A 144,179-nucleotide genomic window follows, 5' to 3' on the forward strand; every position below is an offset into this window, starting at 1 on the left:
GAGAACCTTTTGTTAAGACCTAAGAAAGATCAAAGAATCAGAGTATTACACAGTGATGTAAAAGGTCCTTCAGTGGAGTAAGGGCATGCCTCCCAGATCCTCTCTGGTCAAGCAATAGGTCCTCTAGAACATTTGGCCCTCAGTGAAATTCACAGAGGTCCCACAGAGTTTCTGAGAAAATTGAATTAACAGAAACATTGCCGACTTGGACTGAAAAAGAGATGTAGAAAAATGAAAAAAGGCTGTTGGATCTCTCAGATTTTACTGTAAGGAAGAAAGCCGAGATAACTGTTTAGGTGAAACACGTATTACCTTTCCTGATAAAGGAAGGATGGGCTCAGAGGCAGAACCAAGAGCCTGTAGGGCAAAGCCAAAAGTCACGGAGAATTATTCCCAGGTCCCAAAACCGAGTTAAGGAACTCGTAACATCCAAGCAACTGGATTTCAGGATTTCTGTGGGCCAAGATCTTCTGTGCCTCTCAGTTTCTCCATTTTGGAGCAGGAACGTCTACAGCAGATGCCCTATGACTGTCCCACAACTGCATGTAGGGTCAGGGGCAAATATCTTGTTTCTTTAGTTTCACAAATTCACAAGATAGAGATGAACCACATTTGAGAGCTGGAACTACACCTGAGGAGCTTCATCCACATCTGGACCTGATTTCGATGATGAGGTTCTGGATTTTGAGCTGATGCTGTAATGGGAAACTTAGGGAGACCTTGGGATGGAGTGACAGGGCCAAGAATCACTGGGGGTCAGGACGTGGGCTGTGGTCAGCAGCTTCGAAAAAGGCCTCCGATGATCCCCACCTCCAAACATTCATGTCTCTCTCCTTGAATGTGGGCTGCTGGACCTGAGGACCCTTCCTGAGACCATGAGCCCTTGAACAAGGCGCTGCAGCCCCGGGTGCTGAGGTTTGGTGCATGGTCCTGTAGCAGCAGGTCCCTGGGAGGGCTGAGGCCAAGCAGGCACGACACCTGTGGGGCTCCTGACACCCTGCTCTGCTCCTCCAGCCCTGCCTGTGCGTCATGCCTCTCCCCAGGTTCTGTGCTCATCCCGGGAGAGCGCTACCTGACCTGTCCCTAGCCCGCAAGCTTTATGCTTTCCCCAGAAGCCTCACACTCAGCAGGGAGCCCGCAGTCTTGCAAGTGTCAGGGAAGGAAAGCAGCGTGGTTGTTCACAGATGCCCTGGCTCCCCTTGGAGCCCAGGATCCTCATCCCCTGGGGTCAGAGGAGGTTCTGGCCCCTCCCAACGTTGCCTGTCCTTAGTCCCCACCCTCCTGGCTAGCCCTGCTGCCTCTGTGCCTGACATCTTTCCTCATCAGCCTCTTCCTAACATGAAGCTTGTGCTGGGAGTGGGGGTGACTGACAGCTGGAGCCCCCAGGGGTCTCATTAAAGGGAACTGGTGGGGGACGGAGGAGGGTTCACTCTCTCCTGCCAACCGTAGACCTGGGCAGTGTGCTGGGAGCTGGAGGAGATGGGGGTCAGTCCTCCTGGGATGGAGGCCCTCTGCACCCTGCCGGCTCACGGCCCAGCTGTGCCCACTGCTGAGGGGGACGCTCTTCTCCTGAAGGCCCAGCAGCTGGTCTGGAATATTCATAAACGCCGATGCCTGCCATCCCTGGGCCTGTAGGTCTCCTCAGGTACCCAAAGCACACCTCTCACTGCCTCCCATTCCAGAGACCCCACAAACTACTGCGCATCCCTCACTCCCAACTCTTCCCCCCTGCCCAGACCCTCTTCTCCAGTCCCTACTCCTGTGACATGCTGGACCTGGTCCTCATTTTGATTTGCTAATTTAATCTCCAAAGAGCTGGTTATGATATACAGTGTTAAAAACTAGATGTAGATTCTATGTCTACACAGGAGCTAATTTTCCTTTTCTGTTTATATCCCTTCATGTTGTTAAAATATATTTATGTCTTTTTAGCTACTTTTAAAATCAGGAAAACAATAGATATTTCCAGCTTAGAAGATCATTATTTTCTCTCCTGGTGATCAAGAGCAAGGACTCCAGAGGCAAACAGACAGTATTTGAATCCCTATCCTGGGTGACTTGGGGCAAGATACTTAATGTCTCTGTGCTTTAGAATCCTCACATGTGAAATGGAATTAATAATCATTCCTCCCTCAGAGGGTGGTTGTGAATATTAAATGAGTTAATGTGTATAAAGTGCTTACTGATATGGAACAAATCCTAAATAAATGTTTGTTAAATAAAATTTTTAAATTCAGCCCAGCTGCCCATGAAAAGCAGGTGAGTCATAGTGTCCAGGGGCTCCTGTCTCAGCCCCTGCTCCTGTCTCTCCCTACCTACTTCTGGCCTCCTCCCCAAGGTCCAGATGTCAGAATTCATGCTAGTTCTGCTTACTACTTCAAGCTACCAGCCCCAGATACTGCCCAACCCCCCAGCTCCTGGCAGGTCCTATGCTCTTTGGGCCACCTCTATATTCTGGTTGTAAACTTCACCCTGTAGACCACCAGGGCCTGTGGGCAGGTCACCCACACCCCAGCTGCCCTCCCATTTGACTTCCCAGTGTCATTGACTCTCTCCCCGTCCCTCCACGGTCATACTGGGGGCCTGTCCTAGACCCTGAACTCTGCCTGCAACTGCCTGGTTCTCAGCAGCACCACACCAGGCCTGTAGCCCGGCCAGCTGTGCACAACACGGAGCATGGCGCAGGACCAAGTACCACCCTCCCCCAGCCTCCCTGTCATGCTGGGTGAGAAAGCCACCTCCCTGCCATTGAAGCCTGTGGTTCCCAACTCTGCCATTACCCTCTCTCAGCCCCTTGGGACAGAGGTGAACTTGAGGATTTACCCAATACTTGACTATGGCTACAGGATATGCTTCCAAGCTCTCTCAAGTACAGCTGATCTTAAACAGCATGGGTTTGAACTGTGCAGGACCACTTATATGTAGATTTTTTTCAGTAAATATAGTACAGTAAATGCATTTGCTCTTATGATTTTCTTAATAACATTTTCTAGCTTACTGTATCATAACAATATAGTATGTAATACATTTCACATACAAAATTTGTGTTAATCAACTCTCTATGTTATTAGTAAGGCTTTCAGTCAACAGGCTATTCTTAACGTTTTTGGACTGTCAAAAGTTATATGTGGGCTTTTGACCATGCCAGGGGGCAGCTCCCCTAACCCCTGTGTTGTTCAAGGGTCAACTGTAGTTGTATCCAGGCTGTTGTACCGAGGGTCTCAGTCCGCTGGCTGTTGACTAGAAGCCCACCGTAACAGTTTGTTGCCGTGTGGACCACTCTCCAGGGCAGCTCACAAGAAGGCAACCGGCTTTCCCTAGAGCAAGCGACAGAGCCAGAGGGAGCTCCCAGGTGGTCGTCAGAGTTGTTTTATAACCTGTGACACAAGAAGAAATATGTATTTGGTCTTAGTCTCCAGCTCCTGGTAGAAGAGATGGGAACATCTTTTGTTCTAAGGAAGCACGTCTTGGCAGGCTCTGAGATGGCTTCAGGATGGAAGCTGGTCACCAGGAAGACAAAGGTGTGAATAGGAAGTTGGCACTTTCAGCCCTACCTCCTTCTTCTTCTCTGAAGAAGAGAAGAGGCCTGAGATTGAATTAATCATCACAGTCAGTGATTTAATCAATCATGCCTACATAATGAAACCTCTGTAAAACCCACAAACGATGGGGTTCCAAGAGCGTCTGGGTTGGTGAAAACATCAAGGTGCCGGGAAACTGCTTCCCAGGTGATGCCCAGAGAAGGTGCGGAAGCTGAGACCGTTCTACCATACTTGCCCTGTGCATCTCCCATTCAGCTGTTCTGGAGCATATCCTTTATGATAAATTGATTATAGTATGTAAAGTGCTTTCCTGAGTTCTCTGAGCCATTCTAGCAAATTACTAAACCTGATAGGGGGTCATGGAAACCCCCAATTTGTGGCTGATTTGTCAGAAGTGCACATGGCAACCTGGGACTTGTGACCAGCATCGGGGACTGGGGGTTGTGGGGAGAGAGCCCTGTGGGACTGAGCCTGCAACCTGTGGGGTCTATGCTAAATCCAGGCGGTTTGTGTCGGAACTGAATTGAATCACAGGGCACCCAGTTAGTGTTACAGCTGTTTGTTGATGTGGAAAAAAAACCCACGCATTTGTTGTCAGGACTGTTGTGAGTAAAAACAGCTCATAATCTAATCTTGGTTAACAAGGGAAAGATGCAAAAGGAAGAAATTAAACTGTTCCTATTGTCAGATCACATGGTTGTTTTACTTAGAAAATCCCAGGGTCTCTACAAAAGAAACTCCTTGAATGAATAAGTGAATTTAGTGAGGTCACAGGATATAAGGCCAACACAGGAAAGCCTTATTTCTATATGCTGGCAATGTACAAGTGGAAAACAAATTTTAAATAATACCTTTTATAATGCTTCAGAAATTTAAATACTTTGGTATAAATCTAAGAGGATATGTACAGGATCTGTGTGCCGAAAATGACAGCACTCCAGTGCAAGTCATTAAAGGAGACCTCAATGAATGAAGAGCCACCCCACATCCACAAACAGGCAGACTTAATGTGATCAGGATGTTAACTCTCCCCAAATTCATTAAACTCAATTCCGACAAAAATCCCAGCAGGATTTTTTTTAATAGACGTAGACAAGATGATTCTACAATTAATACAGAAAGGCAAAAAACAGCTAACACAATCCTGAAAAAGAAGAATAAAATGGAAGGAATTACACTTTCCCAAGGTGATTGTTTAGATATGCAGATCAATGACATAGGATTGAGAGTCTAGAAACTGATCCACAAAAATATGGAGATTGGATTTTTGACATTGGCACAATGGAGGAAGAATAATCTTTTCAACAAATGATACTAGAGCAATTTATACCCATATGCAAAAAAATGAAAATAACTTCATGCTTATTTTTAAAAATTAACTCAAAATAGATTATAGAGACAATATTAAGCACTTTTATGCCTCAAAGGACACTATTAAGAGAAAGAGAAAAGAACCCACAGAATGGGAGAAGATATTTGCAAATCATATACATGATAGAGGATTAATATCCAAGAGATACTTAAAAACTCCCACAACTCAACAACAACAACAACAACAAAAACAGTTTAAAAACAGGAAAAGCGCTTAAGTAGACATTTCTCCAACATAGATATGCTGATGGCCATGAAAAGATGCTCACTATTACTAGTCATTAGCAAAATGCAAATAAAACTGACAATGAGATACCACTTCACATCCATTAGGATGGCTACTATTAATTTATTTTTAATGAAAAATAGCAAGTGTTGTGAAGATGTGGAGAAGTTAGAATCCCAGTGCATTGTTGCTTCTAATGTAAAATGGTACAGCCGCTATGGGAAACAGGATGGTGCGTCTTCAAAAGTTAAACACAGCATTACCATCTGATGAAGCGATTTCACTTCTAGTTATACACTTGAAAGAATTCAAAATACATACTCAAAAAAAGAAAAGTAGTGACTCTATAGCATCTTAGTGCACTGATGGACAGTGATTACAATGGGGTGGGGGGGACTTGAAAATATGGGTGAATGTTGAAACCACAGTGTTGCTCATGTGAAACCTTCATAAGATTGTATATCAATGACACCTTAATAAAAACATAGACACTCAAACAGATATTTGCACACTAAATGTACCTACCAGCATTACTGATGTAGCCAAAAGGTGGAAACAATCCAAACATCCATGAACAGAAGAATGGATAAATAACCAAAATGTAAATTTTACATACAATGGAATATTATATAGCCTTAAAAAAAGAAATGAAGTTCAAGTACATGGATGAACCTTGAAAACATTATGCTAAGTGAGGTAAGTCAAACACAAAAGGACAAAAATTATATGATTCCACTTATCTGAGGTACCTAAAATATGTAAATTAATTGAGACAGAAAGTATAATAGAGGGTGCCAGGGGCTGGGAGAAAGTGAGAATGCAGAGTTATTGTTTAATGGATACAAAGTTCTGTTAGGGATGACGACAAAGTTCTAGAAATATATAGTAGTAGATTGCGTAATACTGTGAATATACTTAATGCCACTGAACTGTATACTTAAAAATGGTAAAAATGATAAATTTTGTGATGTAGATACACATATGTATATACATATACACATTTTTCTCAAGTGCATATGAAAAATTATCCCAGATAGACCCTATGTTAGACCACAAAAGAAGTCTTAAAAAATTTTAAAGGACTGAAATCATTCAAAACATCTTTTTTAATTACAATTGCATAAAACTAGGAATCAATCATAGAAGGAAAACTGGAAAAGACAACTATGTAGAAATTAAATAACACACTCTTAAACAACCAATGGATTAAAGAAGAGATCACAAAGGAAATTTTTTTTTTTACAAAGGAAATTTTGAAAATACTTAGAGGTGAATGAAAATGGAAACACACATCTCAAAAACTATGGGATCACAGGGAAAGCAGTAATCAGAGGGAAATTTATAGCAATAAATGACTACATTAAAAAAGAAAGATCTCAAATCAATACCTAATTTTAAATATCAAGGAATAGAAAATGAAGAGCAAAAGCTAGCCCAAAACTAGCATAAGGAAGGAAATAATAAACATTAGAGTGGAAATAAATGAAATAGAGAACAGAAAAACAATAGAGAGGATCACTGCAACCCAAAAACTGATTCTCTAAAAGATTAACAAAATTGACAAATTTTTAGATAGAATGAAAAGAAAAAAAAAGGTGCAAATAACTAAAATCAGAAATGAAAGTGGGGACATTACTACTGACTTTATACAAACAAAAGGGATTATAAGAGAATACTATGAGCAATTTGTACACCAACAAATTATATAACCTAGATGAAATGGGAAAATTCATAGAAAGACAAATTACCACAACTGACTCAACCTACCAAATGGGAGAAAATGTTTGGAAATCATATATCTGATAAGAGTCTAGGATTCAGAGTATATAAAGAAGCCTTATAAATCAATAATAAAAAGATAACCCAATTTAAAAATGGGCAAGGATGCAAATAGACATTTCTCCAAAGATATACAAATGGCCAATAATAACATGAAAAGACTCTCAACATCATTAGTCATTAGGGAACTGTAAATCAAAACCACAATGAAATATCATTTCCCACCCACTATGATGGCAATAATTTAGAAAACAGAAAAATAACAAGTGTCAGGGAGAATGTGGAGGAATCAGAATCCTTATACCTTGCTGATACAAAAGCAAAATGGTGCAACTGCTGTGGAAAACAGTTTATCAGTCCTTCAAAAAGTTGAACAAAATTATCATATGACCTTGCAATTATATTTCTAGCTATTTACCCAACAGAATTGAAAAAACTACTGAAACAAATACTTGTAGCACATATTCATAGCAGCCCTATTCACAACAGCCAAAAGATGGAAACAACCCAAATGCCCATCAATGGATGAAGGGATAAATAAATTGTGGCATATACATTCATTAGGATATTATTCAGCCATAAAAATGAATGAAATACTGACACATGTACATGTGCATGCCATTGTGAATGTGCTAAAAGCTACTGAATTGTACACGTTAAAATTGTTACTTTTATGTCATGTGAATTCAAACTCAATAAACCATTAAATAGTATAGTTCTTGGATGATGTAATAGCATTTGGTGGTCAGATAAATTTGATTATAGATACACATGTATAAAAGTAAAACTATAAAACTTTTAGAGGAAAACACTGGAGGAAATCTTCACGACCTGGGATTAGGCAAAGAATTCTTAGCCATGACACTGAAAGCATGATCCATAAAAGGAGAAAATTCAACTTCATCAGAGTTAAAAACCTTTGCTATGTGAAAGGCACCATTAAGAAATGTAAAGCCACAGACTGGGAAAAATTATTTGCTCATCAAATGTGTGTTAAGGACTTATATTCAGAATATACAAAGAAATGAACTCAATAAGAAGACAAACAAACCAATTAAGCATGGGCAAAATAGTCATTTCACCAAAGAAGATACACAAATATCTAATAAGTGTATGAAAGATGCTAAATATCATTAGTTAATTTGAAAAAGTCAATTAAAACCACATTAAAATACAAACTCATACCCATACACATGGCTATAATGAAAAGAACTGTGGGGATTAGGCCAATTTCAGGGATTTCTATTCCTAATGTACATGGGAGGACTGGGGAAATGACCATTGTAGCACAAACGTCAGTGGACCTACTCTGAACTGGACTCCGTCCAGAACTCCATTTATTGCCATTTATTAGCTGGCCAGTCTGTGCTCCTACCTAACAAGGGGCCATGATTACACTCTGAGTCTCAGGTTAGCTGTCTGTGGCCACCTGTCTTTAAAATGTTTAGGTGTTTTCCTTTTCCCAATGCCCAGTTGCCCAAGTAAATAGCCGTAGGTTCCCTTGGGAGAAGGCCAGAAGCGATCACCACTATGTTCAACTGCCTGGGGTCGCAGGGTCTTTCATCCTGGAGGTCCAGCCTCTTCATCAGTTAATGGGCTCTGCGTTTGAAACTGGCTTAGGGTAGAAACTGGACAAAGGGGAGTGATTTTCAATGGGAGCAACTGCCCTCAGCTTCATCATCACCCTTGAATTCTTTCCGTAATTCAGTTTGAGTAGTACCCTTGTTCGCCAACTGTTTTGCCCGGAGGTTATACGAAGTTTTATAAACCATTTCCATAACTCTCTTCTGCCACCCCAGGCGCATCACACTTTAACAGGATTCCCGCTACTACCTGGAAAAACCTGTAAAGTAAGTATGAAATGGGACTCCTTGGAGGCTGAGGGCCGCGCAATGAGTTGCCTTTCCCTTTTGTATTGATCTACTGCCCCCATGTGGCCACTTTCTGAATTTCCTAAACAACCGCAAGCTCTCCAGATGGTGGCCCAGCTGTGAATAGCCTCAAACTCACCCTGCTGGTCTCAATGACACGCTCACCCTGACCGCGGACAGCATTATGTGACCTGGGACAGGTTACTTAACCCTCCTGGGCCTCGTTTCTGCCCTTTCTAAAATGGGGGATAGTGAATTAAATGAAATGATGAAATGAAACAATACAACTCAATTCCCAGATTAAACTAAGGGCTCAGTAAATGTTAGGTACGGTGGCATAATGTTGAGTCCCTTTCTCTATAGAATAAGGGTGGCAACAGTCACCCTCACACTTTGCCGCGATGACTGAGCTGCAAAGTCACCTGCAAATGTTGGCAATCCGTACTCAGCTCCACACCAGCCCTTTGCAAGGCTCCTTGACAAATGTTCTGCTAGACCAAGCTGGCTCTTGCTGGCCGGCCTCACACCACAGTTGAGCAAAAGGAATAGGAGTTGTTGAGATGAGGGGTAGCCTGGCTCAACAGAGGCCTGATTCCAAGACTAAGGAGGAGAAATCCCTCACTAGACGATGCTCTAACACTCTTAAAAGCTGGAAAGATCTACTTCCCTATGGTTGGGGTCATAGGAGTGTATATTTTCCCCAAGCCTCTCCTTCCTGGACCAGTTACTGAAGACTTGTAGGTGTGAGACAGCCAGGCATCTTCCAGGATGTGATTTCTGTCCAGCAACACAGCCAACCTGTGAGGAAGCTATTAGTCCCCTGGGTCACACAGAGCAGAAGTGTCAGGCTCGGAGTTCAGGAGCCGCTCCAACCTCATAGGTGGCCTGGGCCTGAGCTGGAATTCAGTCCAAGACCAGGAGGACCTGCCAGGCTTGGCTCCATTTCACTAGAGCAGGGCCTGCCTGCCTCTTTGTCAGAGATGGCCGATCACCAGCCTTGCAGACTGAGAAGGGGAGCCCTGCCCTGGCCTATGAACCCCATCACTGCTGAGGTGACCCCTTAGACAAACAAGCAGAAACCTCAGGACCTGCTGCCTCTCATTCCCAGGAATTAGCCATGCTTGCCCATCTCAAGGACAGAAAAGGCAGCTGGAAGTTCAGGGTGGTAACTGAAGAAGGCCTGGGGGTGGTGCTGTGACCCAAATGTTCCTAATGGGTGACACCGTGTACTTTGGAAACTGCACTGGCTATTTTGGAGGTAATGTTTCAATACAGTATGTAGGCCACCAGTTTAATTTCTAATCCTGGGAAAGAAATTTATATGTATTCCTAGGCAAGTGTTTCTAAAAGTTATTAAGTGGCTTTACCCAAAAGTTTTCCCAAGGATGACTATCTAAATGTCCCCCAAAGAGACTTTTCTGAGTTCTTGATTCCTGTGAATTTGTTGTGGTAAATATAAGGCAGGAATTTTGAAGAGGTCAGAGAAGAACATTAGAAGAACAAATCATCCGGTGTTTTCTAGAAATTTCCTAATTTTAATGTACTGTCGTCAGATAACCTGCTAGGTGGATTTTATTTTGTTGGATCTGAGTCAGACTATCTGCATCAGGATCTTGGCTCCAGCAGCAATGGGACCTAGGAAAATTTATTTCATCTTGCATCTTAGCGTTAAGCATTCCCAAAGCAGCTATGTGGGTAGCGGCAGAGCTGCTGAGGGTTAACGCTTCAGATGCCAGGCCGGCTGGCCACACTTCCTTAGGCAGGGCTGTCAGGAGGCATTGAGCCCATACTCATGCAGAGAGGATGTTACACACACACACACAGCAAGAGCAAAATCAACCTGGAGTGAGCTCCTTGTGTCCCTAGTCTCACAGGACGATACCAGGCTGGAGGTCCACATACCAGATGGTATGGCCAGTGAGTTGCTCTGCTGTGCAGAGCCAGCTCTCAACTCTAGTCAAGCAGTTTTTTGGACTTTCACAGGACTCTTTAGACATATCCTAGTGGAAATAGGGCAACTGGATGAGAAATGGCCTTGCAGCAGACTCCTAAAGATAGGGAGGCAGGTGAGACACAGCCTCACCATGCTGCTTACCTCCTGTTGCTCCAGGAAGAATTCCAGGGTGGCCCACTAAGACTTTGGTCAGACTTCGGTCAAGCGTATGTGGAGACTTGTAAGGCTGCTGGTCACCAGGCAGAGCTGCTCCCTTGAACTTGTTTTCATCATCCTGTAAGACATGGATTTGAAGAATATTTAACACAGGTGTATATTTAAGATAAAGTCCACATGAAATTCACCATTTTAAAGTGTAGTAGTGGTTTTTAGTATGTACACAGAAGTGTGTGTCTATCACGACTGCCTAATTCTAGAACATTTTCACTGCTACAGAAGAAACCCTGTGCCAGTTAGCAGTTGCTCTTCATTCTCCCCTCCCCCAGCCCCTGGCGACCACTAACCCTCTTTCTGTCTCTGGATTTGCCTATTCTGGTCATTTTCATTTAAATGGAATCATACAGTATGTGGTCTTTTGGGGCTGGCTCCTTTCACTTGGTGTAATGTTTTCAAGGCTTATCCAAGTTGTAGCATATTATCAGTAATTCACTCCTCTTTATGGCAAAATGATATTCTGCTGGATGGATGTGTTTTGTTTATCCACTCATCACTTGAAGGACATCTGTGCGGTTTCCACTTTCTGGCTATTATGAGTAATGCTGCTATGAACATTCATGTATGAATTTTTGTGTGAACATATGTTTTTAATTCTCTTGGGTATACAACTAGGAGTGGAATTGCTGGGTCTTACGGTAACTGTGTTTGATTTTTTTGAGGAACTTGTCCACAACTGCTATTTTTTATTGGTAATGTACCTTTAAAATGATAAAAACCACTCTTCACAGAGCCTGGCCCACAATATTCATTCTTTCATCCTACAAATATTTATAGAGCACCTACTAAGTGCCAAATGTTGTAGATGTAGGAAATAATGGTGAATAATAGGCAGAAAGCTGGAATCAGTGTGTGTGTGTATGCATACATCAGTGTGTGCGTGCATATGTGTGTATACTGTGTATATGTATATGCATGTACACGTGATTTGTGTATATGTGTGCTGTTTATGTATGTATATGTGCACTGTATGTGTATATGTGTGTATGTGTGTGTGTGTGCACTACATACATGTGCATTTGTGGGGAAGTCAGATGGTGATATGAGTTATGGGGAAACAAAGTGGGGAAGGGGGCTAGGGGCTTCTGGGTGGGCGTGGATCATTGTGTTTAATTGGGTGGTCAGGGAAGGCCCCACTGGCAGAGAGAGGGAGGTGAGGGAACACGGGCTCTCCTCCAAGAGAAGGGAATTGCAGAGGCAGAAGTTCCAAAGCTGTGGCGTGCCCAAGGAACCGCAGAGGGGCCAGCCAGGCATGGTTAAGAGAATAAAGAGAGTGGCAGGGGATGATCACAGGGAAACACCAGAACCACAGCTTGCAAGGCTGGGGGCCTGGTGAGAACTCTGGCCTTTTATTCTGAGATGCAGGAGCCATAGGAGGGATCTGGGACATGTAGTGATAGGATCTTACAGGGCTCAAGTGAGACCCTCCAGCCTCTGTGCTGCAAAGCGATGGAGATGGGACAGGGCTGTAGGTTGGGAGATGATGGCGATGGTCCTGGTGGGAGATGGTGGTGGTCTGGGCTGGGGTCAGTGGTGGGAGGTGGTGAGAAGGGGTCAGTCTCTAGGAAAGTTGTGGAAATAGAGTCAACAGGATTTGCTGATTCCATGGATTATGAAATGCAAGGAAAGAGTAGAAAATTATCCCAGCAGATTTTGGCCTAAGCAACTGAAGGGAAAGAAAGCTAAACAATTCAGCAAGCTAGGGGCCCTTTCTTTGTTCACTGTGGGACCCCCTAATGCCTAGAGCAGTGCCTGGCACTTAGTAGGGTTCAACAAACTGAGTAGCTGGAAAGCTGGCAGGATCCTCAGTAAGGCCTCTGTCAATGTTTATTCTCTGATGCCTTGGATCACCGGACCTAGGTGACACCTCCGTCCCTCTGGTCTCAAACATTGGGTTTTTGTGACTTTTACTAGGTCACTGACCCTCATGGAGATTTTTGCCAGAATCCCTTAGAGGTGTTTGAAAGAGGGCAGGCTTACTGAATCAATGTATTGCCTTTGAATAGATGCATGTGCTCTTGTTTTACTGGAGTTTGAGCCCTTATGAATCTCACGCTGTGTTCTCTGCCTACCACCTACCATTTGTTTTACATTTTTTATTACACTATTATTGATATACACTCTTACAAAGGTTTCACATGAAAAAACAATGTGGTTACTACATTTACCATATTATCAAGTCCCCACCCATACCCCAATGCAGTCACTGTCCATCAGTGCAGCAAGATGCCACGGATCCACTATGTGCCTTCTCTGTGCTACACTGTTTTCCCCATGATCCCCCACACCATGTGTACTAAACATAATACCCCTCAATCCCCTTCTCCCTCCCTCCCCACCTGCCTTCCCACACCCCTCCTATTTGGTAACCACTAGTTCCTTCTTGGAGTCTCTGAGTCTGCTATTTTGTTCCTTCAGTTTTGCTTCATTGTTATACTCCACAAAAGAGGGAAATCATTTGGCATTTGTCTTTCTCCACCTGGCTTATTTCACTGAGCATAATGTCCTCCAGCTCCATCCATGTAGTTGCAAATGGTAGGATTTCTTTTTTTCTTATGGCTAAATAGTATTCCATTTTGTATATGTACCACATCTTCTTTATCCATTCATCTGCTGACAGACACTTAGGTTGCTTCCATATCTTGGCTATTGTGAAAAGTGCTGCGATAAACATAGGGGTGCATATGTCTTTTTGAATCTGAGAAGTTGTACTCTTTGGGTAAATTCCAAGGAGTGGGATTCCTGGGTCAAATGGTATTTCTATTTTTAGTTTTTTGAGGAACCTCCATATTGCTTTCCACAATGGTTGAACTAGCTTACATTCCCACAGGCAGTGTAGGAGGGTTCCCCTTTCTCTGCATCCTTGCCAGCATTTATTGTTCTTAGTCTTTTTGATGCTGGCCATTCTTACTGGTGTGAGGTGATATCTCACTGTAGTTTTAATTTGCATTTCCCTGATGATTAGTGATGTGGAGCATCTTTTCATGTCTGTTGGCCATCTGAATTTCTTCTTTGGAGAACTGTCTCTTCATTCATACTCTGTCCATTTGTTAATCGGGTTATTTGCTTTTTGGGTATTGAGGCATGTAGTTCTTTATATATTTTGGATGCTAAACCCTTGTTGGGTATGTCATTTACAAATATATTCTCCCATACTGTAGGGTGCCTTTTTGTTCTGTTGATGGTGTCCTTTGCCATACAGAAACTTTTTAGTTTGATGAAGTCTCATGAGTTCATTTTTGCTTTTATTTCCCTTGCTCGAGGAGATGTGTTCAGGAAGAAGTTGCTCATGCTTATATTCAGGAGATTTTTGCCTATGTTGTCTTCTAAGAGTTTTATGGTTTCTTAACTTACATTCAAGTCTTTAATCCATTTTGAGTTTACTTTTGTCTATGGGGTTAAACAATAATCCAGTTTCATTCCCTTGCATGTAGCTGTCCAGTTTTGCCACACCAGCTGTTGAAGAGGTTGTCATTTCCCAATTGTATGTCCATGGGTCCTTTATCATATATTAATTGACCATATATGGTTGGGTTTATATCAGGGCTCTTGAGTCTGTTCCATTGGTCTATGGATCTGTTCTTGTGCAAGTACCAAATTGTCTTGATTACTGTGGCTTTGTAGTAGAACTTGAAGTTGGGGAGCATAATCCCCCCAGCTTTATTCTTCCTTCTCAGAATTGCTTTCCACCTACCATTTTTTGAACAGTTACTTGGCCCCAGGCACTGTATGTATTAGCACATTAATACTATTACTAGTGTCAACTAATAGTGAGGAAATAGGCACAGTGTTTAGTTAAGGTTAACTTGAAGAACACACAGCTAAAAAGTGGTTATCTGGGATCAAAACCAGTCTTCTCCCTGGCCTGGAGTTGATGTTCACTTGTCACGACTGTTTCTGTGGAACTCCTGCGTTCAGATGCCAGTTGGATTTTTCCAACTCTAAGCTTTAATTCCAGAGGGCCATTCTCTAGATTTTTGCTAAACCTCACCTTTAACTTGATTTCAAGCCCCACCCACCACTCTTGATAAAAAAGTGTACATCTCTTAGTCCTCACCAGGAATGTCAAATTCTAACCTTTAATCAAGGCATCTTTCCTCTTCCTCCCTAGAGTGAGCGACACCAGTCATCCAAGGAATCCTGCAAGTTTACAGACTCCTTCCTGCATAGAATTGATTTACCAATTATTGCCCAGGACTTGCCCCCTAGTGCAGGCATGATTTGGGTACTTCTGAGTTGGGAGAGGGAATCTCAAGATGATGCAATGAACTCTAATTTCTAACAGTGAAAATTCACATCCATTCTTATCATTCATTGTAATCTTTCCAGCCACTTCTTCTTTCCACCAGTCTTATTCCATTCTTTCTCCTGGTCACCATCTGTTATGGCCAGTTACAGAATTTACAAACATCTAAAAGCTGAGCATTTTCCAAACATCTCACCAAATACTGCCCTAAATTCAACTCGAAATGCCCCATAATGTCTACCTTATAACAGTGTAAGATGTGAAAAGTGGCATTTGTTGCATCCTTTGATCTTAGCCAGTCTTGGCTGCACCGAGGCAATCGGAAATGGACCAGAGTGAAAACAACGGCTGGTAGCAGGGCCATTACACAAACACCTGAAAGTCCACACGGTGGATTTTGTTTGTATCAGGTGGACTTGTTGGGTGCTCTGAAACCATAGTATGGTGCACACTTGGGAAAAAAACTTGGGAAAGAATTAACACACTCATTGAAATATGCTAAAAATGTTCTTTAAAATTTTTTTGATTTTTTAAAATTGAAGTATAGTTGATATACATTAAAATGTTTTAAAAAATACACTCCACCTTCCTTCCAAGAGACGCCACTTGGTAGTCAACCCCTAGAACCCTAGGCTAAAGTGAAAGGACCTTGTTCAGCAAAGATGCCAAAATGTGATTTTCATCACTTTTAACCTTAGTATTCACTGGAGGCAGTTGGAGGGAAAACTAACAACCCAAAAGCAAACCGAATGACCTCTAAAGAGGAAAAAAGCTGGTAAGGAGCAAGCCTTGTCCCCTGAGTGGGGGACCCATGTCCATGCAGGTGCAGCGGTTCTGGGGGCTCCTTCCTGATTTCTTCTTTCTGGTCCACCTGTCCTGTGAAACTGTGTTAGGAATTCCAAAGTCCTTGTCTGGACTGAGGACAAAAGGCCACATCTTCACCCCTCAGGCTCAAGCATAGCCTTCATGGTTATCCCAAACACCATCAGCAGTGGGTCACAGGGTGACCAGGTGGGTCCTGGACAGTCCCTGGGCAGATGGCACTAAGACCTCAGCTGTTACTGGAAGCGTTAATGAGACACACACGATGGAAGACAGAGAAAGCAGGAGAAGCAGAGAGGGAGAAGAGAAATAAGATATTCATGGGTGTTTGAACGAAAGCAATTCCTGTAGACCAGCTAAAACACTGGTACCACAGATGTGCAAGTCAGCTTGCTGTGCACTACTTCTATCTTTAGATGCCACAACACAGCCATTTAAGTCAAGCTCTTATCCACATGAATGAAATGGAAGGGGATGTGTATAACACACAATTTGTTTATATATGTAAAACAATATATTCAAATCGGAGTACATTTAAGCTGGGTGGCCAAGTGATATTGTAAAAGATAAGCCATGTAAGGGTTCAGTGTAGTCTGGGAGACTGTTACAACGTCTGTGATTCATTCTAAAATATTACTCTATAGTCAGTGATATTTTCTAAGGCAAGCTTTAATTCTAAAAATAGCCCACAGGGTGGCTGCCATCCAACTGGGCCACACTCTGTGTGGCCGTTTCAAGCTCTTTTGCAATTCAATGCTATAATGAGCACACTGCATTATCAAAAAATGTTTTTTTTATGGATGAAAGTAGTGTCTTGTTAATTGTCGTGAGAGGCTCTTCACAGACAAAATTAAAGGCATTCAAGACTGGTCAGAATAGTTTACGTGACTTGGGTGTAAGGATCCGTGAAATCTTCAGCCCCTAGAGACTGTGGCTGAGGCCACCTTCCCAGTATGTCTGGTCCACTTACTGAGTTAAAGAGTATTACAAAGTCTTACCTTAGGCCTATTGTTTCTTCTGCTCCAAGTAAACCTTTTATACAAGGCGTCAAGAGCATCTAAAAGGAGAAAGCTGGAGCTTCATCCGGTTTATACAATAGGATGCACTGTTTTGTGCCAGCTTTGTTAGTAAATGCAGACTGATGTTTTGTGTGTAAGGCAGGATTCCAAACACGGTCACTCAAATCTGGTAACAAGATTAAGGGAGTAGCCCCCTTACCAGGTCAGATCAGTCACTTTATCTACCAACTGTAACAGGCTTGGTGACATTTGAAAATGCTCCGTTGGGTGTAGAAAGGTTTTTAGGAAATTATCTCTTAAGAATTCTTTTATGAGGGGAACATCTGGAAAAACAGCAAGTTGTAAATGATGCTTAGGTTTAGACCAAAGCTCTGTACCTGAGAGCTCAGAAATTACGTGTAAGTGAGAAAGAACAGGGGTGATGGAGGCTTATGCAGACCAGGGGGGCCAACCACAGGCCATGTCCATTGTCTACAAAGGAACAATGTAAATACTAAGTAAATCTAAATAAAGACGTTTAGACCAGAAGAGAAAAATCACCATCTAGAGCTTAGAAAAGCAGCCCCAGAGGGGTTTGTGCACCTGTGTCCCTTAGGGGTTTTCAGATGACATGCACCCACTCATCAACGTCCCACTCATCAACGTCCATGCATAATCTCAACACGAAGGAAAGTTATCAGGGGCACAAAATCCTACTTAAGCGTTTTTCATGTGACTCTTTCACCAGTTGCTGTAAAGTTCAACTTTATAAAACCTGAGGACTCAGGAGCATCCTACTTACGCAGCTTGAGGAACTTGATTAAGGCCCTGCTGACCAGACAGCAACTGACTAAAATGCCATGAGGATTTCAGGTTCTGGGCCAGCTCCTCTTACAGATGAGTCATTTTTCAAATTGGATTCTGCTAACCAAGTCGAGGAGTGGTAAAAAGAAGTCTACATGTGATGCTGGCAGCACAGTTCCTTAAATTACAAACTCCCCAAGCTCACATACTTATTTATATATGAATTATTTGACTGAAATAGGCTGAAAAATATAGATGTTAATGAGTACTCATCAAAAACAAAGCCAAAGCATTGCTTAAGCAGGGATGGAGCTGATGGGGACAGGGAATTTGATCTTTACACTGTGCTGAGAAACAGTCATTTGGAGTTGGCTTTGTTCTATGTGATTAAATTCTTCAGGTAAGGCCATGTGTAAAGCTATTGTCACGAAGGGCCAGAAGGCCCGCGAACTGCTGTGTCATCTTGCACTCCAATCCAGCCTCTCCCCACTCCAACCTGGAGACTGGGCTTCAGCTCGTACCAAGTCTAAGGGTTTGGGTCTCAAAGTGTCCAGTGGAGCTTAAGCATGGCCTCTGTGCGGGAATTAACAGCAACACCAGCGTGTACAATTCTGGGCTTGCAGACGCAGTGTTCTACTTACCACTGCACGTGAAGTCGACTTTGCACGTGCCTTCCAAACTGCACAGGCAAATCATTTTGAAGCGATAGGGATCTTACATGTAGCAGACAATGGGGCTTTTCCCCATGAGGCTTATACCTTGGTTAGAGCTTTTAGCACCCACTCCTGTTACCCCTGCAGCTTTCTTATAGCTCCGTTTCACAGGGCTGCACTAACTGTATTAGACTCTTCACTACGTAAGACTTTTTACTGAACATTATTCAGTGGCAGGGACCCCATTCAGAAAACCCTTTTCCTCCAACCAGTTCCTTCCTCTTGACCACCTCCCTTTCCTTATTTGCCCCTAACATAGAACTGTGAACTACTGAAATTTGTGCCCATCCCTAGAGCCACGTGTAAAACATACAAGGTAGGTGGTACACTTGCTGAGAGGCCACTAACAGAACCCTTTGGACTCACCTGCTTTTTAATCATGACCCACCGGCCAGAAAAAATGCAAATAGGCTTAGTGAATACTAAAAATCTCTTTGAACATTACTGAAAACTCAAATATTGAGAGTAAAACTTGGATGGAGGATATTGGGATGGATTTTTGTTACTTCTGTTTTTCTAATTATGTAATCTGCTGTCCTAAGCTACATTTCTTTGGGGCCATCAGGAAATGGGCTTTCTCTTATATTACCTGAGTCTAATTATCAACAAATAACTGACTACTCTGTTAGTAACAAACCTAGACTCCAATTCTCTGGGTTTAAGGAAAAACCCAATCTAAATCCAAATATTTCACTGTAGCCAACTGCAGAAGTTATATCTTACGACTGCAGCCAGGTATTTCAATTTGTTCAAAAGCACTGAAATATTTCAGGCAATGAAATAAATGAAAAACAATGAGGAAGTCATGAGGTAGATTCTGTTTCAGTCAAAACCCAGATCCTGTTGTTCTCTGTGATTAAATAACTAGGACTATGAAGCCCAAGGGTATCTTAAACACAAAGTTGAGCAGGAATTACTTTGGAATTTTTAAACACACTGCATATTCTATCCCAGAAGTTGCACAGAAATAGAAAAATATATATAGTTTCAAACATTCTCTGTAGGTCTTCCTCTTCACTGTAAGTTTTCTGAGGTTCTCTGTATGTTGTGACACTAAACTTCATCCAGAACACTATGAGCAGAAAGATTTAAATTATTTCCAAACTGGAAGTAAAGATAAGCACTACAGACTTATGCCCCAGACACTCAAAACTGAGCAAAGAACAGAACTACTCAGAACTTAGGATCTTGGCCTCAGATATCGATCTTGTCTCCTCTACATCAAAGTCTTAGAAGTTTTTATTCAGCAATTCCAATACGTTAATTCAGCAACTAAAGAAAAAGGACACAAGAATTTGAAGGGCTTAAATACATTTTTTATATTGATAGTCTGCATCTTTCTACCCTAAAATAATACATCATTATTGATTACATACAGGATGAGGTGAGGTATTTGTAAAATATCTGGTAAAAAATAATATACAGTATTCTGCATGAGATGGGATCTTATGAACCCTTAGGTCTTCTCAAGTGTTAAATTGATCATCTAAATTAAACTGCCCTAAAAGGACTTACAGTTGTTCCCTCAAACCATGTCTAAAAAGAAAGATGTTACATTTTCCCAGAACTCATGCAGAAAAGGGAAAGATGAACATAATTGGCAATTATTGTTTCTCACATCCAACATAATGCATTCACACAAAACCATGATCTCCAACTTCAGCATAAAAAGAAAAAATATATACTGGATTAGAGATACAAAATCTCTGAATAATAGTTAGGCTAACTTACCGACAGCAAAGAAATTCAAGTGGTCAACAGTCTTGAAAATGCTTTATTGAAATGTGTGACTTATGTGCAGAAGATGTGTTTGAAAAGACCACAGGTTGAAAACTGGTTTTTGAAACGACTCAACAACCAATTGAAAAAAAACAAAATCCCTACTGGACATGACTTCTAGTATAACCAGAAGCCTGGTGTAAAATTTTCCTTTAAAATATTTTCCATCACAGAGACTAAAGAAAACAAAGCTATTATTTTGGAAATTACTGGAGTCTGAAGTTTCAGAGGAGAAGCAACAGTTTTTTTAGACATGTGGGGTGACTTTTTTTTTGGTTACGTTTGGATGAACATGGACTTCACAGTTCTTGGAAGAACACCCAAGGGTGTTCGAGTCGATATGCTTGTTGTATTGGAGAAACGGAGAAACAGACGGTAAAGGAAGAGCACAACGGGAGAAAGAGGAGACTGAGAAAAGGGCTCAGAGAAAAGACAACTGGAACAAGACATGATTAGGTTAAGTCTAGTTATAAATTTATCAGAAGCTGTGCGCACCTTTTTAAAAAGTCCTAAATTTACATTCCAAAAACTGCCCCCCCAACCCCAAACCCGCTGTCCCTGCCTTGGAGCTATTGTGAAAATCTATGCACAAAAACTGAAAAAGAAAATAAAAAATATCCCAGCCCCTTCAAACCCCCAAACAAACCCAAAAAAGCTGTACATTTTATTTTTACACATAGGATTAATAATATAGGCATATAGGTGGCATGACTCAATTAAAAGGCTTTACTTTTTATGCCAGAAAAAACCCAATAAATAAAAGGTGCTCAAGTTAGCGTTAAGAATTTGGTTGTACTGTATTGACAAAAATCTGGGAAGGCAAATCCTCAAGGCTCCCCTGATACTGATCTGTCTCAGCAAACTATGAAGCAAGTACATAAATAACGCAAAATATGATTGAGAATGTGAGATTTTCAAAAACAAAGACAACATAATTCAGGTTAACTTCGTTCAACAGTGAATAAATGAAATTCATCTACACCTGAATAAAACATATTTAACAATTGAAAAAAATTTAAACAACCACAAAAAGTAACAACTTTAAACAAATAGGAACAGGATTTGTTTTTAGGGCACACAAATGCCCTGCAGCAGATCCCGACAGTAGCTTTACTGGTGTGTCTTCTACAGATGAGTTAGAGACAGGCTGAGCTCCATACGGACAGGATGACTAGCACGGCCACAGGACAGTCACACAGGGCGGAGAGCGACACCTGGCCATGGCCCCTGGACTCGCTGCAGAGCTGGCTTTGTGCGCAGGAGGCACACAAAGGAAGGTGATTCAGGCGGACATTATTCAAAAGCTACTTGGTCATGTAACTCCTGCCGTGTAACGATTGAATAATGCTTGGGAAAGCTTTGGGCTTGTATTTTTAAGTTTTACTCCTTGTATTTAATATTTTAAATAACAAGGTCACTAAAACTCATGCACACTGCAAAAAACCTCATGCAGTAGTTAAGGTAAACCATCCAAGCAGTTTTTATTCATTAATATTCATAAATACACACAGCAGCTTCATTAGAGATTTCAATTTTCCTCTTCAGTTTGAATGTGGAATATTAGGAGAGCCTTTTGCATGTCAAGGAACAGGAAGCAGAGATCACCCCTGCACTGCTACCTACATTTACCTGCTAGAAGTAAAAATTAGTTAAGTGGAAATGATTATCATATATATTTCCTCTCTTCCTTTTGAATGTACACAATGAAACAAGAGTGACAGACCTGAAATTACAATCACCAAACAAACCCAAGATAGTTGTTGTCCACTTTCATTGGCAAATACAGCACAGAGGACATTGTCTGCGAACAGGGATGTCATCAAAGAGGAGGTGGTGGAGGCTCATTTCCTTTATTACTCTCTTTTAAATTTAGGTTTTCTAAAGCAACATCTAAAGGCATAATATCTACACAGCCCATAGCACCAAAATCAGCCATTTCCCCCCGTTCATCCTCGTCCGAGGACGAGCTCTCTTCACGCACTAAAGTGGACAGAAGGAGCTCTTGGACAAACAGGCTGCGGTCTGCACGCTCACTTTCCATGGACTGGCGCTCTGTTTCAGACATTTTAGGATCATTCAACCTGTGTGAGTTAAAGAAAAGACCTTATTGGTAAAAAGTCAATGAACAATGACACGGTCAGTTCTGACAATGTCCTACACACTGTGCAAGCACGGGTGGCAAAATTCAGAATCTGAGACTATTATTGGAACATCTTGCTCTAATTTATCACCTTAATTGTGCTGAGATGAATTCCTCACACTTGTAGCAACAGTTACTCTGAGGTGCAAATCTATGCTTTACTTGGAATCAGTGAGAAAAACGTATTTCCTCAGAGAAAATTATAAAAATTTTTTCTCAGGAAAACAAAATTTCTCACAGGTAATAATACGCTTAGGGAAATAGTGATTTCCCTAACCAGAATTTCACCTGTGGGTAATAAAAAGAGGAAAAGTAGCAACCCCAGTCACAAAAACAGAATCTATAATAACTAGAATATTCAAAAGAAAGAAAATCCTACAAGTTTTCCTAATTTTATCTATTACTTCCATCTAATTCTTCTTGAAATCAAGGTATGTCCCAAAGCCTGAGAGGGCACACCACTCACTCACTCACTCACTCACTCACTCACTCACTCACTCACTCACTCACTCACTCACTCACTCACTCATGCACTTCTCCTCCCACGGACTGGGCAAGCAGGGCTGGCCTGCAGTCTCCTGGCCCATATGCTCATCTGACACTTGCACTATGAGATCTGCGTTATGGTGGGAAATTTGGTTCATTCTGCATGAAGACAGGAGAGATGTTGAGAGCTGAATTCTTACTAACCTGTTAAATGGTTTAAGCAAAATTCTGCTTTAATTCAGTACTGATTTGATTTCTTTACATTTTCAGTAGACAAAAAAAGGGAAACCAGATGGAGCACTCGGGTCAGGAAAAGCACCAAACCACGGAGAAGGTGGTGGCAGTGAAGAAGAAGGCACGAACAACAGTTGTCTCTCCCAGAGAACCCAGGTGCCCGTAGAGCCTGTGCTCCCCAACCAGCAGGCACCTGCTCTCTGCTGTCCTGCCTAGGCTGAAGGCACAGGGGCATCCCAAATAACAGGGCAGGGCACAGACCAGGCTCCTTCTATGGGTCAGGCTCTGTTCTAAGTGCTTTTGTGTATCTCTTTTAGCAGCTATGAGCTGGGTCCCACTGTTACCAACATTTCACAGAAGAGGAAACTGAAGCAGAGGTTAAATGACTTGCCAAAATCTCATAGCTGTCAAGTCAAAACCACTGAATGATTAGATCGATGGCCCAGAAAACAAATTAAAAGACCTAAATTTCAAAACTTGAAAGAAAGCAAAGGATCTGGAAACTAATTACATAAAAGCCATAAAATCCACACTGAAGGAAAGGATTGATGATGTTTATGATCACAACCAAACTAAGAATATCACTAAGTATCTAATGGAATAGGAGATTGACCAACTGATTACATATTTTCAATCAAAAACTATAAAAATGTAAGAACTGAGACACATTCCACGTCCTTTGCTTTGGAAAAGAAAAAAATATCTCAAGACAAACCTATTAGAGAAAGATAAAGAATGTACAGAACACTATGTACACAGTCAGCAGTCCAACTAGAAACACAGACTGAGGCCCTTAGCCCTTTGGAGAGCATGTACTTCCAATATTACTGCTCCAATTTTTAGGAAATAACTGGGAAAATATTTCATTTCTAAGGAGTAGACAAAATCTGGTACTAGGGCTAGATTTCCTGATGGGCCAAACTTTGTTTGGGAACTAGAAGTAACCGTGAAGCTTGTAAGGATCTTCAAACTGAGGTTATTAGCAAAACAAGCTGGCTTCATCACCAAAGACTAGCATCTGACAAAGGTACTTAGCAACTGTTTTCTACAAGGTCAGTGACTTTGGACCCCAAGGAAGCTGTGTCTTGACCATCAGTTCCAGGGCAACATGAACAGGAATTGCCCTGGTCAGAGACCAAAGACAAGGCTTGAGCCCTACATAATCACCTAATAGCTGCTCAACCTGAAACCAGGCTTTCCTCTTGAGGACTCACAAAGCATGTTAATGTATTTGAAGTTCTGAGAAGCCCAACAGTAAATAAACTATTTTGTTTCTTAGTTTTGCCCAAACTTATTCAGTAGGGAAAAAAAATTGAACGTAAGTAACTACGTATGTTCCTTAGAATATATAAAGTTTCAGGGAATATTTTTTGGGAAATACTGCCTTATCTAAGTCATAAGCCAGGATCAAATAATCCAATGGAAGATGTGGAAAGTGGTTTGCAAGTTGCAAGGTACTGAGCAATGTACAGTATCAGATGACAGAGGGTGGCTTTCAGGAAGCTATAGCCAAAATCCAAGGAAAGCACTCAGAGGCTACAAATACCATGCCCCAGGAGCTGGGTGTCTAGTGTCAAATAACTACACAGAGAAAATTCCCAGATCAAGCCCACTGAGTTTGGGGTTTGAAAAAAAGAGAAAGAAAAAGGGGTAAGGGTGGAAAGATGTCTTTTCCAAAGGGCACTAGCAAGACATTCATTCCACCCAGAGGTAAAGGAACCCTCAGGGGATGTGCTCTTTGGTAGGTCTCCTTTTTGAGGGGGGTACCTAGATCTAGCAAGTTAGTCTGTCCCTACAGGTAAGGTTACATGGCAGCACGGTGGATCCATCATCTGTGGCTCTGTGATTTCTTTATGTTGCAGCAACATTTTCTGGTAATAACCAGAAGAGTTACTGACTTTGCAGAGATTATCCAAAGGTAAATTTCCTGCTTGAAACTTCCCCTTTATATCTATAACAAATGATAACTTGGCTATATTACAAGCCTGATAGTGAGCCAGGCCATACACGTGACAGTATTTCATTTCATTCTCAAAATTCTCTCTATAGAGACAAAACTCATGGAATATAGATTGTAAATATTTTGGAGGTTTGGAGAAGTTAAGTGACTTGCCTTAAGTCCAAACTACTAAGTGGCAAAGCTGGGGCTCTAGGCAGGGGTCCTGTTTACAAGGGTACACAAACATTTCTTCTGCACCCACAATATATTATTTAAAAGTACTCATATGTGCCACTGTACTAACAGAGATATTTTAAAGAATGAGATAAAAGAAATATATATAGAAATAGTATTTTCTTATAACATTCTAATTGTCACACACATTACATTTTGGAGGTAATTGATAGATTACACTGATTTTCTTCATCTTATAGTTTTTACTTTCTTTTCCTCTCATTCCACTAAAAACCCTTATTAGTCCAGGTTCATTACCTGCTGAGCCTAAGCACTCATCATCATGACTTTTAAAATCCTTTCCATTCTTACATGTCACATAAAATGCCAGTGAGGTTTTGGCAGACAAATATACTCAGTTGCTAGCAGTCGTTTTCAGAAGCAAGTAAGAACTCTACTCCATCCAGTAGAGACATTTACTGAGAGACATTTACTGAGTATTTTTTACACCATGGAAACTTTTTTTAATAGTTACTTTTGTGTGTGCCAACCATAAGAATTTAAACCTTGCTTCTTTAGAAATTCTCAGGAGAAAAATCACCACTATGTTATGAAATTCTCTCTTGCAGGAAACTGAAATTGGCAATAAAAAAGAAAGTAATGTTAATTATGATAAATGTACCTAATATGTCCCAAATATGTAATGCCATGGTGATTAAGTTTTATGGGGCAAAATGGAAAAGAAGTTCCTGTTAGATGATGATAAACTGTTAGAACAAGACCACCAGCATTCCTACTTTACCTAGTTACTGTTTTTCATATTCTTGGGGAAACAGTCAATGTGCAGTTTTTATTAGACCTCTGTGAGTTTTAATGGCTTGATCAAAAGGCAGTCTTTTAAAACATATATAAGACTCATATCAGATCATTTCAGATTGTGTAGTGAAAATAAAACCTTACTTCTCAAGTAAAGTTCTAATAAGTGAGCTACCTTGTTAAAAGAAATTGGGAATTCTGGAGAGTCTGCTGAGTGCTTTCTGTGCTAGCTGGGTTGGCAGTTGCCGTGGACTGTGTGACGGTGGTGGTGGCGCTGCTTGCGTTGGCGCGCCGCGTGGCGTTGCGGGCCGTCTCCAGCTGCTGCCGGGCCGCCTGTGCGTGCTGCCGTTCCAGCTGCAGCTGCATCTGCAGCTGTTGTAACTGAGAAGCGGAAGGGCCAGAAGAATTAAGCTGTCCTCCTGCAGAACGTCTCACTCCTGATAACTGAGATAAAAGCTCTGCCAATGGAAATGAAGATGGTTAATACCCATGTGAATACTGCAGATTCACTGTCTTACCAGAGGATCATTAAAAAAATGATCAATAGGCGGGTATAGTAACCCAGAGCTTCAGCTTGCAGCTCAGTACCTTTCACAGTGCTTCCTGGAGGCAAGAGCTGTAGTGAATGGAGAATGTAAACTATAGGAGTACTAACCTACCTGCAGTTCTCTTTAAGCAAAACAGAACAGAAAGTTTTTAAAAAGTTATTTTCTCATGGGACTAATTTAGTTATACTTTCTCTCCATATTTTAGTAGATTATAAAGTGGCACCTATTGGTTCAATCATACTATCAACATGAGCTCCATGAAAGCAGAGATCAATTCCACTGTTTATAATAGTCCCAGCTCTTAGAACAGTTATCTGCCACATAGTAGGCACTTGATTGAATTATTAGAATTAAACCTGAGAGACCTGGATCATTTATTTCTGTGTCCCTTGCATACTCTCTCTGCCACTTTCTGGTACTGCCACTTCAAAGTGCCAGAGTAACACTGGTGAGGTTCAGTAAGGCTAACTGGCTCCTGACTGTACACCTACTCAGTGGCCTGTTATGATCCGGATGCTCGTACTCACCAGGAGCGTGTGGGCTTGCCCTTGTGTTTTCATCTAAGTAAGGTGCAGTAACTGCCTCTTCCCACGTGGAAAATCTGTCTTGCTTATGTGGAATTGATGATTGCCTTGCACACATTCCCAGGTCAGCAAATGCTCTTCATCATTAAAACTCATTAACAAGGTACATTTCTGTTTTCTTGCTTACTGTTGTTTTATCCCAGAGGTCCTTAAACGCCATTCTCTCAATTCCATCACTAAAATAATTTTCACTGACAGAAAAAAATTGATGTAATGGAGAGAACTTCTCAATTTTGGGATTTGCTCCCAGAATTAGAGCCTGCCACCAAAGACAGCAAGTAAAACATTTCCTTTGGATGAAGAAATATGTTAAAATCCCCCAAACTGAATTTATTTGGTTTATTGAGCATCCAAATGTCCAAAGTACATTTGTAACTAAGATTTTATAATAGGCATTTAAAACAACATTTTATGAATAACATGATTCCTAGTTTCCACCACAGATTTATACTTATCTGTGTTTCAAGGTGTTGTGCGGGGCACATCATGGCTTCCAGGCACACATCCCACCACGTGCACACATTTCTTAACCGTGTAGCCTCCCAGCCAGGTAAGACTACCTGTCTGCACCTGCTGCATCTTTCAGAGTCTCAGGCTACAGTGATTTCTGACAACTTATTTTGATTCCCAACCCGTGTCTCTGCTGCTGGCTTCCCAGGTTGACCATGCATTAGACTCAGTGACTTAGCTAAGAACTACATGTTCAAATATTAGGTTTTTTTTCCAGTAAGATTTTCCTAAGCTATTAAAACATGTTGTTTGAGTATGTTCTACAACAAGGCAAGGACAGAGTTCCAACTTCACTTTCTTCCATGAGAATGCTTAATTTTTTAGTTTTGTTGATTAGTTTTCTTATCTGTGTACTTGTGGAGGTTGAAACATGGAATTTTGGTCCATCAACTCTGAAATCTTTTATAATTTTCTTGGGTTTCAATGGAGGCCACAGATACAACATAGAGCCATTTCTTACCATTGTATGCATCTAAGTCCTTAAAGAAATGCCAAAATAATATGAATTACATATGTTGTCTTCTTCTGAAGTATTTTATACTTATAAAATTTGTGAGAATTTTGTGAAGGAGTATAGGAGCATGATAAGAGACTAAAACCACAAATCCCACCCAAAAATTTTATAGGGAGCCCCCTCCCTGGCCATTTCCCTTATTAATGTGAAACTAACTTACCAGCTATAGGATCCATGGCTTCCCTATTGCTTGGAGAATATGAACTCTGAGAAGAAGAAAGTCCACCAGTAGAACTGCTAGTAAAGTGCATGTTTGATCTACGAGCACGGGGACCTCCTAATCCCCGGCCAGGGTGAAACATTCTACGTACATGTCGAACACCACTCGACTCATCATAACTCCAAAGTTAAGAAAAGAATCCAAGTATTTCACAGAAAGAAAAAAAATACACCACTTGAGCCCTTGATAGACATGTAGATTTTCCTAAACTGTAAGCATTGAAAAACAGCACATTTAATTTGGAATGCAAATATCACATCTATGAGGGCTAGTAACTCTAAAGCAATATGAGTCATGTATATATTGTGTGTGTATGTTTAAAGGGCAAGAAAGTTTCTCCAGGTGGGAAGAAATTCCTTGCTAGGCTCCAGCTATAATAACCAGAGAAACACTGCCAGACGAGGTGGAAGGTATTGCCTGGTCAGATACCTGAGGGGAGACATCCTCTTACCCTCGTCTCAGTATTGAATTTCATGTTTATAATGAAGTAACAATCAGCACCAATTTTCATATCTGGGAGAGTTGTGCTAATTCATAAGCTAATCAAATCTCAATTACCATATTTAATGAGAAGGAAGAGCATGAATAATATAAATTCAAAGTAAAAGAATCCCTTTTTGGTTACTAATCTACCTTCAAATTCTTTTTAGTGCTGCTAATCAGAAAACCAGATCTGAATTTCCTATATAAGTGGACACACAGCGAGTAACCTCACATTTATTATGTCAAACTTCCAGCTGCCTCAGCCATCTTATACAGCTAAATGTGAGGCAAACTGAAGAAGGTCTCCAGTAGCAAATGGCCACCAAAACTCATAAAGACAACCTCGTTTTCATACACTAAATGTGTGTAGAAAAGCCAAATATTATAGTAGGAAAGAAGTTTCTTTCAAAGCAGCAAACAGAATAGCTATATAATGCAGATTAGTTTTTTTTGCTGGCTTCCCAGTTTTGTGGGTGATGGTTTTGGAGTGATTTAGGATAAGAGTGAGTGGCTCCATTAAGCCCTCAGGAACTACCATAATGTGCATTTTTTCACTGTGGTATTCATGATGGTGGCTTGGGTTCTACAGGATGTGATGTTATGGTTACTGCATTTTGTTTTTAAAAAGCAGTTGGGTGTAAAAAAGGGCACTATAGGAAGAGTTCCATTTGATAGTAAAAAATAAAAAGTTCTGAAGCTTAAGAGGCTTGGAGAGAAGCCACTCCCCCATGTCAAACAAAATTACCCTAAGAGCATGTGAAATACCTGACAAATTAGTAAGTTTCCAGGATAACTGTTATGCCAACATTTTGTTTTCTAGAACATAATGTACTACTCATTAGGAATCTAAAATGTCACATACGCCTTCTCTTATTATATTTTGCTTATTTTAATCTTCTTTCGGTAACTAGAGACTCATAAAAAAGAGTCTCACAAAAATGGATGTAGATGATTTACAATAGCCAAAAAATGGAAGCAAGGTAAGTGTCCATCAGTAGATGAATGGATAAAGATGATGTGGTACATATACACAATGGAATATTATTCAGCCATAAGAAGAAAAAAAATCCTACCATTTGCAACAACATGGATGGAGCTAGAGGGTATTATGCTCAGTGAAATAAGCCAGGCAGAGAAAGACAAGTACCAAATGATTTCACTCATATGTGATATATAAGAACAAAGAAAAAACTGAAGGAACAAAACAGCAGCAGAATCACAGAACCCAAGAATGGACTAACAGTTACCAAAGGGAAAGGGACTGGGGAGGATGGGTGGGAAGGGAGGGATAATGGGGGGGTGGAAAGAAAGGGGGCATTATGATTAGCGTGTATAATGTGGGGGGGAGGCATGGGGAGGGATGTGCAACATAGAGAAGACAAGTAGTGACTCTACAGCATCTTACTACGCTGACAGTGACTGTAGTGGGGTCTGTCGGGGGGACTTGGTGAAGGGGGGAGCCTAGTAAACATAATGTTACTCACGTAATTGTAGATTAATGATACAAAAAAAAAACCACACACACACACAAAATAACAAAATGAAAAATTATCAACAACTCTTTCCCTTGTTGCCTCTTGAAAGGATATTAAATCTCTAGGGGCTCTGTGTTCAAGTGTAAGATGAGCTGCAAAGTCATCCGTGACATGATTAGGATCGCCTCCAGGTAATGCTGCACATATCGGACAAATCTGAAATAGAAGTAAAGAAAGCAGCATTAATAGATGAACCCTGATCAGACATTGTTCTGGATGAATATTTTACTCTAAGTTTTAACATTACCAAGTTTTAATCAGGCAAAAACACAGTAGATACAGAACTAGTGAAAAGCAGTGGAAGCCTGAACAAGAGATATAGCACATCAAAGTTGTTTTTCACAACTAAACAGTCTCTCAGGGTCAGATGCACCAGTTCTACACAGACAGTTCAAATTTGAGCTCTGGCAAAGCCTTCTAACAGCCTGGCACACTCATTTGCATAGTCTAGCAAAATAGTTTCCATAAAAACTTTTAAAAATATGCTACCAAGTGCACATTCATGTCTGACTAAGTCCAGTCTTTAATGGTAAAGACATAGCTTTCCCAAGACAAAGACTGACTTGAGAGCCAATCTTTAAATAAGAAAGCAAAGCTCTTACAAAAATGCAACTGCATAAACTTGTATACTTTGAATGTGATACGTTAAGACAGACAATGATTACTGATAATATGTAAATGCACTCTATAAATTCATGAATGGGACTTCCAAGGGGAAAGGACATAGAAGGTAGGACATAAGATTGTGATTAGGTCTAGGTTAGGGAGTAGAAGACCAACATCCCTTGGGCCTTAAGGGCAGGGGACTGAATGAGAAAGTAGGAAAAAAGTGGTAGGTACAGGTACACAGAGCTCAGGGGAGGCTTAGTAGGTTAGGAATGTTGTTTCTGTAACAGTAGTTTCAACAGAAGTGGTGAATTAGGGGGCAGGACAGAGGAAGGATAGAAAGAATGAGGAGCTTTCAGAGGAAAGGCCCTCACTCTTCCAGCAATCCAAGTGGGCAGATGATGGTCTAAGAGTGGTAGCCAATCCTTGAAGTAAGAACAAGTTTAATATTAGAGAACAGAGCCAAGAAGAAAGGTCTGATGCAAAGGAGCATGACCAAAGGGAGCCCCAGAGATGTACAGCTCATGTTTCAGGCTTGTGCCTCTCTAGGGCTAAGAGTTGAGGATAGGATATGTGATTCATCTTGCCAATACGTGTCACATGCCTAAATTCTTTCACCTGGAGTAAAATTCAGGCAATGGGTTGCCCTTATTGCCTGCTTACACTAGAGAGAGAGATGAGGAAGCAAGGGAAAGGTGAGAGACTGGAAGGACAACTGGAACACTGAGGGGAAAGCAAGCTGCTCTGATTCCTAGGGCCTGCACAAATACTCATCTTCTAATGACTAGAAAGTAGCAGTTCCCCGGGTCTGATCTGTCCCCACTTCCTCTTATGCCCAGTCAGCTGTCCTGATCTGAGGAAGATACTGTGGGTTCATTTCCAGATGACAGCAGTGAAGAGAATATTACAATAGAGTCAAATGAATTTTTTGGCTTCCTATTGCATACAGCAGTTATGTTTACACTGTACTGTAGCCTATAATGTAGCAACAACATTATGTTTAAAAAAACAATGTATATGCCTCAAGTAAAAAAAATAGGTTATTGCTAAAAAATGCTAACCATCACCTGAGCTTTCAGCAAGTTAAAACCATAGTTGCAATGCTAACAAATATCGTAATAATGGAAAAGCTTGAAATTTCATGAGATTACTAAAATGTGACAAACAGAGATACAAAGTGAGCAAATGCTGTCAGAAACATGGTGTTGAAAGACTCACTCAAAGCAGGGTCACCACAAACCTTCAATTTATAAAAAACACTCTATCTGAGAAGTGCAATAGTAGTGCAATAAAAGAGTGCATCTGGACTCTAAGAACATCCTCAAGAAAACCTAAAGATGCTCATGAGAAATAACATTAAAGCATGACAGTGTGCAAAAGAAGTAGGGAGGTCACAATAACAAATGGAGAGACAAATGAAGAACCAGATACATGTGTGCCTGTCTTAGAAGTTGCCAGAAAGGTGGCTGGACATTTCTTTGTCAGAGACAAAAGCAATTTTATTTGTTCACAAGTTTTCAGATTACCAACCCTCTACTACAAATTTAGGTTTTGCTGTCTACCTTCCTGTGCTGTGACATTGCCAGGTAATGTCTGATACACTTTTCTGACTTTTTGTGTGTTTGCATCTTGCCTAGCTAAATTGTAAACTCTGAGAAATGAAGGTCAATGTGATTTGTTTCTTGTTTATGAACTGTGACCAGACTTGCTTAAAACAAAAAGACCAATAAGGTTTGGAGAAGCAGGAACAACCTCCAGTTAGTTAAAAATAAGACAAACAAGCCAACTTAGATATTTTTGAGACTCTTCACTTTGCAACAAAGAACAGATGCTGGAGTATGTATAATTTTATTACAATATGGTAAGACTACATGTGTAAGACTTTTACCTGAAAAATAACCACCAAAAGAAAAAAGCATCTTCTAAGATATTTCCTTTTAGACTGGCTTGTAGATCAAATCTATGCACAACTTGAACTGCACAAACATAGCTGCAAAAATTTTAGAGCACTGAAGACATATGCAAATGGTCTTAGATGAGAAAAGTCTTCTTGAGAATATGCATTCCTGGAAGGAAGACAGGAATGGAAAGTACAGATGCCAAATGTACTAAGAATGTCCTACTAAGATTGATGAGCTCCTACAAACTAGAAAAGCACCTTTGAGATGGGAATATAAAACAGAAATTGAAGATCCTTCAATATTGTATATTAAGTTCAGTCCTGTAACTCAAAACTCTTTTATTTCATTATAACAACTGTGTGAAGATAACAGGATAAAGGTACTCAGAACTGCTTCTTTCAGAAATAACACAAAAACAAGCTTTTATAATGACTAGGGATAAAGAATTACCAAAGATAAGGAATTACTGGGGGGAGAATCGCCTAGTTTGGCAGCTGGCACAGAAATATCAAACTGATTTAAACCAAGGGGAAGATGCTGCAGCCTGGGCACCTTGAAGCTTTACATTTTCTAGCTGGCAAGCTAATTCACGTTTTAGAGTTAACTTCGGTAACTCAAGGTTGTACTTTCTGAGAGGTAATGGCGGGAAGAAGAGAAAGACAGAAAAATGAGAGCAAGTGGGGCAGGGGAAACAGGTAAGAGGTGGAGGTGGTGGTAGGGGTGGGAGCAGGGAAAGACAGACCATTCTGGCACTTGCGGGACACAAATACTGCTTAGTTTTGTTCATGTCTTACACATAATGGTACCTAGTGTCTCTTACAGGACAGGAAAATTCCACAGAGAATAGGCTATTAACGCTAAAATTATGAGTTTGTCAGCATTAACATTTATATACTTGCATACCACATGACACAGTAGTATCTATTACTTGAACAAGAAAATTCTGTGTAACACATTAGCTTGAAATTGTGACAGCTTGTCAACATTAAAGCTTACTGAATTTCAGGCTTACATCAGTGTTTCCTAAATTTGGCTAGGGATATAATTCATCTGAAACATTGGTTAAAAATATAGTTTCCTGAGTGCCTGTCTGGAAACTGAACCTAAGAAGTTTGAGAATCTGTATTTTAACAAGAGTCCCACGTTTCTATAATTAGGTAAGTTTGGCAAATACACCTTAAATATACAATGACATTGAAAAATAATAAATATTTACTCTCTTTTGTGAAACACCAAATGTTGGTACTTACTACTTCTTCCCCCAAATTCTTATTCACAAACGGCCTTGCTATTCTCAGTCTTGTCTTTGCTATCACTCAAATCTTCCCCTTCTACATCATCCTGCCACTGAGGGTCACCATCTGTCCTACTTTTTATCTGCAGCCCTTCTGGAAGCCTTTACCAATGTACTAAAATGATATCTTGTGCCAAAGCATAATGGAGCTTCCATTTTTCGACATGATCCCAGTGCACGGCTGCCAGTGCAGAACCTTAACACAGGTGGTGACTAATGTCTAGAACATACTTTCTGGTGTAAATATCAAGTCACTACTGAATTTACAAATCTTTTTCTCTGTGACAGGCTATGCCCATAAAAAAGTCTACAATCAGCATGCTTGGGTTTTGTTTTTAAACAAGAGTTCCACACATTCTTCCCCATACTCAACCAGTCTACAGGGAGTTCGGATTTCCTCCAGTCTCTTCCCTGAACGTTTACACCCACAGCAGACAGCATTCCCCCCTGGTGACCCTGTAGTGCCTTAGAAACAAGAGGAGGAGTGAAGTCCCCATGATGTGATGAATTTTTTCTCCTTTTTTTGGGATAGGCTTCACAAGTTTCTTGCCCATTTTGTTTGCTGCTACAGAAAAATATATTTAAAAAAAATTGCCTGTCTGATCCAGCATATAACCTGGCTTTATCTGAAGCTAGTCTGCAGCATGACAGAGAACCTGGTTTTTCACCACAATCAGTCAGCAGATGCTGAGAAGCTAGGCCAATTCTTCACCATGAGGTTGATCCACTTTGATGCATCCTCTTCTCAGACCACAGGAAACTGCCCCTGAACTCGCATTCTGGGGTAACATGCTTCCAGTTAACAACAAACACCTCAAGTGAAATAACTGCCTTGGAATTGACATTTCTTGACCAGGTTTCTGGATCACAGACTTGATAAATTTATTTTATACGACTAATTTTCAGATTCAAGAGAAACATTTTCCTTTTGAGAGTATCTGTTCAAAAACTGATTTCCCTGCATTGTCTTCTATTGCTACTTTCTGGTGACATGATATGTTCACCACATTTCTCTGGTAACCATGGTCTTATAATGGGCAACACAGCTTCTTTGTAATTTCTGCCCTTGTTGTGATTCATGCTTATCCACATAATCATCATGACTAGGTAGGTTCATCCTATTTTAAAAAAACTACATAATCACTCAAACCCTACCCCAACCCCATTCTTCCTTTCCCAAATTATAGCTTAGGTGGCAGGATGATAGAGAAAGTAATGTCATTCCTCTGTTTGGGTGCCAAAACTTTTCTTTATTGTCCACCAAACCAAGGGGACAAATATTCTGGCTTTAAAGATTCTCTATTATCTGGCCACAGTTGGCTGATACGATTCTATTTCCCACCATCTCCTACGACAATCACCGCCTCACCACCCCTCCCACCTTCTTTCTGAACACCATGTTTTGGTTCATGTTGTCTCTTTCCTCTGAATAATACCATTCCTTCCCAGTCTGTCCACTTTTTGAAATCACACCCATTTTTCAAGGCCTACCTCAAGTCACAAAGCCTCTCTGACTCTTTTTGCGTTATACACGCACTGTGTCAGACGAGCTAGTTTGGTTTCTAGACAAGTCATAAACTCTGTATGGGCAGAGGCCATGTTTTAAATTTGTTAGGCTGACATCCAAGAACGTGATGACTTCAGAAAGCAGTATCGCACACTTTACATATTAAATGTAAATGTTCTTGGTTTACTATTTGGAAATCATGAATATTTGTCTTGAGAAAAGCTAGTGTTTCCCTTTCCAAGTTGTCCTTAATAACTGACCCAGGAATGATCTAGAACAGCTTTTTTTTCTGACATTATTCTTATGAGGGCAAAGAAATGGGTAAAGTAATGTTCCCCTTCCCCTTCTCCCAGTGGACAACTCAGCTACTTTCTACTCAGGAACCCACACTTTCTCACCTACGAGCCCTTCTGCAGCCTCCATCTTCCTGTGTCCAGTCATTACTTGAAAATTCCTTCCCCTTTTCTCATTCCTCACTCCTCTTCTCTATTATAGCTGTGGGTGAAGCTATGAAGTTAATCATGGTTGAAAGATTAAAAAGTATTGCTCTTCTGAGGAGTTATAGGTACTGAAGCAAAATTAGGATGGAGAACCTGTCCACCGCCCTAGCTCAACTAACTTCAGAAAAGCTCTGCTGACATCTTCACCCTTATGTGAATTTTCCCAACCACAAGCACAGAAAGTTAAACAGAATTTCAAGTCAAATAATCTTCCTGTGTTGCTTAACACATACTAACATTCTAGTCTAAGGTTATGTATAGGTTTTCCTAAGCTAGCTTTGAAATCAAAGTTCGCCACAGGCATGTTCTGCCAACTTATGTGCTTACTGTGCCCTGAGTTCTAAACAAGATGTTTAAAGCACATCTACTAAAATACAGCTTCTTTTTAAGTTGGGGTCTTCCTTTTTCATGATACAATTAAAGCTATGTAAGCTTAAATGAAAACATGCAAGTGAAGCCTTGTGCTGAGTGCTTTTGCAGACTGGGCACCTTCGGAACTGCAATAAGCAGAGATCTCTTGTGTTACTCTGTACAACTGCATCTTGATTTTCAGTGAAAGGACCTGTTGTGCTATGTGAAGTCCAGGGGAGCTGGTGAAGTCAGTAAGAGTTCTGACTGGTTAAATCTGTTATACTGTATAATTTTGTTACTATGGATTATACTAATTCATAAAGTATTTACTGAGTATCAAGTCAGTGTTAACTTAATATCCTGGGTTATAAAAATAATCGAGATAAGCATAGTGAAATTATTAAGAAGTGAGTTATGGTGAACCTGCCACCATTAGAGTTTGTATGAATTTCATCTCTTTTTAGAAATTGGGGTGTATTTCTCATTATTTATTTAAATTGGGGTATAATTCATATATATGTATGTATGTATGTATGTATGTATGTATGTATGTATGTATGTATGTATCAGCCAATTGAGGCCAGATAATAGAGAACCTTTAAAGCCCCTTCTGATGGACTCTTAAACCTGGCTCTAGATATATCCCAGGCTTGTTCTATAAGGCAGATTTTTTTATCATCTGCAATGGGTGTTTTTTATTTGGTGTGTGTGTGTTTTTAAAATCAATTTCTTTTACTGAGAAGAGATGTCCCAAAAGGAGCTATTAGAATTTAAATCCAACACAAACCTTAAAAACCTTTACATGCATTATAAATCAATCCTTATACAAAAAAAAAAAAAGTTAAAGTTATAATGAATATTAGACTGAATACTGGAGTTTTGCTTTGTGAATACAGTAAGCACTAGTGAAAATTTTATGTTACATGATCAATAAACAGCTTTTCAGCCTTCTAGAACCATCTGAGTTGTAGCTACTTGAACATTAGTCATCCATTTTGCCAATACAGACATAGGTCCTTTCATGATTTGAGTGAGCACACTGTTGATCGATTAAAATCCAACTTTTTGTTGTGCAGTGGAGCACTGAAACTAACTAATAATTAAGGATGACTTACTTCATGTTGAATTTATTTTTCTCTCTCCTCAGTTCCAGTCTCCCTATTTTAATGCTTAGGTTGAACCTGTCTCCTGCTTCTGAAGAGCAGCATGTGGAATGTTATGGAGTTTTTATATACAAAAGTTTTAATTTTCTTGCAATTTTATACATGATTTAAAAGTCCTAAAGAATTAAGTTCTGGTTTTAAACAGGTTTCTCAGACAGAAATTTACATTATCTGTATATGCTAATGTCCCGTGAATCCACAAAACTAGAAAAAACGTAATTTAGCCACAATGAAAAACAACTCCAAAGGAGTCAGAACTGTGCCATTTCTTTATCTTGCCCATAATTCACTCTAGCTGTGATTATCCATGCTTATCTACAAGACAAACGCCAGTGTAAGTTCTCCTTTTCTGTCTAACGTGGGGAAGGGTCTACATGTAGACTTTGAGAAAGAAAAAGAAATGGGAACCTCTTATTGCTTAAAGGTAGCAGTAAGAACCTGAAAGCTGCAGGGGGACAGAGGTAGGGGAGCAGTGCCCAAAAGCGAGAAACAATTTTCATGCAGAATCTAAAATGAACTCTACCTAATTCAGTGGGTGTATGTTGTTTATAATGAGTTTAAATTAAAGTCCAGCAATGACATACAACATACAAAGCTTGTTTTTCTTAAAGGCATAACTAGTTTGTCAAGGGAGCCCGAGTTTGGTAGAGCTTCCTAGAAATAAATGATCTCGGCTATGACTACTGAGATTAGCATCTTCAAATAACTTTCTTAAGCATTTTGTAAAATCTGAAGGCAGGAAGGGAAGAGAAAGGGTGGTAGGAGAAGAGACATGGCTGTAAAGTCCTTAAAGAACTTCAGGGTACCTTATAATTTGCCAAAAGTTGCCAGACAGCTCCCATCTTTAATTTACTCCAATACCACCATTCCTACAAATCTTTCTGTAGGCCCTGTAAAACATTTCTGTGCACTGACTTGAAATTAGCTCTCTGGACAATGAACTAGACAAACCAGTATTTCACAGGACAAAGAAGAAACCAGATCAGTAGCCAAAGAAAAACGAATTCAAAATGAATGTTTCTAACACCTGCTGGATATCATACCCAGCACTCCCCTTCACATTAAGCATGCTTCCCATTCTGAGAGCTGCCTGTTCACCCTCAAATACAGGATTAATTCAACACAGAGGGAAGTACAGAGCAATGAAAATCCTACCCAAAGGTGGTAACAACATACTCTCAAATACTAGGCATGGACACCTTGGAAAAGCTACTATTATGTCATTTTCATAATAATCTAAGAGATAACTCTCTTGGTTTTCCTATCATATAAGGGAATTGATTCCTTATAGAAATATCTTTAAAAATGTTATATCACTCACTCACACACACACACACACACACGATTATCCTAGAATAAATCTCTAATCCCCAAAGTGTCTCCTATCATTTCCTTCCCTGCTATCAACTAAAAAATCTGCTGGGATGTTGTTAAAGTCTGTATCACCCTTAAAATAAAAAGTAGTACTATCTGATTTTAAACAAGTAAAGGTGCTCAAAGTAACTATTATTTATAAAACAGAAAATGTTTTGAATCAAAAGTAATGAAAAGTACAAATGGTAAAAGTAACAAATCCTGATCTTCTATAATCTCTAGCTAAATGCAGTTGAGTAGGGGCAATATGGTTGCCTACACCAACTGTATTTTTCAAATTCTGTGTATTTCTCCACCATTATTAAATAAAATACTGTTGATAGTTCACAGAAAAGCAGACAGCATCCAACTACACTCTTTGATAAGAAAAACATAAGCAGTAACAGTCAACCAAAGCTTATTTTTTTCTTTTAAGTATTTGGCTTTTAAATGCTTACCTGATTATAAGGGTAAATGGGTAATTATAATATTTTTAAAAGTGTATTACATACAAGATTTGTAAAAATTGTGGCTCATTCCACTGGTACGGCTCCTAATAAGAAATACATATGCTGGGAAGTTAGCTCTATATATCTACCTATTAAAGTGGTCTTTCAATGAAATAAAGATATTGGAGGTAGTCAAGATTTAACAGTTCTACAGACAATTAAAAAATATGTCACTTGCCAGTCTTCATGCATAAATCGTATCTATCATGTTATTCTGGTTTGTAATATATTTGATCTAATAGTTTCTGCTGGTTTAATTTACAGAGCAAATGCATCTAAATATTTATATATAAAATGCCACAATGATGGTAACTTCTATTCTGTGCTCTATGGCTTCTTTTAATTGACACCTAAACAACTGTTTACATATTAAATAAGTTCCCAGCTAAAACTGATTATTCTGAATCATTAAAACAAAAAAAAAGACTTAAAAGTCCTTTTATGTCATCATTTTTCTCAAAAAGATTTATTGTCTAAAGTCAGACAGACTATGGAAAATTTCTAAAATCATTCTTCCTCCTTCATATTTATTTATCAAATCAATATAACTGGAATATAATAAAACTATGCTATTATAAAATTCAAACTCAATTTATTACATTTAGGTCTTCATTAAAAGGGAAGAAGTATATCATTAACATATACAAAGATCACTAAAAGCTGGAGACTTCCTTAAACTCTTTTCTGGACAGCAATGAAAACAAAGAGTAAATAAATCAAGCAAACAAGAGAAAGCAAAAAAGATTGCCATGAGTGAACTATTAGAGGATGGCTGCAATTATGAACAGAGTAATACACTGTAACAGATTTCTAGAAGTGAGAAGAAAATGATGATGAATGAAGTGCTTTTATTTTTTTTTCAAGTATAATGTTCTTTATTATAAATTATAAGAGATTTATTTACTAAACAACTGAAAGATGACTAATTACATATCATCAATTAAAAGGTAAAGCACATGTCATTTAAAAACAACATAAACAAATCCTGAAGGCTTTCTAATTTATCTGCAGGGCTCAAAGGTAAGATTTAAGAAAGACTTCAAAGGAGTCACTCTTAAAGGTCTTTTTATGTTCAAACATTTTCCCACTATGTTTCTTTCACAATCTTAATGCTTCCTCAGCAGATTCACATACACAATTCCATTTGAGCTCTACTGCTCACTTCTACTACCAGGTTGATGGATTTTGAGAGTTACATACTGTGTTACTTGCCCATTTAATTCTTCCCACAACGAAACCCCAGTTTGTTGTCCCAGTGTATCAACTCTCATGATAATTATGTGCTTAATTTCAAAATCACATTGTTTACCATATTTGGTGTTCACCAAAAAAGATGCCTCAGATCATACCCAGTCTGCTTTTTAAATTTTTAACTAGTAATCACCTTCACTATGCATTCCATGTCAGATGTTATTTTTCGCAGTATTTTATTTTGAAGGGTCCTCCACACCCTCAAAGTCAAAAGCTTTTGAGTAATCTTAAATTAATTTTAAGAACAGAGGCAAACCTTAGGTTGGGGTCTTAAGAGTCCCCAGTTGAAGTATGAGACAAAAAAAAATATAGACAGGGACTATGCAGTTGTTTTAAAAATCAGCCTTCAGTAGACCTTACTAGCTGTCAGGTATTAGTAAATGCTTACTAATGGTGACAGTAATATGTGCAGTGATACATCCTCCTGTCCCCACAAGTTCCAAAGGATGCTGGTTAGAGGAGTAAGATCCTGAAGTCCTATACGGAAGGTACAACCTGGTGGTCTAGAGGCAGGCAACCCAAGGGAAAAGCAAGAGAGCACGTGAAGCATTTAGAAAAAAAAACAGGAACTGGAATAGAAAAGGAGATACAGTCATTTATTGTGTGAATATAATCTCCCAAAACAACATGAGTCACTTCTAAACTCCAGAATTCAGAAGAATTGATTTAACTATGACTTTGGCAAAACATTAGGGGAATGCGGGATATGTAAGAGGGGAACAGAGAGTACTATTCCACAGACATTTCCACATAACTGTAACATATGAGAGCTGACAACATACTTCACGTATGTACAGGAGGCATCCAAAATATTTAACAACTGACATGGCAGAGGCACCAATCCTTCAGAATAGACACGGGATAGTGAACTGTATGTAATACCTGCTAAATGCCAGCCCTGCTAAATGCCAATCCTGGCTCTAGGACGTGACTCACATGATTTGAAGAAGAAAAAACCCTGCACCTTCATATCAAAGAGTCTTGCTCGCTGGCTATTTTTCACTTTGAAATGTCAGGGTGGGGAAGAGAGAAAGATGCAGCATGCAAGCAGACTAAGAGCTGACAGGGAAGGAAAACTCCTTAAAATATTTCATAAGTACCAATATGAAAAACAGTATGGCCACGACCTCAAGCTACAAAAGCCCAGCTATGAGCTGAGAACTTGATGACGGCACATAGCTGAACAAACATGAGACAGACCATAAAACCATTTGTACATGATAAGTATTTAATTTTTAAACTGTGTAAAGAGGAGGTAAAGAAGAGAGGAAACAAATTTTTAATATTTACTTCCAGGAAAAAAAAAGGGCAAGACAGCTGGGGAATGGTTCTTGTTTTAAAAAATAAATAACCAGCTTTTCATTCATGGAAAGGACTTATATTTCTACTGGATTCTCCAGTTTTGGATGTGGAAAACTGGGTAGTTGTCCTGCATCAGTGGGTGATAAAAGGACTATATGAGGGCCTATCAGCTAAGACGTGAAGAATGCCTAGTTTACAAATAAGGGAAACCCCTCCTTATTGTAGCTTGGTAAGTTAAGTACCCAAATTTACAAATTAAATCAAAGAGAAAATTATTCCAAGGCTTCCACAACAACCAGGATGTAGATATAATCAAGTCAGCATTCTTCATACTGGTGTCTGGGACTGGGTCAAAAGGAAGCAAAGTCACCTTTACAGAAAAAAAAGAATGAAGTAAGAACAATAGTTAAATGTGCCAATAATGTTCCAAGGCTCCCCAAGGTGCAAGATGAGGGCATTTCTGGGCTGTTTGTAAAATGTGGCTTGAGGACTACATAATATAAATTTACCAAAATATTTGAACTATATCCAATAACAACTTTAAGCATCAAACTAGCATGAGAATGGAAGTGAACCTGTATTACTCATAGCTGTAGCAGCAGAGCTAAGCAGAGCCAGAATAGGACAGTGGTAAAGAAAGGACTCTACAACCCAGAGGGACTCTGGTTGAATTCAAGCACCTGGTTCTGCCCCTTAGTAGCTGTATATCCTTGGACACACTATGTTTCTTTAGTTGTAGTTAATTTCTTTTTAGTATATTTAGGGGATTAGTTGATACAATGTGTAATTGCATATGCCAAAATTCTCCAAATTCTGTATCCACAATTCTGTATCTCATCTCCTACTTTATTATTACCAGTAATAAAGGGGGAAAGGGGACTCTTTTGGGTACACTTAATCATTTCTTAAAGCTGGATATATGCCGACTCAGATGTCAAGTAAAATATCCAGAAAGCTATCAAGGCAAGACTTTCTATGTGTACTATGCTGGGTCCTTAGTTTTTAGTCACTGGAAAAAAAAATCAGAGTAGGATGAACTGCTAGGGGACTTAAGAGCTTTGAGCTATGAAACAAGAAATCTGATCAGATGAAAACCAGGACAGGTCAGTGGTAAGTTACAATCAGATGTGACAATGGGTTACTCCTTAATATCTGATCAAAAATTTAAAATATTTCCTTGGGAAGGTATACCTTATAGAAGAAAAATTAAGCAGGTATATAGTAAGAATACTACAAAAATGGATGTGTTGCAGGTTGAGTGCTTTTAATTTTCCCAGAATGCATTTAGTGAAGATTCCTGAACTGGTCAAGACTCCACATTGTGCAAATTTTAGCAACAGGGCAAGAAAGGCTAATGTGGACAAATTAGGGGCATTATCTTACATACATGCAGCCTTCCTAGTATATGTAAAATTTGCTTCTAAAAGATAATTTTAATAATTTTTATGCAAACAGTCTTAGTACACTTCGCAAGAAGTAGATGATAGTGACCTAGCTTTATGTTAGAAATAATATACAGGTCTACCTTGTTCACTGTGCTTTGCTTTACTGCACTTTGCAGAAATTCTATTATTTATGAATTGAAGGTTGTGGCAACCCTGCATGGAGCAAGTTGAATCAGCGCCATTTTTTCAACAGCATTTGCTCACTTTGTGCCTGTGTCACATTTTGGTAATTCTCACATTCAAACTTTTTTTTCATTACTATGGTATTTGTTATGGTCATCTGTGATCGTTGATTATGACTTGCCAAAAGCTCAGATAATGGTTAGCATATTTTAGCAATAAAGCATTTTTTAAATAAGGTATGTAACTTTTTTAAAAACATAATGCTATCGCACATTTAATAGACAATGGCGTAGTGTAAACATAACTTTTATATACACTTGGCAACCAAAAAATTCATTTGATTTGCTTTATTGAGACACTTGCTTTATTGCAGTGGTCTGAAACTGAACCCACAATATATCTGAGATGCGCCTGTACTTTACCACATCATTTTAGACCCAAGACTGATTCACATACCACTTCTGTTGATGTTTCTGCGTGTTCAGAAGTAACATGTTCTTGAAGAGATGTCTCCGTATAGCCCATTTTTCCACAATAGGGACAAGTAAAAGACTGTGGCTGCTCTACAGAGAAAGCTTCCCCACCATAGTACAAATCTGAAAAATAAAGTGGAATTGCATTGAGAAATAATTATTATTAGTTTAATACGTAAAATATAATCATACAGTACTATAATGTTAAACAAAAAACTGCGCTTGAAATCTTCATCAACCACCTCCCTCTGTCAAGGAATGTTTAGGTACCTATTCACAGCTGAAACATCCTTATTCTCAGGGACTCCCTGATATCCCTCCAAAATTCCTTCTCTATATAACTACTAGAGCCGTAAGAGAAAAACCAAGCAGAACAGCTTTTTATTCCTTCATTTAATTTTGAAACATCTCTCATTTCACATCTGGTTTCAATTTTATTGTAACTTATCTTTTCTTTATCTCTCTATATACTGTGACAATACCAATGTCAATACAAAGGATCAGCAGAGTGTATCAGGTAAGAACACAATGACTCAAAGGGAAAAGAGCAGATATGCCAACTCCTTAGTGCAGCTATTATTAGTCTGTAGAACTACCATTCTTGCACCAGGAAGGACCTAAGCATTCATTTCCTATATATGCTCACTTGAGTTGAGTACCATCACAACATTTGCTGCCTACCATGGTTAATAAATAACTGACCAATTAGTGAGAACCTGGGGCAATAATGTGTTTGCCTCATTAGTACACCTCAAGGAATAAGTAGTTTACTCCATCAGTAGCACAAAAGGAAATCCAATTGAAAGTATATTTAGTATATTAAGTCATTTCACTACAAAGAACTACCTTGTTATTTAACATGAAACGAATGCCTAATTTAATAGGACATGATAATTTTTGTGTGAAGAGAAAATTAAATAAAGTATTTGCTAAATGGTAGATTTGTTCACATTCACTATTTTTTCTCTTTTTTAAATTAAGGTATCATTGATATACACTCTTATGAAGGTTTCACATGAAAAACACTGTGGTTACTACATTCACCCATATTATCAAGTCCCTACTTTACCCCATTGAAATCACTGTCCATCAGTGTAGCAAGATGCCACAGTCACTACTTGTCTTCTTTATGCTACACTGTCTTTCCCATGACCCTCATGCACACCATTTTCACTAATCATAATATCCCTCTATCCCCTTCTACATCCCTCCTCACCTACCCTCTCCTATCCTCCTTCCCCCTTTGGTAACCACTAGTCCCTTCTTGGAGTCTGTGAGTCTGCTGCTGTTTTGTTCCTTCAGTTTTCCTTCACTGTTACACTCCATAAATGAGGGAAATCAATTGGTACTTGTCTTTCTCTGCCTGGCTTATTTCACTGAGGATAATACCCTCTAGTTCCATTAATGTTGCTGCAAATAGGATTTTTTCCTTCTTATGGCTGAATAATATTCCATTGTGTATGTACAACAGCTTCTTTATACATTCATCTACTGATGGACACTTAGATTACTTCCATATCTTGGCTATTATAAATAGTGCTGCAATAAACATAGGGGTGCATATGTCTTTTTGAATCTGAGAACTTGTTATCTTTGGCTAAATTCCTAGGAGTGAAATTTTGGGGTCAAATGGTATTTCTATTTTTAGTTTTTTGAGGAACCTCCATACTGCTTTCCACAATGGTTGAACTAGTTTACATTCATTCCCACCAGCAGTGTAGGAGGGTTCCCCTTTCTTCACTTCCTCATCAGCATTTGTTGTTCTTAGTCTTTTGGATATTGGCCATCCTAAGTGGTGTGAGGTGATATCTCACTGTGGTTTTAATTAGCATTTCCCTGATGATTAGTGATGTGGAGCATCTTTTCATGTGCCTGTTGGCCATCTGAATTTCTTTGGAGAACTGTGTTGAGATCCTCTGCCCACTTATAATATTTTTTATTTTTTAATTTTGGTATCATTAATCTACAATTACATGAGGAACATTATGTTTACTAGACTCCCCCATCACCAAATACCCCAACAAAACCCATTACAGTCACTGTCCATCAGCGTAGTAAGATGCTGTAGAATCACTACTTGTCTTCTCTGTGTTGCACAGCCCTCCCTGTGCCTCCCCCCACATTATACATGCTAATCATAATGCCTCCTTTCTTTCCACCCCCCAATTATTCCTCCCTTCCCACCCATCCTCCCCAGTCCCTTTCCCTTTGGTAACTGTTAGACCTTTCTTGGGTTCTGTGATTCTGCTGCTGTTTTGTTCCTTCAGTTTTTCCTTTGTTCTTATATTCCACAGATGAGTGAAATCATTTGGTACTTGTTTTTCTCCGCATGGCTTATTTCACTGAGCATAATACCCTCTAGCTCCATCCATGTTGTTGCAAATGGTATGATTTGTTTTCTTCTTATGGCTGAATAATATTCCATTGTGTATATGTACCACATCTTCTTTATCCATTCATCTACTGATGGACACTTAGGTTGCCTCCATTTCTTGGCTATTGTAAATAGTGCTGCAATAAACATAGGGGTGCATCTGTCTTTTTCAAATTGGGCTGCTGCATTCTTAGGGTAAATTCCTAGAAGTGGAATAATTCCTGGGTCAAATGGTATTTCTATTTTGAGTTTTTGAGGAACCTCCATACTGCTTTCCACAATGGTTGAACCAATTTATATTCCCACCAGCAGTGTAGGAGGGTTCCCCTTTCTCCACAACCTTATGCGGTGTTGTTTGTCTTTTGGATGGTGGCGATCCTTACTGGTGTGAGGTGATATCTCATTGTGGTTTTAATTTGCATTTCTCTGATGACTAGCGATGTGGAGCATCTTTTCATGTGTCTGTTGGCCATCTGAATTTCTTCTTTGGAGAAGGGTCTTTTCAGATACTCTGCTCATTTTTTAATTGGATTATTTGCTTTTTGTTTGTTGAGGTGCGTGAGCTCTTTATATATTTTGGATGTCAACCTTTTATCGGATCTGTCATTTATGAATATATTCTCCCATACTGTAGGATGCCTTTTTGTTCTATTGATGGTGTCCTTTGCTGTACAGAAGCTTTTCAGTTTGATATAGTCTCACTTGTTCATTTTTGCTTTTGTTTCCCTTGCCCGGGGAGATATGTTCATAAAGAAGTCGCTCATGTTTACATCCAAGAGATTTTTGCCTATGTTTTTTTTCTAAGAGCTTTATGGTTTCATGACTTACATTTAGGTCTTTGATCCATTTTGAATTTACTTTTGTGTATGGGGTTAGACAATAATCCAGTTTCATTCTCTTGCATGTAGATGTCCAGTTTTATCAACACCAGTTGTTGAAGAGGCTGACATTTCCCCATTGCATGTCCATGACCCCTTTATCATATATTAATAGACTGCATATGCTTGGGTTTATATCTGGGCTCTTTAGTCTGTTCCATTAGTCTATGGTTCTGTTCTTGTGCCAGTACCAAATTGTCTTTGATTACTGTGGCTTTGTAGTAGAGCTTGAAGTTGGGGAGCTTAATCCCCCCAGCGTTATTCTTCTTTCTCAGGATTGCTTTGGCTATTTGGGGTCTTTTGTGGTTTCCTAAGAATTTTATAACTATTTGTTCCAGTTCATTGAAGAATGCTGTTGGTATTTTGATAGGGAATGCACTGAATCTGTAGATTGCTTTAGGCAGGATGGCCCTTTTGACAATATTAATTCTTCCTACCCAAGAGCATGAGATGAATATTTTCAGGGTACAGGTCTTTTACTTTCTTGGTTAGGTTTATTCCTAGATATTTTATTCTTTTTGATGTAATTGTGAATGGAATTGTTTTCCTGATTTCCCTTTCTGCTAGTTCATCATTAGTATATAGGAATGCAACAGATTTCTGTGTATTAATTTTGTATCCTGCAACTTTGCTAAATTCAGATATTAGTTCTAGTAGTTTGGAGTGGATTCTTTAGAGTTTGTTACGTACAATATCATGTCATCTGCAAACAGTGACAGTTTGACTTCTTCCTTACCAATCTGGATGCCTTTTCTTTGCGTTGTCTGATTCCCATGGTTAGGACCTCCAGTACTATGTTGAATAAAAGTGGGGAGAGTGGGCATCCTTGTCTTCTTCCTGATCTTACAGGAAAAGCTTTCACCTTTTCACTATTAAGTATGATGTTGGCTGAGGGTTTGTCATATATGGCCTTTATTATGTTGAGGTACTTGCACTCTATACCCATTTTGTTGAGAGTTTTTATCATGAATGGATGTTGAATTTTGTCAAATGCTTTTCAGCATCCATGGAGATGATCTGAGGTTTTGTCCTTATTTTTATTGATATAGTGGATGATGTTGATGGATTTTTGAATGTTGTACCATCCTTGTATCCCTGGGATGAATCTCACTTGATCATGGTGTATGATCCTCTTGAAGTATTTTTGAATTTGGTTTGCTAATACTTTGTTGAGTACTTGCATCTATGTTCATCAGGGATATTGGTCTGTAGTTTTATTTTTTCTGGTATCTTTGTCTGTTTTTGGTATTTGAGTGATGCTGGCTTCATAGAATGAGTTTGGAAGTATTCTCTCCTCTGCTAGAGAATGGTTATTATATCTTCCCTAAATGTCTGATAAAATTCAGCGGTGAATCCATCTGGTCTGGGAGTATTGTTCTTGGGTAGTTTTTTGACTACTGATTCAATCTCACTGCTGGTAATCGGTCTGTTAAGATTTTCTGTTTCTTCCTTGGTCAGTCTTGGAAGGTTGTATTTTTCTAGAAAGTTGTCCATTTCTTCTAAGTTATCCAGTTTGTTAGCATATAATTTTTCAAAGCATTCTTTAATAATTCTTTGTATTTCTGTGGTGTCCACAGTGATTTTTCCTTTCTCATTTCTGCTTCTGTTTACGTGTGCAGATTTTCTTTATAAGACTGACTAGGGGTTTATCTTCTCAAAGAACCAGATCTTGGTTCCATTATTTTTTTCTATTGTTTCATTCTTCTAAATTTTATTTATTTCTGCTCTGATCTTTATTATGTCCCTCCTTCTATTGACTTTGGGCATCGTTTGTCCTTTTTCCTGTTTCAATAGTTGTGAATTTTAGACGACTCATTAGGGATTGTTCTTCCTTCATTAAATAGGCCTGGATTGCTATATACTTTCCTCTTAGAACTGCCTATGCTGTGTCCCACAGAAGTTGGGGCATTGTGCTGTTGTTTTCATTTGTCTCCATATATTGCTTGATCTCTGTTTTAATTTGGTCATTGATCCATTGATTATATAGGAGCATGTTGTTAAGCCTCCATGTGTTTGTGAACCTTTTTGTTTTCTTTGTGCAATTTATTTCTAGTTTTATACCTTTGAGATGTGAGAAGTTGGTTGGTACAATTTCAATCTTTTTGAATTTGCTGAGGTTCTTTTTGTGGCCTAGTATGTGGTCTTTCTGGAAAATGTTCCATGTGCACTTGAGAAGAATGTGTATTCTGCTGCTTTTGGGTTAATGTTCTATAGATGTCTGTTAGGTCCATCTGTTCTAATGTGTTGTTCAGTGCCTCTGCGTCCTTACTTATTTTCTGTCTGGTTGATCTGTCCTTTGGAGTGAGTGGAGTGTCGAAGTCTCCTAAAATGAATGCATTGCATTCTATTTCCTCCTTTAATTCTGTTAGTATTTGTTTCACAAATGTAGGTGCTCCTGTGTTGGGTGCATAGATATTTATAATGGTTATATCCTCTTGTTGGACTGATCCCTTTATCATTATGTAACGTCCTTCTTTGTCTCTTCTTACTTTCTTTGTTTTGAAGTCTATTTTATCTGATGCAAGTACTGAAACTCCTACTTTTTTCTCCCTATTGTTTGTGTGAAATACCTCTTTCCATCCCTTCACTTTTAGTCTGTGTATGCCTTTGGGTTTGAAGTGAGTCTCCTGCAGGCAGCATATAGATGGATCTTGCTTTTTTATCCATTCTGGAACCCTGTGTCTTTTGATCATCGCATTCAGTCCATTTACATTAAGGGTGATTATCAGTAGATATGTACTTATTGCCATTGCAGGCTTTGGATTCGTGGTTACCAAAGGTTCAAGGGTAGCTTCTTTACTATCTAACTTAACTCACTTATTACGCTTTTATAAACACAGTCTGAGGATTCATTTTTTTCTCATGCTTCTTTTTGTTCCTCCTCTACTCTTTACATGTTAGGTGTCTTATTCTGGAATCTTTGTGTATCCCTTGACTGACTTTCTGAATAGCTGACTTAATTTTGCATTTAGTTAGTTTAGTTGGTCTACTTCCTTTGCTGTGGTTTTATTTTCTCTGTTGACAGTTATTTAGCCTTAGGCATACTTCCATCTAGAGCAGTCCCTTTGAAATACACTACAGAGAGATTCAAGATGGCGCATGAGAGGTGAGATGGAGAATTACTCCCCAAACTGGAAACAGTATGAAAATATAGTTAATTGCTACAACTAACCCTAAAACAGCAACAAGAAGGCTGAACCAGACTGCATGCAGACCTAAGGAACACAGCAGACCACAGGAACAGAGGGTAATGTAGGAAAGCCTTTATCACGTGGGACCCAAGCCCTTCCCCCACCCCAGCTCACAGGTGGGAGGAAGAGAAACAGAGTGGGGAAGGGGGTGGAAGCCTAGAACTGCTGAACACGGAGCCCTGGAGGTCTGCTTTGGGAGCAGAAACCTACAGTGTGTGATGCTCTGGACGCTGGGGAGCTTAGACAGGTAGAGTGCTTGAGAGACAGATTGCGGCCATTTGTGGAGGAGGGGATCCACACCCAGCTGTTCTGGGACAAAGGAAAGGCAGATGGTTTGAGAGGCTCCCTAGCAGTGAGAGGGCTGCTGAAGGAGTGGGGTTTGCACAGAGCTTGCTGTATGGGGGAGGGGAGAGCTGGACAAGGTTGTCTGGGTGCGCTCGGTCCAGCTGGTTGGGAACTTTAAGGAGCTTCAGGCACCCCATCCCCCTAGCTGCTTGCTCAGCTCCAAGGCTGGGCACTGTGACATGCAGCTTGCTGCACCTTCCTCCTATCCTGCCGCACTGGTTCGCAAACTGGCAGTCACTTTGCTGGCGTCAGGCCAGCCAGAGGGAGGCCCCGCCTACAACAGCTATAGACACAAAGCACAGAGGCTTACACCTGTGTGCTTGGCACACTGGCTCTGACACTTGAGACAGGCACCGCAGGCGGGAATCAACACACAGGTCTTTTCTCCCCCCAGGCACCAGCTCTGCTCCCCTACAACTCCCAGCCTCACTCTAGGGGCTGAGCAGCTCCAGAGACTGGAGCTTCTGTGCACTAGTGGGCACCACATACAAATAGTAAACGTCAAAGGAACCTGGTTCAGACCAAAATATCACAAACCCCAGAAAAAGGGCCTAATGAAACTGAACTCACCAATCTGCCTCAAAGAGAGTTCAAAATAAAAATCATAAACATGGTTATGGAGGTACAGAAAAATATTTGAGAACTCAGGAATGAATTTAAGTCGGAGATTTAATCATTAATAAATTCCATATCTGAAATGAAACATACAATGGAAGGATTTAAAAGCAGATAAGATGTAGTAGAAGAGACGGTAAATGGAATAGAAATTAGAGAAGAGGAACACAAAGAAGCCAAGGCACAAAGAGTAAAAAGAATCTTTAAAAATGAAAGAATATTAAGAGAACTGTGTGACCAATCAAAATGGAACAATACTCGTATTATAGGGGTACCAAAGAAGAAGAGAGAGAAAAAGGGATAGAAAGTGTCATTGAGGAGGTAATTACTGAAAACTTCCCCAATCTGGGGAAGGAGATAGTCTCTCAGGCCATGGAGGTGCACAGATCTCCCAACACAAGGGACCCAAGGAAGACAGCAGCAAGACATATAATAATTAAAATGGCAAAGTTCAAGGATAAAGACAGACTTTTAAAAGCAGCTAGAGAGAGAAAAAAGATCACATACAAAGGAAAATCCATCAGGCTATCATCAGACTTCTCAACAGAAACATCACAGGCCAGAAGGGAGTGGCATGATATATTTGACACAATGAAGCAGAAGGGCCTTGAACCAAGAATACTACACCTGGTTATCATTTAAATTTGAAGGAGGGATTAAACAATTCTCAGATAAGAAAAAGTTGAGAGAATTTCCCTCCTACAAACCACCTCTACAGTGCATTTTGGAGGGACTCGTATAGATGGAAGTATTCCTAAGGCTAAATAGATGTCACCCAATGATAGACAAAGAGCCCAGAATATGATTCATAACATACAAAGAGTGGAGGAGGAAGAAACAGGAGGAAAAGAAAAAAAAAGAAGAACCTTTAGGTTGTGTTTGTAATAACACACAAAGTGAGTTAAATTAGACTGCTAGGTAGTATGGGAATTACCCTTGAACCTTTGATAACCACCAATCTAAATCCTGCAATGGCAATAAGTACATACCAGTCGATAACTATCCTAAATGTAAATGGTCTGAATGCACCAATCAAAAGACACAGAGTCACTGAATGGACTGAAAAAAAAGACCAGTCTATATGTTGCCTACAAGAGACTCACTTCCAACCCAAAGACATACACAGACTGAAGTAAAGGGATGGAAAAAGATATTTCATGGAAATAACAGAGAAAAAAGCAGGAGTTGCAGTACTTGTTTCAGACAAAATAAACTTCAAAACAAAGAAAGTCACAGGAGACAAAGAAGGACATTACATAATGATAAAGGGGTCAGTCCAACAAGAGGATATAACTATTATAAATATCTATGTATCCAACACAAGATCACCTACATATATGAAACAAATATGAACAGAATTAAAGGGGGAAATATAATGCAAAGCATTCATTTTAGGAGACTTCAACAGACCACTCACTCCAAAGGACAGATCAACCAGACCGAAAATAAGTAAAGAGACAGAGGCACTGAACAACGTATTAGAACAGATGGACCTAACAGACATCCACAGAACACTCCATCTAAAAGCAACAGGATACACATTCTTCTCAAGTGCACATGGAACATTTTCAAGAATAGATCATATACTAGGCCACAAAAAGAGCCTCAGTATTTTCAAAAAGATTGAAATTATGCTAATCAGCTTTTCAGATCACAAAGGTATGAAACTAGAAATAAATTAAACAGAGAAAATGAAAAAGCCCGCAAACATATGGAGGCTTAATAACATGCTCCTAAATAATCAATGGATCAATGACCAAATAAAAAGAGATCAAGCAATATATGGAGACAAATGACAACAATAATTCAACAACACAAAATCTGTGGGACGCAGCGAAGACCGTGCTAAGAGGGAAATATATTGCAATACAGGCGTTCCTCAGGAAAGAAAAACAATCCCAAATGAACAGTCTAAGCTCACAATTAATGAAACTAGAAAAGGAAGAACAAATGAGGTCCAAAGTCAGTAAAAGGAGGGACATAATAAAGATAAAAGCAGAAATAAATTAAAATAGAGAAGAACAAAGCAAAAGAAAGAATCAATAAGAGCAGGAGCTGGTTCTTCGAGAAAATAAAATAGATAAACCACTAGTCAGACTAATCAAGAAAAAAAGAGAGTCTACACACATCAACAGAATCAGAAATGAGAAAGGAAAAATCACCATGGACATCACAGAAATACAAAGAATTATGAGAGAATACTATGAAAAATTATATGGTAACAAACTGGATAACCTAGAAGAAGTAGACAACTTTCTACAAAAATACAACCTTCCAAAGCTGACCCAGAAGAAACAGAAAATCTGAAAAGACCAATTACCAGCAAAGAAACTGAATTGGTAATCATAAAACTACCTAAGAACAAAATGCCTGGACCAGATGGTTTCACTGCTGAATTTTACCATTTACTGAAGACCTAATACCCATCCTCCTTAAAGTTTTCCAAAAAGTAGAAGAGTAGGGAAGACTACCAAACTCATTCTAGCAGGCCAACATTACTCTAATACCAAAACCAGGCAAAGACGCCACAAAAAAAGAAAAGTACAGACCAACATCCCCGAAGAACATAGACGCAAAAATACTCAACAAAATATTAGCAAACCAAATTCAAAAATACATCAAGAAGATCATCCATCATGATCAAGTGGGATTCATCCCACGGATGCAAGGATGGTACAACACTCGAAAATCCATCAACATCATCCACTACATCAATAAAAAGGACAAAAACCACATGATCACCAAGCATTCGACAAAATTCAACATCCATTCATGATAAAAACTCTTAACAAAATGGGTATAGAGGGCAATTACCTCAACATAATAAAGGCCATATATGACAAACCCTCAGCCAACATTATACTTGACAATGAGAAGCTGAAAGCTTTTCCTTTAAGATTGGGAACAAGACAAGGATGCCCACTCTCCCCACTTGCGGAATACAAAATTAATACACAGAAATCTGTTGCATCCCTATACACTAATGATGAAGTAACAAAAAGAGAAATGAGGAAAACAATTATATTCACAATTGCATAAAAAAAAATAAAATGTCTAGGAATAAACCTAACCAAGGAAGTGAAAGACCTATACCCTGAAAACTATAAGACACTCTTAAAAGAAATTAAACAGGGCACTAATAAATGAAAATTCACCCATGCTCTTGGCTAGGAAGAATTAATATTGTCAAAATGGCTACCCTGCCTAAAGCAATCTACACATTCAATGCAATCCCTATCAAAATACCTACAGCATTCTTCAATGAATTAGAGCAAATAATTCTAAAATTCATATGGAACCACAAAAGACCCCAAGTAGCCAAAGCAATCCTGAGAAGGAAGAATAAAGCAGGGGGAATTATGCTCCCTGACTTCAAGCTCTACTACAAAGCCACAGTAGTCAAGACAATTTGGTACTGGCACAAGAACAGACCCACAGACCAGTGGAACAGAACTGGGACACCAAACATTAACCCAAACATACATGGTCAATTAATATACGACAAAGGAGCCATGGACATACAATGGGGAAATGACAGCCTCTTCAACAACTGGTCTTGGCAAAACTGGACAGCTACATGTAAGAGAATGAAACTGGATCATTGTAATTTACACACGAAAGTAAATTTGAAATGGATCAAAGACCTGAATGTAAGCCATGAAACCATAAAACTCTTAGAAAAAAAACATAGGCAAAAATCTCTTGGATGTAAACATGAGCGACTTCTTCATGAACATATCTCCCCAGGCAAGGGAAACAAAAGCAAAAATGACAAGCTGAAAAGCTTCTGTACAGCAAAGGACACCATCAATAGAACAAAAAGGCATCCCACAGTATGGGAGAATATATTCATAAATGACAGATCTGATAAAGGGTTGACATCCAAAATATATAAAGAGCTCACGCAACTCAACAAACAAAAAGCAAATAATCCAATTAAAAAAAATGGTCAGAGTATGTGAACAGACACTTCTCCAAAGAAGAAATTCAGATGGCCAACAGACACATGAAAAGATGCTCCACATCGCTAGTCATCAGAGAAATGCAAATTAAAACCACAATGAGATTATCACCTCACACCAGTAAGGATCGCCACCATCCAAAAGACAAACAACAACACATGTTGGCCAGGTTGTGGAGAAAGGGGAACCCTCCTACACTGCTGGTGGGTATGTAAATTAGTTGAACCATTGTGGAAAGCAGTATGGAGGTTCCTCAAAAACTCAAAATAGAAATACCATTTGACCCAGGAATTATTCCACTTCTAGGAATTTATCCTAAGAATGCAGCAGCCCAATTTGAAAAAGATGCACCCCTATGTTTATTGCAGCACTATTTACAATAGCCAAGAAATGGAAGCAACCTAAGTGTCCATCAATAGATGAATGGATAAAGAGGATGTGGTACATATACACAATGGAATATTATTCAGCTATAAGAAGAAAACAAATCATACCATTTGCAACAACATGGATGGAGCTAGAGGGTATTGTGCTCAGTGAAATAATACAGGCAGAGAAAGACAAGTACCAAATGATTTCACTCAAATGTGGAATATAAGAACAAAAGAAAACTGAAGGAACAAAACAGCAGCAGAATCACAGAACCCAAGAATGGACTAACAGTTACCAAAGGGAAAGGGACTGGGGAGGATGGGTGAAAAGGGAGGGAGAAGGGGGGGAGAAGAAAGCGGGCCTTAAGATTAGCATGTATAATGTGGGGGGTGGGCACGGGGAGGGCTGTGAACACAGAGAAGACAAGTAGTGATTCTACAGCATCTTAGTACGCTGATGGACAGTGACTAAATGGGGTATGTGGGGGAGACTTGGTGAATGGGGGAGTCTAGTAAACATAATGTTCCTCATGTAATTGTAGATTAATGTTACAAAAAAAAAGAAAAAGAAGAAAAAAATTAACTCAAAATGGCTCAAGACCTAAACATAAAAGCTAAAACAATAAAACTCTTGGAAGATGACATCATTTTAAATCTTCATAATCTTGGATCAGGGAATGGTTTTATAGACATGACACCAAAAGCACAACAAAGGAAAGAAATAAATGACAGTATTCAAAGTCAAAACTTTTGTGTTTCAAAACACACCATCAAAAAAGTGAAAAGACAACACATGGATTGAGAGATATTTTCTGCAAATTACCCATCTGATAAGGAACTTGTATATAGAATATATAAAGAACTATTAAAACTTAATAATAAAAGTACATTACCCAATTAAAAAATGGGCAAGGGATCTGAACAGACATGCCTCTTAAGTATATACAAATGGCCAAATAAGCAGAAAAAAAGATGGTCAACATCATCAGACATCAAAGAAATGCAAATCAAAACCATGAGATAGCACTTTTCACCAAGTAGCATGGCTATAAACAAAGACAGGTAATAACACGTGCTGCCTAGGTAAGAAATTATAGCATGAAACATTTATACTTTTTCTTATGGACTGAGAATGTTGCCTTATCAGTTGTAGAAAAAAATATTTCTCATAACTATTGCGAGAATATTTGTGTAGTGTTAGCAAGAACAGTGTTTAACCTTATTCTGAGGCACACTTCCATTTTATACCTGATCAGTTCTATATATTCTAAATGGGTTTCATAACAAATAAACTATGATTAAGAGAAAGAATTAGAACAAACAAGATTTATGTTATTTTTAATGAATTTGGAGCCACTGGGGTTAGTTTTAGAACATTTTGCCTTTACTTCTTCACAAACACATACGTAAAATTCTAAATGATATTCGATTAAAATGTTAACTGAATACATACCAAAATCTACCCTTGTTAATATGCACTGCATTGGGTGGTCAGTTGTATGTCTTGTTGTTGTTGCACCACTTTCATAACAAGATGCACAAAGATCGTAATCGTAGCAAATTAAACACTTATATCTGCGACCTCGAAAATTTCCTTTTAAACATGCATCACAGCTGACACCTATAAAAAAAAGAACACGTTAATTAGCAGTTGTACAAGGTCACTCTCCATTTCACTTTTATAAATTTAAAGTGAACATTTAACCCATACTGCCCTTCCTTAATGTCTAGAAATGACTTAGTAAAATGACTGGAGAATTTCCAACAATGCGGCAGATTTGTTACCCTGATTTAAATAAAATATTTAGGAAAGTGTAAAGATACCATTTAGAATGCCTTTATGAGCTAGCAAATGGGTAAAAATCAAGTGAAAGAGGAACTGGTAACTGGAATCACTAAAGGTGGTGGGCATTTATTTGTCAAAGGAGGTAAAAATCTGAGCTTAGAATTTCACAGCATTGCAGGACAAAGCACAGGAAGTGAAGACTAAAGTCTGTGGAAAGTTTGAGCGTCCAACAGGCAATGCCTCATGAAACCCAGACACTAACATACCCTCCATGTATTAGCAACCTAGAAATCTTCCCTGGGGATTATGGAACTTGCCCTAGTGAAATTTCCCTCTCCCTTGGGCACAAACCACCACCACCACCTGAAAAATCATAACCACGAACCAGTCCAGTGCTCTTACAAGTACACAGACCCAATCAGACTACTCAATGGTTCTAAGTGGTTCTCAGGTTAAGAATATAATTTAATGTGGCCCTGAATTAGCATCAACACCATGCATCTGACAGAAATAAAGCTCTTAAGAATGAGAGTTCATACACAAAATATACACAGAAAACAAAGCACCACCAGAAAGTAGCAGAGAGCAGAAAAAGACTGGTAAAGGGTTTATATCTGAATTGGTTACCAAATAATACTTAATAGGTTAAAAGGAGTAAGAGAGAAAGCTTGAAAAGCAGTAGCAACCAACAGATTTGAAAATGAACTGAACATCTACATGTAAAAAAAATTAAAATTTAAAATTCAGTGGGCAGGTTTAATAGCAAGAAAAGCCTTTTATGTGTATGTCATATGCTTGTTTATGCAGAAAACCCAAATACAGCTAAATTATTAGAATTAGGTATGTGAAGCAAGGTTGCTAAATACAAAAGCAATTCAATGAAAGTGATGTACTTAACTTCAAAAAAGAAAAAAATGTATTATTAAAAAATATGCCATTTATGATTCCATTTTTATGAGGTACCTAGAGGAGTTGAATTCACAGGAAAAGTAGAAGAGTGTTTACGAGGGGCTGGGTTGGCAGGGAGTAGGGAGTAGTATTTAACAGGTATAGTTTCAGTTTGGGATGATGGAAAAATTCTGGAGATGGGTAGTGGTGGCAGTTGGAAAACAATGTGAATGTACTTACTAGCAGATGCAAGAAGTTAAAATGATAAAAAAAATAGTAAGGAGACAGAGGCACTGAACAACACATTAGAACAGATGGACCTAACAAACATATACAGAACTCTATACCCAAAAGCAGCAGGATACACATTCTTCTCAAGTGCACATGGAATATTTCAAGAATAGATCATATACTAGGGCACAAAAAGAGCCTCAGTAAATTCAGAAGGACTGAAATTGTTCCAACCAGCTTCTCAGGCCACAAAGGTATGAAGCTAGAAATAAATTATGAAAAGAAAACAAAAAAGCCCACAAACACATAGAAGCTTAACAACATGCTCCGAAATAATCAATGGATCAATGACCAAATTAAAACAGAGATCAAGCAATCTATGGAGACAAGTGAAAACAACAACTCAACAGGTCAAAACTTTTGGGATACAGGGAAGGCAGTTCTAAAAGGAAGGTATATAGCAATACAGGCTTACCTAGAGAAAGAAGAACAATCCTAACTGAACAGTCTAAATTCACAATTAATGATACTACAAAAAGAAGAACAAATGAGACCCAAAGTTAGTAGAAGGAGGGACATAATAAAGATCAAAGCAGAAATAAATAAAATTGAGAAGAAGAGAAGAATAAAACAATAGAAACAATCAATGAAACCAGGAGCTGGTTCTTCAAAAAATAAAACAGATAAACCCTTAGCCAGACTTATCAAGAAAAAAAGAATGTACACACATAAACAGAATCAGAAATGAGAAAGGAAAAATTACTATGGACATTACATAAATACAAAGAATTATTAGAGAATGCTATGAAAAATTATGTGCTAACAAACTGGGTACCCTAGAAGAAATGGACAACTTTCTAGAAAAATACAACTTTCCAAGACTGACCCCGGAAGAAACAGAAAATCTAAACAGACCAATTACCAACAATGAAATTGAATTGGTAATAAAAAATCTCCCAAAGAACAAAACTCCTAAACCAGATGGCTTCACTGCTGAATTTTATCAAACATTTAGACCTAACAACCCATCCTCCTTAAACTTTTCCAAAAAGTAGAAGAGGGAAACTTCCAAATTCATTCTATGAGACCAGCAAAATTCCAATATCAAAACCAGACAAAGACACCACATAAAAAGAATATTACAGACCAATATCCCTGATGAACACAGACGTAAAATACTCAACAAAATATCAGCAAACCAAATTCAAAAATACATTAAAAAAGTCATCCATCATGATTAAGTGAGATTTATTCCAGGGATGCATGATGCTACAATACTCAAAGAAAATCCATCAACATCATACACCACATCAACAGAAAAAAGGACAAAGATCACATGATCATCTCCATAGATGCTGAAACAGCATTTGACAAAATTCAACATCTATTCATGATAAAAGCTCTCAACAAAATGGGTATAGAGGGCAAGTACCACAACATAACAAAGGCCATATTCGACAAACCCACAGCCAACATCATACTTAACTAACAGTGAAAAGCTGAAAGCTTTTCCTCTAAGGTCAGGAACAAGACAAGGATGCCTGCTCCCCTCACTTTTATACAACATAGTACTGGAGGTCCTAGCTATGGCAGTCATACAATACAAAGAAATAAAAGGCATCCAGATAGGTAAGGAAGAAGTCAAACTGTCACTGTTTGTAGATGACATGATATTGTACATAAAAAAAGCCCTAAAGAATCTACCCCAAAACTACTAGAACTAGTAACTGAATTTAGCAACAGTGCAGGATACAAAATTAATACACAGAAATCTGTTGCATTCCTATATACTAATGATGACATAGCAGAAAGAGAATTCAGGAAAGCAATTCCATTCACAATTGCATCAAAAAGAATAAAATACCTAGAAATAAACGTAACCAAGGAGGTGAAAGACTTACACCTTCAAAACTACAAGACACTCATGAGTGAAATTAAAAACAATAAATGTAAATACATCCCATGCTCATGGATAGGAAGAATTAATTTTTGTCAAAATCGCCATCCTGCCTAAGGCAATCTACAGATTCAATGCAATCCCTATCAAAATACCTATAGCATTCTTCAATGAACTAGAACAAATAGTTCTAAAATTCATATGGAACCACAAAAGGCCCTGAATAGCCAAAGCAATCCTGAGAAAGAAGAATAAAGCTGGGGAGATTATGCTCCCTGACTTCAAGCTCTCCAACAAAGCCATAGTAATCAAGACAATTTGGTAATGGCATAAGAACAGAACCACAGATCAATGAAGCAGAATAGAGAGCCCAGACATAAACCCAAGCATATATTGTCAATTAATATAGGATAAAGGAGCCACGGATATACAATGGCGAAATGACACCCTCTTCAATAACTGGTGTTGGCAAAACTGGACAGCTACATGCAAGAGAATGAAACTGGATTATTGTCTAACTCCATACACAAAATTAAACTCGAAATGGATTAAAGACCTGAATGTAAGTCATGAAACCACAAAACTCTTAGAAGAAAACAGGCAAAAATCTCTTGAATATAAACAGGAGCAACTTTTTCCTTAACATTATCTCCCCAGGCAAGGGAAACAAAAGCAAAAACGAACAAGTGGGACTAGATCAACTAAAAAGCTTCTTTCTGTACAGCAAAGTACACCATCAGTAGAACAAAAAGGCATCCTACAGTATGGGAGAATATATTCATAAATGAAATATCCAATAAGGGGTTGACATCCAAAACATATAAAGAGCTCACGTGCTTCAACAAACAAAAGGCAAATAATACGATTAAAAAATGGGCAGAGGATCTGAACAGACACTTCTTCAATCAAGAAATTCAGATGGCCAACAGGCACATGAAAAAATGCTCCACATCACTAATTTTAGGGAAATGCAAATTGAAACCAGAATGAGATATCATCACACCAGTTAGGATGGCCAACATCCAAAAGAGAAGGAATAAAAAAAATGCTGGCAAGGATGCAGAGAAGGAGAATCCTCCTACACTGTTGGTGGGAATGTAAATTAGTTCAACCACTGTGGAAAGCAATACGGAGGTTCCTCAAAAAACTAAAAATAGAAATACCATTTGACTGAGGAATTCCACTCCTAGGAATTTACCTGAAGAAAACAAGATCCCAGATTCAAAAAGACATATGCACCCCTATGTTTACTGCAGCACTATTACAACAGCCAAGATATGGAAACAACCTAAGTGTCCATCAATAGATGAATGTATAAAGAAGCTGTGGTACATCCACACAACAGAATATTACTCAGCCATAAGAAGAAAACAAATCCTACCATTTGCAATAACATGGATGGAACCAGAGGGTATTATGCCCAGTGAAATCAGCCAGGTGGAGAAAGACAAATATCAAATGATTTCACTCATTTGTGGAGTGTTAACAACAAAGCAAGACCGAAGGAACAAAACAGCAGCACACTCACAGACTCTAAGAAGGGACTAGCAGTTACTCAAGGGAAGTGGGTGGGGAAGGTGGACAGGGAGGGAGGGAGATGGGGATTAAAGGGCATTATAATTAACACACATAATGTAGAGGCGTCACAGGGAAGGCAGTATAGCATACAGAAGACAAGTAGTGACTCTACAGCATCTTAGTATGCTGATGGACGGTGACCGCAATGGGGTGTGTGTGGGTGTGGGGGGACCTTATAATACGGGTGAATGTAGTAACCACAATGTTGCTCATGTGAAACCTTCATAAGATTGTGTATCAATGCTACCTTGATTCAACAAAAAAAAAGAAATAAAGTCCCGACTTCGCCTGTGCCTTCCCCAGCATCTGCTGATATGTGCTGTGCACCTACCATGCCCATGCTTGCAGAGCAAAACAGGGTCAGGCTCATACGGGGCTGCTGCTCCTACCCATGCAGATTTATTCAAATCAAACAACCCTTGCAACACTTTCAAGTAATTTCTCCCAGAAGTCCTCCACTGCCCCAAATCCAGCCAATGCTACCACCAAGGCATCTGATGGTGCCCTGCAGTCAACAGTCTCCATGAACTCATTTTCCCTTCTGTATTGCTACTGTTAAGGGAATCAGGCCAAGAAACATCTATACTTTCTGATCTTCTAAACCCAATCCAAATGGCATCTAGATGTCCAGTGTGACAAGACAAAACAGGCCTTCGCTGAATCTGCTAATTCCACATTTTATTCTATTGACACAGAAAATATTGAGGATCCCAAATTTGATTGGTTTGAAGAACATGTGAGGGTTTGACTACAGGGTGAAGGCCAGTATTAAATCTATTGGAGTTTCATATACAAGATGAAGAGAGACAACATCCAAAATTAAGAATTTCCTTAAATGTGGCTTAAGAATGGACACATAAAACTGGTACTGTGAAAATGAGAATAGATTTTATCTTATTCAGAGATAAAGGATGTGGAATAGAGATTCTGTTTTTCATTTGATTGATTAAATCTGTAAGGCCATAAAAGTTAGGTAATTGAAAAGAGCTTCTATAATCCTATCTATATGTACATTAGAAGGAACTTCTAGGCATTGCTGTACATCCTCAGTGTGTTGTTTCAGCACTGCCAATTTAATACTGATGTACTCGAGATGAAGTTTGACACTGTTAAGCTATCACTGTTCTGTTGGGAATGGAACCCTTTCCTCAGAGGTTTGGATTTGACACTGCATTTGATTCTTTATATAGTAATTAACATGTGCCAGGGCAATGATGGATTGAATCTACTCCAAATCCAAGCATAATGAGTAAATTTTGCTTATACACTTACTATCTATTCCTATTCAACAAGAGCACCAGATTTATTTAGCTAACCTGGTTCCAAAGAGCAGAAGTACACTGAACTCAACTGATTTCAAAATGCTTTTTATTGCTGCATATACTGAATACTTTCTACAATTTAAAAAAATTATCTGTTTTGAAGGTAAAATTGAAAAATCTTGAAATAAAAAAGACAAAATATGTGAAGGAGCTGAAACTGTAAATCAAGTATTTGGGAAGTGAAGACTGGAAGCTTATATAAATTTGGAAAAACTTTTATACTCTTTCTGTAAATACTTTAAAAAAAACCACGATGAAGCAGAATAGCCATATTTGGAATACTTTATGTTATCAGTCAATATTTTTAGATAGATAGAACATGGTCCTAAGCCTAAAAATGGGCTTGATTCTGGAAAATAAATCTTTTCTTCAGAACTGCCTCCATGCACGGAAAGCTTTTTAAAATAGGCACTCCCTAAAGTCTTTAGTTTGCATGGCCACGCACTGATGCTTAGATGTTCCAATATCTAATGTGGCTACAGTAGTCTTGATAACTAAAGTTATTTTTTTCAATCTTTAGAAACCTACACTGGAACAACCATATCCAACAGATCTCAAGCTACTTGTGTGTGTGAATGAACATTCCCTTTGTTTCATACCTGAATGCTGTAGGTCTTACTTTGGACTGTATATTGTGTTTGTATATTTATGCTTTGATTCATAGTAACAACTCATGTTATGGAATTGATTTGCATTGAACACAAGCTGTAAATTTTAAAAGTGGCTGAGGGAAAAAAAAACCTAAAGTCCCTATAGAAAGTATTTTACCTTAAGAGACACAAGAGTTCAAATACTGTGAAATAAATCTCACCTGAAGACGCAAGACTGGAGAACCTCTAGGTGTTAGCATTGAGAGCTATCGGATCAAAAAAATGTTTAGGTCTCCTTTATCCTATACTACATATACCCTGCAAAAACTGAGTTAATCTAATAACAAAATACACAACTTGTCCTTGAATAATCTAGCTTTAGCCATACTGTATCATAAATTCAGACAATCACCAGTTTGTAAAATAGTAGCTAACTAGCACAGACTACATAATAGTAAGTTATGGTGGGATATTTGTGATTCCCTATCTGAATAAGTTCGCCTAATATGGTAAACAAAAAAAAGTGAGGGAATATAGTTTAAACTCAATTTTGACATTGGCATAGGTGAAATAAATGAAAAGAATGGTGTGTACGTGACAACTCCTATCTATAAAAGGTTTATCTCAGCACATTCATATTCTCAACATTTACCTTTGTATTCAGCAGTTCTGTAAAATACATTAAAGCTATCAACTAAAATCAAAGGAAAGCATGCCCTCTAGTGGGAACAGGTATTTAAAAAGCCGTTAAAATAATATGTAAAGTCTTGTTCCCTTTACTTTCTGAAGTGAAACAGAGGCTATTTATTTATTTAAAAATAAAAAGGCCAAAGGTTGACATAGCTTTTTGTTTTGCTTTAATGAAGTTTTTAATTACGGAATAGGGAGTTGGTGGGAAAGGAAGGTCAATAAAAGGCAAGCTATCTGTGAAGAACTCTGAAAAACACAACAGAAGTGGGCCCCACCTGAAATGTGAAGGCCTGGGATTTTACAGCAACTGTCACTGACAATTTATTTTGACTTCTAGATGCCACATAATTTGGGAGAAGACTTCTTTTTACTTCAGTGAATATCTAAGTATTATCTTGTCAGGGCCCATGCATCATGTTAACTTTTTAAAAAAGTGTATGTGTGCATATTATATGTGCTATACAATAATTTTAGGAGGGAGACATGCACAGAGAACTATGCCACTAAAATAGTTTTATAATAATAAAGGACAATTTCCAAGAAGAGGCTCTTTGCATTTTGGTGATTGAAAAATCATGTTCACACTTTGAGGAGGGTCTCAGATGAACCTGAAAGCAATGAATGAAATGAACTACTGTAACTCAGTGAAAAGAAGTAGCAGCCAGAATTAAAGAAGATGGTCAAAGGATGTTTCTAGAAGCAAAACTGCTGCAGGAAGGAATTTAACACAAATTTTATAATGCTTCTGGGGAAGCATTATAGCTGGGAGCCTAAATCTGGAGTAAAAAGCTTTTCCCTCTCCTATTAAAGAATCACAGAGAAAATACAATCATGCCTTGCAAAAAAAACTAAAGCAACTCTAGGAGTCTCTTCCTTACAAAAAAAGCCCTATTATTTTTAGAATCAGCAACAGAACAAAATCTGTATTAAATATACATGTAACTCTACACATGGTTATTTTTAAAAAATCTATGCCATACAGTTAAAGAGAGACTCGAAAGGAGAAAATAGGGTAGAGAGAACACTACAAACACATCATTCAAGAAAATATCTACAAGGTAGAGAAATTTCAGGGCTGAGAGAGGCTATACAGTTGGGGGAGGGCAAGATTCAGAAGAAGGAGAGCAGGGTGCCCGAGAGGAACATTAGAGCAGGGAAACATGGAGAAGCTTGGTTGAGTAGGTTTTGCAGTATGTGCTCTTCACACTTAGACTTGCTTGAAACTGTGATACATTTACCTGGCAATTTAAAACAAGCTTTCTGTACTGGGACTCAGCTTTTTGACTTTTACCTTAATGTTTTTGGGTGGAATTCTATGAGTTTTGTGTAACAAGGAACATCCATCTATCTTTTCATTATTTACTGAATATCTACTATGTCCCAGGATACAGCAGTGAAGAAAAATATTTGCTAGGGATATAGCAATGAATAAAAATCTTTGCTACACAGAGCTAACTCTAGTGGTATTAGCAGTAACTTCCATCGTTATCGTGTGCCAAACAGTTTACACGTACTTACTGATCTTGACAACAACGTCATGAAATATCTGGAAACTGGTAAAACTTCTTTTGTGGCTATGGACAATCCAAAGCTAGTTCAAATCTGCCCATCAAAGTGAACAGAAAGGCAGGGCTCGACATTTTATTTAAGAAATTCCTTATGCATTTTGTCAAAGAGAGGAGTTAAATTCGTCTCTAAAAGTTTTTAGTATAGAGGACATTGGTCCACTTTGGAACAATTGGTTTTTTTGCCTTTATTTTTTTTTTACCGACTTGCTTGCTTTCATAGAAATCCATTCCTGGCCTGCAAATCGAGCCTATCTTAGTAACAATGGACTGCTCATGAGTGAACTTAGGAAGAGCCTTTCAGAACCTCTGATCTGGAACTAGAGAAGATCCTCTATTGCTCAATCTACTATTATACTCAGCCATGATTACAGGTGTTTTCTGACTCATACATAAAATGAAGGAAGAGGAGGTGTGTATAAGGAGTGCCTGGGACAAAGCAGGAATTCAATGAATATCTGTTGAATGAATCAAGTGAATGAAAAGGGAAGGGGATATTTTCCTAGAATAATGAGATAAGAGTTCAAAAAGAGAGTGAGGAAAAAGGATTAATGTGTGTCTCTGATAGACTTCTTGATGTAAGAATGACTGAATGATGAAAGTAGAGTGGGGGAAAAAGGGACTAAACAACAGGTACTTGTTTCCTATAGAAGAAAAGGAAATGAAGTAGGTAAAAACGTTGTACCAAATACTTCTAGGCATCAGCCACCATCTGGCAACAGCCAAGGACAGCTTAGTAGCCAGCTGTAACAAATCATGGGGTTTTTGGGAAACCAGTTTTTGCCAGCCACCATTTTGTGTTAATTTTATACATAAAAATAAAAAATAAAACCCCAGTATTTTCACATATATGTACAATTCCCTTTCGTCACTTGAAACAATGCACACCTGCACAGAAAGTACTGCTCTGTTTTGAAGGCCCTTCAGGCACGTCTATGGGGGTAAGACAGAGTCCCAGTCCTCCTAGAAGACCAGTGCCCTCAGAGTGATGATATTTACGACAATATCTAGGGATAATGTGATCATTTTGCAGAGAATTATAAAGAATACTAGTAAAAACTACATTAAATTTCAAATCATGGGGGCTAGTCTGAAAAAACTGAAACACTAAAAAAAAGATGTAACAGGCAAATCCCCCTCCCCTCTCCTCAACCCAGCGCTGTTCCCTCAATAACCAATGCGTGTTTAACTGACCTTGATGCCTCAGGCATCTGCTAAAGGCTTGGTCACTGAACTTTTGTTCCTCTTTTACAGATGAATAAATGGAGAGCCACAGGCACTAAGTAAATTGCTCCAAAAGCACACAGTCATTAAGTGGCAAATCACTGACTGACTCGTTTACGGAAGCATGCCTTCTGACAAAAGTAAATCTGTTTTTTTTAGGACTTTTTATTTACTATGGCATAGAGATATACATTTAACATCATATTTATAGTTTTTCCCCTTAAGTCTATTTTCTGAGACATTAGTTTGACCAATCACATAACTTTTCTAAAATGAAACCCTGAGGTTGAAGAATTACTTTTGAGGTAGGTACTTATAGGTATTTATCTATTTCCAGAGGTTGATAATAAATCATAGCTCTCCCTGAAGTCACTACTTTGTAAGTTCTTACTCTAAAGTAGTATTTTCTCAACTTTTTGAAAATCCATGCCCTGTATTGGTAAATGTTTAAAAACAGAATACATGTATTTGTGTGAGAGAGAAGAATGTCATTTCAAACATCTAAAGGGTGAAACATACTCAATGGGATTTTTCCCCTTGGAATTTCCTGGTCTATAGTTTAAACACTTTTAAACTGATTTTTCTACAATTGTTTGAGGGATGGGGAAGAAAACTGGAAATCTTTAATATGCTACAAGATGAGCAGGAGGGAAGGAGGAAACATACTTTTTTAATTGTATTTGTTTAATAGTATTTGAGCTAGAAATATCTGCACATGTATTTGTAATAAATTCCCAGTCAAGGAAGGCACACTCCAGCTCTTTGTATTATAGTGAAAAAGATTTGTCCTTGTTCAGTATCAGGAGGTAACTGCACATTGATTTACCTTAGCAACATTATTCCAGTCAACAGAAATTTTTGAGTATCTACACTACCCTTCTAGTGCTTAAAGTGTAACAGGGAATAAAGATCAGTAAGCAAGCAATTAAAATACAGTATGAGGAGTCAGGGACAAAGAATTATGGGGAAACAGCCAACATAAAAAAATAAAAGAGAACATCTTTTGGCTGGGAGGGTACAACAGACCTCCATAATTAGTGCCACACTGACACAACTCTTCATACCAAGCAGTCACTGAGGTACCTTCTCTTCAAAACACTGGAATACAACTTCAGGTCCCTTTGTTCTGCATTCCCTACATATAGAGCAGTTATTCTAAATTCACTCTCAGAAACCCACTATTTTAAGCTTAAGACAAGAATTAAGTCGCTGCCTCTTCTCCCCTAGGCTAACCATTTAAAATCTAACAGGTCCTCAAAAATCCAACCTTCAACTGTTATATTATTTGTCTTTAATGTCTGCTCTAGTTCTTTCAATGATTTTAAGTTAAAGGTACCTACAGAAGACATAAAACTCTGGAGAAGACTAGAAGTAATTATCACAAAGTACAGAGAATAATCTGGTATGGGGAGAGAAGAGGCAGTGTGTGTCTGATTCAGGAAGCATACTAACCTAATTTTAGATGTTAGATTTGAGGCGCTAATGAGACATGCAAGTTGAAAGATAGTGTAAAACAGTTGGTTAGGCTGACCTTTGGGAAATTTCCTTTAAGAGAGGTCAGGAAGAGTGATATATGATAGCATGGAACAGAAAGAAGGAAAGGACTAACTAAACATAAAGACAAAACAAGGAAAATGGTCAGTACTCATATAGTTTGAAGTAAAATAAATCTCTAGAAAATCAAGTTAATTGGTATTCGATGTAAGTATCCAAACTTTTAGATACAAAAACAAAAAACCACAAAATCCTGGCTTTAATATAAATATTATTCATATTTCTTTCTTCCTTCTATTTATGAAATTACCAGCCATTATTCTAAGCAGTATGACACTAGTAGGGCACCACCGAGAAAATGCATCCAGGCTGCATATGTATCAATAATGCCAAATATATCAATAATGTCTTGAAATGTAACACTCAAAGGAGCAGTTCACTTGCTAAAGAAGGGTATGGTAATAACTTCAACCTAGAAAATTCAGAAGCAAACTTGAAAAGCATGTAAACAAATTACTTTATCTGCAGGATTTTAATCCTGTGAGATTACTGTCCTCATCAATTAAAGAAAAAAGCATATAGTAATCTCTATATTGCAGGGCTGTCACAGGCACATAAACATTAAATCTTCTTCCCTTCCCTCACATTTCAAGGGCATAAAGTAAAATAGGCAGCTGGTCATGACTACTGTCTCTCAGCTCCATGCCTACCCTTTTATATATACTCTGCAATGCTGGATCTAGGAGGTGACTCTCAATCAGGGTTATTGTGGATCCCAGGGGATATCTGGCAATGTTTGGGAACATTCAGTGGGTAGGAGGGAGATACTGGCATCAAGTGGGTAGAGGCATGGGATGTTACTGAATGCCTTACAAAAAGCATGGGACAGCCACCTGGCCCAAAATGTCAATGGTACTAAGGTTGAGAAACTATGGTCTTGGGTTTGTAAACTCAATTATTCAGACTCACTTAGCAGCTGGCTTCTGGTTTGCATTCTGCCAATGGGAGAGCCTAGAAGGAGAGAGACTGTGTAAAGATGCATGAGAAGGTGGAGGGTGCACTCTGAACTCCTAAATTCTAGCAACCCCATCCCTTTTTGCAATTATGGAAATGTCTGTATCTGTGGTCCATTTCAATAGCCACTAGCTAGTAAAATGCCTTGTCAGGTAAGCAAGCCTAGAAACAGCAGTGGGGGCTTGGAAAGAGAGAATACATATATTTGTGTGAGAGAGAAGAATGTCATTTCAAACAATTAAAGGGTGAAACATACTCAATGGGATTTTCCCACTTCGAACTTCCTGGTCTACAGTTTACTGACTTGAGGGACAGTATTGGAATTAAAAAAAAAAAAGACAATTTCATAAGGATAGGGTGAATAAGAGTAAACAATAGCAAAATTTTGGAAGCTGGAAAGCAGATGGATGAGTGCTAACTGAGTTAAGAAACTGAAGACAACTGAATCCTAGACTGGGTAAAGGGGAAAGCTAAGAAATAACCCAATTTACATTGCAGATTCTACAAACTGCCTAGATACTGCTGGAACAAGGGTTATGGTTGAGAACTGTTGGAAGCTGGAAGACGTAAAAACTCTTTGAAATACAGTTAAAATTTCTAAACTGCCTTTGCATCATTACATTCCAAGTAAAAAGTGAAAGTTTATTTACTAAAGAGGGTAAAGCAGAGGGTCTCTGACCTGGGGAGCTCAAGGCACTGTTGATAGCAGAGTAAAGTGCATACTTTACTGGGAACAGGGTAGCTGGAGTTAAGTAAGTAAATTATTTCCAGAAGGAGGATGCAAGACAGAGAGAGAGAAAAAAACACGAGAATATTAAAGAGAAGAAAACTGAACACTAGTCTAGAAATTTCATTATCCTGAAAGTGAGAAAATGAAAGGAAATAACCAAAGGAATAATTCAAGAAAACTTTCCAGAAAAGAGGATATATGAGCTGCCAGACTGAAAGGGCCCACAGAGTACCCAACACAATGGATAAAAGGAGACCTACCAATCACATTTCAGAAGAGCAGGCATAAAAAGGAGATTCCAATTCCACTAGCTTCCAGGAGAGGTGCTAGAAGAGGGGAGTAGAGGTCACACACAAAGGCATGTTTTCAACAGGAACACTGGACACTAAAAGGTAATGCATTAATTAGGTATTCATCAGAGTTATGAAGGGAATAATTCCCAAATTAAAATTCTATACCAAAGAAAGTTATTGTTCAAATAAGAGGGTAGTATAACAACATTTTCAGGTGTGTTAAGTTTTTAAAAAATTACTTCCCATGCATCCCTTCTCTAGAAACTAGACATATGTATTACCAAAAGCGGGAGATGGAATCTAGGGATAAGGAGACTCAATACAAGAGAGAAGCAATGAAAATCACCAGGAAACTAGATGGAGAAGCGGGAACTCCCAGAATGACAGCCATACAGTAGAGGAGGACAGATAATGACACTGAAGCAGTGAGTGACACTCAAGAGGCATACATACTTAGTTGTTATCACCCAGATCCTGACATTACAGCATTAACTTGAAATTTAACACATTCAGAAAAGTATACAGGGACCATATATTTAAATGATTTATCTGATAAGGGGTTAACATCCAAAATATATAAAGAACACACACTTCAATACCAAAAAACCCCCAGATAACCTAATTTAAATATGGGTAGAGGATCTAAACAGACATTTTTCCAATGCAGTAATACAGATGGCCAACAGGCACATGAAAAGATGCTCCACAACAGTAATTATCAGGGAAATGCAAATCAAAACCAAAATAAGATATCACCTCACACCAGTCAGAACAGCCACTATGCAAATGACAAGAAATAATAAGTGTTGGAGAAGATGTGGAGAAATGGGAAGCCTCCTTCACTGTTGGTGGGAATGTTAATTAGTGCAACCACTGTGGAGAGCAATATGGAGGTTCCTCAAAAAAACTAAGAACAGAAATACCACTTGACCCCGTATTCCACTTCTAGGAATTTACTTGAAGAAAACAAAACCCAATTTGAAAAAGATACATGCATCCCTATGTTTACTGCTGCATTATTTACAATAGCCAAGATATGGAAGCAACTTAAGAGTCCATCATTAGATGAATGGATAAAGAGGTTGTATGCATACACAATGAAATATTATTCAGCCATAAAAAGAAAGAAATCCTGCCATTGTGACAACATGGATGGACCTAGAGGGTATTATGCTCAGTGAAATGAGCCAGGCAGAGAAAGACAAATACCATATGATTTCACTTTTATGTGGAATCTAAAAACAAAACAGAACAAAATGAACAAAATAGCAGTAGACTCATAGACACTGAGAACTGGTGTTTACCATGGGGGAGAGGTTGGGGTGGATGGATGGGGTATGTAAGGGGGATAAAGAGATACAAAAATCTCTATCATAATATAAGTTGGTCATGGGAATGGTAGTAAAGCATGGAGAATATAGACAATGATTCTGTAAGATCTTTTGATGTTGACATAACTGCACTACACACAGTGTAACTGCACTAGCTGAGGTGAGGATTTAATAATGTGGGTAACTGTTTAATCACTGGGTTATATACTTGAAACCAATATAATACTGTATATCAACTATAGTTCAATAAAAAAAGTATATAAATCATAAACACATAGTACGTTTTTCACAAAGTAAACACATCTTGAGTAACCAACATCCAGATCAAGTATCGGAATACTACCAGAACCCTTAAGTCTCCCTCATGCCCCTTCTAGTAGTAACTACCCCAAGTTACTATCCTGGACTCTAACATCCTAGATTAATTTTGTGTATATGTATGTGTAAATACACATGCGTATGTATCAGTACTTGCAGTACTTTAGCCACTCATGCACATCTGAGCTGCCTGATGTACACATTCCCAGCTGAAGTCAGGCAAGTCAACTTCTTGCCTTGTTTCAGCTCTCGGTAACGTAAGCACGTACCCTTTCTGCAGTCTATTTAGTGCCCTATTTCTCTCATTTTTGTTGATGATTTCGTTGTTTAAATCCCAAGTATAGTGCTGAGGTGACATCTAGAGTTCCTAAGTGCAAGAAGGCTTCTGACATGATTACAGAGAAAATCTGTGTTCAACAAGCTTCATTCAGGCATGAATTATAGTGCTGTTGACTGAATTCTGTGTTAATGATTCAACAATACATATTAAATAAGGTGTCTTTAAACAGACACACATATAAAACAAAGCTATACACTGATCTGTTGAAGAAAATGTGATCAGAAACTTTCAGGAACCTAGCCCTGAATTTCTTCTAGGAGCAATGGTTCAGTATTTGCTAGTTCAGTTTTCAAGGAAACTTTGTAGAACACAACTACCACAAATAACAAGAATCAACTACACATATACACACAATCACATAGTGTTATGTTTTCTTTTTAACCTGAGGGCAGAACGACACCCTGGGAGTCTGGCCGAGGCTCAGCTGCTGGTCTGGATTTGGTGGGTCATGGCAGTGTGATGAAGTTCCTGGTCTCCCCTCCAGGTCAGAGGTCTGGCTGAGGGCCCCCCACCCCAAAGTATTCTGCACTGACTGGTTTCTGGGAGCTGAGGATGGGTCACAGTGAGCAGGCGTCCTCTGACCACATCTCTCTGGAAATCCATCCTGGTCCACACAAGGGTGCAGCCCAATCCCCACTCTGTGGGGGCCCTGAGCTTTCAAGTTCACTTGTGACCTCACTCCATGACTTCTCCAGAGGGCCCTCAGAAACTCAGGGAGGCTGATGGCAGACTTTGCTCAGCTTCTCCTCTCCCAGGGGCTTTCATCCCAGAATGCAAAGTGCCCTTTGCTCACACAGCAAGGCAGAAGCTTGCTGCTCTGTCTTTCATAACTGAACAATACACTGCTTAGAGAGAAATAGACATCTTGGGGTTTCAACTACAGAGAAAGGCAAGAGGAAGATCAAGACAAAGGCCCAGATGTAGTTATGGACATATGTGTGTGTAGGGGTTGTGGACTTGTTAATAGGGGATCTTTGCTTTATTGAGTACATACATTTGTACACACTTCTGAAACATGATACATTTCTCACACATACATAAAAATTATATTCTCAAAGGAAAGGGCTGACCTACTGGTCATACATCTTTAAAAATGGTAAATATTGCTAGATTTGTTGAAAAGCTGTAAATTTCTTAGAAGAAAACTATAAAAGGATATTTTTATCACCTCTTGATGGGCAAGGACTTTATAAGCAATTCAGGGAATCTGAAAGCATAAATGGAGGCAGCACACTGTGAATTTGATAATAAATATGCATAAAACTTTAATATTGGCAAAAAATTCCATAAACAAAGTCAAATGACAAAAGATGAGAATATTTTTAACAAACAATGGGCTCTTAAAAATTAAAAGAAAGACCAACAGGAAAGAAAAATAGAAAAATGGGAAATTAGATATACCAGAGAAGAACATAATTCAAATATATTCTTGGTAATTAAAGAAGTATGTCTGAAGTCCTCCAAAATTTTCAATGTCATTAGTAAAAAGGCCTAACTCAAGCAAGGCTCATGAAAATCTTAAAGCAGAAAGTTCAGATATGCTAACAATCCTGTTATCACAACTAGCTTTATTCTTAAACTGACCCTCCACCTTCCAGTCTTCCTCCAAAAAATTCAATTGCTGTCATTCTCCAAGAGTTCTAGTTTAGGCACCGGCTGTGGTAAGCATGTAAAATACGCCTAAATTAAGGCCTACACCCTATGCTAACATTTTTGAGCTTCCTAGCACAGTTATTTACATACTTGCTACATCTTCTTTTCACTTGCCCACTTAATCTTGCACCATGTTAATTAAGGCCCTGTACCTGAACCTATTCTATACAATGTTTTTATTAGTGACTTAGAAAATGGCAGAAAACATACTTATAAGCTTATACATAACAGATACTGTTAAAATGCTGGGTAATAGAATAGAAATTCAAAGAGAGGTGAATGGGTGTGTCAAAACAAGATGAATTTTTAAAGGAAGTCTCATGAAGTTGGGCCTTTGGATTGACAGCACTTCATGTGACAAAAAATCCTGGGTGAATTAACGAAGGAGAATTTCAGCTTCAGTATTAGCCTAAGATGAGATATAGTTGCTAAAAAATAGCAAGCAAATAAGCAAACTTAAGGCTGCATTAACAGACACACAATTTCTACAATGCTTTACTCTTGTCAGACCATGTGAAAAACTGCATTCAGTTCTGGGTGTCTTACTATAAAAAAAGAAACAAATACAGAATATTGAAAGAATGGCAAAGGATCTAGAAACTAAGTCAAGAGAAACTACTAAAAGACAAACGAGCTATTTACAGAAGAGTAGAGTGGGTGATGCAGTGGAGCTGGGAAGCTTCAGACAGAGCCAGCACAAAGAAGAGGGAGGGCACTTGGTCTCTGTGCAGCTACTGAGGTCAGAAGCAGGAGACACTTACATACAATGCGGTATCCTAGACTGGATCCTACAGCAGAAAGGGATATTAGTGGAAAAACTGGTAAAATCTGAGGAAATCTGCAGTTCAGTGAGTAATAACGTACCTGTATCAGTTTCTTCATTTTGACAAATGTGTCAAGGTAATTATGTTAACATTAGGGGAACTTGGGGAGGGGTGTATGGTTAGTCTCTATACTATCTGCAAATTTTTCATATCATCTAAAAATCACTGAAAGTTTATTAAAGACAACAACAAAGAAACAAGGAGATAGACAGTTCAACGAATGACTTTCAAATAGTGTAGTGTGTACCCTGGGTTGTGTTCAGAGATTAGACAAACTGAAATGCACCTTTGAAAGGATTTCTGCATATTTTATGGAATACCGGTACCATTTAAATTAGAGGTTAAATGAATTTAGTTGGGCCATTAATATCTATCTTGGAATCTGAAAGGCAGAATGTAAAGAACAAAGCTAAGTGAAGCAGATCTATCAACTCTAGGGCAGTAACAAACTTGTATCTGCAATAATGTTATAACTGATTCTTCTACCAGTTTTGAAAAGGACCCCAAAGGCTTCATAACTGAAACCATAGGTCACAACCCAGTGAAATCAGTTTAGTCACAGTGGCTCTCTCTGGGAATACCTTACCACTTATCAGGGGGCATTTTGGAACTCGGGGAGATATTGTTTAGTCCTCAGAATGATTCCAGGCCCTACTGGCCTTTACTGAGGAAAAGGTGCCAAAGATGCTAAGTGTCTGGAAATCCAAGAACTTCCCAGCATTCCAAGATATTCCAAATCTCCCACCATATATTCAAGTAGGAAATTAAAAAAACAAACTCAACTTTAGAATTATCTAATCATACTACCAAACTGTTTTCCCCCTTAAACACAAAATATTTTCTGCAGCTATTTTAAACACTTCTTTTGTAGGTATGCTACAATCCCCTAAATTAAGATTGCTTTTCCTTATTTAGTACTTCATGAAAGACTGTTTAATATTTCAGAAAGTCTGATGATGCTGTTTGTAGTAGCTGAGTTTCGAGTACAGCATACCTGTGCCAGACCGCTTTTATAGTTGTAACTTTCAAATAGGTAATAGAGAGTCCTCTGACTAGATTTATTTCCAAATATTTTTAAGTTAGTACGGGCTTATAAAAGAGAGGGTTCGTTCTAAACACATTAAGGTGATCCTATATATATTTATTTGTGGCAGAATCATTAGAAAGCTATGCTGGGAAAATTAGTTTTTTTTGGAGTTGCTATTCTTTCTCTTTTTTACTCCAATATTGTTCCCCAAAGTCTACCACACGGCTGTTAACTTTCTTTTTCCAATCCATCCTCTACTCCCCATTGCTTATCAAAGGATATGCTCCCCAGGGGGATTAGGTACTAGAGACTGAATGTTTGGTGCTAATGGGGATTCTATCAGATTTTTTCTGAGACTTCATCATTTCCTTGTCCCATGTCAGGTCATTTCACAGAACTAATAACTGCATTCAGTTATTAGTTATGTATTATTTCTACACTACACTTATAAATAAGGTCAAACTCAGTGGTGACTGTAAGATACTACTTTGTTTTGTTTTATTTTTAGGAGAGCAAGTGAGAAGCTTTTATTTAGAGATAAAGTGAGAGGACAGAGCTCCTGGCTCAGGCCAGATGGGGACAAGAGAGTCCCCTGCATGATACTACTTTTATTTCTCCATGCTGACAGTCTAATTGGTCTTATATTACCTCTTCATCAAGTTAAGATTATTTCCCTCTTTCTCTTGTATTTTCCCTTTAAAAAATTTCCTTTTTTTATTTATCCTAACAGTTTTTAGTCTAGTATCTACATATATCCTGATGCTTTCATTTTCTTACACTTTTTAATAGGGTATGTCTTCTGATCTTATTTTTTTTAGTGTATTAAATAATTTTTGTTCTTTTTTAATTGAAGTTATTGATATAAAATCTTTAATGGTTAAAATGGCAAATTTTATGTTCTGTGTATATATATATGTATGTATTTTAAAAAAATTGATATACAGTCTTATTTTAGTTTCAGGTATACAACATAGTGGTCCAACAGTTACTCATGTTATTAAATAGTTCCCCCACTAGTATAGCAACTATCTGTCAACATGGAAAGATGTTACAGAATCACTGGCTGTATTCTCCATGCTGTACTACTATCCCCATGACCAACCTACATTATGACGGAAAATTTTTGTGCCCCTTTATCCCTCCTCACTCTCCCCTCCCACCTAACCCCTCCCCGATGGTGTCTATGAGTCTACTGCTGTTACATCACTTCTGTTTTGCTTTTTCATATTCCACAAATAAGTGAAATCACATGGTATTTGTCTTTCTCTACCTGGCTTATTTCACTGAGTATAATACCTTCTAGAACCATGCATATTATTGTGAATGGCAGGATTTCTTTTCCTTTTATGGCTGAATAATATTCCATTCTGTGTATGTATCACCTCTTCTCTATCCATTCATCTATTGATGGACACTTAGGTTGCTTCTCTATCTTGGCTACTGTAAATATTGTAGCAATAAACATAGGGGTACATGTATCTTTTTGGATCAGGGATTTTGTTTTCTTCAGGTAAACTCCCAGAAAAAAACTCCCAGAAAAAAAAAACTTCTGTTTTTAGTTTTTTTGAGGAACTTCCATACTGCTTTCCACAGTGGCTGCACCCACTGACATTCTTACCACCAATGTAGGAGGGTTCCCTTTTCTCCACATCCTCACCAACACTTATTATTTCTTATCTTTTGGATAGTGGTCATTCTGACTGGTATGAGGTGATATTTCATTTTGGTTTTGATTTGCATTTCTTTGATGATTAGCAATGGGGAGCATCTTTTCATGTATCTGTTGGCCATCTGTATTTCTTCTTTGGAGAAATGTTTGGTCAGGTCCTCCACCCATTTTTTAATTGGGTTATTTGTTTTTTCAGTGTTGAGGCAGGCATATAAGCTCTTTATATATTTTGGATGTTAACCCCTTAATGAATAGGTCATATATAAATATATTCTCCCATCCTGTAGATTGCCTTTTTGTTCTGCTGGTGTCCTTTGCTGTACAGAAGCTTTTTAGTTTGATGTAGTCCCACTCGTTCATTTTTTATTTTGTTCCCCTTGTCCAAGGATATGTGTCCTAGAAAAATTGCTTGTGTTTATGCTCAAGAGAGTTTTGCCTATGTTTTCTTCTAAGAGTTTTATGGTTTCAAGTCTTACATTCAAGTCTTTGACCCATTTTGAATTTACTTTTGTGTATGGAGTTAGGCAGTAATCCAGTTCTCTTGCATGTAGCTGTCTAATTTTCCCAACACCAGTCATTGAAAAGGATGTCTTTTCACCATTGTATATTCATGGCTGCTTTATCATGTATTAACTGATCATATAAGTGTGGGTTTATATCTGGGCTCTCTACTTTGTTCTACTGATCTATGGGTCTGTTTTTGTACCAGTACCATTCTGTTCTGATTATGGTCGCTTCTAGTATAGCTTGAAGCCAGGGAGTGTAACATCCCCAGCTTTGTTCTTCTTTCTCTTGATTGCTTTGGCTATTCGGGGTCTTTTGTGGTTCCATATGAATTTTATAATTATTTGCTCTAGTTCACTGAAAAATGACATTGGTATTTTGATAGTGATTGCACTGAATCTGCAAATTGCTTTGGGAAGGATGGCCATTTTGATAATATTAATTCTTCCTATCCATGAGCATGAGATAGATATCCATTTATTTGTGTCTTCTTTAATTCCTCTCATCAAAGTCTGATAGTTTTCAGAGTACAGGTCTTTCACCTCCTTGGTTAGGATTATTCCAAGGAATTTTATTTCGCTGATGCAACTGTAAATGGAACTGCTTTCCTGATCTCTCTTTCTGCTAGTTCAGTGTTGAATCCAGTTTAGTTCTTACAGTTTTTTGGTGGAGTCTTTAGTGTTTTCTATGTATAATATCATGTCATATACATATAGTAACAACTTAACTTCTACCTGACCAATTTGGATGCCTTTTATCTCTTTGTGTTGTCTGACTGCCATGGCTGGGACTCTCAGTACTATGTTGAATAAAAGTGGTAAGAATGGATATCGTGTTCCTGATCTTAGAGAAAAAGCTTTCAGCTTTTCACCATTAAGTATGATGTTAGTTGTGGGCTTGTCATATATGGCCTTTATTATGTTGAAGTATGTACGCTCTATGCCTTTTTTGTTGAGTTTTTACCATGAATGGATGTTGAATTTTGTCAAATGCTTTTCCATCATCTATTGGGATGATCACATGGTTATCACCTCTTTTGTTAATGTGGTATATAATATTGATTGATTTATGAATATTATACCATCCTTGCATCCCTGGAATAAGTCCCACTTGGTCATGATGGATAATGCTTTGATGTATTTTTAAATTAGGTTTGCTAATATTTTGTTGAGGATTTTTGCATGTATGTTCATCAGGGACGTTGGTCTTTTTTTGTGGTATCTTTGCCTGGCTTTGGTATTAGAGTGATGCTGGCCTCACAGAATACATTTAGATGTATTCCCTCATCTTCTACTTTTTGTAATACTTTAAGAAAGATGGGTATCATCTCTTCTTTAAATGTTTGGTAGAATTCAGCTGTGAAGCCATCAGGTCCTGGAACTTCATTTTTTAATTTCCATTTCAATTTCATTGCTGGTAATTGGTCTGTTCAGATTTTCTGTTTCTTCCTGGGTCAGTTTTGGAAAGTTGTATTTTCTAGGAAGTTGTCCATTTCTTCTAGGTTGTCCAATTTGTTGGCATATAATTTTTCATAGTATTCTCTTAATGACTCTTTGTATTTCTGTGGTATCTGTTGCAACTACTCCATTTGTGATTTTATTTGTGTACTCTTTTTTTCTTGAGAGTCTGGTTTAGGGGCTTATCTGTTTTATTTATTTTTCTCAAAGAACCAGGTCTTAGTTTCATTAATCTTTTCTATTACTTTATTCTTTTCTATATTATTTATTTTGGCTCTGATCTGTATGTCCCTCCTCCTACTAACTTTGGGTTTCATTAGTTCTTTTTCTAGTTTCTTTAATTATGAGTTTAGACTGTTTATTTGGGATTGTTCTTGTTTCTTGAGGTAGGCCTGTATTACAATGTACTTCCCTCTTAGAACAGCCTTTGTGGTGTCCCACAAATACTGGACTGTTGTATTTTTATTTTAATTTGTGTCCATGTATTGCTTGATTTCTGTTTTAATTTGGTCATTGATCCATTGGTTGTTTAGAAGCATGTTGTTTAGCCTCCATGTGTTTGTTGGCATTTTTGTTTTCCTTGTACAATGTTTCTAGTTTATAACATTGTGGTCTGAGACAATGCTTCATACAATTTCTATCTTTCCGAATCTACTGAGGCTTTTTTCGTGACCTAGTATGTGATATATTCTGGAGAATGTTTCATGTACACTTGAGAAAAATGTGTATCCTGCTGCTTTTAGATGGAATGTTCTGCAGATATCTGTAAAGTCCATTTGATTTAGTATATTGATCAGTGCCTATTTCCTTATTTACTTTTTGTCTTGTTGATCTACTGATGTGTGTTAGTTTCCTACAATGTGTTGTAATGTAGTCCCTCTTTAATTGTTAGTATCTGTTTTACATATTTAAGTGCTCCTATGTTGGGTGTGTAGATATTTATTTATATCCTCTTGGTGGACTTACTCCTTTATCAATATGTATTTTCTTCTTTGTCTTGTTACTTTCTTTGATTTGAAATCAATTTTATCTAAGTAGTGCTACTCCTGTTTTTTTCTCACTATTGTCTGTATGAAATATCTTCTTCCATCCCTTCACTTTCAGACTGTGAATGTCTTTGGTTCTGAAATGAATCCTCTGTAGGCAGCATATACATGGGTCTTGTTTCTTTGTCCATTTAGCCACCCTTGTCTTTTGATTGGTACATTTGGTCCATTTACATTTAAGGTAATTATTGATGGATATATACTTACTGCCATTTTATTAGCCATTTTCTGTTAGTTTTCATTGCTCCTTTCTGTTCCTTTCTTCCTCTCTTATACTGTTCTCTTCTTATTTGATGGTTTTCTTTAACATTGTGGTTGGATTTCTCCTTTTTAATTTTCTGTTTATCTATTACAGGCTTTAAGTTTGTGGTTACCAAAGGTTCAAGTATAGCTTCCTGACTATATAACAGTCTATATTAAGTTGCGGACTGCTCTATTTCAAACACAACCTAAAAGTTCTTTTTATCTTTTTCCTCCTCCTCCACACTTTATGTAGCAGATGCCATAATCAAAACTATTTAGCCTTAGGGACATTTCTATCTAAAGCAGTTCCTTTAACATATCCTGTAATGCTGGTTTTGTTGTTATGAATTCTTTGAGCCTTCGTTTATCTGGAAATTGTTTAGTGCCTGCTTCACATTTAAATAATTTCGCTGGGTAAAGGATTCTTGGTTGAAGATCCTTCTGTTTTAGTGCATTAAATATTTCATGACACTCCCTTGGCCTATAAAGTTTCTGCTAAGAAGTCTGCTGATAGTTCAAGGAGTTTTCCCTTTTAAGTAATCTTTTTTTCTCTCTCTGGCTGCTTTTAATACTCTCTCCTTATCCTTAATCTCTACCATTTTAATTTTTTTTATGTCTTGATGTTGTCTTCCTGGGGTTCCTTTTGTTAGGGACTCTCTGAACTTCCATGACCTGAGTGTCTATTTCCTTCCCCAGGTTGGGGAAGTTCTCAACAATTATTTCTTCAAAGAGACTTTCTATCCTTTTGTCTCTCTCTTCTCCTTCTGGAACTATTATATGAATATTGCTTGGTTTGGATTGGTTACAGAGCTCTCCTACCATTCTTTCATTCCTAGACATCCTTTTTTCCTCTCTGCTCCTGAGCTGTGTTTCTGTTCTCTAATTTCCATCTCATTGATTGTCTCCTCTACTTGCAGCAATCTAACATTCATTCCCTCTGTTTTGTGTTTCATTTCAGTTACTGTATTCTTCAGCTCTTGCATCTCTTTGAAGTCCTCCTGAGATCTTTAATACATTTCTGCAGATCAGTGAGCATATTTATGACTTTTACACTTTGAAATCTTTATCAAGAAGATTGGTGATCTCCATTTTATTTAGCCCTGTTTCTGGTGTTTTATCCTGTAGTTCTGCTTGGGACATATTCCTCTGCCTCATTTTATCAGGGCTTCTGTTTCTTCCAATTAGATGGATCTGCTATGCTTCTTGACCTAGAGAATAATGGCTTTATGAAGAAGGTGTCCTGTGATGCCCAGAACATCAGGACTCTTTTCTTTCCAGTGCCTGCTTCTCCTCTGCTGTGGAACCCCAGTTGCTGTTGGTGGGCAACATGTGGGATCATGGTTCTGTCTGCTGGAAGTGGTTTGTCTCAGTCTGCTGAGGCCAGTAGTTTGCCTCAGCAGGGCCTATGAAATCAAAGCAGTAGTTTCTGCTGGAATTGTTGTGGGCAGGGCCACCCTCTGCCTGCTCTACAGTGATGGCTGGGCTGCTGGGTTAACAGGGTGGGTGGTGTGTTGCAGGGCAAGTTGCACAGTGGGAGGGTGCATGGCTCACTATGATGGCAAGTCACCTGCCTGGTTGTGAGGCCTTGCAGTGCTCAGCAGTGACAGCAAGCTGCGTGGTGGGAGGGCACATGGGTGTGAAGTAGCTGCAGAGGTGAACCATGGGTTAGGCATAGGGGTGTTTAGGCAGCAAGTCATGTGGTGGAAGGGTCCAGTGGCAGCTCAATGTGTGCGGTGGGGAGGGACCCAATGGCAAGCAGGGATAGTAAGTCAGGTGGTGGGAGGTCCTGCCAGCTGACAGTGGAGGCAGTCAAGTCTTGCAGCGGTGGTGCACAGCTGTTGCAATGGCGAGTCCCACTAGCGTCCCCTAGCAGCAGGGAGGCATGCAGCACCCAGCTTGGCTACAAATGAAGAGGAAGGAGCTTTTGGAGCTGGCTCCTGCAGGTATCTCCTCTGTTGAGCTGAAACAGGTCTGTGAGAGCTGGGGGAGTCTCCCTGTGCCTGCCAGGCAGCGAAGTCAGTCACTGATGGGCTGAGTGAGTCGGCTTCAGAAGTATGCAGGGAGGTGCCTGGGGGCTGAGACACCAGAGAGGGGGATGGAGCATCTCGGGCTCCTGAAAGTGCTTCACAGAATGGGCTGAAGGAGGACTGGGAAGTTATTATCCATCCCCCCATTCTCCTGCAGATACAGCCTTGTCCAACCCATGGCCCTCTGGATCCCCTCCCACTGCTGGCAAGTCTTTCAAACTGCTGCCTCTGTGTTGGAACTTGGCAGGATCAGTCAAGTGTGCCTGTCCTCCACAGTCAGCTGGAGTCTCACACTTCCAGAGTGTTCTAGCTGTCCTTGGTGTCCAGTCCTGCTAATAACCAGAACCCAATGCAATGCGGACACATGTTCTCAGAGATATCCAGGACCAGGCATGCAGAGCTCCTGGGCACCTATCCCCTCCCTACTCCTTTCTTCTTCCTCCTGCTTGTGGGCTGAGATTGGGGAAAGGCTGGGTTCCTGCCTGGTTGTGGCTCTGCCACTTTACCCTTATTTGTGTGGTTTTCTCCTCTTCCCCAGGTGTAGATGGAGTATTCTGCAGTCTTCAGTTTGTTTTCAGGTTTAGTTGTATTTGCTCTTGTTTCCTTTGTGTGTGTGCGTTGTGGAGGAGGTTTCCATCTTGTCTTCCTACTCTGCCATCTTGAGGCTCCCTCCTTGATACACAATCTTATACTGGTTTCAAGTATAAAACATAGTGACTCAACAGTTACCCATATTATTAAATCCTTACCCCTACTAGTATAGTTACTATCTGCTAACATAGAAAGATGTTACAGAATCATTGGCTATATTCTCCATGCTGTACTACTATCCCTGTGACCAACTCATATTACAACTGAAAATTTTTGTGCTCCTTTATTTCCCTCACCCTCCCCACCCACCCACTCTGATCTTATTTCTTTTAAACACAAATGTATTTACTATAAGTATAGAAGAAGTTAACTACTTCACTGTCCCATCTAAGGTAGTTGATGACTTATCTATTAACTATTTCAGGATAATCAACAGTGTTAAAATATTTGTTATAAAAATAAATGAGGCTCTGGGTCTGAGAGGGTTGAGAATCACCACTTTAGTGGACCTTAATCAGAACTTCTTGAAAACAGATCAGAATTGAAAATTATCAGAGCACACTGCAAATAGAGTACTGTTTCATGAACATTGTTTCTGAGTGATAAAAAAATGTATTTCTAGTTGGACGTCAAGGTCAAGTAAGTTTGCAAATCACTATCGAAGTGCTCCCAAAATAACTGAACAGTGATTGATAATTATCCTACAAGGTTGCTCACATTCCCTGCTTGTTCCACAAAGGTCCTCCCCCTCCTGGGCTGAGTCTTAACTCTGTGATCTATTTTCCATCTCCAATTCCTCCTCTTTCTCTCTTTAAAGCAAATGTTTTCACCTTCCCCACTTCTCACATGTATGCTTTTAAGTCACTCCCTCAACTTCATGCCAAGCAAAAAAAACCAAAAAGCATGGGCACAACAAAAGGCCAAAAAATGGCCTTTTTAGAAAGGATGAAATCCAAAAGGCAAAAATTAAAGCAGAAATATGTCTACAATAAAAATGAAAATCTTTTGGAGGGGCCAAGAAACCATATACAAGGCAAATGAGACTGGGAGAAAAGTGCTATAACATAAAAAGGTTTAATATTCTTAAGACCAGCAACAGTCTGGAAGAAGAAACAAGCAATGTATGAGAAAAAAAATTAATGCAACAAAAATTTCTAAATGAAAACTAAGTCACACATTTACTCCAGAACCTAGCAATTCTCATTTCTAGGTAAATACCTGGACACTTACTAAATCACCTCATGAATCCTAATAGTTTTTTAAGAGTCTCTGGGTTTTCTAGGTATGAAGCAGCATTAGCAAAAAGACAGATGGTTTTTACCTCCCATTTTCAAATGCTTATTTATAGTGGTTATTTGATTTCCTGCCTTAATATATCCACTTCATCAATGGTTCTTAAAGCAAATGATACTACTTCTGAGAGGGCATTTTGAAAATTTGTAGGTGTCACCATGACATTTGGGAGGCCAATGCCAGGGATTCTAGAAACTTGCAATGGTACGGACAATGTTACACAATCAAGAACTGTCTCACCTTTCACTTGACTTTCAAATGTCCCAACTGAGAAAACCTGTTTATCATTATTTGAACTTAGAGGTCAATTTTACATATAGATTCTAAGTAATTTTGCATGATTCTAACACATACTGAAATCCTTTTGGAGGGGCCAAGAAACCATATACAAGGCAAATGAGACTGGGAGAAAAGTGCTATAACATAAAAAGGTTTAATATTCTTAATATTAAACAATTCTCAAACAATTCTAATTCAATTGTTTGGGTAATTGTTTGAACTTGACACCATGAGTAGTTCAAAAAGAAACAGCATTGGTGGCAACATTATTTAAGGGATCTGAACTGCCCACACAAGGTGTTTATTAAAGCTCTGCATTTGAGACGGTCAGATTCACAGTGATTCTGTACAGGGGGTCCAAGTATCTAACCTCTTCATTATTTCCTCTAATAAAATTATGCCTCAGCATTTACATCCTGAAAGATATATTTTATTTTACATTATTTCATTTTTTCTTTATATTACAGCATTATTGAGATTTCTTTAAAGTATGTGACTAAGACTTGTTTACTGAAAAATTCCAATTAACAAACACAGGAAAAATGATGAGTTGGAAAATCAACATATTGTAATATTATGAAACAATAGATCCATGCAGCTTACATCAGTGACGGCCAAATAGGGGGACAAGGCTGACATCGAACCCACTGAGACACCAGACATTATGGGCCTCTCAATGTGATATAGTATTATGGAATATTCAGCACCTATGGAATATTCTGACCGAAACAAACATCTGAATCAAGCCTCTAGACTGAGTACCACTTAAAAGAAATACAGAGAATGAAAGGTTATGTTAATGACATAAAAATGCAACAGAATGTGGGAAGTAACTTTTAAAGAAACAATCCAGTTTCTTCAATAAATAGCATTTTTATGGGAGAGGGTGTTATAAATTAGTAGAGATTTTAAAGGACATTCCAACCAAATGTACTATGTGGACCTTGTTTGGATCCTGATTTTAACTAACTTTAAAAAGATGTTTTTGAGACAATTCAGAAAACAGAACACAAACTGGATATTAAATAATATTAAAGAATCGTTAACTTTGTGAGGTATGATAGTGGTACTATGGCTTCATGTACACATGCATGTGTGTACAGAGCATCCCTATCAGCTAGAGATAATTACTGAAATATTTGTGGGTAAAAAGATAGGCAGGTCTGGGATTTGCTTTAAAATGTTCAAACTCAAAAGAAGGGAGGGTTGCAGAAACTGATTTGAAAATGGCAAAAAAATTATAACATGCTGAAACTGAATACAAGAACGGGAGAGTACATTAACTGTGTTGATCTCAATTTTTAAAAAAATCTTAGAACTGGACGAGAAATGAAATCATCTCAGTCCTCTCTTGACTCTAGGTTGCCACTAACCTGTATCAACACTGTGAGCTACTCAATCAGTGCTGAGTTCCTCTACATCATCATCATCCTGTCCGTAGGACAGTGGCTGCCTTTGATACACCCTGGGGAAGGAGAGGTACTCTTCTCCATGCTTATGCTATGATACACTAAGTTAGAAGCTCAATAAAAAAAGGTTAGTTCGGTACATTCTCAAAGGATTCTAATCACTGCTATCTTTCCTGGGCCTTTTCCTTAGCAACACTGTTCTTTTCATTGTTCACAAATTCTCCCTTGTGCTGTCCTGCTGTGGCCTTCTTATTAAATACTTACTTCTTCCCACCCCACTGGTCTAGAATGTCTATCTGCTTCTACTCTATTCTTCTGTTCTTCTATTCTTCTATTCAGGCAAGTATTCCTCCACAAAGCTGGCTCAAATTCCTTCTCCTCAGTCCCCTTGCCTTCATCTGAACACTTAGATTCACCAAATGTCAGAAAATGAAGAGATTATTCATAGCTCTCATTCTCCAATACCTTTAACGCAGGGAAGCCTTTTAGTATATCCTATATTTTTATACTTCTTTCCCCATTAGAATGCAAATTCCTTGAGGGAAGGGACCATATCTTATATAACAAAATATGCCTTGTATATTGCGAGCACTCAAATTATATGTAAAGAACTCAGAAATACGGCAAACAGTTGTTTTCTATATCCAAGATGAAAATGATGGATGGCTCAAACACTGAGTGCTTACTATATGCCAGGCACTATTCTAAACGTTTTATATATAATAATTATCATATACAGCCATCCTGAGGTTAGTAAGCATTACACACATTTCATGAAATGACACACAGAGAAATAAACAACATACCTGAGGTTGCAGTAAGTGACCAAGCTGGGGTTTGAACCCAGGCAGCCTAGCTCCAAAGTCCTACTCCTAAATTTACTTTTCAGCATCTCAGAAAAAACTTGAGTAAATAAGAAAATTTTATCCACTGCAGAAGTCTAGCCTCAGAATATCTGTAAAGTAATAAACTCTCTCTGAGCCTACAGTTTTGGGCCACTTTATCCCAGCAGAATATACAGTAGAAAATGGGCTTGAACAGGAGTCATGCATGGGATCTGAATTCTACTCCTGTCTGTGATCTCTAGTAGTATGACTCAGCCTTTCATGACTGCAATGTTATCTAGAAGAAAAGGTAAGAAGGTTGATTTCCTTTTGAACCAAAAGGTCTCTTATTCTATCTTCTTCTTACTTTTGTTGGAGAGAAAAGAATTAAAATAAACTAACTCATTATCCAGCTGCCAAACTGGCCTAATTCCCACAGCAAGCCCTCCTGGCCTGGAACTGTATTGCTGTAGCACAGGCACGGAAGACACATGGGGCTTCCTACCTCCATGTTCCCCTCTTTCCTGCTACTCTGAGAAAAAAGACAAGGTTGATAGGCGCCCCCAGACAGACATTTACCCATTTTATTATAGATTTGGGGGAGAGGAGGACAATATAATCACATAAGTCTTGCCTTTATGATCGCTAATGATATTGCTGAGCATGAATCCTTCATACTCATTCAACCAACTGGACTCCAGTATATTTATCCAAATGGCCTACACATCTCCCCTTGAACATCTAACAGACATCTGTAACCTAATATATCTGAAACAGAACTCTGACCTCCACCTCCAAGAACGCCCCTCCCTCCTCCTGCCTTCTGCATCTCAGTAATTATCTGTCTTCTTCCCCACTTGCTTTCACCTACCCTTCACCAGCAAGTCCTGTTAGCTCCATGTTCAAAGTTTTCAATTCAAATGCCTCATCATGGCCTACAATGCCCCATATAATCTGGACCCAATCTATCCTTACCTCACCTTCTCTTCTTCTCCTCTTGGCCTAGTCAGCTACAGCCACCATGTTCCTCAAATGACCTACTTTAGTAGACCCTCTGGCTTTTACACTTGATGCCTATGCTCAAGAGGAGTCACTTCCTCTGAAGGGCCTTCCTGACCATGTATTTAAAAACTGTCACACAGAACATTTGTTTGCCTTCCATCATATTCAATCCTTACTCTCCCACTCTGCTTGATTTTCCTCAGAATATTTATCGCTAACCAAACTTATATTCTATGCTTTTTGTCCTGTTCTCCCCTACACCCATTAAAATGCAAGATCTACCACGAGAAGACTTCCTCTTACCTTTTCATACTCTATCCTAAGTTTCAGTAGCAGTGCCTGGTACAGGATTTGTGAATGTGTGAATTTCCCCCATCTCTAGTGTCTGCCAAACTCTAGGTGCTTAGAGATACCTTTAGCTGTTGACATACCTCCTTTGCTTCACAGCTAAATCTTTAGGTAGTGTTCTCAACTTCTCACATTTATTCAGGATATAACACACTACAATCTGGGCTCCAGCCCAATCCTTGGAAAGTTAAGTTCCACAACCTTCCTCACTCCACTAGTCACAGCCAACAAACACTTCACTTCTTTTCTTGACCTTTCTGCACCAATTCTGACCATATCTTCCTTCCAGAAAATCATCTAAGTTTCAAAGCCAACAGTCTCTTCTGGTTTTCCTCCTATTCTCCAGGCTAGTCCCATTCAGTCTCTTGCTCCTAAAATGTTAAGTGTCCCCAAGGACTTAATGATGAGTGTCCTACCAATCTTCTCAACCCAGATTTCTCCCCATCACCAAACAATCACCTCTACAAGTTTGGATTTGTCTTGGCCTGGACCTCTTCCTCCTGAATTCCAGACCCACATGTTAACTGCTGTTGGACATCTCTACCTGGATGTCTGTCCCAGGTACCTCCAATCCAACATGCTAAAGAAATCACTGCTCTTTGCCTTGCTCCCCATCTTCACCCTCAAAGGGTGCTTATTTGTCTTAAATATATGTATGAATCCTGATGAATAGCACTGCCCAACTAAGCAAGCCATAAACCTGAGTTTTCCTTGTCTTTTTGTTCTTTCATAATCCCTATGTCTAATCAATCACCAAAGTGTTTCCTATTTGCATGTGCCTACCATAGCAATTATCTTGGGGGTAAGTTACCTGTCCCCTTCTTCCCTGCAAATCAGACTGCATCTTTCTACACCACCAAAATCAGAACCCTGGCTTAAAATTTCCCCAGAATTCATTCCTCATCACCCTATCCTCTTTATTTTTTTACTTTAAAAAAAAATTCATTTTGTTATCATTAATCTACAATTACATGAGGAACATTATGTTTACTAGACTCCCCCCTTCACCAAGTCCCCCCCACAAATCCTATTACAGTCACTGTCCATCAGTGTAGTAAGATGTTGTAGAATAATCACTACTTGTCTTCTCTGGGTTGCACAGCCTTCCCCCTGCCCCGCCCACACGTTATACATGCTAATAGTAAGGCCCCCTTTCTTTTTCCCTGCCCTTATCCCTCCCTACCCTCCCATCCTCCCCAGTCCCTTTCCCTTTGGTAACTATTGGTCCATTCTTGGGTTCTGTGATTCTGCTGCTGTTTTGTTCCTTCAGTTTTTCTTTGTTCTTATACTCCACATATGAGTAAAATCATTTGGTACTTTTCTTTCTCCACCTGGTTTATTTCACTGAGCATAATACCCTCTAGCTCCATCCATGTTGTTGCAAATGGTAGGATTTGTTTTCTTCTTACGGCTGAATAATATTCCATTGTGTATATGTACCACATCTTCTTTATCCGTTCATCTACTGATGGACACTTAGGTTGCTTCCATTTCTTGGCTATTGTAAGCAGTGCTGCGATAAACATAGGGGTGCATCTGTCTTTTTCAAATTGGGCTGCTGCATTCTTAGGGTAAATTCCTAGAAGTGGAATTCCTGGGTCAAATGGTATTTCTATTTTGAGCTTTTTGAGGAACCTACATACTGCTTTCCACAATGGTTGAACTAATTTACATTCCCATCAGCAGTGTAGGAGGGTTCCCCTTTCTCCACATCCTCACCAACATTTGTTGTTGTTTGTCTTTTGGATGGTGGCGATCCTTACTTGTGTGAGGTGATATCTCATTGTGGTTTTAATTTACATTTCTCTGATGACTAGTGATGTGGAGCATCTTTCCATGTGTCTGTTGGCCATCTGAATTTCTTCTTTGGAGAACTGTCTGTTCAGCTCCTCTGCCCATTTTTTAATTGGATTATTTGCTTTTTGTTTGTTGAGTTGCATGAGTTCTTTATATATTTTGGAACCCTATCCTCTTGACAAGGTTCATTTCCTGGCATAAGCCCCTCTCTTTCTGCTCCAGTAATGCTAAATTCCTTATGGCTTCACCTCAACCAAAAACCCTTTCTGTCCATGTCTCTCTCCATGGGATACTCTCCCCACACAATATACCTGGCAATCCATCAGCTACCAGCTCGAATGTATGACTTTGTTTGGAATGCCTTCCTGAGTTCACCCATGAAACTGAGAAACCTCCCATATCTATTCTTTCACTATGCCTTGTAGGTATAAATGTACTGTAGTTCTTAACACACTAATATAATCACCTGTCTCATCTTAGAGGGCCGGGGAACTTCCTTCTTCTTTTGTCCCTAGTACCCAATACAATGTCTCCACACAGAGAAGATATTAAAAACGTATTAATTAAATAAATGGTTTGAAGCAGTAGCCAGCAAATCACGGCCCACAGGCCAAAGCTGGCCTACCACCTGTATTGGTATAGCCTTCTAGCTAAGAATAGTTTTTATATTTTTAAATGTTTAGAAAAGAAAAACTTAAAAATATTTGGTGTTGTCTGAAAATTGTATGAAATTTCAGTGTCCATAAATACATATTTATTAGATCATAACTATGCTCATTTGTTTACATTAGTCTTATGGCTGCTTTCATACCACAAGAGCAGAGTAGAGCAATAGCAATCAAGACATATGGCCCACAAAGCCTATCTGCTATCTAGCCCTGTTCAGAAAAAGTTTGCAGATCTCTGAATGAAATATAAATGAACATGGGCTTTAGCTTCTGAGAGAACTTGGTTCAAACACTGGCTTTACCACTTACTATTTGCATGACCTAGGACAAATAACTTAACTAACCCCTCTGAGACTCAGTTTCCTAATTTGAAAAACAGGCTTACATATCCTGCTGCATTGTTTTGAAATTTTACTAAGACTTTTAATTGAAGTACCTGCAGAAGAAACCAGTCCATAAACCTCATGTTGAGAATCCAGGCCTGATTTTGAATACTAGCTCTATCACAGACTGTGTGACCTTGGGCAAGGTCCTTAATGTCTCAGTGTATCAATTTCTTCATCTATAAAACTAGGATTATAATATATATCTCAGAGGACTGCTGTGAGAATTACATGAGTTGACACATGTGAAATGCTGAGCACAGTACCTGGCAGACAGTAAACACTCAGTAAATATTAACATTACTATAATGCAGAGAAACAGGAACCCTTCTACACTGTTGTGGGAATGTAAATTGGTGCAACCGCTCAGGAAAGCTGTATGGAGGTTCCTCAAAAAGCTAAAAACAGGAATACCATTTGACTCAGTAATTCCACTCCTAGGAATTTATCTGAAGAAAACAAAATAAAAAATATGTACGCACCCCCTATGTTCATAGCCACACTATTTGCAATAGTGAATATATGGAAGCAACCTAAGTGTCCATCAATACATGAACAGATAAAGAAGAGGTGGTACACATACACAATGGAATATTATTCAGCCATAAAAAGAAATCCTGCCATTTGCAAAAAATGGATGGATCCAGAGGGTATTACGCTCAGTGAAATAAGCCAGGCAGAGAAAGACAAATACCATATGATTTCACTTATTTGTGGAGTATAAAAACAAAGCAAAACAGAAGGAACATAACAGCTGTAGATTCATAGACAATGAGAAGTGAGTGGTGGTTACCAAAGGGGAGGAGCTGGGATGGGTGCAGGAGGGGAGAAGGAGTGGGATAAAGGGGCACAGTAAATTCACAATCACCATATAAGTTGATCACGGGGACTGCTGATTCACTGTTATGTACATTTGAAACCAACATAAAATTGTGTATTAATGATGATAAATTAAAAAAAAAAAGATTACTATGACTGAGGCTTGGTTAATGTTAGTTTCTCTCCTTCCCACCTCTTCACCTACTCTACCTCCCACTCCTATTCAAAGAAGCCTACATTTGGAGTGGTAAGTCAGTACTTGCAGGATAAGTGGGTGGTTAGGAAAGGGTCTTTGTGGCTTCCAAGTCACATCGCAATTGTGGTCTCTCAGCTCCTGGATCCTCCTCCCCTCTCTAGGTGCTTTCTTCCATAGAAATTCAGCCAATCCCAAAGCTTCAATGTTCTTTTCCCCACCTTTCCGCCATCCTGTCTTTCCTACGAACTAGAGAACCTGCTGTTCTTCCAGAACCCTGGCTGGTTGTCCTGAAATTATACCTTAGTTCTAGCTCTCACACAATCAGACTATCCTGAGTCATCCTTTCCCTTTTTGTTCCTACTGCCACCAATTCATAATTCAGGTCCTTTTACCTTCAAGCTCATTCCATCAAAAAGCCTCAAACTGGTCTCCCATCACAGGCACTACTCTCCTGCACACTGTACCACACTAATCTTCCTAAGATATACCACTTGTTACCATACCCTTTCTCTACTTAAAACTTTTGGTGAACCACCTCCACCACTTCCCATAATTTGTATGAAAAAAGGCAAAGACTGACCGAAGTGTGGTGATCAAAATCCATCCCTATCTACCTTACTCACACCTTCCTTTCTAATCTTATTTCCCATGATAAAAAATATCACCATCTTAAATTTATGCAGTGCTTTAGCTAACTTAAAAACATTCTTACAGGTGCTGGTATTTCATCTCCACAACTAACCCAAAGGATGACTCAACATCAAAGAATGACTCAGGATAGTCTGTGGAGAGAGAAGCTCAACAGGCATTAGTACCTTTTACTAATGAACTAGAAGTCGGAACAAATAGGTCCCTGTCCCACTTACCCCTCAGAATCTTTGATAAGTCCATCTATCTTTCTAATACCTCACTCCTACAACTTACATACAGGAGCCCTCTGTTTCAGAAGTTCTGGTCTCCTCAGTGTTGTCCCACCCACTTCTCCAACACATGCCATGTTTTCTTAGCTCTGCACTTTACCTCCTACCATTTTCTCACTTGGCAGACACCCCATTCCCAACTCTTATTATAAAAGTACAGTATTATAACTTAGGGAATATAGTCATTAACATCATAAAAACTGTTATGGTGACAGGTGGTAACTAGATGTACCATGGTGGTCCTTTCATAATGTATATCAATATCTTATCATGTTATACACCTGAAACTAATATAACATTGTTTGTCAATTATACTTAAATATTTCTTCAAGTCTTGAGTTTAAATGCCATCCTTTTGGAAATGTCTTGACACCCAAAACCATTCTATTCCACTTGCCAATACTATGGGACTTGTAACTGATTTGACATTTAATGCCCCAGTTATATGACAGCTTGTTTATTTTATATACTTAGACTTTCCCATATCCCCCTTCAAGAGGAAAAATTATTATAGTTTTCATTTACCTCACAGTGCCTATGACAATACCTTGTAAATAAGAACTCAATGTTTTAGATTAGACAGCCTAGGCCAGTGTTTTTCAAAATAGCAAGTCACAACCCATGAGTAGAAAGTGAAATCAATCCAGAAAATTACAACTAATATTTTTGTTTTTAGTGAAACAGAATAGAAAATAGAATACATCTCTCATAGTAAAGATGAGTACTGTTGTGTGAAACTTTTATTTCATATAGATGTATATACTATTGGATAATATCAAATACATTTCTTACTGTGTGTTATAACACACACACACACACACACACACACACACACACACTTTGAAAACTGCTCAAGTAGATGACCCAACTTCCAGGCTTAAAGGACTTACATTCAAATTCAAACCAGGGAGGTAACCTGGTTTCCACCAAACCCCACACCATCCAAGAAACATTAGCTAAGTAGAATACATAGATACATGGAGGCTGAGGAAGACAAAGCTTCAGAAAGTGATGAGTACAGGGGAAAGTTTGTAAAGAAATGTTTCTTAGAGATGTTGGAATGTGTTACAACAGTAGATATTTAGTCTCCAGCCTCTGCTACGTGTTTAGCCAAAAAGACCCCTCTATAGAGGAAGGGCTTCTAGAATTTATTTCTCAAAGCACTCACAGTTTTAACAGTCTTCACTGCAGCCTACAATACAAGGGTATGCAGGATCTGGCCTGGTGATACTTCATTTCCTACCCCCTTCTCCCTCAACCACTGTCCTCGAGCCATGTTGGCCTCACTGCTATTCCCAGAACATTCCAAATTCCAGGCCTCTGCACTTGCTGTATACTCAGCTATATCGTTTCTCCTTTAAATATCCTTCACTCACTCAGGTTTTTCCCTTTACTGTCCCATCTTCAGAAAAATGCTCTCTGACCACCATTTCCAAAGTGGCCCCCACTCTTTATTCCTTTAACCTGCTGTATGGCTTTTCATAACACTGTAACCTCCTAACACTCTATCCCAGATTTGGTCTATTATGGTCTATCCCAGGGACCCACAAACTTTTTCTGTAAAGAGCCAGATAGTATTTTCAGCTTTCTCTTTCACAACTACTCAACTCTGCCACTGTAGCCCAAAAGCTTAGACAATATATAAATGAGAAGACATGGCTATGCTCCAATAAAACTTGATTTACAAAAACAGCAGGCTGGGTTTAGCCTATAGGCCATATACCCCAGTAAGTGTCATAGGGACAGGAATCTTCTGTTTTATTTTCTGTGGTATTCCAGTGGCCACAATAGTGCCTGCCCGAAGTATACATTCAACAGATATACACTAAGTAAATAAACAGTACTAGTCTGAACTGGGAAGCTATCCTTTTCTTCCACCTATTCAGGTGACAAAAACAGGGTGTTCAATAGGAATGAGGCCAAGGTCAGCCCCTCCATTTCCCCTTGGTCAGTATCATACCATGAAAAACGGTCCCACAACCATTGTGTGCCCCTGCCACCAGCACTAACCATCTTACACAATTGCCTTTGGTCATAACTAAGTCCAGGTAGTTAAAACATAAACTGCTGGGCTCCATCCCCAGAAGTTCTGATTCAGCAGGCCTAGGGTAGGGTCCAAGAACCTGCATTTCCAGCCAGGTCCCAGGTTGCTGACACTGTTGGTCCTTAACCACACTCTTAAGAGCCACTGGATGACAGCACCCAAATATTGTAGTACTAGCATTTTATACTCCTAAAAAAAAAAGCCACAAATTCCTGATGTTCCAGTGATCTGCCTGGAGGGGACTGAAAATGAATAGAACTGTATCACTTGACTGTTCAGTGGAACTGTTGCTTCAGTAAAACACTAGGACTTTAAATTTTTAGACTATTTCCAAACACTCTAATTTTACTTGCAAATCTAGTTTTAACTGGCTAAAACACAAGTCAAATAGGTAAATGAGAGAATCCACCAATGGATGGCTAAAAACCTTAATTGTGGTCTAAGTATTAGCTCCATAGTATTTGCCCTAAAATTATTAATGAACAATCAGAGCCACCTGTTTTCTACTGTTAGATGCCAAAAGCCTTTTTTGATATGGATACCAGAAATCCAATCTCATTACGATGAAATACTCCTTCCTACATAGATTACCAAGCCTAGAGATCACTCTCTTCAAATGATGGCTAGCCTATCACCACTGACAGAATCCACAACTGCCCTCTGAACTCACCATTATAGAAGTCAACAACAGACTAGTAAAAATCTCTCCAAGTTCTACATTTGTCAATGCAGGTAACTTTAAAATAACCCCTCAAACTCATTTAAATCACCCCCACATTATTACTTACTCCTCCAAGCTGAACAGCCCACAAAGTGATTAGAATTTGTAGCTACTTTATAAAGCAGGTTTCCTTGTGATAGTTTTAGGTTGCTAAAAAATAATTTTAAGGTGAAAAAGGGAGGTAAAATGTAGGTTCTTAGGAAAGAAATTCAAGAAGTAGAAATCCAGAATGTTTACAAATGGACCATTAAGTAGATGGCAATACTGCATCAAAATGTGCCTATAAAAAGAGACAGCATACGATCGTAAGATGAATTAGCAGACCCCCAATATACCAGTCTAAAATGTTTCTCATAATTTTTGATGAAAATTTAGCATCTGAATTAAAATATGCTAAGTGTAAAGTAACACTAGATTTTTACAACTCTGTAAGGAAAAAAAAAAGAATGTTAAAATAGGTATGTTGCCTACATGCTAAAATGCTATTTGGGATATACTGGGTTCAAAGTATTAAATTATTAAAATGAATTTCACCTCCTTAGTTTTGTTACTGTGGCTACCAAAAAATTTAAAATTACATGTGACTTGCATTAATTTCTATTGGATAGAGATAGTCTACCTCAATTTTACAAGTAAATTTGCTATTTTGTCTTCCTTTGGGTGATTTCTTAAAAGCTCGTAGGAAATGATACGGAACAATGAATGAACATGGAGATACACAGTATGTTTGACATGTAGTGAAGACCCTTGACTCTGGACTAACATAGGAACACCATGGGTCAGATAGTCATCCACTGCCACTTTTGGTTCTAATCACCATTGTTCTGAGGGGAAGAAAGGCAAGTCCCTTCTCTGCGACCACTGTGTATATCCACATCTACAGCTGTACAAACACACTTCACAATTTACATTCATTTCAAATTGCAATGAACTGTATCAGAATTCCTAGCAGTGTTAATAAGGCTGAATGTATACCTCTGATTATGAAAACTGCCTGGTACCCACACCTTCAGCTCCCAGCAGGTATTTCATTCTTATAGAAAAGAAAGGACATATCTGTAACAACTCCTTTATATAATATAACGTCTGCATATTTTACTTCAATGTCCTTATCTCCTAATTTAGAAAGCTTCTCGTTTGCTTGTACTGCCAAACATCTACAACCAGAGAGGGCATCAAAGGAGAATGCTGGCTGAGGAAGAGTAACAGCACGAAGTATGGCCTAGTTGCTCATCCCAAAAGTTGCTATATGGCCCTTAGGACTTTGCAAAAAAGTATACTGAATACAATAATTAAATATTTATTCCACCAAGCTCTTTTCTAAGCACCAAAAAGATACTTACAAACCTATGAGGAATAAGCTATTTGAACATACTTTAATATACACAGATGTGTGTGAAACTTCCATAGTCTAAGGACAATACTGTTAAGGAAAGAAATGTACTGCTGGGCAGAATGAGATATAATTGTGAAACTTAAATGAAAATAAACTAAAAAAAATGAGGCAGGAGGTGCAGATATTGCCAAAACATTAAAATACAAAAATGACTTAATTACCCTGTCATAAAATATAAACTTCAAGAACTAATTCCAGCATACTGGAGAAGAACCACAGTCTAAATAACAGGAAGACATTTAATTCCCAAACATGTGCCTCAAACCCACGAGTATTACCATTTTGCAGCAAGGGTCAACAATGTGCGCAGCAAGCTCTGGAGATGACTTTGAGTGGTACTTGAGTAGGTAGTCCATAAATACCCACTGAATGAATGCCTGAATGAACCAAACACTCAGACACATAGTGCAATTAATATGCAGAAATCACGGCCAGTTAATCTGAAGCCAGAGCCAGACACAGAACAAAACAGTACTCCCAATTATAGTCCAGGCCATTCCCAGAGTCAGCTCCCCTAACTTATTTTTGCTCTATGTAATTCATTCTGATTTTAATGAAAGTAGCAAGTCCTCATTTCCACAATCTCCGCCCATTAACTAGCTTCTCCAGATAAAAACAGAGGACAGCATTCTCATCTTGCCATTTTTTTAGACAAGTATTAACTTCTCTAACAATCACCCACAGATGTTCATTTCACTAGGCTTCCCAAAGGCCAGACACTATGCTTGATGGTAGGGTACAAAGGTAAGTGTAACACTATACCTACCCTTCAGGTAGCTTGTGGGGGAGGTAGACAAGCAAACAATTGCAGCATAAAAAAATGCCTGGAGTATAAGGCAGGAGTGCCACTAGAGGGACCCTTAACTTTGCTGGGTGGCAGGGGAGGGTGACAAGAGTCTTAAAGGAACAATAAAGCAAAAGTCAAACCCCCAAAATATTGACAAATATGCCTGTGACAGTCCTCATAGTCAATTTACCATGTTAGCACTGAAGTGACTCTCCAAATGAAATTCTCTTATACTTTATAGAGAAGTTGAAGTTCATGACACGGGCACTGAGTACTAGCAAGAAAGGAAAAAAACCCATACAATTCAGCAGAAGATAATGTGCAAACCTAATTAGCTGTGATGTCAAGAGGCTTCACCCATTTACTATCTGTCTCTCCTAGCTGAAAGGTGATTTGACTGACCCAGTCTTGTGACTTCAGTCGTTTTTTTCTAGCAGCAGTGGATTTGCAAGGATCCATTCATACTTTGTTCCCAATATCCCTTGTGGCCACTCGCAAAGTCTGTTGGACTGCTGGTTGGCACTGTGGCCAGGGAAGGCTTGAATTGGCCATGTTCAGGAACTGGTTGGATTCACGTTCTGCTTTGTTACTATTCAGAAAGACAACGACTAAAACACAAATTAGCAAACACTGTAGGAGTGCAGTGAGAGAGGTAGTAGGCATAGTACTCTGGAAGGTGTATAGCAAGGCAATTATCTCTTGGTAGTTTCACAGGATACTTCAGTTTTCACCTCCTGGTATCAAACTGTTACATTTTATCAGGCATTAAAGTTGGTGTTCTGTTCCTGACTCCCTGTGGCTACAGATCATTTCCAAGCTTCATGCCCACCTTGCTTAACTTTGCTTTGCTGGCACCATCCAGACTTCTTGTCCTTACCATCCCAAGACACCCTCTTTCTGTGACCACTCACTTCCTTCCCATGGAATCTCGGCAGTACATTCCCTTAGGAAACTGCCTTATCTCCTACCTCCAACATGAATCAGGACATGGCTAATATATAAAAATTACCATATTTTTAAAAATGCTCTCCTCTCATCTATACATCTCATATGGGCTCTTTCCTCAACTTTAATGAATAACTTCAGTGACTGAAAAAGCTATTCTTTATCATTTTTTATGAACAACATCATGGCTCCTGGCAAACAACAGTATATAAAATTAACCATTTATGAACAAAGATTTTAATTGTGAATACTATTCTACTTTTAACCTTTATGTATATGAAGTGTATGAAATGTTTCCTTTGAGTTCATATTCATGAAAGTAGCCCCACAGCAATGTAACAAAAAGACACTATTTCTAGGACAATCCAATGATACCTTAACCTTCACTAAAAATAACTTTTGGAACCTCCAGTTTAAAAAAAACAAACAAACCTCAGCAAATGTATATGGGAGATGTTATACACTGTTTTGAAAATTAAGTTACGACTCATAAGTGTCGTAACTTAATTTTCTTTCTTTTAAATGTTGCAAGCCTAAATGAAGGAATTTGGCCATTTCACATTGGAAGTTTCTTAAGTTTCTAGTGTCAAAGTTTTCAATCTTTAAATAAGATTGTTGCTAATACACCTTAAAAATCTAACTAAAAGAAATTTCTTCTAAATTAAATCTCCAATTTAAAAGGAGAGGAAAGCTATATTACATTTTAACTTACATACTAATGTCAAAATATGGGAAAAGTGGGCTTCAAAATCAACTTTATATGAAATTATAAAATCAAAGACCCCAGAAACTGAAATAGTTACATTCTTATCTTCTATTGAAAATCAAGGTAAATGTAATTCATGATTTACTAAAATTGAAAACATCCTAAGAAGGTCATAACCTTTAACATATCAGAGTTAGAATATAAGTTGTCTGACATGATGATAAAAATCTTTTCAGTGGGAGTCAATTTACTTTGCTATAGGAAGGCAAAAATCACAAGCTCATTACCAATCCTAGCCTTGAGGTCCTCAAATCCTGAAAACAAAATTATTGCAATTCACTCTAAGACTGTACGTGTGTTCTTAGTGTCACATAGCATTTTTATAGAGAAGAAAATTCAAATTTAATAAGTGGTAAATTTCAAAAAACGGTGCAACTTTCAAAAACTAGATTTAATGGTCTACCTACTTTTATACTTTATATTTTGAAAATAAACTATCAGATGCTTCTGAGAATAACATAATATCACCTATTTATTCACTATCATTTTTAAATAAGAAAACCTTCTAAAAGCTAGGAGAAATATACACCAGGTAAAGTTAAGCACTTTATTTGAAATGTCAATTTTATCCAAAATCAAGAGTAGCCTACAAAAACGTTAAGACAGCACCAAAGAAAAATGCATTAGAAATCTTTATAGATTCCCTCTCTGAAACTGGTCAAAATTAGAAAAAAGTTGGCAATACTCTTGTCATCAATTTGTTTATCCCTTCCTCATGGACATCTTTCACATTGTGCTGTGGAAGCTGTGTACACATGCCTCTTCCCTATCATACTTAAGATGAGAAGCGGTGCTTCATTTATTCATTCCCACATGTCTTGGTGTCTAGCAGTGTCTTATACATAGTAGCAATTTAAAAAAAGGTTGAATGATTTAAGGCAATAAATGTATTTCTAACTTCAGGTAATCAATTAGGCTCTAACTCATGCAAGAAACATTTGTAATTTCATCTCAGCTAATAAGCACTGAATAACTTGATGTTTTTTTTAATTTGCAAAGCTATTAAATGGATTTTAAGTTCCCAGTAACACTCATATTTTAAATGTACTTAAAATATCTAATGAAACAGTAGGGGAAGAAACTCTTAAAAATTAAACAGAAAATGACTGGTTTCACTGTGTACAACATGGAACTAGATGGTGAACATGAAGTGACTAGTCACTAATGTAAAATGTTTGCTACTGTAACAAGAACATTCCAAAGTGAATTAAAAGAGGCCCTGGAATTCTGGCTGGAAAAGTTGTAACAGCCAAGCAGGGGACATAGTATAGAGACCTGCCATCTCTCCGTTCAGACAGGGTCTGGGCAAGTAGGTGGGGAGGCTGTTCCCCATTCCTAATGAATGTTTATAATTCAGTCTACATAGTGCTCCTGGAAACTGAGGTACAGAACTGGTTCAGTCCATGGAACTCACCTCATTACCCAAAGGAAATGATGGAATGAATACCAAGCTGAGTGGGCCCTTTCAGGACTCCCCAACAATTTAAGTTCTATTAACTCTTTAAGGCTCTAGTTCAGAGCAGAAGTAGGCAAATTTAGCCCACAGGCCAAACTAGACCAAATTTGGCCACCTCATGTGTTTGTAGGGCCTGCAAACTAAGAATGGTTTTTACATTTTTAAATGGTTAAGGTGAAGAATCATTATTTCATGACACATAAAAATTGTATGAATTCAAATGTCAGTGCCCATAAGTAAAGTTTTAATTAGAACACGGCAGTGCTCATTCATTTATATATTGCCTATAGCTGCTTTTACAGTAAAATGGCAGAGCTGAGAGAGAGACCATACAGCTCGCCAAGCCTACAATTTCACTACCTGGCCCTTTACAGAAAAACTATGCTGACCCCTGGGCTACAGCATTCCTCTATGTTTCTGGCTGCATATTCCTTCTCAATGGCAGGCCACGACTTCACAAAGCAGAGACTCAGGTTTACTGATGTCCATCCTGGGGCTGTGTTGTCCAAAGTACATCATTACATATAACATAGTGCAACTCACTACAGTGGGCACAAAGTAACAAATTACATGCAAACAGAAGGCACTGACAAGGAAGCAGCATCCACGAACAACATGACAGAAGCACAGTTGGGAACTCTTACCAGAGTACTACATCCAGTTCTGGGTCACACTACTGAAAGGAAATGAGAACTACAGAGAATATGGAGGTAGACCGATGATTAAAGAGCTCAAAAATCATATAAGAAAAGAAATTATTTTTAAAAATGGCATCAGTTGGCTCAAAAAAGAGAAAGCTGAGAACTTTTAACAGTGAGGATGTCAAACTCTACATTTAGTGATAGATTAAATTTCCACTCATGAAAATGATGGCAGCCTGAACTAATATTCCACAAAACCTGCATGTAATGAATTAGATGTGATTCTTAATAAGACTGACATTCTGACATTACTACCTTAGGCCATAAACTAGCCCCTTAACTGATAATCACTTGTCAAATATTGTACTAGAATCCAAGTGATGGATTATAGGAATATTCCTTTTATAGAAACATCTGGCATTGTGTAAGTTACCAGAAAAGGTGTGCTATAAATGTTCAGTAATAGTTTCATAACCACATGCCTTTCCACAGGACCAAATGGGGAAAATAGGCTTAAATTACAGAATTTGTGTTACATTCAAGAATGTTAGTACTGTGAGATTTTTAATGACTCTATGAGATTATTGAGTGTAAAGGAATCTTCCCAGGACACCATTCAATTAGAATACTCAGTCTGGAACTATCTGGATGTTTTCTTGAGGCAAGGAGAATGGGTCTCAAATACCTTTCTTCCACTGCTATGATTCTGTAATTTTAACTCTTCCAATTCTTATGAGTAACAGAGCTTGCAGCCACTGCTTACTTTCGTTTTGTCTTGCAGGTGGGTCAGTGTACACGTAACTAGAGTCCAAGATAAACTTTAATATCCCATATTTTAATTAGATTCTAACATTAACTGTAACTTCTTTTAAACTATACGGATAGGGAATATAGTCCGATAAAGTGGGAAAAATGGGATAACAGACACAGTTTCCATATAATTCTATAAGCCTAAGAACCTTTTTATTTTAAAATGTCCAACACTTGTACACAGTAAGTGAAGGAAAGACAGTGTATTTCCTAGTTTTGTGACTTTAAAATACAAAATCCTTGAACACATAATGTTCCTTCAGTCAATCTCAACACTGCAATTAGTAATACAAATTGGCTCTAAATACAATTTTAACGAACCTGAGTTTTTCAACCTCGAAATTCTAAGGCCTGTATTTCCCTAAGAATACCCTTCCAGCGATGTGAAGCACACATTTAATTTGACTCACTAAACTTTCTCCACTCCTACATTACCTATACAGGATTTTAAAATCAGGAGTACACAATACTTTCAAGCCACTTCTACAGTCTTGCATTAACCTTACCTGGATAAAGTTTTCGCCAGTCTTTTAAAACTTTTTATTTAAAGACTTGCAGTAATGAAACAAAGAAAACACAACCCCCTCCCCCTTTTCCAAACCATATGGCAGTAAATTGAAGTTAACTTATTTTTTACCAGCTCAGCACCTGTACAACGGCCTTTTTAACATTTTTCTCTTTGTGCCTGGGGACTGGGCTAACTAAAGTTGTTTGCTTATTTGCGATTGTACCCCAATAGTGTTTTTAAATCTCAAAATAAAGTCCAAAATGTCTCGCGGACTATAAACATACCCATGCCGGGCAAGAGGCCCGCGGCCGGCCCGGGGCGAGTCTTGCTCCGACCCGGTGACCGAGCAGGGAGTTTGCTCGCCGCGGCCGGGCCGGATCCGCCCCGGGAACTTGGTTACCCAAGCCCAGGGACGCGCCGAGGCCTAGACGCGAGGCCGGGGCGGGCTCCGGCCGGCGGGGCTTCCCGTCCTCCGGCTGCAGAGCCTTCCCGCCTGCCCCGCGGTGGCCCGCAGGCAGGGGGCACCTCGCCGCCGTCTCCCGGCGACCGGACGCGCTTGCTGGGTCCCCGGCTAGCCCCTTCGTCTCCTGCCGCCGCCTGCGGCCCCGCTGGGTGGCCTCACCGGGCCCTTCCGGGGAGGCGGGAACGCTAGGCCGCGCTGGGGCCCGTGGCTCTGGAGCCGGCCGGGAGAGCCACGGCGTCCAGTATCAGTCCCGAGGGCCGGGCTCCCGCCGGTAACGGGCCCCGCCGCCTCCCCTCCCCCTCCCCCGCCCCATGACAGTGCAAACCCTCCGGCCCGCCCGGCCGCCCCGCCTCCGGCACCAGGCCCAGCATAGGGCCGCGGCCGTGGCGGCGGCGGCGCCGCGGCTCTCCGTCCTCGCTCGCTCGCTCCCGGGTCCGGCGCCCTGGGCCCGGCTCGGACTCGGCCGAAGTCTCCGCCGCCTCCCGGCCGCCCTCCGCGGCGCCTCGCCCGGGAGGGGTAGGCCGAAGCCGGGGCGCTGGGGGTGGGGGCGGGGGCTCCTCTCACCTTCATGTCGGGACATCCTAGTTCAGACGTTGGCGGCGCGGCCTCTCCCGGGCTCCGGCTGCAGTGTCCCCGCGGGGTCCCGGCGCTGCCCGCGCCGGCCGGCCGACTCCCACTCGACTCCCGGGCTCGGCCGCGGGGGCGGGGTGGGCAAGGGAGCGCTCCCGCGGCGGCGGCAGCGGCGGCGGCGGCGGCGGCGGCGGCGGCAGGGAGTCGGCGCGGGGCGGGAATGGGGCCGGGCCTGGCCGGGGCTGAGCTCCTCCAGGAGGCGGGTCCGACGCCGCGGCTCCGCCGGCGCCCGCCGTGACTCGGTCACTCTCGGGCCTGCCGGCTCCCGGCTGCGGCGCCGTGCTCCGCAAATCCCGCTCCTCCCCTCCCCCGGCCCATCTCCCGCCCCTCTCCCCCGGCTCCCGGCCGCCGCCTCCTCCTCTTCCCCCTCCTCCGCCTCCTTCCACCGCCCCACGCCGGCCCCGCCTCTCGCTGCCCGCGCCGGGCCCAGCAGCCCGAGGCCCCGCGGCCGGCGGACGCAGTGGGGGCGGCGCGGCGCCTGCCCACGCTCTTCGGCAGGCCGCGGTCGGGCACCCTAACCCTGCCTCAGCCCGGCCTCCGCCGCCGCGCAGCGCGTGGGAAGAGGAAATGTCCGGCTGCCTGCGCCCGCTGCTTGCGCGTAGAGGCAGCCCGAGGGGCGCCCGTGCGGGGCCTTCCTGCGGCCGAGCTGTAGGCACCCTGGGCTGGGCTGAGTTGACTGCCCCCGGCGGCTGCTTACCAGCGTCGAGCTGCTTCCCGAGGGGCTCCCGCCCTCGGACACATGGCTGCCAGGCCGACCGGGGACAGCGAACTGCAGGCCCCGACACGGAGAGTCTACGGACCGCCTGGGGACGTTTGTGTTTTTTCTAAAGCCAGCAGCCCTGAAGGGAGAGGCCGCTGGCTTCCGTACGTCATCGGGGGTTGCCGGGCCGGGTGACTCGCGACCGGGAGAGGACGTGGGCGCGGCAGGGAAGCAGGGAGGCAGGCGGCCGCGCTTGGCTGCCTGGCCCCAAGGCCGCTCCCCTGGAATCATCTCCTTTGAAGACTCTGTACCCGCCAGCCCCGGTGTCTGGCGGCACGCGCGTGGTTTGTTCAGCACCCTGGCTTTCCTGAATGTACTGTTTTGAAAACTGGGGGCGAGGTGCTCCGTATTTGTGTTTTCTTTCTTCCCAGAAGGTTAACTGCTTTTATTTTGTGTGTCTTTAACGTTTTTACCCTGGTCCTTGTCAACGTTGTTTTAACGGCATTATTAAGCAGATATTTATACTGCCCCTTACTATGTGTCAGTTGGCGGCGTGGTTTGGTGGAAATACCTCGTTCTTTGGAGTCAGGAGATCCGCCATTGGGATCCTAGTTCTGATATCTTGTGTAACCTTGTTTGTTAACCTTGATGAGCCTTCGTTTCTTTGTCTTTCGTTGGTTTGCTTGTTATTTTAATTTACCCTTTTATATTTGAAATTGTTCTGGCTTTTGCATAAGATAGAACTATTTCTCTAGGTAAGTTTACTGAAATTGTTTTCTAGGGTACTGCTTGCTTTGGGGTTACTCTTAATCCTGTCTTCCATTATTAGCTGTGTGACCTGGGACAAATGACAGCCTCCTTGTGCCTTGATTTCCCCATCTTTAAAATGAGTGTGGTTGCACATGATTATAACAAGTAGGTATTGGGAGGATTAAGTGCTAAAATGTATATAAAATATCTAGCACCAGACACAGTAAAAACAGTTTGTTGCCATATTTAATTAAATCTGATTTTAAGGCACTTCCTGATTTCAAAGATAGTGAAAGGTCATCTTAAAGTCGAGTAACATGTATTAGGAATCGGTTATTAGATCTACTCAAGGACTGTATTTGGTAGTAACTGGTGATAAACTAGGTATCAGCCAAATGAAGGTTTAAGCAAACAGATTTAAATGAGAACTTTGTCGCCAAAAATAGTTCCATTGCATGTATGCGTAAATTCAGTCCAGCACAGCTGTGGAAGAAAGAGGTCCACTGGGCCATAGTTGGGTTTTGGTGGAGTAGAGAGAACAGGACTACAAACAAGGCTAGCTAACATCTACTGAATGCTCACCTGTGCCAGCACTTATCTAAGCATGTTAAATATGGGTATGTGTGACCCTGGGTACCAAATCCTTAGGAGCCTCAGTTTCTTGGGCTGTAAAAGCAAGGACAACACTCCACAGTCCTGTGATGAGTGAATGATGTCTGTGAGTATATTAAGTTACAGAGATGAAGGCATTGTCAGTTACATGGTGTGTGCTAGTGCTGCAGCAGGTAGGAGAGCCAACAAAAATACTGATCTCCAGGAGGGAGTGAGAGTAAGTAAAAAGGTTTACTTCTTTTGGGGAGTTGTTAGCTAATCCTATTAAGGAGAGCAAACGTAACTGTCTAAACTTTAAGGGAACGTCAGATCTTTGACAGTTATGTCATTGTTTTAAGAATGAAAAAAGTGACTAAAAATATTTTCTTCCCTTAAAGAGTAAGCTGGAATATTATGGTTATTTGGGGTTGTCATGACTGGAGGAAACATTTTTCTTCAATGAGAGGTCAGGCCCTTCAGCATAGAACAACCTTCTGCTTGCTGTCCTGACACATAGGAGATTTCATTTCCAAAAGATTAAATGCTCATACTGAATTGTCTATCAAATGATTTCTATTTTCCAGAAATGCTTCCTCCAGTTCCCTTCCTTTCCCCACACCTCCTTGAGCGCTCCTTTCTTCCATATTGTGCCTCACCCGTCAATCCGTCTTCCATACTATGGCTCAAACAAAAACAAAACAATGCATCAAAACACTGGTGAAATCTGAATAAGGTCTGTAGTCTAGTTGTACTAACACCAGCTTCCTGGCTTTGATATTTTTCTGTAGTTTTCTAAGATGTTACCATTAGAGGGAGCTGGGGGAAATGTACATGTGCCCTCTCTGCAACTTCCTGTGAGTGTATATTATTTCAGAGTAAAAAAAGTATAGGGACAGAAATCAGATCAATATTGCCTGAAGTTTAGGGGGTGAGAGATAGGGATTGACTACAGAGAACTTTCTGAGGTGATGAGAATAGTCTGTATCTTTATTGTGTTAATGTTTTGTATATGCTTATCAAAACTTATAAAACTGTACACCTAAAAGGGTAAAGTTTAGTTTTATGTAAATTATACTTCAATAAACCTGACTTTTAAAAGCAAGCTCTTGTCACCCAAGCCTCCTGTGGTCTCGAGGGTGAAATTTAACTTTTCACGTGAGGCCCAACAATCTTCCAGCATAATTATTCTGCCAATATACCCTGACTTCCTTACATTGATTCCTGCCTCTGGGCCTTTGCAGATGCTCTGCCCTCTGCTTAGAGGGGAGTACAGGAAATTCATGCCCAAATTCAAATTCCCTATATTCTGTTAAAGCCTTCCTTGACTCTCAGTCATGCCTGTAACTTCTCAGTGTCTTCCTCTGGTCACTTAATGCTGTGAGTAATTTTAAATTAGCATTAATCTCTTCTTTCAAATAAGCTCAAGAGCAGGCAACCACATGATTCCTTTCTATTTCTGAGCTCCAGTAGTGTTGAATGAATGAGTGAATGAATGAATGATTTAACACTGGAAGAAAGCTTAAAGTAACTTCTCAAAGTGTGGTCCAGAGTCCACAGTACCTTTTTGGAGGATCTTGGATACCTGGGTTTTCTTATACCTCAAACAGCACATGTCAGTAGATAGAATGAAGAAGCAGACGAGAGAATCCAGCTGTCTTCAATTAAGTCAAACACTAAAGGTGTTTGCAAAAATGTAAAACAATGTCACACCTCCAAAGTGTCTTAAAAAAAAGTTGTTTTTAAAAATGTTACTAGGAAATGAGTATGTATTAAAAGATTTCTCAGTTTCCATTTCTAATATAAAAATATTAATAGATAATACATTTTAAATGTTCTTTGGGGTCAATTTTTTAAGAATGTGAGGGAATTTTGAGACAAAAACATTTGAAAATTTCTGCCTTAGAGACTCTTAAATTCTTCATTGTTCAAATGAGAGATGGTGGTAATGTTGCTGACATTTGAGTAGTAGTGTGGTATATGTGGCAAGCCTTGTTATGAGTACTTCATTTATTCGTGCTGTTTTATCTTAATTTTACTCATAGGCTGGTGAGGCACAGAGAAGTTAACTGACATGGCCACATACCTAGTCACTCATAGAGCCAGGATTTGAACCCGTGTGTGTGTCCAGAATCTCTGCAGGTAAGCATGGTTTTCTGCCAACTCCTGGGAGGCCTAGAAAGGGTCATGTTCTTCGGTTGCCTCACAGTCACTCTGGCCTTTACTCACACTTGCTTTACAGATTTTGTTTCCGATGCTGCACCTCTAAGGACTATCAAGCCTGTCCTCGTGATGCCATGGTTTTTTCAAATCTAACCATGCGTCCCTGTAATTCAACCACCATTCCCCTCTCCTGACCACTTAGAGCTCTAATATATGACATCCTATTTTCTTATTCTATCACTAAATCTTACACTTCTTCAGGACCCCTATCTCTTGAACTTTTCATCTGACCTCTTTTTTTTCTTTTAATCCCATTCTGTTCTTGATCCAATGGGTGCCCTAATGGTCAACTCAAACTGTTCTTTTTCATAACCTTCAACTCTTTACACCCCTCATTTTCAAGCCACACAAGCTCTGCAAATTCCCTAGTCCTGAATCAATTGCATGACTCAGTATCTCCCCACCTTTGTCTGATAGGGGTGCAGAACACAGCATGAAAAAAAATGATGGAAGTGTACAGATTGTTGGGGGAGCTGTCACAAAACCTAGTGGATCCAACTGCAGTTGGACCGCAGTACCACACTGAGTAGTCCTTAACGTTCAATCAGCACCTTCCCCATCCTCAGATTATTACAAACCTTTACCACTTGGCTTCAACTATGTACTCATCCACATCCCCAGTAGATAATGTCACCTGATTGACAGAGGACATAAAGTTCAAAATGCAAGAACTTCCTCTTCCCACTATAAGCCTCCATAGGAATCTGTACATGTGTGCTCTGCTCCCTCACCCTCATTCCCATCCCAGAAGAACAGATTCCTTTTTCCAGATCCTACTGCATCCCACCTTGGGTCATGCTCTCTTGGCTACCACCTTAACGTGTATTTCCAGCTGATTAGCCTTGACTGGCTCATTTCCTTTACCTGAGAAACGCTCAAGCAACCCTACACTTCCTCTGGTTACCACCCTATTCTTTTCATAGTTAAGCTTCCTGAAAGAATTGTCACTCCTCTTAGCTTCATAACCTGGTTAATCAGATTGCTTGGCTTTTGATGTTGTGGGCCACTCAGTTTCGGTGACACCACCCTCATCTTCCTGCCCGTGCCTGTGTGCTCTTCCTGTGTGCCCTGTTAGTTGAGTAGAGTCACCTTCAACTAGTCAGTCACCCAAAATGAAACCCAACAGTCATCCTAAGCTGCTCTCCCATTTACCTGCCATGGCTATACAGTCACCAGTGGATTTTATCCATTAAATACAGATCAGGATCACCCTTCTCTCTGTTCCTATGACCCCCAAACCATTCCAGGCTACCACCATCCCTCCTTGAGAGCCAGTGATCTTGACTCATTACCACCAATCAATCTCCAATGGAAGGCAGACTGCTTCCAGTTAGCTTATTTATTTTTGACTAAAAATTTTTCATGAAAGTGATACATGCACTTACACTGATGGACAGTGACTGCAATGGGTTATGGGGGGGGACTCGATAATATGGGTAAATGTAGTAACCACATTGTTTTTCATGTGAAAATATAGTAAGAGTGTATATCAATAATACCTTAATAAAAAATGTATAAAAAAAGTGATACATGCCCATTGAAGAAATTTTGGAAAATACTAAAAAGCATAAAGAAAAAAATTAAAATTGCTTATAACACCCAGAGATAAACATTGTTAGTATTTTGATGTGTTTCCTTCTTAGAACTATTTATTGGTCAGAATCACAAGCTGGATATTATTCCACTGCATGAAGCCCTTGAATGGCTCACCTTCAGTGTTCCCCGTCGTTTACAGACAGTAACTCACAGTGCCTACCAAGGTCTAAAGTCTGTATGGTGTGCCTGGGTTTCTGCTACCCACCACGTGGTTAGTGCCAGCTGGGTGGCCCTGGCTGCAGTGTGGTCTCGTTCCTGCCTCTGGGCCTTAACATTTGCTTTTCTGTAATGAACATGCACTAGTTTCATAGCTCATTTTTTTCTTTTACATTTTATTTTAAAGAAGCTTGGGTGAAATAAATGGTAATTAGTAGGTGGTAAGTGGAGGGGGATTTAGAGTGAAATGAGCTGTCCTGATTCTTTTTGGAATGGGCTGTGGGGGAGGACTACCACGTGTTTGGAGGGCAGCAGCGTGTGCATGCCTGTGTGTGTGTGTGTGTGTGTGTGTGTGTGTGTGTGTGCATCCGCGTGCGTGCAGGTGGGGTGGAGAGGAGATGGGGAAGTGAAGATGAGCCCAGATGACATTAGCTTTCACAAGGAGGCAGGACGCCTCATTCTCTGCGGACATAACTGTCGATAAAGTTGTCAGCTTGGGTAGAGCAGGAAGTTGTGGCAGTCATGCCTCATGACCTTCACTTTCTGAAAGTGGAAGGTAAGGTCATGCCATTTTGTGCCTCTGTGCCTGCTAAGTTTCTACTTTAAAAATCAGCTGTAGACCCCTTGGCTTCAAGTGTATGGTGCACTTCACTAGATTCACCTTGGTGTGGGGATTGCTTTTTAAACCTTCAGAGTCCAACAATCTTGACTTCATGAATCAGAATTTCTGAGGGGTGGGGCCCAAGGATCTATATTTGAAAGAACTCCACTGAGGATCCTCACAGTGCAAGAATTAAGATTGGAGAACCACTCCACGAAGTGCTCACATTCATTTTAGTCCTGGATTGCAGTTCAACTCTTCCCTCCCCCCTGTGTGCTGTCCTTGCACGGAGTGTCTTTTCATTTACATACTTCCAGTACTGCCCAGAATTCGGCTCTCACACTGGGCTTTGGGTGCTTGTTCATGAAATAAATGTGTCCAAAACTGGAGCCCACATGTCCTGTACCCCAATCCACAGTTTTCCCTACCACATCATGTTTTATCTCCATAAGCCTCTGAATTCTTCATAAAAGCATTTCCTGCTTCAACAATGCTTAAAACTCATATGCCAACTTGACTTTACAAACCCACATAGATCCAGAGAAGAATGGGATTTATGGAGGATTTCTTGATCTAAGGAAGTCAGAAAATGAAGCCCTCTGAAAGTGAAATGAGTAGAATGAACACAAAACACACGAGCAAGCCCCTGCAGCCAGTGTCTATTCTAGGTGTGTCACCCTAGTCTCTCCCAAACCCATGAAGCAGTTAAGATGTACTCTGGAAAAGAGCCCTGGAATGCAACAGTTAATACGGTGGGCTCTCAGGAGGTAATGAGTCAGAACAGAAGGCTTGTGTGTGGCTTGCATGGAGCAATTACAGTGTACCTCCCACAGTATTCAAGGATAAAGATGCTCTAATACTAGAGGCCGGTGCTATTAATTTAGAACTAGTCTAGAAGAACACCAATTCATCTTAGGAGAAATGGGTGTATCTCCCAAGAATGGCTAACATAAGTCTTTATTGAGCACCTTCATGGGGCAAGGGCTGTACTAGCTGCTGGAAACCTGACAGTGGGCAAACGGCGTAGTACCTGCTCTTAAGGAGTCACAGTATTGTTCTTGCTCACTCACCCAGTCCCCAGCCTGTAATTTTATGTGCTTTGTGGATTTGCCTGGCAAGACAGGACTTTGAGTCAATGACTAGAGCCAATTATTTTGCCAGTTAGGCCTCCTGTCCTCACACAGCATTCTAGTTTTGAATCACCTATGACTTGGGTGAGTGTAAAACAATTAGTTCCCCAGTCTGATTTCCTCTGACAAATGGCTACAAAGCAGAGCCTGCTGCTGAGCTCTACAAGACAACCCCATCCTGGAAACCCTTCCCCACTAGCCGCCAGCTGTCAGGGGTGCCCAGCAGTGCCCTGCCTCAGCTCCATCCCCCGCCCTACCAGGATAGCAGTGTCTTTTCCTACTCTTATGCCCCACTGAGAGGCTATTGCGAGGATTCCTGGAGCCTTGAATTTCTGGGTGTCTGGAATTCCAAAGAGCCTGGATCAACTGAAACCATAGCACCCAGGGCTGATTTTAAAGAAAAGGGGAGCAGGGACAGCTGCTGGCAAGCGGAGGAGAATGGACATAATGGGAACAGACTCCTGTGACACTGAGGGCAGCCCCAGGTTCTTAGCTGCCCTGGGAGAAACACCGAGAGCCAAAACCAGCATCTGTAGCCCCTGGTGGTTCCCAAAGACAGCGTTTAACAGACCTGGCTCTGAAAAACATTCACTCCAGGGCAGATCCAGATTTTGGGGACCAAGGCTTATATATTTCTGAGGGGTGACTCTTAAGAAAGAAATACAAAATCAGACACAGGGACCCAATTCAGGAAGCAGGGGATCCTGAAGCTTAAGCTTTAATAGTTTGACATAAATCTACTCATCTGTTCATGCTAGATGATAAAAATACCTGTTTTCTGTGATGCTAAAGGATCAGAGGGCCCCCTCTGGATGCTTAAAGAAAAAGCAGCAGGGATGAGAATGACCGCAATGTTTTATTTGCTTGGTCTTGTTGATGAATCACACTTCTTCTTCATCCTTCATACCCACTTACAGGTTTAAATGCTAGGCATTGCTATACAGGGACCAATAGCTTATTCATCTTTGAATCCCTAATACTTTGCATGTAGCATAAGCAAAATATTTGTTGAAGGAAGGAGTGAATGCTCTCAGACACTGAGAACTGACAGTCTTATATATTCCCTTCCTCCTGGGCTGCCCCAAGGAGGTGGCATGGAATAACAAAAGATCATGGGCTCTCGAGTCAGCCCTGAGTTCAAACCCTGACTTTTGTCGTATACCATCCTCATAACCTTGGGCAAGTTACCCAACATCTCTCAACCTGTTTCCTTCTCTGTACAATGGAGCCAATAATACTTCCTGCGAAGTTGTGAGAATCAGCTATAATGTCTGTAAAGTGACTGGAATGTGGTAAGTCGTAATAAATGGTAGCTGTCTTTTTGTTTAGTCAGGGGCAGGTAAACTGCAGCCCATGGGCCAAATTGATCCACTGCCTGTTTTGTAAATATAGTGTTATTGGAACCCAGCCACACTTATTTGTTACATGTTGTGTATGGCTGCTTTCATGCTACATGGCAGAGTTGAGTAGTTGTGACGGAAAGCAAAGCCTAAAATATTTACCATCTGGCTCTTTACAGAAAAAGTTTGTCACCCTCTGATTTATGACTTCATCAGTTCTCTCCGAACTTCTAGTTACCTGCTAATGGGTCTGTAAGTCCTGAGAGAGGAAATGCTGGGGCAAAGTATCTCTAAAACCGAAATCAGTCAAAGGGAGAAATGAAGTTTAAAACCCGTTTATTGCTTACAACCTACAGTCTGGGGCTGTCTCTCTTTCCTGCTCCAACAGAAGCAAAAACCAGCATTCCCCCTAACCTCTCAAGTTCAGATAAGCCCTCTGTTGCCCAGGTAATTACCCATTGATATGGAGATAAATGCTTCTCCACCCCTGAGGAACACCTAGTGATATGCAAATGTGAAAAGCCTTATGTATCTTCACCCCTGAATGCCTGTTGATATGCAGATGCACTAATGCCAGGTGAAATATTCTGGATATATTACATTTTTACCCACAGTGTCCCCCTCCCATTCTATTCTCTACCCTAAGGCTAGATGTTTTTCTAAAGTATAAATCCCATTAGGGTTTTCAAAAAAAACAAAAAAAACTTTGTTGGCTCATTTTCTGCAACTCCCTAGTATGATCTTCAAGATTTGTCACAATCTGGCCCCAGTCTTCCTCTGGAGTCTAATCTCTTCACCCGTCTTGCACACCGGCCACAACAGAACACAGAACAGGTTGGGAGCTTATGAGGTTCTGTAAGTCTGCATGCCATGCCCTCTCTAGGACATCCTTTTCTCTGTTGTCTACTGCTCCAATCAGTTTCATCTTCCTGAGCTTCTCTGTGAAGCCGGCTGCCTCTGTACTCATCTAAATCAGGATAAGGGAAATTAGACTGCAATAACAACACCCAAATCTCAGTGACTTCAAAGTACAAATAAATAAACAGAATAGCGTATATTGCAAGCGCCCTACTCTCAGAGTGCTCAACAAGCATCTGTGATCATTTTTTCCTCCAGAGAATTAAAAAAAAAGCAGCCTATCTTTTTTTTTGATAGTATGGGCACAATGACTAATTACCTTATTAACAGATACTTGGCATTTTGCCTAAAACAAAGGCTCTTACAGAGGTTGTGGTTGATAAATCATTGTCAAAGTGATGCCGGGGTTGTTGTTTGTGGAGTCAAAGAATGAACTTAGCAAACACCCAAGGTAGGAGAACCAGGGTAGAGGCTTTTATTGAGAGAGAAAATGAGAGGACAGAGCTCCTGGCTCACACCAGGAGGGGACAAGAGAGCCCAGGGTGGTGCCTTGTCTAGGGAATTTTAGACAGTTGAAAATTTTCAGGAACTGATAAAGGGCTTAGGGTGTGAACTTGTACCACCTGCCCTGCCCCCAAGGTGGGCTGGGTTGTTGTCTGTTTGCTAGGGCTGTTTACAGTGAACTCATGGGTTATGCTGAGATACCCTTCTTTATTTGCAGAACACTCAAACATTTCAGGCCAAGTTGCTCCTGGCCTTTTGAGCTTTCACTGATCTCACTAAAGATGTCTATATTCCTAGTCTGATATTTTTACCCTAGAGAATTGACTTTGCATAATGCTTAACACAGAGTTTCTATAGGGACTTCTTTGCACATTGTTATATTGCTCTGACTATAAATATCCTCCCTTGCTTTTTCTGGAGGCCCTCACCCTACTCCGACTACACCCATTGATGCCAGGGTTCTTGTTTGCAGAGCTGAAGAATGAGCTTCACAAACAGTCAAGGTAGGAGAGCAAGGTACAGGCTCTTATTTAGAGATAAAGTGAAAGGACAGAGCTCCCGGCTCTCGCCAGGAGGAGACAAGAGAGTCAGTCATTGGTGCGTTGTCTAGGGGGTTTTATAGGCAGTTGAGGATTTTTTAGAGAATATGAAAAAACTTAGGGGTGGGGACTTGTTAAGTGGTCCCTGAATATTAAAAATTAACTGTAAGGAATTTCCTGCCTTGATTTCTCTCTGGGACACCAGCACCTGGGTCAGGGAGCGTATCAAAAGGCTGCCTACCCAGCCTCCAAGGTGGGCTGAGGTATTGTCTACTTGCTAAAGAATCTTGCCTCTTGAACTTCCTGGGTGTTAAAATGCAATCTTATCTTTAAGATGAAATTCTTCCTGCCTTTTACCATGCTGTTTACAGCTGGGTCTGCATGCTAAGTTAGTCGCTCAGTTTGCAAAATCACCTCATCAGATCTGAAGGAGGAAAGACAGCACATAGGCCTGGGCCTTTTAGTATGTTAAAGTGAATCTTACACATGGTTACAAATGAAAACATGTGCTACTCTTCTTTATCTGGGGAACATTAACTGATTTCACTGATGATTCTAGAGCTCAATGTTTAATGTAGAGTTTTAGTAGGGGGGTTTGCTTGCATGTAGTTGCATTGCTCTGACTGCAGATATCCCACCCTGCCCCCTCCGGAGGCCCTCACTCTATTCTGACTACATCTATGGTCCCTGTCTCACCATGGTCCCTGTCTCAAAAGGAGAACTTCATTTAAGGAAGAAAGATTGGAAAGTGTGCGTAGATGAACTGTAGCTGAAGAGTCAACTTTTGGCCACAGCAAGACCTTGACAAATGCTGGCTAACAGCTGGCTCACTGCTTTTCTTCTCTAATTCTGGTTCTGAGCAGGTCTTCCCCTCAAAGAGGTGGGGTGGGGGTGGGATGGGGGGGAGGCTTGAGTGAGGAGGGAAGGAGGGGGGTCCAGCCTCTGTCTGAATTAGCATGGTGCTTCCATCAGCACACTCTTTCCAGGTGGGCATAAACCATGTTTGACCTGCTCCACCTGGTACATATGAATGCAATCATACAATATGTGTGTGGCCTTTTCTATCTCCAGGATTGTCCGCTCTCTATCCATTTTGAATGCATGTGCTCTGGCCTGCCTCCTGATACATGGTTGCTGCCCAGCTCCTTTAGACTGACGCTTTAGAAAGTATCCCTCAGCATCTCATCATGCAGCTCATCAGCCCACCTTCATACTGGAGGGCATGTTGGGAGCAACTCAGCTCTTTCAGCCCAGGGGTGATCACTGAGCTACCATGTTGCTGTTTCCCATGCCTTTGCTCTATACTCTGGGCCAGGAATGAACAGCACAGGGACATCCACTGGGCCTCATGTTGTTTCTGAAATCATTGCTTGCCCTGCCCATGGCCCCCATCCTGGGGCTTGGCCTTCCGTTTGAGCTCCTGCTGTTCTGTCTTGCTCCTTCCTTGCCTTCCCTACTGTGGGGAAAATTGTAACATTTCCAGAATATCTTACCTGGCTTTAGTACATCTGCATATCAATAGGCATTCAGGGGTAGAAAGAAGTATGGCTTTAGTGCATTTGCATCGTTCTTCAGGGGTGGAGAGAAGTTCATCTCCATATCAATGGGTAATTACCTGGGCAAGGAGGGCTTATCTGTAAGTGAGAGGTGAGGGGGAGGGCTGGTTTTGCTTCTGCTGGAGAGGAAAGAGAGATGGCCCGGGACTGCAGCTTGTGAGCAATAAATGGATTTTAAACTTTATTTCTCCCTTTGACTGATTTTGGTTTGTAGAGGTATTTTGCCCTGGGATTTCCTCTGCCCGGACTTACACCTGCACACTGGCTCTTTGTGTTTCATCCAGAGCACTGGATTTTGCCCTTGTCCCAAACACTGCTGTATCAGAACCCTTAGGAAAACCAGGCTTTGAACTGCATGGGCATCGTGCCTGAACTTCATGCCCATATCCGTGCCTCATCCCTCACACCTCTGGCCCCAGTCTTACTTTATGTGCAGCCCCAGAACTTTTGATTAAAGTTTAGTTAAATTTACCGTGCTTAACTAGGATTAGGTGTTGTGGCACCAGTGAGGCGCTGAACATTGTCCCCTTTTGGGAACCCACCTCCCACTCTGATTTCTTTTCCAATCCCTCCCAGTCTGCAACCTGGCTCCTGATTTTGAACTTTGCCTTGTTCCTGTTGCTGGATACTGTCCTAGTTTGTCCTCTACCAGGGTTCTGAATTTTCTTTTGAACCCAGTGCCCTGTGGTCTCTGTTCCATCTCAATGTTGAGGCCAACTCTTCAGAACTTCGACAGGGAGACCTGAGGGATTATTAGTCTAGAAGTGTAAACAGTGGATCCTCCACCCAATAAAGCTTATTCATGCATGTAGAGCACTTGGTGTAGTCTGGCACAGAGTAAGCCTATATGTGTTACTGTTAATGTTATCACCATATATTTAAAATAGGCAAGGTTTTGCCCTAAGACAGGAAGGCATTTACATCGCAGTTTAAAATAGTAATCTATATTACTGCCAGGTCACCTCACACTGCACCCTGTGTGTCTGGCACATAGGACTCAGTTTGACCTTTCATGAACTAGGAGTCCCTCTTGGTCTATTTCGTTGACTTTACTCTCAGTTTGTGACCCAACAAACCCTTTCAGCCAGTTCAACATCCCTATGAGGTCATCTTTCATATTCCTTGCTACAAGTCCACACAAGTGAAGACTGAGTGTTAATTGTCCTTCCTCTAATGACCTAGGGAAGCACGAGGAGCTGGTAATGTGGACAGTGTCTGGTACCCATTGGCTTCTTTCATTGCAAATGGACTTTGGGCAAGAGGCGTCTCTTAGGCAGGGAAGTGGACTCTGGTGAACATGGGCTTTGCAACAGGTACAGGGAAAGGGCTTCAAGTTGTCAGAAGCTGCTGACATGTTGCTAACAGACTCCAGGAAAAGAGGACATCCACCACCTAGGCCACATGGCCGCTGGAGAACGTCACCCTGGGCAGCTGGGAATAACTGAGAAGGGGGTGGAGCCTCACCAAAGGAAGAACAAAACTGAAAGAGAAAACGCAGCTTCCTCAGGGCCTGGTCCTCTGCCTGGCCCAGAGGAATCAGGTGTGAAAGAGAGGATGGATGAGTGGATTCAAGGAGGGAAGGAAAGAGAAAGACAATAAAGAAGAAAATATCAGGCAAATCAAATAAATAAACAAGTCAAGAACAAGCTGGCTTCCTGTGACCTGGGACCTGCCTACCTACTCCTTTCCTCCCTCTCTCCCTCCTCTCTCTGTCTCTTTCTCTTTCTTCCTAACGAGGCTATTTCCCATCCTGAAGAGGCACTAACCCTATTCACACAAGGGTGGCAGTGTGGCTAAGCAGGGCACTGTGTGCAGGAAGAAAACCAGCCGACTGCTCTGAAGTATGGTGTGGGGTCTGCAGGGCTTAAGGGAGAGCCAAGGTCTGCAACAGGCGACTTTCAGGAGTAGGACTGAGTAGAGCACTTGGTTTCAAAAAGGAACTAGCAGGGTTAGTTGGAATGAGGGTTTAGGTAGAATGTGTCAGAATTAAGCAAATGGTGCAAATGTTTTCTCCTGTATAAAGAGATCTTTGGGATGAAATATTAAGGTGGATCACCAATGAATATGGTTATTGGTATAACAATGCATAACTGTAAAAGACTTGTTCACATACCATAAAATTCAACCTTCTACAGGGTGAATCCATCAGTTTTTAGTATATTCAAATAGTTGTGCAACCATCCCCATTACCTAATTCTCAAATATTTCATCACCCTATATCCATTAGCAGTCAGTCCCCCGAGCCCCTGGCCACCACCAATTTACTGTCTCTGGATTTGCCTATTCTGGACATTCATATGAATGCAATCATACAATATGTGTGTGGCCTTTTCTATCTGTTCTTTTACTTAGCATAATGTTTTCAAGGCTTATCCATGTTGTACCATGTATCAGCACTTCTTTCCTTTTTATGGCTGAATAATATTCTATTATACGCATATACCAGATTTTTTTAACCCATTCATCTGTTGACGGATATTTGTGATGTTTTTGGCTATGTGAATAATGCTGCTATGAACATTTATGTACAAACATCTGTGTGGACACATTTTCATTTCTCTTGAGTATATGCCTAGGAGTAGAGTTGCTGGGCCATATGGTAGGTAACTCTGTTTATCTTTAGTGAAACTACCAAACTACCAAACTCTTTTCCACCATGGCTGCACTGTCGCGCGCCCCGTCCTCGCCGGCAAGAACAGCACGCAACAACAGCAGGATTCTTCTGCAGAAAGCTTTATTCTTCAGCTCTTTGTGAAACAAATGAGTTGGGCAGGACCCAGAGGGGAAGGAGAGGCTTGCTTATATAGTTCTCATGCTCTGACCTGGTTGGTGCGGCTCCATATGCCTTATTAGCATAACCATTTGGTGGGTCTCATTGGTCCTTATGCCAAGGCGCAATTAGCATGTAGTTTAGTGGTGTGGGATGATTTGTCATTAGGAAGTTCGGGGCCTTCCGGCTGCCCTGCATGGGGCGCTATTTTCTGAGCGCGGCTGCCAACATCTCCCCCTTTTTTGTCTAACAGAAGCTCAAGGCGGAACTTGCCAGCAGAGGCGGAGACAGAGGCCTGACCTCCATCATACTTCCTGATGCCCCCTTTTTGGAGAGGGGTTCTGGGCATCTACCCCTATGCAGTCAGGCATGCCTCTCAGAGGGGTCCAAGACCTCTTGCAGTGCTTTGCCTCGCATCCTCTGGCTGGCGTTGGGACCGCTTGGTACAAAGGGTTTGGACCCTTTTTCTCAACCCTCTTGCACCATGAGCTTCTTAAAGAAAGCTGTGATTAAGCATTGAGGTACTCGGGCCTGGTGCAGTGCCACATGGGCTCAGGGTGCAAGAGCTACCTCAAGCTAAAGCTGAGCTTCCTTCTTAAGCATATTGAGCCACACTTGGGGAGAGGCGCCAACGTCTATCGCCATTAGGGCTTGAGCAAGGATCACCTTGTCCTGCTTATGTTGGTTGCGGAGTCTGCATAACAACCAGAGTAAGAGCATGAGACCTCCAAGCAGGAACACGCCCATCCCAGCCATGCCCGCCCACTCCTTGACGTGGGAGAGAGCTCTGAGGAACCAGGAAGAGAGTCCTTCTGCTACGGAGATATCTAGACGGGTGGAGTTGATGTGGATTATTTCTCGCCGCAGTTCTAGTGCTCCATCAAAGTCCTGGGACCAGTTTCCTGAAAGATACTGGGACAGGCCTCGTGACAGATTAGTGAAAGCATTTAATACTTCTGTTAGTGATCCTGGCTTGTTTGTGGCTCTGTAATATGGCTGCGGCTAGGCCCGCGTTGGTGAGTGGCCCTCCTATTTCTCTACAGGCTTTCAACCAAGCGTGTATCCCTTTCTGTTTCCAGGGTGTTATCGCCTGTCTGCATTCCTTGGTACATTGTTCAAATACTAATTGCTCTACTAGGGGCATTGCTTGTTCCTGATCTCCAAATATTCTGCCTGCGGCCTCTATCATACGAGCGACAAAGTCAGAAAATGGCTCGCTCAGCCCCTGAATAATTTTTGTCAAATTGCCTGATACTTCTCCTTTGTTGGTGAGGGCTTTCCATGCCTTGGCGGCGCACGTGTTTATTTGTGCATATACCTGTAAGGGGAAGGCGGTCTGGTCGGCTACCCACTGTCCTTGGCCCGTCAGCATATCATATGACCATGCAGGCTGTCCTTCGGCCGCGTTTGCGCGTGCCTGGGTCATGCTGATATCATGCCACAATGCCTTCCATTCTATGTATTGCCCCATACTAGAAAGGCATGCCTTAGTTACATATTGCCAGTCTGCGGGTGTCATGGCTGTCTCTGTTAATCTCTCAACTTGTGCTATGGTATAGTTAGCACTGACTCCATAAGCCCGAACGGATTCTGCTAACTCCTTAACTTGTTTATGGCTCAGGGGCTGGTGAGAGCGTACGCCATTATCCTCAAATACAGGAAACATTTGTCTAATTGCCTGAAGAGTATCTGGGTGGCAAAAGGAGAGTGCGCCACTCACGTAAGGTGGCGGGGCAAAGGGCGTCGGGGGACACCCTGCTTTCATTTTTTCCTTGGTCCGCTTTTCAACTTTGCTGGTTCCCTTACTTCTGCACTCTGCGGTTTTATTTTCTTCCCCTTCCTCTGCGGACGTTAATTCCTCCTCAGATTCCCTATTGGAGAGTTGGAGGTCCCTCAACTCTTTCCAGGGGTATTTACTATTTTCTCCGAGGCGATCGTCACTCGCTTCTCGGGGCTCTTTCGCTTTTGCCCTAGGCGGGCTTTCTCCCTCACTCTGAGGTTTCTTTACCTTCGTTTTTGTGGCCTTTTTTCGGCCGCGCGCGCTCTCTGTTTCCCGTTCCGTTTCTGACATGCTCTCTTGGATATCTGTCAATGCTCTCTGACCTTCTTTTATTACCTTTTCACATCTCTCATCTTGCAGACAAGCTCTAATCAGTTTCCAGAGGGGCCTGGTGCCTCCCCTCAGGCTACCCTCCTCCTCCTCTCTATCAAGATCTTTCCCCAGTTTGTCCCAGCTCGGGATTGAGAGGGACCCTGAACAAATGAACCAGGGGGCCACACGGTCTATCTCCTTCACAAAAGATCCTAAGACTTTGCTGGAGACCTTCAAGTTTCACTCTTTGAGAGCTGTCTGCAGCGCCGTGACTAATGACGGTGCATTCCCCATGGTGCCTCCTTATTTACAGAGAACCATCAACCATTATCCTAAAAAGCAGGGGCCTCTCGGAACTTACCCCTCCGGGCTTTCTTCTGACCTGCAGTTCTGAATCCTCTCCAGATGTCTGAAGGGTCCTCCCTATGCCGGTGATGTTCTGGTTCCCGGGATTCGGCACCACTTGTCGCGCGCCCCGTCCTCGCCGGCAAGAACAGCACGCAACAACAGCAGGATTCTTCTGCAGAAAGCTTTATTCTTCAGCTCTTTGTGAAACAAATGAGTTGGGCAGGACCCAGAGGGGAAGGAGAGGCTTGCTTATATAGTTCTCATGCTCTGACCTGGTTGGTGCGGCTCCATATGCCTTATTAGCATAACCATTTGGTGGGTCTCATTGGTCCTTATGCCAAGGCGCAATTAGCATGTAGTTTAGTGGTGTGGGATGATTTGTCATTAGGAAGTTCGGGGCCTTCCGGCTGCCCTGCATGGGGCGCTATTTTCTGAGCGCGGCTGCCAACACTGCACTATTTCACATTCCTTCTATCAGTGTATGAGGGTTTCAGTGTCTAATGACCTTGCCAACACTTGTTATTGTCATCTTTTTATGATAGCCATCCTAGTATGTATGAAGCTATATACCTCAGTGTGGCTTTGATTTGTACTTCTCTAATTACTAATGATGTTGAACATCTTTTCACATGTTTGTTGGCCTTTCATAGATCTTTGAATTCCAGTAAAACTTTATTTAGGTGCTGGACCATCTTTGGCCTATAGGCCATGCTTTACTGACCTCTGATAAAATGAACTCTTCCTATGTGGCTATTAAAAAGAATCAATAGGATTATGTGTATTGACAAAGAAGTCCATCAAGTCATTTAAATATTATGTTTTTTAGGGGGGCAAAATTACACAGACATTTGTATGAGCCTGAAAAAGATTCTTAAATTACATGCACCCTACTGTTAACAGCGGTCACACTAAGAGAGCCTTGCTTTTATAATTAGCATAATATTCAACTGGGATATATTTAACTCGAGGTTAGTCTTAATGATACTGTTCATAAACTTCTGTTTTACCTAGAATATGACAACTTCACAATCATAACAACAACACAATCGCCTTTACACAGTGCCTCCAAGGCCACAGCATCTCATGGGGATAAATGGGAGTCTAGACAGATCCATGGACAAAGGGAGGTGGGTTTGGCAAGAAGCCAGGTCAGAGCCTTGGTGGGAACGAGGCTGTATCTGCAGTCTGTGGCAGATCTGGGGACAGAGGCAGCCTTCTAGTCAGTAGCCTGCTGACACTGAGCAACTTCTAGGTTGAAAGGGTCTTAGGAATGTTACAGCAGCTGCTGCTTTCCGAGTCATCAGCTGCATTTTCATCTAGCTGGGAGCCCTCCTTTCCTTATTTGCTGAAGAACCGCTGCAGGCCAGTTTGGTGCCGGTTGGTGGAGGAAGTGTGTAAGCTCAGAGCCAGAGCAGAAGGGAGACTTGTAAATAGGTTCTCATCCCAGAATATGTGCACCACAAAGGTGAGTGCATATGGGAGGGGATCTTTATGCAATAAGTAACCTCTGAGTCATATCTGAGTCACTCTGAAGTATGCATAGGAGTTGGCCACATCAACTGAGGCAGAGCAGGAAATTCCAGGCACACCAAAGAGAAGAGATGAGGTCCAGAGATGGGAAATACTGTCAGTCACCCTAAGAAGTTTATGAACAGAGGCCAGGCTGAGAGGCCACAGATCAGGAAGGGGAACTAGCAGAGGGTTGCAAGCAGGGGAGACAGGAAGTCAAAATTAAGCATTAGAAGATTTTCTTGTGGTAGTGGGGAATAGGTGGGCAGGGCAGTTAATGATGTCTTGTTCAGGTGAGAAGGGATGTGAGCCTGGATTCAGCCCATATGTGAATTTAGCCCACACTGCTCTCACCTCTGAGCCATTCTCAAAGTTGCCCGTTCTGCTTGCTATGTCTCTTCCTCTCCTCTTGGCATGGCTGGTCCTCTTTCAGTCTTTACATTTTAAAAACTCAGGAAGAACCGCCCACCAAGAAAAGTTCACTGACATCCCCCACCATTCCCAGCTGGGACAGGGACCCCCTACTCAGGGCTCTATGAGGCTCTGTGCATTTCTCTCTCTTTCTCTCTGTGAATCCCCTTGCTTCATGGTTGTATTTTGGTTTCTGAATTATTACTAGACTGTGATTTTCCTAGGGCAGGGGCCAGGTCTCATTAGTCTTTGGGTCTCAATGCCTAGCACTGAGAGGGTAATTAGTAAATACCTGTGACTGAATGAGTAAACAGATGATGGAAGGTGAAGAGGAGAGATGAGAGATGTTTGGGAGGCAAATCAGTATGACTTGTTTTATTTGAGGCAAATTAATACTCAGAGAACGAGTTTGTCTTTGCCAGCAATTTATTTAACACATGTTCACTACAGGGATTTCAGGATAATATCTCTTAATAAACAAATAAAGAAATAACATACTCCAAAACAATGATAGATGAATCACACTATTGTTCCAGGCCAGGAGAGATGAAAGAAATAAAGTCCAAATAGTTGAGGTGTACCTTTATACGAGTTGGTGCAGGAGAGAGGCAGCTTAGCCAACAAATAGCTAGTGTCTGGCTGCCAGCACAAAAGTAAAAGTCCCTTGTTGCTAGAGCACTTTGCTAGGGAACGAGGGCACAGGTGTAGATGGGTGAGAGGATAGCTTCTGGAGCTTTGACCTGCACCGCTGCAGGTGTAAGTGTCTTTCACCCTGGCAGGAATTAATTGCCCCAAGGTCAGAGAGCTATTTAGAGCAGCAAAGAGTCACCTTGCCCAGACAGAACACTCTCGAATAGACCTCCCAAACTTTTGATATTTATAGTCTGAATGTCCCCTTGCTGTGTTTCCCCATGTTTTTTTTGATAAGCCCCCAGCAGTGCCCCTCAGCAACTGAGCTACCAAATGCTTATCAGGGACAAGAGATGGGATGATGACACTTCATTCTTATATCAAAACAACTTGTTGCTTAAAACACAATTTCATTTTTATCATAAACAAGGGGATTGGAGATCCTATCCACCCGATACACAGCGCTGGTCAAGTGCGTGGGCAGGGCTAGTGGGAAGGGTGGGCAGTGAGAGTGGCTGCTAAGAGGACTCCAGGTTTGCTGGTTTTGGAGTAGGGGAGGTCTGAACTGTTGTTACTCACAATACTATTGACATCCAATGTGTGTGTTTTCTTTTCCACAAACTAACCACTTCTCCAACTCTTTGGACACCAGCTGGGTGTTCAACAATTCAATTAAATTCTGACACCATCTACTTAGAGTGTCAGATCCCACAGGTGAAGGGCTCTGTCCCACAAGACTACCTCTTCTTCAGATACCAGTTGCAAGTCCCAGGTTCTGACCTGTACTTCTCACCAACCAGCTGTAAATCAGGGTTTCCAAACCCCCTTTTCAGGTTCAGTAATTTGTTAGAATGACTCACAGAACTCAGGGGAACACTTTCCTTACATTACCAGTTTATTATAAAGGATAGAACTCAGGAGCAACCAGATGGAAGAGATGCATAGGGCAAGGTACTGGGGGTGGAGTGAGGGTGGTGTGGAGCCTCTATGCTGTTGCTGGGTGCACCACCCAGCTGGACCTTCAGGGTATCCACCAACCCAGAAGCTCTTCGAGCCCCATCATTTAAGGGCTTTTATTACATAGGCATGATTGATTGAATCATTGGCCATTGGTGATTGAATCAAGCTCCAGTCCCTTTTCCCTCCCCAGAGGTTGCGGTATGGGACTGAAAGTTCCAAGCTCTAATTATGGTGATCAGCACCCATCCTGAAGCTATCCAGGAGCCACCATTCACCAGCCATCTCATTAGCATATAAATGATACTCATCACTCGGGAGCTTCCAAACGTTTTAGCTACTGTGTGCCAGGAACTAGAGACAAAAGACAAATATATGTTTATCACAGGAAGTGATAGGGGCATTAATTAAGGCAGGAGATAGGGGACAAAAAGCATATGAGGGAAGGAAGATTATTCAGTTATCTATTACTGTGCAGGGACACAAAATGACGATAATCACTTATCATCATCTTCCATGGTAATAGAGGCTGACTGGCCACTCCATGGCTGAGCTGACAACCTGCAGATACCATGCTTGGCTTTCAGATTTTGTTTCTCATTCTTGGCTGCATCTTATACATCTGTTGTATCTTAGTGGAGTGTGGAATGCCTTTTACCTTTCTCAATGTCTTTGTTTCACCAGTGTATTCTGGGTGTCTTTTCTCTTAATCATCACAAGGGGCCTCTTCATATACTCAGAACTCCAGCCTTTGGCATCTTAGTGAAATGAAGTTTCCTATGCAATCCATTCCCTATGCTCAGAGGAGCCCCATGTGAGGGCTTTTTCTTGCATATAACTGCAAGCCTGGCATGCACAGGTTTAAACAAAAAGAAATTTATTGGCTCACATAACTGAACATTCTGGGGGGTGGGGGCAGATCTAACTTTGGCCATGGTTGGATATAAATGTCAGGACCTTGATTTCATTCCTTGATGATTTAGTCTCACTTCCTGTCTCTAGGCTCTATTCCAGCAAGTTCTCTCTAGATGGCAGCAAGAAATAGCTGCAGTAGCTTCAGCCCATTCCTTTTCTGCTTAAGTCAAACCAGAAAGAGCAAGCCTTTCATCTAGAAGAGCCTGCGACAGCCCCTAGAGTCACTTTGAGGAGGCCAGTGTGGTTGTTTGCTATCTTTGAGGTCAGGGGCCATCAGCAGGGTCTTGTGCTGGATAAGGAGGGGTCCTTGGGGGTGCAGGGAGCAACCAGTGTTCACTATGGGTTTGGGGGCAATGCTCTGAAGTACTGTTGAGGTGGAACTCAGGCAGTCCTGGCACTTTTCAGGTATCATGAAATACTTCTTGGTTGCTTGAGAATATGGTACCACTGAGCCATGACCTGGGACTCTGGGACAGAAGCCACATCCTGGCTTTATGGTCAGTGTGGACCCAAAGGGTGAAGGTGCCTGCTGGCCATGTCAAGACACTCTAGGTGCCTTCAAGGCACAGGCGCTGTTGTTGATATTTAATTGCTGATCTCTTCAGGGAGATACAGGTGAAAGACAAAATCCCCACACATGGGAAAGCTGCAGAGGGTCAAGAAATCTCTTAAGGTTGTTATAACCTAGTCCTTATTCTACAGTTTGCAATTCTTTTTTCTAGGTGGAACCTAGAAGCCCAACTTATCAATTTGTTCACTCATCTAATAAGCATTAATTAATCACCTACTCTGGTCAGACACTGGAGGTATAAGGACGAATGAGGCCCAGTCTTAACTTGAGATGTTTGCAGGCCAGAGCTGGGGAGACTGACACACAAGATCATCCTGAAACTGATGACTGTGAGTAATAAAGGTACAGAGGAAGTGCTCTGAAAGGAAGGAGCAGCGTTTTCCCCCTGGGGCTCACTCACCTGGGCAGTTTCTCAGCACAGTAGATGAAATCATCCTAGTTCACACCCGGAGCATTGCCCTAAATTGCAAATGGGAGGGTAAAGTTGGCATGAATTTTAAGGAGGGGAAGTTGGCAATAAGTAGCAAAATTTTTCCAGTATTTTCTCCTTCAGGAAAGGGCCTTTCCTTGCACATGTAAGAAATTACACCGTACAACATTTCCCACTGCAGTGATGGTGTTAACAGCAAAGACTGGACATAACCTTGGCATTCCACATTAATACAGAGCTTTGTACATGTTGATCTGGAACATTCTTCAAGACATACTGAGAAGTGAAAAAGCTAATGTTTGAACTGTGTTAAAATATGCTGCCTTTTCCAGAAAAAGGAAGGAAAAATAATGTAATATTTTGCTGTGTATGAATAAACTAGCTCTGGAATAAAACAAGAAACTTATAGTTCCTTTGGGGAGAGGAACTGGGTGTCCCAGGGATGACAAGAGGGAAACTTTGCTATATACTTTTTACCATTTGGATTTGTAATGTTTATCAATGTTAAAGAAAAAGCACCCCTCTCTACTTTCCTTAGTTGGGAGCAGGGAGGGGCTGGCAGTTTGTGTCTTTGGGAGGGTGCTCCTGACTCATGTCATCCCAGTGACCCCTTTATTCTCCACCACAAAGGCCATCTTTGGGCATCTTCAGTGGACTTGGTGTGAACTTTTAGTGTTATCAATAGCTGCTCAACCTAATATTAGCTTTCATTTCCTTTCCTATCCTCTATGAAAGGCTTGGTGCTTTGACAGAGACCTCAGGGCTTGGTCTGTGTAAATGCTGATTCTCTGACTCAGTCCCAGCTGCTGGCAGCTGTGTGGACACACCAGCATCTTAAGCTCTATTGTCTGACAACTGTAGCTGTTTTCTGCTAAGTTTGCTCCTTAGCTGTTTCAGTTGTCAGCTCTTCCTGTTCCGGTGAGGAAAGTCCCCTTTAAAGCCATGTGCTTAAAACTGAAACCCAAGTGTAACGGCCTCGGTTACCACAAAGGCGGGTCTCAAGTACTTCCTAAACCCTTGCTGATTGATGTCCTTCTTTGGAGGGAGTTCAAGGCCAGGAAGGCGCAGGAACCTAGCTCCTATTAGTTGCTAAATCTAGATTTGTTTTCCCTCCAGGGAGGGATTGTTGTCCCCTGCCTCTCCTTTTCCACCATGCCGTTTCTTTTGTGATTCACATTTTAAATTTAGTCAATAATGGCAGAATGTTTTTTAAAGGCAAAAAGAAGCCATGGAATGATTTCCCCTCTTTTTCTCTCTCAAACCAAAGAGGAGGGTTGAAGAGCCGACTGTGGTTCCCTTAGAGACCTTAAGGAGAGGGTTAGAGTGTGTCTTGGGGTCCAGGCAGGTAAAGCAAACTTGAGCAGCCACCCAGGAGGAAATTAATAGTGGCAGTGAGGGTGCTGTAAGAGCGTGAGATGGATGCCCTTCACAGGAGGCAACTGCTACTCTGTACATACATAGCATGTTGCTACATGGGATTTTTTTTTTTTTAAGGAGGGAAGGCATATGGGATTTTGATGTGAAATTCCCTGCATCTTAAAAATATTGTGAGTGTCCTGATACCGGGCAGGCCTTCTGTGTGCGTACTGTGCCCCAGGAGATAGGCTGCTCTTCTGTCTGGTTGCTCAGGACCCCTCTGTCCAAAGTCTTCAGTCTGTGGGGACAGCCTTAAGATGGGTGCATGATGCTTGACCTTTGTCTTAGTCCTCTGGGGCTGCTGTAAGAAAATACCATGGACTGGATAGCTTGTCAACAATGGAAACTTATCTCCCACCACTCTGGATGCTGGGAAGTCGAAGTGCACAGAGTGGGCTGATTCAGTACTACTGAGGGCCTGCTTTCTGGTTCATGGATGGCTTCTTCTCACTGTGTCTTCACATGGCAGAGGGGCAAGGGTGCTCTCTGGAGCCTCTCTTATAAGGGTACTAATCCCATTCAGGAAGGCTCCACCCTCATGACCTAATCACCTCCCAAAGGCCTCACCTCCAAATACCATCACCTTGGCGGTGAGGATTTCAACATGTGAATTTTGGGGGATACAAATGTTCAGACTGTAGCAACCTTGTACCAGACAAGTCCCCCATGCCCTGTGGAATCAAAGGATTTTTGATCAATGTGGCTTTTTCAGAAGAGGTCAGTCCTGGAGCTGAGTGGTTTTAAAACTTATTTTGGTTGTTTTCGCTGTTGAATCTGTGTCTCTCCCATGTAGCATTTTAAAATCATTTAAAATTGCTTGTGACTTTATAGACTATTTAGTGATTTTTTTTTTTCCTATTTACTCTTTTGGTAACAGCTGTATTGAGATTGAATTCATGTGTCGTACAATTTACCCACTTAGACTGACTGTACAATTCATGACTTTTAGTATATTCACAGTTGTGCAAACACCACCACAATCAGTTTTAGGACATTTTCATCCCCCCAAAAGAAGCGGAGCTAGCAGTGACCACATTTACTCCCCAGAAGAAATGTTCCCTAGCCCTTGGCAACCACTCATTTCCTTCAGTCTCTATAGACTTGTCTCCTCCGGTCACTTTGTACAAATGGAATCAGGGAGTGTATATGGTCTTTCACTTTGCTGTGATGTTTAAAATGTTCATCTGTGTTGTGGCATGTATCAGCACTTCACTCCTTTTTATTGCCAAATAACAATTTATTGTATGGATATATTACATTTTGTCTATCCATCAGTTGATGGACATTTGGGTGCAGGGAGCCACATTTTGGCACCTGTGAATAATGATGCCTTGAACATTTGAGTACAAATATTTTTGGGTGGTAAAATACACATAATGTAAAATACCATTTTAACCATTTTTTATTATTGTAGAATATTTTTTTAAATGATAAAATATAATTTTCTTATTATATAACTATTGGTTTTGTTTCCTCTTATTTTAAAATCTTTGGTGATTATTTTTTCATTGTGATAAAACAAATGTAACATACAATTTACCTTTTTAATAATTTTTAAGTGTACAGTTCAAAAGCATTAAGTACATTCCCATTGTTGTGCAACCACCACCATCCATCTCCAGAACCTTTTCCTTTTCCCAGACTGAAACTCTGTCCCCATTAAATGCTAACTCCCTATTCCTCCCTGCCCCCACCCCTTGGCAATCACCATTCTACTTTCTGTCTCTATGAATTTTCCTATTCCAAGTACCTCATGTAAGTAGAATCACACAATAATTATCCTTTTGTGACTGGCTTATTTTACTTAGCATAATATCGTTAAGTTTCCTTTATGTTGTAGCATGTGTCAGAATTTCATTCCTTTTAAGGCTGAATAATATTCCACTGGAATAAACCTAGGGATGGAATTACTGGGTCATATGGTGACTCTGTTTAACCATTTGAGGACCTGCCAGACTATTTTCCAAAGTAGTTGTATCATTTTTCATTCTCATTAGCAGTGTGTGAGGTTCCAATTTCTCCACATTCTTGACAACACTTGTTATTATCTGTCTTTTTGATTTCAGCCATTCTAGTGTGTATTTTATTTACTTTTTGAAATATTTGGGATGGTTGGAAAGACACAATTGAGAAAATAAAAGCCATCCATAATCTTACCATCCTACCAGAGGAACTCACTTTTAACTCTTTGGTCTTAACTTCTTCATTTCTATATGTAATAGATATAATCATACTGTGTGTATTGTTTTGCAGGATTTTTTTATTTTGGCTACCATTAGAGGCTATTTTTCTCTGTCCTTAAGTATTATTCTATAATGATCATATAGTGTAAGGTAGTGAAGTGCCATTTTTAGCTGTGTCCCTTGCTATGCAGGGAGTATCTCTCAATGCATATACTTTGATAGGAATCCAGGTAGACACTGTAGACACTGAAAGGTGGTCAGACACTTTGCTCCTGGCAACCAGCTGCCATGTGACCAGGCGCAGCCAATCCAGAGCCTCCCCCAGGTAGAAGAATCTAGAAGGACTGAACCAAAGATGGCAGACAAATAGAGACTACGCTCAGTAGCCACCACAGTAATTAGCAGATCTATCTGACTCCAGACCTTGAACTTTGAACCACTACCCAATTTAAGGCTTTTATTGAGATTTCCTCTGCATTTTCTATGCCTTTGATTCTGTGCAGGGAACAACAGAAGCAAGGCCAAGGCAGTGGCTGGGGGCGCCCCACTATCTCCAGTGCTGGGGACTTGTTATGACATTTTTAATGTTATATGTTAGCATGGTAGTTGTCAAGAATATGATAAAAAGCATTAGGGAAAGACTGTGAAATCAAGGCTGGGGGCTGGCATTTTTATGAGCTGGCTCCTATCCACATCCCATGGGCCAGTCCCTTTCCCAGGCCTGCCTCCCAGGAGTTAGAACCTGGTTTCTGTCTCTGCCCACATAGTCACACCACCAGGACAGCCCACAGCCACAGAAGCAAAGCAGGTGTGTACTACCTTCTTTACAACTTGCTTCCTCACGATCTGGGTCAGCTTTTGAGCAGAAAGCCCTGATGCACAGCCTTGACTGCAGAGAACAGAAAGACAAGCTTTTTTTTGAAGAGAATGGCTCTGTCACACTGAAGTAGATAGAACAGGTCCCAGCTAGCAGAATTGTCACCAGAAAGAAGGGCCGGCCCACAGTTCAATAAGTCTAAAATGCAAATTATGATCTGGGTAGATGTTCCCTCTTAACTGTTTTAAAGTTGGCATCTAAGCTGGGGGTGGCTTGCTGGCCAAATCCAGCATGCCACCTGTTTTTTATAGGACCTGGAAGTTTAAAATGGTTTTAATGTTCTTAAATGGCTGAAAAAAAATAACAGAGGAAAAACAAAATTGCAGGACTTGTGAAAATTATATATAATTTAACTATAGTGTTCATAAATTCTTATAGGAACATGGCCGTGCTTGTTTATAAATTGTCTATGGCTACAACAGCAGAGCTGAATAGTTTGAACAGAGGTTGTATGGCCAGCAGAGCCTATTTGCTGTCTGTGCCTTCACAGAGAAGAGTTGCTGACTCCGGACCTGAGCCCTCAAGTTACCTTTTCAGGCTTTTCAGCACTTTGACAACACCCCAGGATGGAGAGGGGTGTTAGGTGGCAGCACTGCTTGAAGCTGGGCTTGGTAATGGCTCTGAGTGACAGATTCAACATCTAATCCGGCTAAGCAGGTGTCAGGTTTCAGCTACCTTTATACATTTTTAAATAAAGCCATTTTGGCCAGGTCCCCTTAGAGGCCTGGGGGGCCCACTTTGGGGCCTCCTTTGCCTGGGCACTTAGGGAAGGTAGAACTATCTTCTGAGGAGAATCCTGGCCCTTCTGGCAGGTACTGCTTAGAAGAAGTAGGTCCTCCTTGTGCTTCTCTCTTGGCTGCTGGTCACTGCCTGGAAATCCCCTTCATGGTATGTACTTCCTTCTGCACAGCCCAGCTTTGGGGGAATGTGGCAGATGGCTGCATTACCTTCCATTCCCCTCTGTTCTCCAAACCACCACCTCTATCACGACTAACACCACCGTGACCACCATCATTTCCTTCACCACCACCACCATTCCATCACTGCTACTCTCACTGCCTTCTCCACCTATTAGCTCTTAATATTGGTCACGTCTTGGTGTAGCTAAGGGAATAGTCCCCAGTGTATCCCCATGGATCTGAGGGGGACCAAAGCTAACACATGGGAAAACTCGTGCCTAGTAAGCACCCGATAACAATGAACTAGTCTCAATTACATCCAAGTGTTTAGTATCGTGTCTCATTTCTATGTCTTTTCTTCCTCTAAAAATACAGTAAATATTTATATGATCGTATGATCAGGCCTCTGTGTAGGGAAAGAAAAGTATGGTAATTAACCCACATTGCAAGTGCCGGGTGTGAAAGGGAGGCTGGGAATGGCATGGGAAGGGGTGAGGGATGGAGGGATGGAAGGGGGTGGGGCTGTCCACACGGAGAAGCTCTGGGTATGGCGGCGATCTCTCATGTCATCCTTGTTACCGGAGACGGCAAAGATACTTTTCTTCTCTGCTCTTCTTGCATATCAGAAATGTCATTTGCAAGAACTGCTGCTGGCTGAGTCAACTCTGTTATCAAGGAAGACATTCAAATGCTGGCTTATCACACCCTGTTCTAAGGGAGAAAACATGAATATGCTGTTCTTGAAAAAATACTTTTTCCCCTTTTCTCTAAGGCATTTCTTGAAAAGTTATGCCGAATGTTTTTGACGAGGGCTGAAGAGCAGTGCGTGAGAGCCGCACCTTTACTCTGGAGGCTGACAAGGCAGGCGTAGCTCATTCTTTGTGTGAGTGCATCTCAACCCACAAACTCGGGGTACAAGAAATGTAATTTTCTGTATTTAAAAAACTCAATCTAATTCCTGTTTTTCAGTTAGGGCTTCTTCCTCAGTCAATCGTTTGGGGGCAGTTTGATCTCTGAGGAGCGTGGAGAGGATCATGGCGTCGGGGTGGGTGGGCTGAGGAGGGAACTGCTTCTTGCTGTTGTCCGTCATGGCACCCGCTGAGGCGGGCATCCTCCTCCTGGTCCGTGAAGGTTGCTGTTGTACCATCACTTCTCCTGACTGCGGGTCCCCACACGCCTGGTTCTACTGCAGAGGAGAAATCTGGCTACTCTTCCTTGTGCACCAGCCAGCCTGGGATGAGAGGGTCTCGAGGAAGTCTTGGGCCTCTCCCCACTCCTGTGTCCCTGCTGCAAGGGGACTCTGGAGCTCCCCTCCCCAGGTTCCACCCACAAAGGTATGGGTGAGTCTCTTTGCCCTTGGACCCTCACACCAACCTCTTTGGGTTCCTCTCGCTGCCCTGCTCCCAGGCCTCTCCTGTAGCTTGTGGACTGCTATGGGTTAAATGTTTGTGTTCCCCCAAATTCATATATTGAAGCCCTGGCATTTGGAGGTGGGACCTGGCGGAGAGGTGATTAGGGTTAGATGAGGTCATGAGGGTGGTGCTTCATGGGGGGATTAGTGCCCCTCTAAAAAGAGAAAGACATAAGACCTCTCCCTCTTTGGCACATACGAGAAAAGGCCATGTGAGGACATACGGAGAAGACAACCATCTGCAGACCAGGCAGCTCTCACCAGACCCTGAATCTGCCAGCACTTTGATCTTGGACTTCTTAGCCTCTAGAACTGCAAGAAAAAAATGTTTGTTGTTTAAGCTGCCCAATCAATAGTATTAGGTTATAGCTGCCCAAACTAAGACAGGGTTCTTCTTCGGTCTTCTTCACCCTCCTGCTTCTCTGGCTCTTCCCTCTTACTCCAGGACATTTTTTCCCTACTCCTCAAGGGCAAAACCTTACCAAAATGATTGAATAGTCTTCTAAATCATCTTTGCATTTTTGAAACTGTAAATTCAAGACTCAGATCCTTGTGTTCTTGGCTCCTCTGTAATCACTGTCCCTTCAGTGGGGTGAGGATGGGGGACTAGCTGCCTGGGCAGGGAGAACCAGACAGTAGCAGCAGAGACCAGGGGAGAACATCTGGCTGCTTACATCACAATGCTATCCATCAGTTTAAGTCTCATACAGATTTTAAATAGACCGTTCTTAGAATGGTTTCAGATTTACAGAGAAGTTGAACAGATAGTAAAGGTAGTTCCCATAATACGAACCTTCCACACGATCTGTCCTTTACTAACATCTTGCATTAGTGCAGTCCGTTTGTTACAACTAGTGAACCAATACTGATATGGTATTATTAGCTAATGTCCATAGTTTACATTATGGCTCACTTTTTGTGTTGTGTAGTTATATGGGTTTTGATCAATGCATGTACTGTAGCCACCATTAAAGTTTTACACAGAATAGGTTTTAATTTTAGTGAGGTCCAATTCTTCATTTTATTTCTTTCATGGATTGTGCCCTTATCTGTATCTAAAAAGTCATTGCCATGCCCAAGATCATCTAGGTTTCCTGTTACGTTATCTTCTAGAGGTTTTCTATTTTTGCACTTTACGTTAGATATGTAATACATTTTGAATTAATTTTTTTGAAAGGTATAGTCTCTCTAGATTCATTTTCTTACATGTGCATGTCCAGTTGTTCCAACACCATTTGTTGAGAAGACTTTTCTCCCCTGAATTGCTTTGTTTTTTTTGTCAGGTGATTGTATTTGTGAGGGTCTGTGCCTGGATTCTTGATTCTGTTCCATTGATCTATATGTCTGTTCTTTGGTCAATACCACACTGCCTTGATCACTGAAGCTTTATAGTAAATTTTAAATTCAGGTAGAGTCAGTCCTCCAGCTTTGTTCCTTCTTGTCAGTATTGTGATGGCTATTCTATGTCTTTTGCCTTTCCATATAAACTTCAGAATCAGTTTGTAGATATCCACAAAAAACTTGCTAAGATTTTGATTCTGATTTCCTGGGATCTATAGGTCAGGTTGGAAAGAGCTGCCGTCTTAACAATATTGAATCTGCTTCCATGAACATGGACTCTCTCTCCATTTATTTAGATCTTTGGTTTCTTCCATTAGAGTTCTGTATTTTTCCTCATAGATCCTATATTTTGTTAGATTTATTTAGTCACAGGGCCAAACTAATGATCAAAGTTGCTTACAATTCCTCTGCAATCCAGAGCCCATATTCTGAACCACCCTCTTTATCTAACTCAAACACCAAGACAATATTTCTCTTGCCTTAAAATTAACCCAAGGCAAGTACCAGTTTGGTACATTTTTTTTTGGAGAAGCTATTAATTATTCAGTTTCTTTAATAGATGTAGGCGTTTATTTTATCTATTTCTCCTTGGGTGAATTTTGGTAGCTGTATCTTTCAAATAATTGGTCCATTTCACCCAAGTTATCAAATTCCTGAGCACAGAGTTGTTCATAATATTCTTTTATTATCCTTTTAATGTCCATGGGGTCAGTAGTGATGACCCTTCTTTCATTTCCATTATTAGTAATTTGTGTCTTTTCTTTTTTTCTTTCCTAGCCTGGCTAGACGTTTATCAATTTTATTGGTCTTTTCAAAGGTTGGTTTGGTTTCATTGATTATCTCTATTTTCAGTTTCCTGAAATCTCTATTTCTTGATTTCGTATTTTCAGTTTCATTGATTTCTGATCTAATCATGACGATTTCTTTTTTTCTGCTTGCTTTAGGCTAATATTGCTCTTCTTTCTCTAGTTTTAGGATGGAAACTCAGATTGCTTTTTAAATCTTTCTTTTCTATTATATGCGTTCAATGCTATAAAATTCCCTTTAAGCACTGTTTTCATTGCATTCCACAAATTTTGATAAGTTGCATTTTCATTTTCATAAAATACTTAAAAATTTATCTTAAGGACTTCTTTGACCCATATGTTATTTATGAAGTATGTTGTTTAATCTCTGGATATTTTGGGATTTTCCAGGTATTTTTCTAGTTTAATTCCACTGTGGTCTGAGAACATACTTCATATGATTTCTATTCCTTTAAATCAGTTGAGATGTGTTTTATGGCCTAGATATGATCTATCTTGGTGAATGTTACATGTGAATTTGAGAACATTTATTCTGCTGTTGCTGAATGGAGTATTCTGTAAATGCCAATAAGATATAATTGACAGATGGTGCTGTTCAGTCCAAATATACCCTTACAATTCCCTGCCTGACAGATCTGTCCATTACTGATAGAAAGGAGGTAAAGCCTGACTAAAATAGTGAATTTGTCTATTTCTCATTGCAGTCCCATTCGTTTTTGTCTCATATTTTAACACTCTGTTGTTAAGTAGCAACAGGTTAAGGAAGGTTATATCCTTATATTTATCATTATGTAATGCCCTCTTTATCTCTGATATTTTCCTTGCTCTTAATTCTGCTTTGTCCAAACTTAGTATATCTATTCCAGCTTCCTTTTGATAGTTTTAGCATGGTATGCCTCTCTCCATTCTTTTACTTTTAATCTGTGCCTTCACATTTAAAGTAGATTCTTGTACACAATATAAAATTGGGTTTCTCTTTAAATCCACTCTGACAGTCTGTCATTTAATTTCTGTATTTAGACTATTCACAGTACTCTGTAAATATAGTCAGATTAATATCTACCATGTTTGTAAATGTTTTCTATTCATGGCACTTGTTCCCTTTTTTATTGTGGTAAAATATACATAAAACTTACCATTTTAACTGTTTTTACAATTCAGGGGCATTAAGTACACTCACAATGTTATTTAACCACTGCCATTATCTATTTCCAGAACTTTTCACCTCATGTTCCTGCTTCTTTCTTTCCTTTGTGACCTGAACACAACTCTCCTCACTGACCTGCCCTTCTCTTCTGTTCCAACCTGGATGTTTTATTTCTTAACTTATCCCTTATTTGTGAATTAAAAAGACCTCTTAATTGCCGGACTTTGAGTACACACACACATATACATACATCCCACCTTGTACCAGAAGAGATTTAACGTGACTTAAAAAATACATACAATGCAACATGAATTTTTTAAAAAGAAAGAAAGAAAAAGAATGCTGGCCAGGGAGAGAACTGCAAGGATCAGCAAACATAAATATCCCACTCAAACTTAAAATCCTGAATTAAGAATCCTCAATTAAGAAAAGATCTGAGATCCATGGCATCTTCTCCTCTTATAAGCAGCATGGGGCACTCATAGGCCCAAACCTGCTTTCCTCAAAATGCCTTCAGATCTGCCCTCCTGTCTGTCTTCTAGTGGTGGCCAGAAGTAAAGACGATGAAAAGGACCCATGTGTCTAGGTGTGGGACACATATAAAAGACTTTACTGGCTCAAATCAGGCTTGTGTTAAGAGGTGCCTGATACAAGAGTGAGGGAGGGTGGAAAGGCAGCTTTGGAGTGGAGGAAAACAGGCCCAGAGGGACCCAATGGAGGCCCTGGAGGCCCCATACCATCTTTTGGGGGTCTTTGGAGTATCTCCTCTATGAAAGTTGCATCTCCTTTTACTTAATGCTGAACACCTCTCAAGCTGAAAGGTTCTTTGGTAAATGAGCTATGGAGTGCTGAACAAGAATGGTTAGCAAGAATAGTGTGCAGGAATCTGCAGGTGGGGAAACCCCCTGAAGAATCAGGGACCTCTTGGGAGCCCAAACTTAACTCTGAAGTGGAGTCAAAGCAGGTGGAAGTTTTGTGAGGACTGTGAATAGACCGTGGTCAAGAACTCATAAAGGGCCCCCAACCCTCCCACCGCTGGTGGCTTTTGCAGGCCTCAGAATCATACTGAATCTCAGCATTCCTGGGCATTCTCTTTTTTTTTTTTTTTTTTTTTTGAGAGGGCATCTCTCATATTTATTGATCAAATGGTTGTTAACAACAGTAAAATTCAGTATAGGGGGGTCAACGCTCAATGTACAATCATTAATCCATCTCAAGCCTAATTCTCGTCAGTCTCCAATCTTCTGAAGCATAACGAACAAGTTCTTACATGGTGAACGAATTCTTACATAGTGAATAAATTCTTACATGGTGAACAGTACAAGGGCAGTCATCACAGAAACTTTCGGTTTTGATCATGCAATATGACCTATAAACAATCAGGTCAAATATGAATATTCGTTTGATTTTTGTACTTGATCTATATGTTGATCCCCCATTTCTCCTACTATTATTATTATTTTTATTTTTAATAAAATGCTGAAGTGGTAGGTAGATGCAAGATAAAGGTAGAAAACATAGTTTAGTGCTGTAAGAAGGCAAATGTAGATGATCAGATGATCAGGTGTGTGCCTATGGACTAAGTATTAATCCAGGCTAGACAAGGGCATCAAGACATCCACGGATGCAGAAGATTTCTCTCAAAGCAGGGGGGGTGAGGTTCTGAGCCTCACCTCTGTTGATCCCCAAATTCTCACCTGATGGCCCCCCTGCGACTGTGCCTGTCTTAGGTTGTTCCTCCCTTGAGGAATCTTACCCGTCTCTGGCTAACCAGTCATCTTCCGGGGCCATACAGGGAAATGTAAAGTTGGTAAGAGAGAGAAGCCATATTGTTTGCAAAGGTTAGCTTTTTACTTCTTTGCAGATTTATGCCCTGTGGCTTCTACCTGGGCATTCTCTTTTTACCAGTGGTTGAATCAAAAGGGGACACTAGTGAGAACTTGGAATTCCTCCTAGTCCTCTCATGGCACCTGATCTATAGGACTCACTCTAGTACCAAATGAAGGAATGAAGAGCAGCTAGTAACTCAAGGAGCACACACCTGGTGTGGGGGACAGTTTCAGAGCTGAGGCTTGGCCCCACACATAAATATCCCACACACTCATGAGTGCAGAACTAGTTGGGTGGAGGCTTGGGAGTGCCCAGGAGGAGGGCATTAGCTACATCAGAACATGGGGGAGGTCATGTTTGAACCTTGTCTCTGAGGATGAGCAGATTCCTGCCAGGAGAGAGGGAAGGATGTTCAGACAGAGGAATAACATTACAGGGGGATGTGTGACCTGATTAGGGAATGGGGAGAGGTCAGTTGTGGCCAGAGAAACAGGAGTGTTTTGAATTTGAATTTGGTGCGGCCCTTAGATACTACACTACTCCCAAACTTTTTCTCCTTTGCTCAAGATCATGGAACAGAACAGAATGTTTCAGTTTTCTGCGTTTCAGAATCGGCCACCAGATGGTGCTTTTCCCCGCCAAAGACTCTGGTCTGGCACAGAGCCAGGACCTGCATCCTGGTGATCCTGGAACCTGCTTAAGACTGCCTGCAGGTTGGAGGTTTGAGTTCTCTGGTGTCCCTCTAACACTGCATGAGCGAAATCTGCTCTCCCTCTAAAACATCCAGCTCTTCTCTTAGAGAGAACGGGGTCACAGAGAAAGGAGTCCTGGGCCAGGGAGGAAGAGGCAATCCTTGAAATATAAGCAGCCCAGATGGCATTGACATGACACAAGGACTGGGAAGCTGACCCTGCAGTGCCCTATGTCCAGGGCCCCGGTAGGGACCAGGGCAGCAGCCTTTCCTTAGGAGCCTGGCCACCTCGTGTCATGCAGTGATGATGATTGGGGTGAGAGGCACCTCACCTCCCAAATCATCCAGTGAGAAGGACTGGAGGCTGACAGCAGCCCCCTCCTGCAGTTGGCAGAGGCATGCCTCTTTTGGATAGTTGCTAGGTGTACTATTCAGAACCAGTACCCCATGACCTTACATAAACCCACATGCTTCAAGGGCTGGGGAAGTGGTGCCTGTGAGTGAAGCTGGGGGTAATGACACACTACAGGGAGTGGCGGGCCTTGGCGAGAGCCCAAGAGTCTCTCAATGGTATTCCAATTCCAAATTTCTTAAAACACTGTGCTGGTCTGACAACACACATCTGCAAGCTACTTACATTTAAAATGCCAGGCCCAGGATAAAGTCCAGACTCCCTGGCATGACTCTGGGGACACCTCACAGCGATTCCCACCCTCCTTTTCCATCCCCGACTTCCACTCTCCCCCATGCGCTTATGCTCTAGCTTGACCCATGGTGCGGGCCCCTCTATAGCTTTGCCCAGAGCATGTGTCCTTTGTCCAGAAGGTCTTTCTCCCAGGCTGAGAGTCAGGACGGGGTGCCACCTAACTTCAAGGGGTAACTTCACTTTGAAGCAGATAGCACCCCGGTGCCAGGGGAGTTATGCAATGCCACGGGGCACACAAACTGGCACTCAGTGTGGCAGAACTTTCTGGAATTACTCCTCTCTGTGGACAGCTCCATGGAGAGCCACCAGCTGGCTCTTGTCCACACTTCCGTGGGCTCTGCACTTACAAGTGAATGACAGCCAAGGAGCTGGTTTATGCACGTGTTGGTGGCACCATCCAATCGCAAGCTGCTCCAAGTGGCCCCTCGACCTCTTGAGCCTAGTAGAGGCAGGCCCTGAGGTGCATTTCTACCCTGTTCTGCCCCACAGCTGAACTCGAACACCCTTTCCATGTGGACAGGGTTGACTCAAACTGCTACCAGAGCCATAAGACCTTCTCCTGATGTTTAAGCTGTAAAATAACAGCCTGGCACACCCCATTTACCTAGACCTGCTCTGGATCCAGGAAGCCATGGACTAGGCCTGGCGTCTGAGTGGGCCAGGCAGACAGCTTCCCAGAGTGTGACTGAGAGGTTCTGGAGAGACCCATCTCAGCACCCTGAACCTGTGGGTGGAGGGGGCAATGCAGCTGTGGGAGGGCCTCCGATGCTCCAGCGCCTCCAGGGGAGTTGGGCAGAGCAATGGGAACAGCCCTGGCTGAGGCCATTATCTGCCTTGTTTCTGTCATCATTAGGGCCGCTAGAATTTTTTTTAAGAAGGGCGCAAGGGGCAGCAATCTTATTGAAAGAGGATGAGATGGGAATTAGGCAGGCACCTACAGATTGGCTTTGTGCCTAATAAGGACACTGCTTTTGAAGCTTAATAAGAACAGCAGCATTTTCTAGAGGTGTCTTTATCACCTTTACATCATTTACATGAGGATATTCTTATGTGCTTATTTATGAGGTTGATGAAGATTAGAGTGGGAATTACTCTTGTGTTTTATCATTAAAGAATATGTTGGCTGTTAGTATGAACTGGATACATCCTGTAGAAAAATTCATATTCTATAAAGAAAGAATTAATCTAATAATCATTTACTGAGAACTTTCTAAAACCAGATATAGCTGTTGGAATTCATAAAAAAATGGGTTCCTCTCAAGAAAAACACATATTTTTTCCTTTCATCAATGAACATGCTGAAGTTTGACAACACATTTCCTGATATTGAAATACCCCACATTCCTGTAATAGCCTTTAATTAGTAGCACTGTAGTAGTATTTTAATGTACTTCTTGTATTAAATTTGCTAGTGCATATTTTATTTGGAATTTTGCAATGATAGTCACAGATTTTATTTTTAGGATCATCTTGGCCCTGTAAAATGTATTGGTAAGCATATGTCCTCTTCTAGCTACTGAAACAAATTTTGAGGTATTGAAGTTACTGCTTCTTTGCAGCTTTGAAAGAAATCATCTGTGAAACCATCTGGGGCCTGGCACTCTTCTAAGTGGCAACAAAGTGACAGCATGTGTGTGTGTGTGTGTGTGTGCGCACATGTGATGTTACTCAGTGCCTGAAAGTTTATAGATGTTTTTAAAATAGTGGACTGCCAATATTAAACATACTCTTTAATTGTTTAGTTTTCCAGCTTGAATTTTACTTGGATATTAACACCATCATCTTACCTTTCCTACAACTGTTGCAGATGTGTCTTTCCTGAGAAAATATGATTGAAAATGGTTGTGACCCAGTCTGAGAGTCATTTATAAGGACTTTTTTAAAAAACAATTTATATTTATGGTAAAAAAAAAATCTCTCATTTTATTTCTGTCATCTTGAGTTATGCTTTCTTTATTTAAAAAATGCTTCCTTGTTTAGTCATTTGTTTATCTTTCTGTAAATGAACTGTGCTTTGATTTTTATTTTATATAGAATTGAGCTCAATTCTGCATATAACAGAAGCCAGTGATTTAAATAGCACAGAAGCTTTTCTCTCTCCCTGCTATGTCTGGAAGTAGGCAACCCAGGCCTGGTGTAGTGACTCTGAGGTCTCAAGCTCAGGACTGAGACTCTTCCCAGTTTTCTTCTCTACCATCCAACACACAGTATCTATCTTTGGGGTCATTTCCTGGCCCTGGGTTGGG

General features: G+C 40.4%; 2 protein-coding genes and 1 long non-coding RNA gene across 3 annotated transcripts; 1 reads left to right on the plus strand and 2 right to left on the minus strand.

The window, feature by feature from the left end:
- Positions 1-20,295: 20,295 nt before the first annotated feature.
- Positions 20,296-70,289, minus strand: KCMF1 (potassium channel modulatory factor 1). The gene is made up of 7 exons (XM_037011992.2): positions 70,250-70,289; positions 57,469-57,636; positions 44,263-44,402; positions 30,556-30,657; positions 28,424-28,598; positions 26,283-26,565; positions 20,296-22,399 (listed from the first exon to the last, which is right to left on the minus strand). Exons 1-7 carry the CDS (start codon positions 70,272-70,274, stop codon positions 22,138-22,140), a joined length of 1,155 nt encoding a protein of 384 aa, XP_036867887.1. The 5' UTR covers positions 70,275-70,289; the 3' UTR covers positions 20,296-22,137.
- A 730-nt stretch (positions 70,290-71,019) lies between these two features.
- LOC140847942 (uncharacterized) lies at positions 71,020-106,443 on the minus strand. Its single transcript, XM_073229748.1, has 4 exons — positions 106,321-106,443; positions 105,387-106,276; positions 71,285-71,350; positions 71,020-71,036 (listed from the first exon to the last, which is right to left on the minus strand). Exons 1-2 carry the CDS (start codon positions 106,441-106,443, stop codon positions 105,404-105,406), a joined length of 996 nt encoding a protein of 331 aa, XP_073085849.1. The 3' UTR covers positions 71,020-71,036; positions 71,285-71,350; positions 105,387-105,403.
- Positions 104,696-111,541, plus strand: LOC140850683 (uncharacterized). Its single transcript, XR_012133634.1, has 3 exons — positions 104,696-105,338; positions 109,536-109,632; positions 109,733-111,541. It is a non-coding gene; the product is annotated as an uncharacterized lncRNA (long non-coding RNA).
- Positions 111,542-144,179: the final 32,638 nt, after the last annotated feature.

This window comes from Manis javanica, chromosome 1, assembly GCF_040802235.1.
Source record: "Manis javanica isolate MJ-LG chromosome 1, MJ_LKY, whole genome shotgun sequence".
Taxonomy (NCBI): Eukaryota; Metazoa; Chordata; class Mammalia; order Pholidota; family Manidae; genus Manis; species Manis javanica.

Excerpts from the sequence above, each read along its gene's own strand:
- KCMF1 (XM_037011992.2), bottom strand. The coding sequence starts at position 70,274 with ATGCAAACCAGAAGCCAGCTGCTAA. Across the intron at positions 30,658-44,262 it reads CAGAAACATCAACAGAAGTG|ATTTGTCCGATATGTGCAGC; the intron begins GTATGTGAATCA and ends CTTCTATTTCAG. Across the intron at positions 26,566-28,423 it reads AGCCATGGATCCTATAGCTG|AGCTTTTATCTCAGTTATCA; the intron begins GTAAGTTAGTTT and ends TTCCATTGGCAG.
- LOC140847942 (XM_073229748.1), bottom strand. The coding sequence starts at position 106,443 with ATGATTCCAGGGGAGCGGCCTTGGGGCCAGGCAGCCAAGCGCGGCCGC. Across the intron at positions 106,277-106,320 it reads GCCCGGCAACCCCCGATGAC|AAAAAACACAAACGTCCCCA; the intron begins GTACGGAAGCCA and ends TGCTGGCTTTAG.